Consider the following 144179-nt stretch of genomic DNA (forward strand, 5'->3'; position numbering starts at 1 on the left):
GAACCATGGAAATATTTATTAGAATAATACACATTAGGGAGTCTGTTTATTTATTTTTAATGACAATTAGTAAAACATGGCTCTAAGAAAAATGACCTTACTTTGTTTTAATAGAAAAATCAAAGTTATTGCTTAATGACAGAACAAACACTACTAATGAAGTGTAAAAGTCAGAAAAATTCAAAATATGAATTTTTACATGCTAGAAAGTATTACTGTTTGGTTCATAATGGTAGGAAACACTCTTTATACTTCCAAATGATTTGTCAGTCTTTCATTCATGCAGAGACAGGACTTAAAAACTTTTGCTTCAAATGATTGTCTCAGAGGGGAGAAAAGCAACTGAAAGCCTCTTCTTCAAATGATTGGCTTGAAGGAGAGGGAAACAACTGAGAATTCAATATATTCAACAGAAAAAGTTTAGAATATTTATTCTTTTCCCCAAATGTTCTCAATTGTATTAAATGGAGTAATATAGGAATGTTGACCCACAATTCTTTTCACTCTTACTTTTACATATTCTTTCTTTTAACTACAGCTCCCTACAAAGGTTTACTACAAAGAGGGTCTAGGTAGTAAAGAGAAGAGGTCATATTGTGAGAAGGTAAAATGTTTTATAGTCTTCAATCAGAAGAGAAGAGTTAGGAGCATCAGTTTGTTGTTATTTCTTTGCTGTTAAACTCTTTGTAAACCCATTTGGGGTTTTCTTGGCAAAGATTCTAGATTGGTTTGCTATTTCCTTCTCCGGTTCATTTTACATAAGAGGAAGCTGAGAAAACAGAAATAAGTGACTTATCCAGGTCTCATATCTACTAAGTGTCTGAGATTAGATTTGAATTCAAGAAGATGAGTTTTCCTGATTCTAGGCCCAGAACTCTATCCACTGTGTCCCCTAGCTGCCCTTAGGAGAAGGAAGGTTAATCCGCAACTTTTAACCAGAAAAGTTAGGATCAGAGGGAGGCTTGAATATAGGTTGCAATCTTTCCATTCAGAATTAAAACTGTGAATCCTTATAGAATGATTTGTACATTGCTATTGCATTTGACATATTGGGGTACTTGTCTAGCAGATCAGCAGGCAAATACCAAGTGAGATTCAAAAAAGCTGTTACTTCTGATATAGCTGTTTTACTTCCCAAATTGGCTTTTCTCTTCAAGGAATCTTGTCTTCAGTGAGCATTACTTGTGTTCCTATAATCTATATTTTCTTAATCTAGTCTGTGACTTTTGGACATGCTTTTTCAGTTCACTTTTTTTTTTTTATCAGAATGTGAGTCACCAGAAAGGTTAGAGTTAAGGTGGTGTTTTGAGCTCTAACAAGGTTCTCTATTATGGCTTAGATTAATGACTCTAGAAGACAACGGAAATTATCTGGTCAGCAAATGGCCTCCTCAGCTCTTCCAAAAGGGACAGTGGCAATTAACACTGCTCTGTTCTTCTTCCTTTTAGTTACTTACTTGCTTTATCCATTGGGCAGCTAGGTGATACAGTAAATAGAACACTGAACTTGGAGTCAGAAGACTCATTTTTCTGAATTCAAATGTGACCTTGGAAATTTACAAGCTATGTGACCTTGGACAAATTATATAATCCTGTTTGCTTCAGTTTCTTCATCTGTAAAATGAATATCGGAAATATATTTTGGTATCTTTGCCAAGAAAACTCCGAATGAGTTACAAAGATCTGAACATGACTGAAATTCACATTTTATCCTTTATTAGAAGATAAGCAATTGTTTTCTTCTCAGAAAACCCAATTTCATCACTCTCAAGAAAGGAAATTATATGAGCCTGTCACATTAGTCCCTCCCATTCAGGAAAATTCTCAAATTTGTTTTTTAGCTTTAAGAATATGGTGGCCCTTCATTATTTCCTTCTTCCTTTATGTGATATTCTATACTTCCCCATTTCCTAACACAGAACAGATTTTTTTTTCCTGTCATTTCAAATGCTTTTTCATTGTATTGTTCTCACCTATTTTGGGGTGATGGTGATGAGTGTGCATATGGGAAAGCAAATCCCTTTACCTTCTTTTTTAGGTGAAAGACCAATTGGAAAATTGAAAGCAGTAGCTTGGCTGGGGCAAAAAATATAAACATTGCAGGCTCAGTGCCCCTCACAGATAATGTTTCCCTGCTATCCATATTTATTGAGATTCCTCTCTTAATAATTCATATTGATTATAGGTATGTCAAATTTACTTTCTCAGAACCTTCTTAATAGCTTCATATTGCTTTTTCACTTCTTTACTCAACTTTTCTTTTCTTTCATTCAACAGCTTGATGACCACACCCTTTCCCTCTCTCACTCTCCTCTTTTTTTTTTTAAAGCTAAATTGTTTTATGTACTATTGTTTATTTAATATGCCATACCAACAGTTTTCTCTTTCCCCTTTAGTCCTTCTTGTTCTCTTCACCCTTTTTTACTCCTTTAACTTTTCTTCAAGTCCACCTAAATACCTCCAAATTTCTTCTCTCTTAAATAAATTCAATCTTTGTCCTTCACAAGTTCTAAGTCCTTAAAACCACTTTCAATTTTACATTCTCATTTGAGAGAAATTATTTTACCATTATATTAATAATTAATTATTAATTTGTCAGCTAGACTTCTTTCATTATTTCCTCATTTAAGGCCCAGCTCCTGCGAAAAGTCAGTTCCTGAAAGACATGATTAATTGATGAAATTGTTCTAGTCCTCAAGGAACATGCTCTTCAATCAGGACCCTACCCTGCTAGGAGGCCAAACTTCTGTTTAGAATATAAGCAGAATGTAGTCTAAACAAATCTTATCCCAGGTAAAAGAACTCTTTTTACCCTTCCATTAGAGTGATCTAGCTCATGAAAAAGAAAACCAACCAAAGTGATCTGGCTACAGGCTCATTCTCCTGGATGGAATGCTAGAGGCAGCTGGTCTCATAATCAAGCTACATTCTCAAAAGGAGGAGGAAGTGGAGATTTCTAGTCTACCTCCTCATTAAATATCCACCAATCAAGGTTGATTTACAACTGGTCTAATTAATATATTGATTATTAATTATTCAGAAACTGTCTCCTGGAGTTTTTCATTCATTACATCTTCTCTTCATCATTTCAAGGCCTTCTCTTCTAAATTCCCTTTCCCATGCAATGTTCTTCTTTGGAAGCTAGAATGTTCAGACTCATAGATTTAGAGATTAAAGGGAAATTGGAGATATACAGTCCAGCCCTCTTTTTAATAAATAAGCCCAGAAAGATTATGTATTTTTCAAAGGCTACATTGTGTCAGAGACAGAATTTGAATTTATATCCACTACCTCTAAATTCAATGCTCTTTCTTCTAAATTATGAACCTTCTCTTTTTCATATATTCTAATCTACTGATTTAATAATGTTACAAAAAAAGGAACTTGTGCTAATCCAACATGATTTCAATTCAATTAAATGATTTAATATCCATAATGAAGAATGGAAAAGAAATAAAATCTAATTCTTGTTCACAATCTAATAGGGATAAAATGTCATTCACACAAATAACTTTATTACAAAAGAGACCATACAGAATTCAAATAAAAGATTTAGACTCAGTGTAATAAGAAATTTCAAGAGGAAGAGCGCATTTTCATCAAGGTGTGGGATGATGTGAAAATTCATGATCAGACACAATTTCCTTTCATTTTTCTCACTAACCTCTTATTTTCTTTACCAAATGTTCTTTCTTTTCATCTCTGACTCCTGACATATTTGATTTCCTTCAATTCTCAGCAAAAACCTCACCTATAATAATCTTTTCCTGATTCCCCTTGATACTAATGCCTTCCCTCTATGATATCCTCTCTGCTGTGCTGTCTATAGCTTTTTTGCACATAGCTCTTTGCTTAATTTTCTTCCTCATTATATTGGGAGTTTTCTGAGTTTAGGAACTCCTTTTCTTTACCCTACTCCCCTTTGTATTTCTAGCAGTAACATGGTATCTGTTGTTGACTTAGTGTAGAAGGGAGGATTAAGGAAATCTTCACAGAGAAAGCACTGGAGGCTGGAATTTTAGCAATGGAGGGATTTCAGCAGGCAGACTGGGGTGAGGAGTGGGCACTTTGTTATGTCCTGAGTTGTCATACCCTGATTTGATATGCCCAGAATAAAATTATATAGAAAAACCTTGAAGCTCTGGCCACTTTACATTCCATTGTATCATAAAATCCAGGTGCATTATCTTGATCCTTGCTAGGATAATCCCTGCTCTATTTGACTATTGTCCCACACTTTGCTGTCTCCTGCCTCCTGCCCTTGATCTTCTTATATTGAACCTTATCCTGTCAGGATCAAATTATGATCCTTTCCTGGAATTATGACTTGTCTGCTCACCCAGGGTCCCCACCCTACTTATCTGCCTTTGTTTTCCCAATAAGATTGTTTATTCAGGTTATTCTGTTTGCAAACCCTAGTTATAAAAGTTCCCTGCTTCAGTTCCTAAGTACCAAATGTTTTATGGACATGACTCCCATCTAGCTGGCTAGCCTTAAAAAAAAAAAAAAAAAAAAAAAAAAAAAAAAAAACCCTCTCCACAGTAAAAGATTATATACCAATCTCTGGCATTACAACTTCTGTCATGGTGAAAGGGAGAAGGGATTGGAAAAAATGAAAGACAGTAAGTAATCCAATCTCTAAAATGAAGCTTATTAAGGGGAAGTATTGAGAGATAACATTGGAAAAATCACTTGGAACCAGATTGTCAAGAGCCTCTAATATTACGAAAAGGAGCTATTGCTTTTTTCCATCAACAATGAGAATGCTTCAATTATTTCTGGGCATTGGAATGGTATGATAAGATTTCTGGACTGGTTGTTAAAAAAAATGGTGCTATCATCATCAGAAATAGAGAGGTTAGACTTAGAGAGAAAGCATGTGTTTTATAAAGATAAAACTTTTAGTTTGAGATATGTTGAATATGAGAGATATTCAAGAACTTTTTCTTAACCAACCTATGCTGGCTTGCAGTGGGCATGACTATTCTTTTCATGTGATCAGAAAAAAAATCCCTTTGATAATCTGTTCTAGAATTTTTCTAAGAATTATTAAGTAATTCACTACATATAATTTGAAACATTCATGATCTTCCCTTTTATTTTCTTTTAAAATTAGTACATTTGTGATCTTTAGTTGTTTAATACATTTTCTACTCTTCAAAGATCATCTTTGGTTGCTTAATAGTCACCTATCCAAATCATTTCAATCTTTTTCATTCATTAGGATAAAGTGGCTTAAAGTTTTTGAAAATATTCATCTTACTATTTTATACTGTTTTTCTATTACCTATTAGCCATTTTTGTCATATGTATATTAATCTGAATGTGATTTTCCATGATAAAGAAAAACAGAAACAAAAGAGAAGTTAAAGTATTTTTTTTTGCCTTATCCCCAAAATGTTATTATTGTTTTAACAGCCTTGAGTAAGGGTTTTCTTTTCCTTGTTCATGCTATTACACTCATCAGAGTTTTGTTTTTTAAAGCTTTTTTGTAGCCCCTATATTTATTAAGGGCCTTAATTTGCCTTTTTGACACTATTTTCATAACACCATACTATCTTTATTATTTCTCCTTGGTTCCCTGCTTCCATGTCCACATTTTGTGCATGTCCTTTCTAAATCTGTGCTTATCAATAAACCTTCTCTGTAGTCACATCACTCTCTTTAGATTTTTTTCAATCACTTTTTGCTTTTTTGTCAGGATTTTGTCCATGGAAGCCTTTTATCTCCTTTGAGCAGGTATTTTTTGCAAATGTAAGACCATGAAATCCTATCTATCTTTTCCCCAAACACTTTGAAATCTGCTCTCCTAAAACCTAAGATATGCAACAGATAATTTCTGGCTATTGTTGCATTCTTTACTATGAATGGTAAGATGGCATTGCTATATCTTCCCAAGATTTCCAGCATTTCTATTTAGCAACTAGTTGCTAATTAATGATCTTAAATTTCAACCTGAATTGTTGTATAACAATATTAGATTTTTGAGCAGCTCTTTATAAAGAAATGAACTCAGGAAGATGCATAAAAAGTTGTATGCAAGAATAAAAGTATACAAAAGATATAAGTATTTTTAAAGTCAAAAAGATGTTACAATCTAGAATCATTTATTTTTCTAATTTCCTCTCTTTTCTGGAGGATAAAATTATTAGTGAGGCAAATTGGGAATTTTCCATCTGTTCTGCTTAGAGCAGAGAGTAGTCCAGCAGATGACTTGTCAAAGACTTGTTTTATATTTGTTAGAGATTGAACTGCAATTCCTTTCCCCTTACTTCCACTCACTTTTTGGCTGAATGTGACAAAATGCTCCATTGGAGCAATTAGAATAAACAGCCTAATCTCATCAGAGGTATACCATGGTTGATGTGATTTAGAACATAGCAACTAATGCTAATGACAAAAGAGGCTCCCTGTATGACTCATATGATTGAGCTCCATTGTAGATGGGACCCTCCAACTCCCAAATTTTGGAACAATCTTGCTACCAATGACTTCTAATACCCATGCATTTTTCTTTCATTCATTGTCATCATTGGTTAATTAATCTCTGCAGCAGGATATAAAAAATGTTATAGGATAAGCAGAGAAAGAACTTAAAAGGTTATACAATGTCATAGCCCTTCAGATCCCTAAAGAACTGAGTAACAAGGTGAGGAACAATAATAGCTAATCACTGCTAGTCTTCTAACAGAATTAGACAGAAAGAAATGGAAATGAAATTGCTATGATTAAAATGAGGTCAGTCATCTTCACATGATAGGCTTCTGTAGTATATAGCATATCACTTTTTTTCTTATCCTATTAATGAAATAATTTATTGAATTCCCTTGCTTTTCACTATTTAATGCATGAAAATAATAAGTACCTTTATTTGAATATTAAATGATGATAAAATTTGGATTTTGCTAAATAATAGTCTTGATTTCTTAGCTGAGGGATAATATTCTATATTCTAATTATCCCTCAGCATAAATAGCATATTGTGACCCAGAGCCCAACCTCACACAAAACAGAGTTTGGTAGGCTCTGAGATGGAGAGTTATGGGCATGAGGAGTTAGTCTGGTGCAGGGGAAAGAATATTGGTAGTGTCTTCAGAAAAAACTGAGTTCAATTCTCAGCACAATACCTGTGCACTATATGTATACTTTTGGGTAAATCACAGGATCTCACTTTTTTCATTTGTAAAGCAGAAGTATTGAACTAGATTTTCTGTTAGGTCTATACAGCCCAAAGCAAGCCTTTAGACAGAAATAAAAAAAAAAAAAAAAAAGGATACAAAAACAGGCTAAGGAGGAGGGGGATGAAGGAAAGTTTAATGAAACAAATATTTTGGTGGTGTCCCATCCATTAATTTTCATTGTTATATCAAACTATGTGACTTTATTTTATATTTATTTTCTTTTGTCAGAGAATATCCTTAAATGTTCCGTAGATATTCTAAGGACCTTCAAATTCTTATATCATCACTGCTAGAGTCATCTCGATGTCAGGAAAAAGTACAGGAAAGAAAGCAATTCTTGAATGCTATGTAAATTTCTGATGGCTGCATTTTGAGAGTGACATAATGAAGCCAGAAAAGGATAAGAAAAGAGACCAAAGGGATGAAGGAAATTGCTTAAGAATATGCTAAAACATCTGGATTCCTTTGTTTAGAAAAGATGAAGTCTGAAAGGAGATGTGACTAAAGTTCATAAAATCATGATAAGAAAGGACAAAACAAACATATACTGATTCAATCACTTTCATGCTTTCAGGTTGGACTATGAGTCTCTCAGTCTCTAAGCTTGAATTCCACATCATTAGCTGCCTTTTACATATTTCAAAAAAGATGCCCCATAGGCATCTCATTTTCCTTATGTCCAGAACAGAATCCATCAGCTTTCCTGAAATCCCCCAGCACTTCTCTTTCGAACTTACCTAATTTTTTGCAGTCTCTAATTCTTTCCTTTCCCTCACATCACATAAATAATCAGTTCCTATGACTTGTCAATTCTACCTCTACAATAGCGCTCACATCTATTTCTTCTTTACTCACATAACTATCACCTTTTCCTGCCTGGCTATTGCAGAGATATCCTAATTTGTGTCTATCTAGATTGCCTCTACCTCTATTTTCTCCCCTTTACAATTTATCCATCACATAGATGCCAAAAGGACATTCCTAAAGCACAAGTCTTACCATGCCATTCCACTGGTCAAGAAAACTCAAGAGAAGCATTCATTCCCTCTTATCTATAAGAAAAAACTGAAAATTTCATTTCACTTTTAAATCCCTTTACAATCCACCTCTAGCTTGTTTTCCTTGGTACTTGCATGTTACTGACCCTCATAAATCTATTTGCCAGATAAACTCCTCCACTTACTCCCTGTGCCCCATATTTCTTTCATCTTAAATTTCTATTACATTGCATAGGTTGTTCTCCCATATCTAGAATACATTTGCTCCACCTTGTAGAATCACATTTTCTTCACTATTCAAAATGCAATGTTTTATAGGATACTATTCTGAACTTTGCAGATATTAATATCCTATTTCCTGGAATTTGCTTTATCTCTATCATATATATTTTGAACATAGTTATCTATATTCATTTTGTTCTCCAGCCTCTCCACTAAGTGACAATACAATGTAAGCTCCTCAATGGCAGAGACTTTCATATTTTCCTTGGATCCCCAATTCTAACAGAATACCTGACACATGCTTTTAATAGATGAATAAAAATGTACTGAACTTGGAGTTAGAAGAGAGTAAAAAACTAGTTTTGCTATTTACTAGTTGTTTGATTGTCACTGGTTCTCTCTGAGTCTCAATTTCCTCATCTATAAAAATAAAGTGATTACTCAAGAATCAGAGTATCTAAAGAACTGATAAATAGAAGTATGTATAGAATAATTTTACATGCATAAATATTTGTTATATATATGCATATATACACACATATATTTGTGTCTAATGTTAGCCATCTTTAGAGTGGGGTGAGAGATTCAAGAAAAAAAATTTAAATGATAACTTTATTCTATATTTAAAAAGAATAGCTAACTATACATAATAGACTTGTATTTTCATGTGCATTCTTTTTTATTATGCTATCTTATAGTAATGCTTGTTTTATTCTATAAATTAAAAAAAAGAAAAAAGAATCATAATTCATAGATGTAAAGCTGAAGAGAACCATATAATTCTTTTAATACAAGCTTTTCATTTTGTAGATGAGGAAACTGGGGTGCAGGAAGGGGAAGTAGTTTTCCTGAGGTTAAAAACAATAAAGGTAATATTGGCAAAACTGAAGATCAAAATCAGCTCCTTTCACTTCAAAGTCTACACTCATTCCACTGTACAAATTCTATGATCCTTTGAATCCCCATGATCCTGGAACTAGAAAGCCCCCTTTGAAACTTTAAAAACATTTTCATATAAGATGACCATGCTTTGTTTAACATAAGACATCAATGGATAGTATTGCTAGAGATGATACATGGGATTAAAGAAAATGTCGATTGCTCTCTTCCAGAATGATGGTCCTTATGTTCCTATGGATCAGATGAATGATAGACACAGGCAGGCTCTTCAGAGAAAAGATAACATCATTAACTAAAGGGAAGCCCTCCTTGTATAGAATAGGAGGGATTGTCTGTCCTACATCAGTCTCTTAAATATAGACAGCATTTGCTACTAATTACATCACCTTCTTGTAATTTTCCTGAAAGATAGTCTTAGAATTGACCTGGGAACTAGTGATCTTGAATGTAGGGCACATGGGTAGTAGTAGTAATAGTAGTAGTTAATCGAATGACTGAACAATAACCCCCTCCTATATCACTGCCTTGTTGTGGCAAAGGGGCTTGGGTAGCTCAATGAAACTGTGAGCTATGCCTTGTAATATTACCAAAGATGAACAAGTTATAGATTCTGACAAAAGGTGACCACAGGAGAAAGACATGTCAAACCACTCTAGTATTTTTGCCAAAAAACAAAAACAAACAAACAATACCCCCCCTCCAAAAAAAAAAAAAGAAAACAGGAATAATAATAACAACAAAAATTAAAACCCATGGACAATAGTAGGGACTGATATACTATAATCCACAAGATCATGAAGAGTGAGACCTGACTAAACCATAAGAAGTAGTAGTTATAGTAGTAGTTGTAGTAGTAATGGTAGTAACAGTAGTAGTAGTAGTGGTAGCAGCAGTGGTAGTAGTAGCAGCAGCAGTAGCAACAGCAAATTAATATTTATACAACATTAAGGTTTGCAAAGTACTTTGCATATATTATGTCATTTTATCTTCATTACAACTCTGGGAAGTAGGTGCTGTTATTATCTTCATTTTAGATAAGATATGAAGAAACCGAAAGCAAGAGAATTTAAGTGATTTACCCAGGATCACGCAGATAGAAAGAATTAAAGGAGTATTTGATTTTAAGTATCATGACTTTAGAGCTAGAAGGGATATTAGTCATCCCCTCTACCCCTTTCCCTCCATTTTATAGATTAAAAAAAAAAAACTGAGGCACAGAAAGTTAAGTGGCAAATCTAATTATATGAAAGTTAAGATTAACACATCAAATCAAGTCAACAAGTAATTATCAAGTACCTCCTATAAGCAATGCACAGTGGGGGATTTTTTTAAAAAGTATAAGATTAAAGCCAGAACAGAGATAAATTCCCTGCTCTGACATTTCTTAGCAACTTTGATATAAAATTATCTGGCATTTAAATAGATCTTTAAAATTTTCAAAGTACTTTAACCACACTATCATGTTTGTGACTATTAGATAGATACTACTTTAAAATTTGGAGTTGAAAAAGACCTTGGAATTCTTTTAAACCAACTTGCTTATTCTACAGATGAAGAAACTGAAGATCAAAGAGATGAAATTAATTGTTGGTCACACAATCTAATTTCAGACTCCAGCAACCATGTCGTGCTCCTGTAAGCCCGAGTTCTTCACAGAGTTGTTATAAGAAAGGTACTTGGTAAACCATAAAGTATTATATATATTTGAAATATTACTATTTTCCTCTTAAGGAAATAAAAGCTAAACTAGTGAAAGGCTAAATAATGATAAAATAATTAAATCATTAAACAAAACAATATCACACCATTAAATAGTACTTATTTGCTAATCAAATAAATTATATAATTATCAATTTATATAGGATTTCTATAGGAGACATAATGGATAGAATGCCAAGGCTTAAGTCAGAAAAACTTGTCTTCCTGAATTTGTATCTGGCGTCAGATCCTTACTAGCTATATAATTCTATGTAAGTCACTTAACCCTATTTGCCTTAATTTTCTCATCTGTAAAATGAGCTGGAGAAGAAAATGTGATACAATTCCAATATCTTTGCCAAGAAAATCCCAAATGGGGTCACAAAGAGTTAGACATGACTGAAAATGATTGAACAACAAAACAGATTTTAGAAGAAGGAAAGAATGCTCCAGGTCAGGATAGTCAAAGGGAGAAAAAAGTATAATTTAAATGAAATATTGAGAAAGATGGATTCAACTTCTCCTTTTGTTCTCAATCCTTCTTATCCCCCTTTACAAACACCTTACTCTTCATTAAATTAGAAGGTAGTAGAGATCAGGGTAGTGTTTCTTATTTCACCTTTCTATCCCAAGGGTTCAGAATAATACCTGGAACATAGTGGGTTCTTAATAAATATGTATTGAAATGGGTGTATATGGCTCTTTTTTATGAGGGAAGAAACAAAGATGTCAGACAATGAGGAAACAGGCTTTCCATACTCTACTGTCACTATTTCACAACCTTGCTCTTTCTGAGATACCTGCACCTGTTTAACATCCATGAACTATCTTGAGTAGTTCCCAAGCATTGTGCTTGTTTACTTGGGTAGTGAATACTAGTAAAGATCTAGATGTGCATTTACTGTCATGATCCTACAAACTATAATAAAGGTTAGTTTGAAAAAGTAAGTCTGGAAAAAAAGATTATAGCTTGAGAGATTGATGTAACCATAGAGGCTGAGGAAATTGAAGTACAGAGGGATTTAAAAACTTGCCCATGGTCACATATGTAGTAAGTTTTTGAGGTTGGATTTAAATTAATGTCTTCCTTACCCAAAGTCTAGTGCTCTAACCATTACTCCATCTCCACACTCTGAGAAATGATTTTGAATGGAAAGTTCCATTTTCAATGAAGGATGTATGCATGTACATATACATGAAAACAACAACAACAACAACACTTATTCAAAAGGTTCCAAACACCAATTTGAATAAATAAGGGAAATTATCCTTGGCTTTAAAGAATTTACATTTGAAACGGGAAAGCAACACATATAGAAGAGTAGTATGTAGAGGAAGAGAAATGTCAGAGAGTCAGAGGACACCTAATGGACATGCTCTTTCCAAAGAAATTGAGATTGGAATAGGGGAGACAGGAGGTACCTATGGTGGCCCAAAGATGAAACACATGATAAAATAAAAATGGGTGTCTGGGAATTAATAGTTGTTGTGAACTAATTTAATGATGTGAACTACATTAATCAAACATGGTCCCAGGGCAGGAGAAGTTGTGTTTATGGATAATCTTGGAAACAGTCATTACTGCTCAGAGCTTTGATAAATCTTTGTGTAATTAGATAAGCCCCCTCCCCCTTCCAGATATCCCTACTACAAGGAAGGAAAACAAACAGAAGCAACATAGGAAAGACCACTTAAATAGCCAGATTTTCCAGAAAGGCTTATAAAGTAGTTTATAGCAGCAGATAGAGCTCCTGCTGTGGAGTCAGGAGGACCTGAGTTCAAATATAGCCTCAGAAACTTGACAATTTTAGCTGTGTGACCTTGTTATCTTGGGGAAGTCACTTAATCCCAACTGCTTATCCATCCCCAAAAGTAGTTCCTACTGGTTCTTTTAACTTCTCCTTCCAATAGAATCAATTCTATAGCCATATAATGAGAGAATCAGTTTAGTTTAATTAGTCTACATATCTGTGAATTCTCAGCTTTCTAAAGCCTACAGACAGATTCAGAGAAAGGGAGAAGATGATCTTCTCAATAGGCTTAGAGGCAGCAGTTGACATTTTCCTTATTTCCTTCCCTTTTTGATTGTGGGGTTCTATGATAAACAAGTTTGAAGGTGAAAAGTAAAGAAGAATGAGGACAGATGAGTATGGAATGGGGAAGAGAAAAATAAAAGAAGAATGAGATAAGAATAGAGAAAAGAAAAGATGGAGAAAGGAGGAAGAGGTTCTAGTTCATTTTGGAAAAGGTTGTCATGACTGACTTTTCTATAACAGTATTTAATTGCTCAGGGCTGGAAATGATTGACAGTTGTGGTCCCTAGGGAATGGAGGCTATAGCACACTGGTTTCTTTAGAATTAAGATTCATGGCAGATCTTGTTAGTACTTTTCACAATAGAGTTTTTTCCTTCTCCTCCTTTCCTCACCACATTCCCAGATATCTGGGTACTAGGAACAAGGATACTCTATGGGGAAAAAAGTAGAAAAGGATACTTTGCGTTCAATTACCACCACCACCCATACCTTTGAAAGAAGTTCTATTAATATTCCATTAAAAATAATTACCCAGTTCATCACAACTCTGTTATATATAGTTATTTTTCTCTAGAGGAATTATTCTGTTTCTGAGCCACAGATATTCACTGGGAATGGTCCTTAATTAAAGACTATTATTATAGGGGAAATTCTTCCTCTGAGAGAGATGGTTAAAAACAAAGAGGCAATATGAAGATGCATTGAGATATACTAAGCCAGGAAGTTGGGTTCTTTAACTGTTAGAGGCAACACTGCATCCTAGCAAAGACACTTCTGGTTAGAACTTTAGTTACGATATAGAGCAGAAAATAGCAAATCCATCACATTTTTTGCTGCTTTACCTTGGGACAATGTTACTATGATTAGGATAGCATCCTAGGACTTCTGACACACAGGTTGGGTTTATTTTCAGTAATAGAGAATTATCTTTGAGAAATGAGTGGTCAAGGAATTACAGCTTCCTGGTTACCGAGAGCACAAAAATCTAGACTCTGAAAAGCATGGGCCCTTCATGCCTTAAGGACCAGATCTTATTTCTATAGAAGTCTAGACAAAACCTTTCTCTGACAAGATACATTTCTATAGGGAGACAAGAAATGGATCTAACTTCAAAGGGACAAGGACCTCTCTATACAAAATGATTTATAACAGGGTTTTTTGGTTTTTGTTTTTGTTTTTGTTTTTGTTTTTGTTTTTTTTGGTGGGAAAGAATTGGAAACTGAACAGATGCCCATCAATGGGGGAATGGCTGAATATTGTCTTGTCTTGATTAGAGTAATTAAGTCTTTCACAGTTGATAGTTTTTCATATTGCTTTACTGTGTACAATGCTCTTCTGGTTCTGCTCAATTCACTCTGCATCAGATTGTATAAATCATCCTATATTTTTCTGAAACCATCCTGCTTATCATTTCTTATAGTATAATAAGATTCCATCAAAATCATTTGATGAAATGATTCACAGAGTGAAATGAGCAAAACTATAAGAGGACTGTACACAGTAAAGCAATGTGGAAGATTATCAACTATAAAAGAGTTATTCCTATTAAGACAATGATCTAAGACAATTCCAAAAAATATATATACTGAAAAATGCTATGGACCTTTAGAGAGATAATGTTTGAATTATGAGTTCAGGTGAAAGTTTATCTTTTAAACTATTTTTCTCAGTGTGTGTAGATTTTTGGGGAGTTTGATTCAGTTTTTTGTTTTGTTTTGTAATGTGGCTAATATAGAAATATGTTTTGCATAACTTCATATGTATAATAAATATATTGCTTCCCTTTTCAAGGGTAATAGAGGAGAGAAAGGGAGAGACTTTGGAACTCAAAATTTTAGATAATGAATATGTTAAAAAATTTGCATATAATTGGACATATTTAATGAAATAAAATATTGATTAAAGAAAGGAAAGGATCTACTAGAACTAAGGTAGTTTCCTTAATAACTTTCTTTTCCATCATTAAGTGTCCCCTAAATTTCTATCCTGAATTGTTTTTTCTTCTTTCATTTTTAACATTTTTTATTTACTTTTTTGAGTTATACATGCATATTAACTTTTTAAATACACATTTTTATGAATAATTTTGAGAGAAAAAATCAGAACAAAAGGGAAAAAAATCACAGGGGTCAAAAAAACAAAAAGTGAACATAGCATGTGTTGATTTACATTCAACATTCATAGTTCTCTTTGTGGATGCAGATGATGTTTCCTATCCAAAGTTGTACAAGATTAATCACTGAAAAGAACCAAATTTTTCATGGTTGATCATGGCAAAATCTTATTGTTACCATATACAATGTATTTCTGGTTCAGCTTGTTTTGCTCAGCATCAGTTCATGTTAGTCTTTCCAGGTTTTTCTAAAATCAGCTTGTTCATCGTTTTTTATAGGACAATAATGTCCTATTACCTTCATGTATTACAACTTCTTCAATCATTCCCCAATTATGGGTATCTACTCATTTCCCAAATCTTTGCTACCACAAAAAGAACTGCTACAAACATTTTTGCTACAAACATTATCCCTCCTTTATGATTTCCTTGGGATACAAATCCAGTAGTGGTATTGCTATCAAAGATTATGCAGAGTTTTATAGTTCTTTGGGCATAGTTCCAAATTTCTCTTTAGAATGACTGGATCAGTTCACAACTCCACCAACAATACATTAGGGTCCAAGTTTTCCCACATCCCTTCCAAGATTTATCATTATCTTTTCCTGTCATCTCAGCCAATCTGAGAGGTATGAGGTGGTACCTCAGAATTGTTTTAATTTGCATTTCTCTAATCAAGAGTTATTCATGACTATATTTTTAGATGACTATATGACTATAGATGGCTTTAATTTCATCATCTGAAAATTTTCTGTTCATGTCCTTTGACCACATATCAATTGGGGAATGACATGTATTCTTATAAATTTGACACAGTTCTTTATGCATTTTAGAAATGAGACCTTTATCAGATTTCCCCCAGATTTGTGTTTCTCTTTTAATCTTGTTTCTGTTGGCTTTGTTTGTGCAAAACCTTTTTAATTTAATGTAACCAAAGCTTTCCATTTTACTTTTCATAATATTCTCTAGTTTTTCTTTGGTCATAAATGCATCCCTTTTCTAAAGATCTGATAGGTAAATTATCTTTTGCTTTCCTAATTTGCTTATGGTATCATCTTTTATGGCCAAATCATGTACCCATTTTGAACTTGTTTTGGTATGGGTTGTGAAATGTAAATCTATGCTGAGTTTCTGATTTACTGTTTTCCAGTTTTCCCAGCAAATTTTGTGAAATAATGAGTTCTTATCCCCAGCAGCTAGAGTTTAGGGTTCATCAAATACTATATTACCATAGTCATTGATTACTGTATCACGTGTGTCTAACCTATTCCACTGGGCCACCATTCTATTTCTTAGCCAGTACCAAATGCTTTTGATGACTGTTGCTTTATAATATAGTTTTAGGTCTGGTAGTCCTAGGCCACCATTTTTTGTATTTTTCTTTCCATTAATTCCCTTGATATTCTTGACCTTTTGTTCTTCCAAATGAATTTTGTTATTATTTTTTCTAATTCCATAGAATATTTTTGGCAGTTTGATATGGCACTGAATAAGTAGACCAATTAATTGTCATTTTTATTATATTAGCTCAGCATACCCATGAGCAATTGATAATTTTCCAGTTGTTTAGATTAGACTTTATTTGTATGAAAAGCGTTTTGTAATTGTGCTCATATAGTTCCTGGATTTGTCTTGTCAGGTAGATTCCCACATATTTTATTTTCTCTACAGTTACTTTAAATGGAATTTCTCTTTCCATCTCTTGCTGATGGTCTTTGTCAGTAATATATAGGAAAGCTGATGATTTATGTGAGTTTATTATCCTACAACTTTGCTACAGCTGTTAATTTTTTTCAGTAGGTTTTTGAATGATTTTTTAGGATTTTCTAAGTATATCTTCATGTTATCTGCAAAGAGTGATAGTTTTATCTCATCATTGCCTATTCTAATTCCTTTCATTTCTATTTCTTTTCTTATTCCTAAAGCTAACATTTCTAGAACAATATTGAATGATAGTAGTGATAATGGGCATCCTTGTTTCACTCCTGTTTTTACTGAAAATGCAACTAGCTTCATTCCATTACATAATGCTTGCTATTGATTTTAGATAGATACTGGTTATTATTTTAAGGAAAACATCCTTTAACCCTATGCTTGCTAGTGGTTTTAATAGGAAAGGGTGTTGTATTTTGTCAAAAGCTTTTTCTGCATTTGTTGAGATTATCATGATTTCTGTTGGTTTTGTTATTTGACATGACCAATTATAACAATAGTTTTCCTGATAATTGAATCGTCCCTGCATTCCTGGTATAAATCCCAATTGATCAGAGTATATTAGCCTGCTGATAAGTTGCTGTAATATCTTTGATAATATTTTATTTAAAATTTTTGCATCAATATTCATTAGGGAGATGGGTCTGTAATTTTCTTTCCCTATTTTGGTTCTTCCTAGTTTAGGTATCAGTATCAAATTCATACCTGTTTTCCTAAATAGTTTATAAAGTATTGGAATTAATTGTTCTTTAAATGTTTGGTAGAATTAATTTGTAAATCCATCAGGCCCTAGAGATTTTTTTCTTAGGGAGTTTCTTTTTCCAGAATGGGACTATTAATGTTGTGATACTGAAGCCACCTGCCAATGGCTGCTGGAAATCTAACTCAGACCTGCAGAATGGATCTCTTCATGTGAGAGGATGATGATGATACAAGGAGACTGAGAGGCAGTTACTGTTCTCTGACCTCTCTATTGAGAGGCAGTTGCATTGTCTGACCTCTCTCTTCTTCCCTCTTGCCTCCAATTTATTTCATTCCCAATCCACACAGAACATCTGCGTAAGTAAAGGCTTTGCAACTCCTTCAAGTGTTATGATTCATAGCTGTGGAGGGTATCAGAGAATTGACCTACCCCCTTCATTTAGGCATGGTCCTTAACAATTCCCAATTTTTGTTTTATGGAAACATGATTATGTTTCCCCCACAGCATGGTCAGTAAGTTTATGCATTAGCTGTTTTCTAAATTCACATGCTACGGTATCTGAGTCCACATGTTAGGGAATGCAAACAGCACTATAGTGGTATTGAATCTTGTGAAATGTCATGGAGTCAAATTTTCAAATAGAGAAGAGGACTATAGTCAGAACAGGCATTTAAGTCTCTCATCAGTCTCCTGGTTTGGCCCTTTGATGTGTTGGCCCATTTAATTATCTGGACTAAAAAAGTCTTACCAGGTCTCTTCTCCCTTTCCTTACCCTAGGGTTACTGAAGGAAGTCTGGGAGGATCCTACTCACAAATAGCTTTCAAGTGCTGCTTCTTCTTTATTTCTTATGTTCCTTGTGTCCCATATTTGGACACCATATGTTCAGACTACCAGACTAGCTCTCTGGAGGATCTCTGGATGAGACTTGGTCTTAGGTGGAGGAGTGATGAAGGTAGGAGAGCCACCAGAAGGATCTCTGTTTCTGTCTCCATCTTCTGTGTCTCTTCTGTGTCTGTGTCCAAGTCTGAGTCCTAGTCGAATATGAGATCTAAATCTGAGATATGAGATCTCATCTCCAGTCCTCTCAGCCCTTAAATACTTCAGTATGATACCTCATTACATCACACTAAATATATGCCAGCCAGAGTGATTACATCATTACATCACACTAAGTATCTGTGAACTAGAAAACCATTATCTCACACTGAGTAAGCACCCTGCTGTAAAAATCCCTACTTCAAGTAGAACACAGGTGATCATGTCCTCCCTGCCTTCTCAGGGAAGGAGGTGAGAAACTCCATAGGGAAAATGGGGAGCCAAAGCAGATATTTTTAATAGGTTTTCTCTGGACTGAAGAGTCTTATACCTCACTCAGAGTTCCCCCACTATCTGTGGCCCTTGACATCTCCCACTTTCTTTCATTTTACTTGAAACAGGTATACATAAATCCATCAGCATGGGAGGTATACACAAGCACATGGTAATATAACACAGCCTAGTAGTAATATAACAAACACTATGAATCAACATATTTAAGTAATTTATTTTTTCTTCTGTTAATCTATTTTTGTATATATTAATCCATTTCAATGAGATTGTCAGACTTGTTGCCATACAGTTGGCAAAACAGCCCCTACTTATTGCTTCAATTTCTTTTTCATTGGTGGTAACTTTACTCTTTTCATTTTTGATGCTGATGATTTGGTTCTTTTTCTTTCCTTTTTTTTTTTTCTAATCAAATTAACTAAAGGTTTATTTTTTTTTTCATAAAACCAACCCTTTGTTTTATTAATTAGGCCAATAGTTTTCTTAATTTCAATTTTATTAATCTTTCCTTTGAGTTTCAAAATTTCTAAGTTGGTATTGAGAGTTTTTAATTTGTTCTTTTTTTTTTTTTAAAGCTTTTTTAGTTGTATGTTCAATTCATTCATCTCTTTCTCTATTTTATTCACATAACTATTCAGAGATATAGAATTCCCCCTAAGAACTGTTTTGGCTGCATACCATAGGTCTTGTTATGTTTTCCCATTATTATCATTCTCTTGAACAAAACTATGGATTGTTTCTGTGATTTGTTGTTTGACCCATTCATTCTTTAGAATTAGATTATTAAACTTCCAATTGGATTTTAGTATATTTTCCCCTGGACATTTAATGTTATTAATACTTCATTATTTATGGTACCCTTTATCAAAATATACTTTCCTTCCTTGCCTATTTTAATTAGATCTCTTTGTACTTTTGCTTTATTTCAAATCAGAATTGCTGCCGCTAGTTTTTTGTTTTTTGTTTTTTTTTGCTTCGGCTGAAGCATAATAAATTCTACTCCAGTCTTGTACTTTTACTCTTTATGTATACTCTCTGTTTCAAATGTGTTTCTTGTAAACAACACATTGTAGGATTCTGTTCTTTAATCCACTCTGCTATTCTCTTCCATTTTATCGGAGTGTTCATCCCATTCACATTCATAGTTATGATTATCAGTTCTGTATTTCCCTCCATCCTATTTTCTCCCCTTTATATACTTTTGTTCTGTCTTTCCACAATGTCCTTCCTTAGTAGTATTTTGTTTTTAACCCACCCCACCCTTTACCTGCCCTATTTTCTATCATCCGTACCCTCTCTCTTATCCTTTTCTCCTACTATTTCTATTATCACTTCTATCTAGTCTCTCCCCTTTCTCTCCTCTTTCTACTCCTACTCCCTTATAGGCTAAAATAATTTTTTTATACATAATTGAATGATTAAGTTATTCCCTCTTTAATCCAAAATGATGAGAACAAGTTTCAGATAATGCTCATACTCCTCCCAATTTTCCCACTAATGTAATAAGTTTTTAAAGCCACTTCATGTGATCTATTTTGTCCCATTATACCTACATTTTGTCTTCTCCGAATACAGTCCTTTTACCACTCCTTAATGTCTTTTTTTTCCCCATATCGTATCAGAGTTCATTCACCACTATACCCTCCATCCATGTGATGCTTCCCTCTGTCTGCACCAGTGACAGATACACTTCTCAAGAGTTACAAATATCATTTTTTCACCTAGAGATATAAACTGTCTAATCTTTAAATAATATGTATTTTCCCCTTTTTACCATTGTATTCTTCTCTTGAGTCATGTGTCTGAAGGTCAAATTTTCTGCTTAGTTCTGTTTTTTTTTTTTTTTTTTCAATAGAAATGATTGAAAGTCTCTTACTTCATTGAAGATCTATTTCTTCTCCCTGAAAGATTCTGCTCAGGCTAGCTGAATAATTAATTATTGGTTGGTTGTAAGAACAGATTCTTTGCTTTCTGGAATATGGTGTTCCAGATCCTCCAATCCTTTATTTTAGATGTTGTGAGATCCTGGGTAATTCTGACTATTGCTCCTTGATCCTTGAATTGCTTCTCTCTGGCAGCTTAAAGTACTTTTTCCTTGAGATTATAGTTCTGGAGTTTTGCAACAATGTTCCTTGGCGTTTTCCTTGGGGAACCTCTTTCCAGAGGTGATTGATGAATTTTTTTTCAATGACTAATTCCCCCTCTGTTTCTAGTATATCAGGGCAGTTTTCCTTAATGATATCTAGAAGAATGATATCCAGTTTCTTATTTCAGTTATGACCTTCAGGTATACTGATGATTCTTAAATTGTCTCCTGGATCAATTTTTCAGGTCAGATGTTTTTGCAATGAGATATTTTATATTTCCTTTAATTTTTTTCATTCTTTTAGTTTGTTTGAGTCTTGATTTCTCATTGTCATTAATTTCCATTTGCTCTGTTTTAGTTTTTAATGCATAATTTTCTTCATTTAGCCTTTGTATATTTTTCCATTTAATTAATTTTACTTTTCAAGGTGTTGTTTTCATGAATGCATTTTTTTTTTTTTTTTGCATTTGGTCAATTGTATTTTTTAAGGAATTGCTTTCCTTTTTTAAGCTGTTGACTTTTTCTTGCATACCTCTCATTTTTTCCCCCTTTTTTTCATTTACCTCTCTTATTTGCCTTTTAAAGTTTTTTTATGAGCATTTCCATGAAGTCTCTTTGGGCTTCAAACCAATTTATATCACTTTTGGGAATTTCCTTTGTGGACATTTTGTCCTTGTCTGAGTGTTCTGGTATTCCCTGTAACTACAGTAGCTTTCTATGGTCAAGGTTCTTTCTGTTTCTTGATCATTTTCTTTCTTTTTTTTTTTTTTCTTTTTGGTATTTCCTATTTTTTTAAAAAAACTTTTATAATTGAGTTCTGTTCCTGAGGTAAAGGGGACATATCGAAGGCTCCTGTGCCGTTTTGAGCTTTGACTTTGAGCACAGGGGTCCCTTTTGCAGAGGGTAGCTCTGCCTGTTCTTTGTAGGAAACAGTCATTTATAGGAATTTGCCTTCTGAGCTGGGACTGGAGGCTCTGATTTGTTCAACTACTAAGCCAGGACTAAAGGTCTCAGTTGCTGATCTGTGTTTAAGACCTTTTAATTGGCTTTCCCAGACTCTGTCTGATCTGAGATGTACACTCCTTTTTACCCCAGTGAGACTAATCTTTTTTGAGGTCTATCTTGAGCTGGAGGGTGGTTTCATTCTGTCAGACTCTGTTCAAAGGCTTGGTTTCATTGGTTTTTGAGGGAAATTGGGAGAGTTCAACCAACTTCCTGGCTTCATTCTGCCATCTTGGCTCCCTCTCCTTCCTTCATTTCTAACCTGATTATTCTCATATTTATTTTCCAGCTGTCTTTTTTTGCCCCTAGTCTTGCATATTAAGTTTTTAATTAAATATATTGAACTGGCTGTCCCACAATCAAATTAAACTCAATGTGTCCAAAACTGGAATCATCACTCCTGCCCCAACTTTCCCTCTTCCTAAGATCCTGTTTTGAAGGTACCACCATTCTTTTAGGCACCCAGGCTCACAATTTTTATGCGACTTTTGACTCCCCACACTCTCTCATCCCCTCTATTCAATTAGTTGCTAATAAATTATATTTTTGTCTCATCCCTCATATACACACCTTATTCTCTTTTAATACTACTATTATCCAAGTCCAAACCTCATCACTTCACATCTGGCATTTTGCAATCACCTGCTAGTTCGTCTTACTGCTATAAGCCATTCCATTCTATCCTTCACTCAGCAGTCAAACTGATTTTTCAAGTGAATATTTGACTATGTCAATCTCCTATTAAAAAATCTACATGGATGTCATATCATCTCCAAAATCAAATAGAAAATCTTATTATTTATTATCATTCATAATTTGGTCCCTTTCTACCTTTCCATTTTTCCACCTTATTTTCTTCCATGTACTCAGTGGTCCAGGAACACTAGTTTTCTCTTTCTTGCGTGTGACAATCCATCTCCCAACTCTGGTCATTTACTGGCTGTTCAAATTCCTTCTCTCTGCATCTTTTACTCCTGCTTTCCTGATTTTCTTCATGTCCCAAATAAAATTTCTCATCTGACAAGAAGCCTTTCCTTACTTTTTTTTTGATGCTAATGCCTCCTCTCTGTTGATAAGCTCCAATTAATCCTATCTATATTTTTCTTATACACATGATTATGCATCCTTAAAGACTCTTGTCTCCTCAAACAACTCCTCATTTACCACCTGACTGCACTCATTTTATACACTTTAATCTCTCTGGCAGTACTCAATTCATACTTCACCAGTCTCTTCATCACTAACTTTGGATCTATCTAATAGCATTCATTTCTTTTCTTCTTTGACTTCGCTACTGAAAACAGATACCTATTTTACCCTCCCCTCACCTCAATTTTTCAGCTTGCTTTTCCTATTAAATTGTAAGTTCTTTGATAGAAGAGACTATTCTTTTATTTGTATCTTCAGTATTTATTATGTTAGGTGATCAATGAAAGTTTGTTGACTATTGACTGCATATTGTCTTTCCCACTTTTGTTGTTCAATCATATCTGACTCTTCATGAGTGACTTACCTTTCTTCCTCCAGTGGATTAAAGTAAGCAAAAACGACTTGTCCAGAGTAAGTATGTAAGTATGTAAGTCCATATTTGCAATTAGGTCTTTCTGATTCCAGGTCTATGGTGTATCTGCTGAGCCATCTAGCTGCCTCTTGTCTCCCCTATTAGACTGCCATACATTCCTTGAAAGCAAAGACTGTTTTTTATTGTTTTTGCCTTTCTTCATACACCCAGAACAGTGCCTGGTATGTCATAGGTCATTAATTGTTGACTTGACTTTATGATTTTTTTTATTAAATATTGATTTCTCCATGAGACCTATTTTGTTCTAAATATAAGCCTTATCCACCACACTTGCCTAAAGAGTTATGCAGGAGAAGATGGCTAGAAACATGTCTTCAGGATATGAGAATATGGGACCTGAAGAAGGCCAGATAGAACACAGAACTTTCAGTCACCAAACTAGGGGCAAAAGAAGGGGAGAGGCACAGGAAACAGGGGGACAGGAAAAGATAGAAAGAAAGAGGGCGAAAGAGAGGAGAGAAGATGTAAAAAGACTGGCAGAAACACACATTCAGAGAGAGAGAGAGAATGTGAGAGAGAAAGAGAGAGAATGTGTGAGAGAAAGAGAGAGAGAGAATATGAGAGAGAAAGAGAGAGAGAGAGGAAGGAGAGAGGAAAGTGAGAGAGCAAGTGTGAAAGTGAGAATGAGAACAAGAGTGAGAAAGAGAGAAATGACACCAGAAGAACTTTCTGTTGGTCTTCATGGTTTTTAAAATTGGAAGCAGAACAAAAAGCAAGCAAGTGTTGATTACTACACTTGGAATAAAAGTACTTCAAATTAGTGCAGGATAAGTGGAATTTAATGGTCCTGAGGAAAAAGCAGGGAGTCTATTTCTTCAAAGAAAACAAACTCAAGAAGTATTTATTAGGAACTTACTATGCACTAAGATCTGGGTTTAATACTGCTAATAAAACAAAAGTGAATCACTTATTAATCTCTGGGAGCTTATAATGTTTTAGAAACAATATATTGAGCATGCATATACACATACATACATACACATATTTTTAAAATAATAGCTTTTTTTTCAAAGTACATGCAGTTATCAACCCTTGCAAAACCTTGTATTACAAATTTTTCTCTCTCCCTTCTACTCCCTTCCTCCCCTAGACAACATGTAATCCAATATAGGTTAAAAACACGTGCAGTTTCCACATTTATCATGCTTTACAAGAAAAAACCTAATCAAAAAGCAAAAGAGAGAGAGAGAGAGAGAGAGATCGATCATGTTGGGATCCACATTCAGGTCCCATAGTTCTCTTTCTGAATGCAGATGACTCTTCTCATCACAAGTTTATCGGGACTGGCCTGAATTACCTCATTATTAAAAAGAGCCAAGTCCATCACAGTTAATCATCACATAGTCTTGTTGCTCACACACATATTTGAATACAAAATATATACTGAAAGAGGAAGAACACTAATAACTAGGAGGCTCAGGCTAAGCTTTTTCCAATGACAAGGATCGGACTTGGAATTTGAAAGAAACTAGGGATTCTCAGATGTGGAAGTAAGGAGGAAGTGCATTTCTCCTACAGGAGAGCCTATACAAATGACCAGAAACTAAAAATGAAATACATTTATAGGAAATAGCAGACAGACTAGTTTGGATGAAATAAATGAATGAAAGGATATAATGTGAAATTTATTTGCAAAAGTGGTCTATCTGGAGTTAAATGGACTTTAAAAAATCAAACAGAAGAGTTCTTGTTTTCTCCTAGAGCAGATATCATTAAACGGTCAGTGTTTGGATGGGAAAAATAATATATCTTTATTTTCATTAACTTCTGACATTTACCATTTCCTTCAATTGTGAATTAAACAAAGTAAGCATTATTGTATTAAGGGATTTATAGGTTTCCTCATCATGCCAAAGCATCCCATTCTGCAAAAAGATAAGAACCTCTGTTCTTGATGCCAATGTAGCTTATTGAACAAGGAAGTAGTGGGATCATACCCATGTTTTAGAAATATCAGTTTGGAAGCTATGTAAAGGATTAGAGAAGGCAAAGGTTGATTCCAGTTAGATCAATTAGACATTGTTGTAATCTAGGGAAAGAATTTGTGAATGGAGAGTTAGAGAGAAGAGATTATTATAAAGTATTATTAATAACACTTGATAATTGTTTGACTGTGAAAGGTTAATAAAAATAAAGTATTCAATATGACTCCAAGATTGTTAATCTTGGTAAACATGAATGATAGTGATGCCCATGAGAGAAATAAGGAATTTAGGAAGAGGGAAAAGTGTGGAGAGAAAATATTGAGTTTTGCTTTGGACAAATTAAACTTGAGAAATTTAAGGAAGTTCCAATAGTGAATGTCAAATAGGCATTTGGTGAAATTGGTCTGTAGTTCTGGAGAAAATCTAATGTTGATTGGGTAATTCTTGGAGTATTTCATATAAATAAGAAATGAATGCATGGGAGTTGATGAGATAACATTATACTTCACTGAAACAAAGGAAGTGAAGAGATAGAATAAATGATTCCCTTCATAGATTAGCAATGGGCAATTAATCAGAGTAATACTCACAGAAGCTAACATTGCACATTGAATCTGTACTTTTGAGGTCACTTGAAAGAGTTCATAACAATACAATGGTGAGAATTAAGATAATCCAGTGCTATTATTGAGTTTTTTATGCATAGTTGATTTGAAATGCTATTCTAAATTAGAGATCCATTTAATATCTTAAACCTTGTTTTTTTTTTTTTTTCGTCATCATGGTGGGGTTGTTTTATATTATCTCTAAGTTACCATCCAACTTAGAAAGAAAAAGAACCCTTAGTGAAATTCTCCAATGAATTGCTATATCAAAAAAGCTTATGGAATAATTTTTCATATAGTTATCGGTTGGTAATAAAAAAAAGTTTAGAAATACAATAAAAACTAATGTTTTGTATTTCTCAAAGATGCAGTTGAACAAGCAAGGCACTAGAGATACAAAGATAAAATATAAAATAGTTCCTCCACTTAAGAAATTTACATTTTATTGGGGGAATCAACAGATAGCCACATAAGTAAATATGTTACCTACTCTGGCTGGCTCTTCCATTCAAAACTTAGAAAATGGCTAATGTCTCCTTCACTCACTTCACTTCTAAGGGTAACCCTGAAGTTTCTGGTACTTTCAAGCCCTCGTTCTGGCATGCTTTGCCAAATATTGATCAACCAACTGATATTAATCATCTTTTACAAAGGAATATTTAATTAAATGTCATATCAAGGGCAAAATCTTCTACAAATAGAGAAATAGACTTTCTTATCTGCACACACTCATTTCCTGGGGAGAATAGGTTCACAATTAAAGGACAAAGGTTCAGAAGTAGGTATAGGATTGAGTCAGTCTTCTTTTCCATAAATATAAAATATACTCAAAGATAATACCAAGTAATTTCTGAGAGAGAGAACTTAATGGATGGGAGAAGATTGAGAAAGTCTTCATGTAGGAGCTGGAACTGAACCTTCAAGGGAGATGTAGAGAGTAAGGAAGGGAGTTGGTAGGCAGGTCTGTAGTGGAATGAAAGATCTGAACTTTGAATAAAGAGAGATCTTTTTCTGTATTCAGTCTCTGGAACCTCTTAACTGTCTCACTAAGGGCAAGACACAATCCTTTTTTTTTTTTTTTTTTTTGGGCTCAGTTTTTGATTAGAACACTATACTTTTTTTCCAGGCTTAGTTTTTGGTTAGAACATACATCTTTGGATATTTCTGCACACTACTGAGAGAGCAAACTTTAATCAGATGATATGAGCATTAGAAAGAGGTACTCTAATTGTGAGATGACTTTCAGTGATATGTAGTCCCATTAAACTAAAGTAATGATTTTGAAATAGGTGAAAGAGCTCACTGTCACTGTCACTGTCACTGTCATCTAATGATGAAAATGAGAAAGTATTCTAACAAATATGGAACTCTTTGGCTAAATTGGAACAATTACTTCATTTACCATGGTCCAGTCCTAGGAAGCAAGGATAATTCATCCCACACTAGTGAATGTATCAGAACCCCTTATTTTACAAAAAAATAATTAAATTAATTAAATTCTTGGTTCCTAGGCCAAAATTTTAGAAAAGACCCTTGCATCTTTTGTTTCTAGAGTTAAATAAACAAATCTTTAGACATTTCCCATTTAATTTTAAAGGTTATATGACCTTGCTTTGATTAAAGATGATATTATATATATATATGCATGTTTAATCCATCTGTATGAAGCTTTTTTCTTTAATCCAAAATTAAGACTTTACAATTATTCTTATTGGAATTCATTTTATTAGATTCTACTGAGTTTTCTAGTTTGCAAAATTCTCTTTGAGCTCCAATCTTTATGGTCCATTGTATTCACTATATCTTGCAGTTTTGTTCCATTTACTAGGATAATGGTATATGATTTTTCTGGATACTTCCCTAATGCAAGATATTGTATTGGGCACTTTAAGAGATTAAAAAAAATGAATAAAAGATACTCTTTTATTCTGGAAAACTAATGTAATGAATTATAAGTGTTCTAGCATGCATTGAATTTCAAAATAGAGGAAAGATTTTCTGCTCTGATAAAAGGGACTTAGATTCTTTGCCTCTATTAGCAAAATCAGACAAATAGAAATATAGATAAAGGGAGAATGGTGTAGGAACAACACAGTTTTAATCTATGTTCATTTGGAAGAGAAAGATGGGGACCAGAACTATGATTTCTTTGTCTTCCTAGTGAGGAAACTCTCTCTACTAATATGGATCAAGGAGTACTCTACAGGTTAATGATTTTAGGTAGATTGCCTGGTTCTCCTGAGCAGTTATAAAGCTTGCCTACAGTTACATTTAGACCCACACAAAACTCAGTTGTCAGAGAGAGCTCACTGTCACCATCTAATGATGAAAATGAGAAAGGATCATAATCAATATGGAATTGTTTGGCTAATTGGGAACAATTTCTTCTTTTACTATGGTCTTATCCTAAGAAGCAAGTTAGTTAAAGCCCTTCATGAATATATCAGAACTCCTTATTTTACAAAATTAAAATTCTTGGTTTCTAGGTCAAAATTTTAGAAAAGACTCATGTATATTTTGCTTCTGGAATTAAATAAACAGTTCTTTAGTCATTTCCCACATAATATTAAGGATTATATGACTAGGCTTTAACTAAAAATGATATTATAGATAAATATTCAAGCCATCTGTATGAAGCTTCTTTCTGTAGTCTAAGATCTTACAATTATCACTATTGGAATTCATTCTCTTAGATTCTACTCAGTGTTCTTATTGCAAAGTTCCATTTTAATAATAATTGCTTTAAGATTTGAGAAGTGTTTCACAAATATTATTTTATCCTCACAACAACCATAGGAGATAAGTACTATTATTATCTCTATTTGACAGATAAAGAAACTGAGGCAGACAAAGATCAAAAGTATTTTGCCCAAAATCACATAGCTGTCTGAAATTGGATTTCAGCTCCTGCGTCCCTGATTCCAGATCCAGCAATTTAGCCATTGTTTCTTCTATCTGCCTCTAATAAGGGAATCAATTTCACCCATCTTGAAAAGAGACTTTTCTTTTCAAGGCTTTATTGGAGTCTTAGGTGCAAGAACAGATAGTTTGAAGAATTACCAACATCAAAATGGGTGACCTGATTTTAGTGTAATTCCTGTATCCATGGAGTGTATTGAGTACAATTTAAAAACCTTCAGATATGGATCAGTACACTACAGCCTCCTTGATAGATCAGATGAGCCCTATGTTGTAATAGGCTAGTGATCACCCACACAGTAACATTTCCCAGTGCTGATCAAGTTCATCAAAGCTTAGTGGGCTGTTAAATGAATCCTAACATCTAACTAAAACAAAGATTGATGTAAATTAGTATTTCATACTTCAGTTGTTATCTCTGATCATATCCTTGTAGAAAACATAAAAACACACTGAACAATTTTTAAAAAATGTGCAGCATCTAATCCAATAAGAATTTCTTAAGTGTTTGTATAAGGCATTGAGCCAGGTGCTATAAATATAAAGATAAGATGAAAAGCAGATCTTGACTTAACGGTTCTTACTTTTCCCTTGCAGAAATATTCTATGTAACAAAATGCATATATGATAATTCGATGAGGAAGAAAAAAATTAACAACTAAGGACTTCAGGAAAGACTCCCATAGGAAATAGCACATGAGAAAAACTTCTGAAGGAAACTGGAACTCCTAAGAAATGAAGATGAGAAGAGATCATAAATGAAAACATAGATCATAGATGAAAACAAAGAAAGAGGAAATGTAATACTAAGTTCAGAGAATTTCAAATAGGCCAACTTGCTTGGAATGTAGAATGTAGGAAGGATATCAGGACAAAAAAGCCTGAAAAGGTAGGTTAAATCCAGACTGTAAAAGGCTCTGAAGACAAGATGAAGAATTTGTATGTTATCCTAGAGACCTTAGGAAGCTATTGAATTTTCCTAAGCAAGGAAGTACCAAGGTTACATGTTTTAGAAAGGTGTTTTTTTTTTCTTTTTGTTATTGTTTTTGGGTTTTTTCTTTTTTGCATCTATATGACACATGAATTGGAAAGAAGAGCCAGGAATCCAAGTGTTCGGTTAAGAAGCTGTTGTTATAGTCTAAATGTGAGATAATTTTGGGAAGTTTGCTGATCAGAAGTTCTTGAGCAAGACTATTTTGGTTGTTATGTAAAAGTGAGGTGAGAAGCCAGGTGACCTATAAATAAGAGGTTATTACAGGGATAAGCAGGACAACTCCTAACCCAATGGCAAGAAGTAATGAGGACTTGAACTAGACTGATGGTTATGTGAGAAGATATCAGGTGAGAGAGAAATTGTGGAGGAGACTACAAAATACTCAAATTAATTCAATATTGGAAGATGGAAGAGAGAGAGAGGAAATAAAGGGATCTTGCAGTCACTGTCAGGAATAAAAGATGGCTTCACCCAAAACAGTTGTACTGGATTCTGAAAAAAAAAAAATTCTTTTAAATTGCTTTTGTTGCCATGTGACTGGGCAACAAAACAAGCTTTTGATCAAAATATTTCATCCAATATCTCTATATAGACAAATTCTTACTCTCCATTTGAAAGAATCCAGAGAAATCTTTAACAATTTACAATCTCTTTGTATTTAATCTGAAAACAAATATTATTTAAATAATTTATAAGCAGCTTCCTGTATCAATTAAAAAGAATTAAACCACAATTACACATAATAGTTTTTTTTTTTCCTTAAATGCTTATTTAAGATTAAGGAAATGTATTACTAGGCATATATTTTACTTGGAAATCTGTGCGATTCCATTCCTATGTTCATGATCCTAGTTTAGATCATCATCCATTATCCACTATGTAGACTTCTAGAAGAACCTCCTAACCAAACTCTTCATGTTCATTCTCGCCCTTCTTCTGTCCACCCTACAAATGAAAAGCCTTCTTTTTGCCACCATATTGTGATGTTGGATCAGTTTTTAGCCTCTAGAAGTCTAGTTTCCTCATCTATAAAATGGGGGGCCCTGGACTTTTCAGCTAGGTATCTATGATATAGAAGTCTGATCACTAATCATATGATACAAAACTTAAGTTTTTAAAGATTACAGACAGGATTTATAACCACGTATTTCCAGCTTCACATCTAGTACTTGCTTCTAGACTAGAATGGCTTTCCTCTTAAAGTCTATCTTGAATTCCATCTTAAGAAAGACTTCTTTCTTAAATATTCCTAGCAGAAGTACTTTCTTTCTTTCATGAATTCTTTCAGAATTCTCCTATGACCTTTATCATATTTTTCCTCTTTGCTTAAGCTCTGTCTTTTTAGTTTTTCTTTACATGCATTAATTAGCTAGATTATATTTCCATAGGAATATTTTTTTTGCATTTCCAGAGTGTCAAGAATTTAGTTGCTCAATAAATATAATTATTTCTTGAACTAAAATGGATTTTAAAGTAGCTCTAATGGTTTAGTCTAAAATAGTGAATGGTAAGTATCTCAAACCTTACAGTAATATTAATTTCACATATATTTATTTAAGGTAAAGCAATTTTTGGTATATTCCAAAGAGAATAAAAGTTTGTTTTTCCAAATTTAGATTTGAACCCATGAGAAAATAAAACCTATCTGTCAAGAGTTATAGATTTGTATGGATAGCATTTGTCAGTAGAGTAAAAATATATTAAAATGTCTAACAACCAGTTCTCAAAAATAATTAGAATGCCAGAAATCTTTTTTGGTAATGCAACATTTACATTATAAAATTTATGATCAATCAGTGGATAGAGAAGGACTTTGAGAAAGGTATTAGGATCTTGTTAGAACCCCTGAAATAGAGCTTGTATAGAGTTGATTGCCATGGCTCCTATGGACATATCTCAACTTATCCCATCAAGTAAAACAAACAAAATCCCCAGCATATATGCCTATGAAAATGGAATAGAAGGGTTCAAACTGATTCCAGTATTTTAATATAACTTCTAGGCTTTCATGGACCGTGTAATCTGTTTTCTTTTTCCCATTCTTTTTCACCCCAATATTTCCATTAAGCCTTTGATATATTAAAAGGGAAAGTAGTAGAATAAGAATTTATTAAGCATCTACTATGTGTCAAACACTATGTTAAGTTCTTTATCTTATCTTATTTGATCCTCACAACAACTCCATGTATTAAAACTGTGGCCAAAGGATTTCCATATGTTTTGCATTTTTCTTATACTTTTCCCCTTCTTCATTCACACAGTCATTACATTATTTTAGTGTGTCATTTATTTTGGTAGTTCAGACTATTGCAAAATTCATCATAATTCACTTCTTTGTTCAAGTTTCTATCAGTAGTCAAATTTCCACAAAATTGCCAATGAGAGTGTTTAAAAACACAAATGTTTGTCCATGTAACACTCGCCAACCTTAACCTTAATTAATAAATTCCAGTGGCTTCCTGGGATTAAATATTAGCACTGCTGTTTGGCATGCAAGGTACTTCATAACTTGATTTCATTCTATCTTTCCAGTCTTCTTCCATTTTCCTATTCTCTAAAGTCAAGGTGTTTGGGATTTTTTGCTGTTCCTTACATTTCTCCTTTCTTTAAATATTTTTACTAGCTATCTCCCAGATGCAGAATGTACTACTTCTTCCCTTCTGCCTCTTAAACTCCGAGGCTTTCTTCAAACTCAAGTCAAACAATACCTTCTGTAAGAGACATTTTTTGTTCCTCCCAAAAGCTGGAGCCTTCCTCCATAAGAATAGCTTATATGTATTATGTCATATATGCCTATGTGTAGCCTCCATTAAGTTCCTAGAGTTTCTATTTTTGCACTGTTAGCACTTATCTGAGTGTCTGATAAGCAAAAGGTACTTAATAAATGTTTTCAATCAATAAATCAATTGATTTTAGCGCAGGTCAGCAGTCATGAAGAGGAGCCCTACAGTGAAGGGGACCATCATTGAGTTGCAGGAGCATTCAGATTGTCTCTTCTCCCAATCTCCTAAGCAGAAGTGCCTCTGACAAGAAAACTGACTGAAAATTTCTTGTCAGTAACTTTCAAATCAACAGACTCTCTTAGGCTCCTATTGGAGCCACAATTGCTATAGACCTTTCCTAATTTCCAGAGAACTCTACAGTTTTGTATTTTTTAAACTTTACTGTTTCCTTGTTTCACAATAGTTACTTGTTTTTTGGTTACTTGGTCACCACAATAGCATGTGAAAAAATTTCAGTAAGAAAAAAATCACTGAATCTTTGGAATCAAAAAATCTGTATGCAAATCCAGACTCTGATACTAAATCCTGATATGAACTTGAACAAATCAGTTTACATCTTTCAGTGTCATTTTCCTTACCTGTTAAAATCAGGGGAGAGGGGAGGGAGGGAAGAGACTAAATAAGGTACTTAAAGGTTTCTTCCAGTTTTAAATCCTATATTTCTTTAGAATTCCATTTCCTCTCACCTGAGACTCTTCAAGTATATCCAGACAGGTAGATCACATTATCCAGCTAAAAGCTATATTTGCCCAGATTGCACAGCAGGAGAGGCCATATCTCAGTGAAAAAAAAAACAAAAACAAAAAACCTACCACCTTAGTAAACATTGTATAATTAAGTGTGAAAAATGGAAGTGACTAAAGCAGAACAGTAGCTCTGCAGAAACTTATTAGAATTGTCTTTTCATTTCTCTCTCAAGCAGTCTGATTAGATTTCCAAGGCAATCCATATAAAAAGGTGAATTCTATCAGAGCACAAAGCAACCACAAATGACCACAAATGTCACAAATCCCAAATAAGTAGCTAGTTTATGTATTAGTATATAGGCTGTGAACCCAATCAAAAATGTGAGTCAATTGCCCCTCGTTCAGTTTACACAAGAGATAATGGAATGAGAGTATTACCTTTCAATGAAATTCAATGGTCATTTAAATAAAATTAAGGATATATGGAGGAAAAATATAATATGAATACTATACTTAGAAGTAGCAAATTCATTCACAGTTTTCTATTACAAATCCCAGACCTTCTGTTGATAGATTATAGAAGCTCATATTTCCACTTTGTGATTGTGGTTTTAATGATCATCCTCAGGAGTCAACATTTATAGTGGGTTACCATGACAACTATAAAGTTTTCCCTGATCAGAACCCATGCTGAATAAAAAGAACATTCTAATCTATGGCTCAGCACTGAAAGCCAACTAAGGCAGAGGAGAAACCTTAACAAAGATTACTTTCACTAAAGTGACACTCCTGTGTTCTTCTCCAAATTACAAAACCTATGCCTTTCAGGATTCTTCCTACCCTTCCTCAGTTATGGGGTATGAAAACCAATTTTCTAAATTCATGTATCAGATTTTGTTATAGAGTTATCTTTTCAGTTATACAAAGGTATATGTTTAAATTTCCTGATCACATTCATCAGTCAATTTGATAACCCACCTCCTTTTTTTTTCTTATCAAAATCTAAAAAGTAGAAATGTAGATATACCTGGAATAAGCAGCCTGGACTCATATTCTGTGTATGTTAGCCTTTTAACTGTATGACTATGAAGCAATCTCATGTCAAAGAGCCTTGGTTTCCTCTTCTGTAAAATACAGATTAAATATTTGTACTACTCACTTCAAAGGGTAGCTAGGAGGAAATTAAAAAAAAAACTTAAAATGTTACATAAAATGTTTTACTATTATAATTACTATATTGTTTCTTGTTATTTGGAGGAGAGAGGTGCTTAAAGGAAACTAAGCCCCAGTTCTCAAGTAACTTAGAGTGTAGTCGTGGAAATAAGATAACTCTATGTTTAAAAAAAAAAGAACAATAAAGGCTATCAAATGAAAAATTATGGTGGTATATAATGCAGTGTTAAATGGTATGGTGCAGAATATAAACCCAAGAGTTTTAATGGGCACCACAGTGCATAGAACACTGGGCCTGGAGTCAGGAAAACTAATCTTCCTGAGTTCAAATCTGGCATCAGATACTCATTTGTCAAATGATCTGGAGAAGAAATGGCAAATCACTTCAGTATTCTTGCCAAGAAAACCCCAAAGAAGAGTCAAACACAACTGAAAAATAACTGAACAACAACAAAAAAAGAGTTCAAGAATAGTCATTGGATAGAGAATGTTTCCTCTTGCATTGGTACAGGAAATATTCTCCTCTGGAGGCACACCATACCATAAAGTATGGTCCAAGGCAAGAGTTCTTTACCAATTTTTTTTTTTTTTTGGTACATAAATTCCATTAAGAACTTGATGAAGCCTCTATGCTAGTTTTCAGAGTAATATTTTTAATCGAAGGAAATGATAGATTTCAATTAGGGAAAATAAAGGCATAATTTCCTCCCTCCAAGTTACAGACCCTTATGAAATATAACTGCTTTGCAAATTGGTAAATTATAATTATCTACTATCATTGTCATCATCATCTTTATTGTTATCCATAGATCCTTGTTTAAGAATCCTTGGTCTGAGGAGTCTAAGCTGCAGAAAATTGAGAGCAAAAGAAGAGAAAGAAAATCTGTGGCCAATGAATAGGCTATGATTGTAGAAAGAACATTGCATGAAGCCATAAGAAAACTAATAGAAACAAATCTTTGCCTTCACTTTCTCCTCCCTCTTTTCCTCCCTCCCTCCCCTCTTTCTCTATCTTTCTATGCTTACTGTCTATTTCTGTCTGTCTGTCTGTTTTTCTGTTTGTCTCTGTCTCTGTTCCTCTCTTTATCTATGTGTCTCTCTGTGTGTGTGTGTGTGTGTGTGTGTGTGAGAGAGAGAGAGAGAGAGAGAGAGAGAGAGAGAGATCTGGATGCTGCAAATTCATCTTTTCAAATGCTCTTCTTCAACTCTGATTCCATTTCTCTCAGCATGAATCCATTTTAAAAAGCATAGTCTTATATTTTATGAGTTTCTATTGTAAGCTTTATAGTTCTCTGGAAGGGTCTCCATAGGACCAAAGTCTGAGAGGCACTGATAGCAGCCACTGAATGGTCTGCTAGGTTTGTTCACTGTCACAGATACTGAAAGTCTACAGATGTGTTCATTTATAATACACAGACTTAAATTCTATGAAGTTATAACATAATGAGATGCTACATTGCTTCCTATTTCTGTTAGAAGGCTGCATTCTTCTGTTAAATAAATTTCTCTCTCTACTTGATATAATATTAATTAAATATCCTATTTACAAAACCTTGTATCCTTAGAAGTCTCAACAAGCGGAAGAGCAAATCAAAGCAAAAACAAAAACAAAAAAAAAACCCAACAACAACAATTCAATATTAGTTATTTGCAGAGTGCATTGAGGTTTAAGCAGACAAAAACTTTGGGATATAGTTCCCTTTTTCTATTTTGCTTAGCATATTTTAAATTTATTTGTATAAGTTGTTCTTCTTAGACAAACATGAGATGGTTAGAAAATCAATTGTCTTCAAGTTTGCTCACCTCCTGAATTCCATAACTGAAACTGCTTTTCCTCCTTGGACTTTTTAAAAAATTTTTTTCACATTCTCTTCTTTCTCCACATCCATCCCTGAAACTCATGTCATGTCCAAATGGAAGGATTGTTGTTATCTTGCTTTTGGAAAGAGATTTTGCCTTCTGAAAAAGAAAATATAATTGACTGCTACTTGCTTCTCTTTCAAAACTGTCCAAATACCGGCTCCTATTTTCAAGTACATTTTTAGCACTTGCCACATAAATGATACTGACCCCTGGAATAGTATGGCTTCTTGGGCATACACTGGTGAGAAAGAAAGTCACCTTAATGGAGTGAGTCTGTTTATGAATAGATGACAGCTCAAGAGGAAACTGTGTCCTTCACCTGCATTTTCACAAAATCATAGACCCACATAATACTAGCTGAAAAGGACCTTAGAAATAATCTTAAACAGGAGGAACCTGAGTATTAGAGAAGCAGAGACTTGTTTACATAGAGAGTTAATAGTGGAGCAGAGAGCAGAATCTCAGTTCTCCTGTCTCTTAGGCCATTTTTCTTTCTACCACATCTATCCTCTTTACCTCAAAGGAGTTAAGATTTTGGTGGCAGTTTGATCCACGGGAGAAAGGATACCAGATGTGAACTGAGGAGTAAAGGAGCTTAGGCTTGAATGATTGCTGATATTGAACATCTAAATGACCTTTAATGAGACACAACTTTTCTGGACTCATTTTTCTTTTAATCTACATAAAGCTTTTTATTTTTGAAACATATGAATGGATAATGTGATAACATTGACCCTTGCATAGTGTTGTGTTTTAGATTTTCTCCTTCTTCCCACCCTCTATCCTACATGGCAAGAATTCGATTTATGTTAAACATGTTAAAATATATGTTAAATCTGATATGTATAAACATATTTATAGAATTCTCTTGTTGTACAAGAAAAATCAGATAAAAAAAGAAGTAAATGAGTAAGAAAACAAAATGCAAGCAAACAACAAAAAAGACTGAGAATGTTGTGTTGTAATCCACATTCAGTTCCTACAGTCCTCTCTCTGGATGTAGATGGTTCTCTTCATCACAAGATCATTGGGAGTGGCAACATTCATCTCATTGTTGGAAAGTCATGTTCATCAGAATTGTCGCATAATATTGATGTTGTTATTTACAATGATTTCCTGGTTCTGCTCATTTCACTTAGCATCAGTTCATATAAGTCTCTCCAAGCCTTTCTAAAATCATCCTCCTGATCATTTCTTATAGAACAATAATATTCTATCACATTCATATACCCTAACTTATTCAGCCACTCTTCAACTGATGGGCATCCACTCAATTTCCAGTACCTTGCGACTATGAAAAGGGCTGCCACAAACATTTTTGCACATGTGGGTCCCTTTCCTTCCTTTAAGATCTTTTTGGGATATAGGTCCAATAGAAACATTGCTGGATCAAAGGGTATGTACAGTTTGATAACTTTTTGAACATAGTTCCAAATTGCTCTCCAGAATGACTGGATCTGTTCACAACTCTACCAACAACGTATTAGTGTCCCAGTTTTCCCATATCCCCTCCAACATTCTGGACTCCTTTTTCTTATCTGCCAAATAAGCAGGTTCAATTTATATCTCTAAGATTCCTTATAGCTCTAAACCTAAGAGCCTATAGCTGATAAAGTCCAGTGAATTTGATTAATCAAGATCTGCCATTTCATTAGCATTTATTCTTTTCACTACCCAACCCTGGAGTTTTCCATAAAGGTCCACAAAATTGTCTCTGGGACCTGACCGGTCCCTGAAGAAATTCCTAGTAGCCTCTAGCCACAATGATGTGGCTTCCTGGTCAACTAAGGGCAGGCAATGTATTAGTAAATGTTTGTGATCGATAATAGTCTTTCTGGGAAGGAAATGTATTCATGATATACATTTAAGTTTAATCTTCCTTACTAAATTTTCCCTGCCACTTTCTTACATCAAGACAGTCAACAAAACCAATGAATCAAGTTCTGGTTTGTAATTTTTTGCTGATTTCTGAGGTCTAAATGCTCACACTAAAAATTTAACAATCAATTCTCCCAGTCAAGGTGAGCTAACTACTACATACTACTGCTTAGGCATCAAAAATTGCACCTATATGGAGTCTAACTTATCTCAAGTTTAGAGGGGAAACCCTGGTGATTATTTTTCCTATCATAGTAACCCATGAAATATTTAAAGACATATGTTAACAGTGTTAAGTGTCAGAAAATGGGCAAATCCCTACCACCCCTCACTCCAAAAGTTCCAGTCTTCTTTAGAATATAGGCAGTCCCAAGATTACCTATTTTATTTCCCATGCCCAACAGGTCTATATTCAAATCACTCCTCCCCCAAAATTATCAATCTATCATCATGGACTCATATAATGTTATAGCAAGAAAGGTCATCATAGATCTTATTACCCAAACTGCTTATTTTATCAGTGAGGTAATAAGACTTGACAAGAGAATAACCTGTTGAAAAATCACATAGCTAGCTCATTAAGAGCAGAGATTTCTGACTTCTAACCATCCTGTCTTTTATCTTTGTTTAGAATAAAAATGTCTTTTTTATTTATAAAGTCTCATTTAGAACACATACACAAACACATACACACCTGGCTTTGTGAGTGACTGACTGTGTGTGTGTGTGTGTTTGTGTGTGTGGACTAAGCCAGCACTTCTTTTTGATAAGAAGTAGATGTATTTAGAATATTGTCCTTAACAAATGGTAATTTTGTTCCTTTCATGAAAAGGTTAAATGGGCTATTAATTGAGGTCACAAGAAAGGGATTAACACCACATCAAGTCTGGTTAACAATTTTTAATTGAATCTCCTGTGACTTGACACAAGCAGGAAGAATGGAAAATATTCTTCTTTTTATATGTAGGGATTGGTGCTATTGGCTTAAAGAACCAAGAGCTCTAATTACTTTTGTCTCTCTCTCTTTTGTCTCAGACTTTTGTAAATATTTAGCATTGGCTAATGGCAAAACATTATATTTCCAGATGTGAAAAGCACTAAATTATTAAACTGCATTTTAAAAAGAATAGATGGTACATATATACCTCTCTCTCAATTTCCTCTTATTAACAACTCTTGGGATTTGCAGTATTTTTAGAATTGAAAAATACTCAGTCTCATTTGAAAAATAAATATCCTTAGCATATTTTAGAGGAGAGAAGAAATTTTGTTCATAAATATTTATTTTCCAATCTCAGATTTCAGGTATGGTATTTAGTAGTGCAGTTTTATTGGCATCAAGAAAGCTGGAGCTTTAATTTTGAAATTCAGGAAAGTCCTAAAGTACCCACCCTGCTGTTTGCCTGTAGGAAGATATTGATCCTAAAATGATGAGTCATCTCCTGCCATGGAGAACTAGTTTTTAATGAGCTTGTTTGTGAGTGCCTGGTATAAATTCAGGATTTTTTTTTTTTTTGGTTGTTTTTTTGTCTTCAAGTTTCAGAAAACTTGTAATTAATAACTTGGGCAACTTGGGGAACTTAGAGAAGGCAAATAGATGCAGAGTTTTAAGCAGATAGAGACAGGGATAAAATCTTGACCTGTGATTTTACTTAAGGAAGGAGCTTCTGGTGAGGAAATCCCCTCCATTAATGGAGTTTGGCACTTTTTTTTGGTACTTATAGTCTTAGAGATTTCTTTGAGGCACTGAAAGATTAAGTGACAAGCACAGATCCAACAGATGGGATAAGATGGAAATCCATTTCTTAGCTCTGAGCCTAGTTCTTGATCTACTCCACGATACTGTCTTTATATTAAACAAATAACATTGTAAAAAGGATTATTCTTAAGTCCATTTTATTGGTGCAGCCCTGGTCCTCAAGGCACTTATATTCTTTTAGATGGATATCATATGTACCTATTTATGTAAAAAGAAGATAATTGAACTTAGGGAGGGCACTAATCACTTAGGGACATTGTTGTTTAGTCATTACAGTTGTGTCCAACTCTCCATGATCTCATTTGGGGTTTTCTGGACAAAAATGTTGAAATGATTTTTATCATTTCCTTCACTACTTCATCCTACAGATGAAAAACTGAAGTGAAGTAACTTGCCCAGAGTTATAACTAGTAAGTGAGGCCAGATTTGAACTTAGGGAAGATGATTTTTCTCAACTCCAGGGTAAGCATTCTATCCATTATGGTGCCAATCAGCAACATTAGAAAAGAAAAGGTATAGAATGCTAAAGCTAAGTTGAGCTTGGGGCAAGAACTAAAGACTCAAAGCTGGTATAGAGGAAGGAGAATATAGCAGGCATGGAAGATAGCCTGTCCAAATGTTTGGAGATGAAAGGTGACATTATGGTTAGGGCAGTAAGTAGAACAGTTTTCCTGGAATATAAAGGAAGTAAAGGGGAATAGGCTAGAACCAAATGATAAAAGACTTTAAATGCAAAGTTGAAAATTTTATAGTTTATCTTTGAAGTAATAAGGAGTCTGTAATGATTTTTTGAACTCTATATAAGTTCAAATCATCTTAGGAAGAAGTAAAAAAAAGTCTACCTTTTTGTTTGGAAATATTTTCTTTTTGATACCACAGATTGGGTTTATAAGTAGACAGACACTTTTTCTAGCTGTTAGTGATTACATGTAGATAAGGGGGTTATGCATGAATTTTTCTATTTTTTTAAAAAAATCCAGATCTATTTTACCAAGAACAAACAACAACAATAATAAAAACTTCCATAACAAGAATTTAGCATAAGCTCTTCAAGACCTAATGCTTTCCTCACTGCATTTTTTTAAATAAGTAGTACAATAGCTATTAATTCCATTGGTTAAAAAAGGAAGCAGATTAAGTGACTTGCTTCTGTCCATCTAGTTGGTATGAGATGAAGGAAAGAGTCATCTTTAGGTATTTGTAGACACCATATCCAGGTCCCTATTCACTGCCCCATATTATTTCTTGTTATTCATTACATATATAGGGATTGCTCTGGCATCTGAAATATAAAATTAATATAATTATCCAGAAACATAATTGGGATTTTCCAGAGGAGGATTTGGGGACTTTGGATGATCCAGACTGAAAGAATAAAATGTATTGAATAATTTCTTTTTTCTACTTTCCTTGGCTTCCCTAATCACAGACATGGAGAATAAAAGTGAAGGAAATAAAGAAACATCTTGACATTAAAAAAAAAATACCATATTTAAGAAACATTTTCTCCCAGTTTTCTAAATTGGGCAAATATTCAGAAATGTCTAAAAGCTCTATGTTGATGGAAATAACCTAAGGAGAGAGATCTCTGCATTGGCCAGGACCCTATTTTTTTTTTTTTAATCTTCTCTCCCTTCCTTTTTTCCTTCTTTATTTTCTTTTCCCCTTTTTCCTTCCCTCCTTCTTTCTTTCTGGGGAAGAGTAATAAAGGAAGATACTATGGGCCATGAGCTATATAGCTACCTATTGCTTCAAAATTACTTCTGAAGCAATTCAGAACTTGATCTTGAGCACATTTATTGCTATATTTTTCCTCTTAAATAAATAATAGTTTTCATGTTTTCCTGTGAAATGTTAATAGATAAAGATATCAAAAAAAGATTTTTTTGATAGGCTTTTTCATTCATTTGCTGTGTTTATCATATAAAAACACTGAATCAAATTGTGAAAGCACAAATGGACTTTATAGTTTGAATCTTATAACCCTGGGACTTTCTCTTTCTTTTTCATGAAAAGGAATAAGTAACTATATTATTTACTTAGTTAAACAACTAATTGATACTGGTAAACAGTAAAAAAAATAAATAAATAAATAAAACACCTAGGTGTTTAAACAAAATTACTGAATACTTTTACATATATGCATATGTATTTTTGTCCAATCACAGTCATCTCTAGGGCAGGGGGAAGGGAAGAAAAAAATAAATTTACCTGAAAAATTTATTGTATATTTAAAAGTAATAGCAAGTTGTACATAATAGATTTTCAGTTTCATGTATCTTTATAATGCTATTATGTTATAGAAATGCTTGTTTTATTTCAAACATTAAAAAAAATTAAAACACATTTAAACGACTTTGTCTGGGATTAACACAGCCTCCCTGTGTCCCAAAGATTTCAGTGAATCTTTTCTGGGAAAAGACAGGGAGCCAGACTGCCAAGTGGAGATCCCACATGAATGTCTTTTTATCTATTACCATTTCACAGGAAAGCATGAAAACTATTATTTATTTAAGAGGAAAAAATATAGCAATAAATGTGCTCAATATCTTTGTTCAACACCTGTATAACTTTCTAACCTAACAAATATTTCCTTATGAATGCATATCAGGCAATTTGGGTCCTATTCTATGGTAGTTATAGAATAATAACAAAAGTTATAAACACCTGTTCCTAGTACTTTGGTCTCATAGTCTCAAGGAGTAGGATGTTTTTGGAAGAGTTTGAAATTTTGATGACTTTTTAAAAAAGGCTCTAGTGAAAATTAGTTTTTGTTTTGACAGGCCAAATCCTTACAGCATCTGGAAGAAACTCCAGAGATTTAAACTCAGTACAGAAAGGCAAGATTTCATCAATTCTTTCATTGTCAATTAACCATGACATCCTTGAGGAAGTCACTTTCCCTGGCTATTTAAGAACTTCCCATCTGTTAAATAAGCAAGTACTCAAAGAAACAACAACAACAAAAATAACACACCTGGAAAAAACACAAAAATCTTCCCAGAGTTTTTCCAGCTTTCACTTATGGTGTTTGTACACTTTGTTTCTCCCATTCAAAAGGGAGTTCCTTGAGGGCAGGGACTATTTTTCCTGAAGCTTGGTGGTCATAAGGCTAAACTGTTAGCATCTTACATGGGAAGATAATATTTGTAACTCTTAAGAATTGTTTCAGTTTTCTCAAGTTCTTCTCTCTAGTTTTCTTCAATATTCATTTTTCTTTTTTCTCATATTAGCCAATGTAATAGGTGGGAGGAGGTAGCTCAAAGTTATCTTTATTCATTTTTCTCTAACCAAAAGTGATTTAGAACACTTCATATACGTATAGATAGCTCTGATTTCTTCAATATTCTTTGACTTTATCATTTGGGGAATGGCTTGTATTTCTTTAAATTTGACTCAGTTCTATATATTTGAGAAATGAGGCCTAACAGAGAACTGCTATAAAGATTGTTTCCCATCTTTCTTCTTTCCCGCTAATCTTGGTTACATTGGCTTTTGGCAAAAGATTTTTATAATCAAAATTATCTATTTTATATTTCATAATGCCTTCTCTATTTCTTCTTTGGTCATGAATTCTTCCTTCTTTTATAATCTGACAGATTATTTTTTTCACTTTTCATTTCCTTATGGTGTTATTCTTTATGCATGTACCCATTTTGACCTTAACTTGCTATATGGTATGAGATGTTGATCTAGATATAGTTAGTGCCCAGTTTTCCCAGCAGTTTTGTCAAATAGTGAGTTCTAATCCCAAATATGGGGGTCTTTTGGTTTATCATACACTAGAGTACAATGGTCATTGACTATTGGGGTTTGTATATTTAATCTATTCCATTGATTCACCACTTTATTTCTTAGCCAGGACCAGTCAATTTTGTTGATTATTGCTTTATAATATACTTTGAAATTTGGTATTTCTAGACTACTGTCCTTTGCATTAATACATATATATATATATATATATATATATATATTCCCTTATTATACTTGAACTTTTGTTTTTCCAGATGAATTTTGTTATTTTTTTCTATAATTGTTGGCACTAAATACTTTTTTAAATTTTTGGTAGAATTCACTTCTGGAGTTCATTCTGCTCTGCAGACTTTTTCTTAGGTAGTTCGTTAATAGTTGTTTCAATTTCTTTTTCTCAGATGGAGCTATTTAGGCTTTGATTTCCCTGATCTATTAACCTAGGTCATTTATACTTTCATTGATTTCATTCCTTGATTTTGATCAGATTTTCAGATCAATTAGCATATAATTGGGCAAAATATTCCCTACCGATTTCTTTAGTTGCTTTTTCATTGGTAGTGATTTCACCCTTTTCATTTTTGATATTGGATATTTGTTTTTCTTCTTTCCTTTTTTAAATCAAACTAACCAATGGCTTATCCCCCCCCCCCAAAAAAAAAGTTCCTGATTTTATTTATTGACTCAATAGTTTAAAAAAACAAATTTGTAATTTTATTAATTTCAGTTGTGAATTTTCAGTATTTCCAATTTGTTTTTCAATTAGCAATTCTTAATTTATTTTTCTCTCTAGTTTTGTTTTTTCTAGTTTTTTTTTTAGTTGCATGCCTAAAAAGGTACATTCTTTTCTATCCCCATTCAGTTTTCTCCAAAGATGTGTAATATCTAACTTTTCTAATATTTTCTTCAACTTTTTAGTTTTGTTTGTTTATATTGTGGTTCAATTTATCAAATTCTGAGGGGGAACAGTAAATGACCCCTGCTAATAAAGTTTTGTTCTCTATTTCTCCCTGAAACTCACATCTCTTTTTAGAATTTGCATGTTATGCTCCTTGGTGCATTTATGTTTAGTGTTGATATTCCTTCATTGTCCATGGTACTTTTAGCAAGATGTAGTTTCATTTCTTATTGCTTTCAATTAGGTCATTTTTTTTTTCTGAGATCATTACTGCTATTCCTGCTTTTTATACTTCAGCTGGCACATAATAGATTCTGCTCCAGTACTTATCTTTGCTCTCTGTGTATTTCTCTGCTTCAAGTGTTTTTTAATAAACATTATAGGATTCTGGTTTTTGATCTACTCTGCTACTGTTTCTTTTTTATGAGAGAGTTATGACTATTAACTGTGTATTTCAATCCTTCCTACTTTTCTTCCTGTTTGTCCTCTCTCTTTATTCACCCTTTTTCTCCTTGCAAGTGTTTTGCTTAATCTACCCTCCCCAGATTTGCTCTCTTCTATCATTCCTCCCCCTTATCTTAATCTTCCCTCTTTCTTCCCTTTCTATATTCAATTGATTGTGTATATTATTCCCTCTTTCAACCAATACTAATAAAATTAAAATTCAAGAAATGCCCATTACCCACTCTCTAATCTTTCCCTTCATTCTGATGGGTTTTTTGCATCTTTTCATGTGAAATAATTTATTCCATTCTATCTCTCTCTTCATTTTGTTCTGAGTATGCTAGTGTCTAGTATGTTCTGAATTTCTTGAGGTGTTTCTGTGTTTCCCTTGGTTTACATTGAAGCATATAGTAGTCTGGACACTGGTAGATTCCTTATTTGTCCAGGGTTATATTGAAATGTGTGGCAGACTCAATCCTAGTGACCTCCCATTAGCTATGCATCAGCAAGGTTGATATCTACATGTTTGCCAAGAGTTATGCTTGATGCATGTGGCTATCTTGCAATTGGTAGATGCCTGTTTTGGGGGGAGGTGCTATGCTGAAGCACTGGATGGATCTCAGAACTGGACTTTGCCCATTCCAAGGACTATGCTGAGTCATATTGGAGGAGGGGAATCCTTGGTGTTGGTGTTTGCCTGCTCCACCAAATTGGAGTTCAGGATATCCCACTGATTTGCTAAGATGTGGCAATTTATTCATCCAATCTTTTTGCTAGTTCTGCTATCTCAGGATTTTTTCAGGGGCATTATTTTATGATTTTTTGCAGGTAAATGTGGGAGAATTAAGGCAGTAGTGCTTATTCCACCATCTTGACTGTCAAAAGTGAACTATCTAAATTACAATAGATTTGAGAAATGCAAATTAAAACAACTCTGAGGTACTACCTCTCATTTATTATAATGGCTATTATGATAGAAAAGGAAAATAATAATTGTTGGAAGGGGTTTGGGAAAATTGAGATACTAATACTGGAGTTGTGAAGTAATACAACCATTCTGAGAACAATTTGGAACTATGTTCAAAAAGCAATCAAACTATGCATATTCTTTAATTTATCAATACCACATTGTATTAGTATCCCAAAGGTATTTTAAAAGGAGGATGGGGAGGACCTACTTATATAATATCATTTATGGAAGCTCTTTTTGTAGTGGCAAATAATTAGAAATTGAGGGGATGTTCATTGATTGGGGAATGGCTGAACAAATTATGGTATTTGAATGAAATGGAATACCATTGTGCTATTAGAAATGATGAATGGGCAGGTTTCAAGAAAACCTGGAAATACTTACATGAACTGATATGAAGTGAAGTGAGCAGAATCAGCAGAACAAAGATCACAGTAACAGCAACATTCAACTGTGAATGATTTTCGTGTTTTGGTCAAGACAATAATTGGAAACAATTCTAAAAGTCTTATGAGGAAAAATGCTATTCACATCTTGAGAAAGAACTGAATGCAGATAGAATAACACTATTTTTACTTTCTTTATCTTTTTTGTGATTTCTTCCTTTTAGTCTGTTTCTTCTTACACATGACTAATATGGACATATGCTTTGCATGATTGTACATAAATACAATTTATATCAAGTTGCTATTATCTTAAAGAGGGGAAAACTTAAGGAGGGATAAAAAAACTTCAGAATTCAAAAAATGTTAATGAATTTTAAAATTGTTCTTTATGTATAATTAAAATATAACAATATAAAAATTTAAAAATATAAAATACACTTAGGAATACTAAAATAAATTTATATCAATCTTTCATTAATGATTCAAAAATGATTATCTGAGTACCAATTATCATGAGACTTTTGAAGTATAGGAATAACTATTTCAAGAATGCTGTACAACAACCTATTTCCCTGAAATATATTCACTTGATTTTCTGTCATTGTTCCCTCATAGTAATTATGATGAAAGAAAAGATTTTTTAAAAGACAGATTCTTTGCTATTTCAAACTACGGCCAGGTCATTGACATTCTGGGACTGTAGTTAGCTAATTCCATTGCTACACCACCAGATCCTCCACAACAATTAATGCCTTGATCTTTTCTCTCAAGTCTTGGTATATATTTTTGTGATTATCAGTATTACATTCTGCATATATCCATCATATTATAATTTTAAAAATTATTAATGCTGTTTATATTCTCCCACAGGTGTTTTCTGGGAGGGAAAAAAAAAGAAAAAAGAACATTTTAAGTCAAACCAGAGATACACATATGTGTGTGTGTGTAATATATATATATATATATATATATATATATATATATATATAATATCCAACCCATCTGATTATAGTAATCCAAAGGACACTGATAAATAGATAGCAAAAGGGTGTGAGCAAAAAAAAATAGAAAGTTATGGAAGGTAGAAGCTAGGGATAATTTTTTTTTTAAAGTGAACCTTAGAAAGGAGAGGGATTTAAAAGGTAGTCAAGGGAAAGGATAAATGCCCCAAAGTAACTGGGGCAATAAAAAGAACCTGTCAAATAAACCTGTCAAAAGAACCAAGGCTTTTTAAGGCATACTGAAACTGAAAAAACTTGTTTGAAAGTTGGTAGTTTTGACTATTTCCACCTTTAGGTTCCAATATTCACCCTTGGGAAATAAAATTGCAAAGAAACTCAAACTAAAGTAGCTTCATTGACTCTTTATCTTAGCCACTGAGGCTGTAGTTACAAGATTTTTCAGAGTAGAGCAAACAAATACTTGCAGAACTGGAATAGTTTTTCCTATGAATACAGCCTAAGTTAGGGAGTTCTATGAAGCCTAGCTTGTTTCAGCTCTACTTGGCTTTCCAACTCAAAAAGGGCTCTGCACTCAGTAGCAGCTTTGAAAATGAGGCAATGAAGCCATGACAAGGTACCAGAAGTCATAATACTGTGTGTTGTATATGTACGCCCTAGATGCAGCTACAACTGTGGATGAAGCAGCACTTGGCTGATAAATAAATTCAAAGTTGTAAAAGAGAGTTTTTTTCATGTACTTTTCAGTCACTGAAATTTTTACCCCCATAGAATCTCCATGGAGATACTTGGAGAGGTACTAATGCATAAAAATGCAGAGGGAAATTAAAAATGCAAACAAATATACATTATATTTTTAATATACAAAATTTTATAAATTCAATAAAATACTTATAATTGCTGTGGAGAGAAATAGGAAGGTCACATATGCATTATGGACCGAGGAACAAAGAAATATACATGAGACAACAAAACATTTAAGCCATCCCTTGTCAAGTTTTAGCTAATAATGTGGCATAGTAGTAAGGGAAATATGTTCTAGACAAAAGAAATAGCATGAATAAAACACGGAGGTGTAAAAATATAGTATTTCAGAATCTTAGAGTTGTGAGGGGACCTCAGACTATTTTATTCCACCTTTACAACAAAAATCCCATCTATGCTATATCCAATAAATTGTCCTACAGCTTTTCCTTGTGTTTGTGTAGTGAATAGTTTCTTCCTCAATGGAGGAAGTCTTTAAGAAAGGTTTACCAGTTAGTTCATACTTCCCAATATAATGAAAATTGTAATTCTGTATGTGTGTGTATACAAAAATATTTATAGTAACTTTGTGTTGGCAAGATAAAGAAATTAAATTCATTTGCACAAATTTTGTTTCCATATTTTTAATTACTACAAATCATTAAACTATGATTATTAAAAAAATAAACAAGTGAGACATCTTTTTGTTATTATCTTTTTTTAAGGATATAACTTAGTAGTGGGATCTCTGGGCCAAATGTTATGAACAAATAGCATTTCTTATATAATTACAAATTATTATTCAGAAAGATTAAAGAAATTCATTGTAGAAAAATATCACATGTCTGTATCTAGACATGGAAAAGCGACCTTGTCTTCCCAAAGTCCTTCCATCACTCAAATTTTTTTTTTCCTTTCCAACTTTCATAGTTTTATGTGAATAAAGTAATACCTTAGAATTGTCCCTTGGATTATTTGGAATATTTTAGATGACAGTTGATGATTCATGTTTCAACTTTCAAAATAATTTATAGTGTCACTTTTGTCTACTTTTCTATAGGGGAATAGCTTATAATGTAATTTCAGATCAATTTATTATAGCTTTTGAATGTTCGATTTTTAACAGAAATGCTTAACATAAAAAATGTTTTTTTTCCTCCAAGGACTGAGTGTAGATCACATGGTATTTTCACCTTTTTGTTGTTTGTTTGCTTTTTGCTTTTTTTCATTTTTTTCCCTTTTGATCTGATTTTTGTGCAGCATGATAATTGTGGAACTATGTATAGAAGAATAGCAAATGTTTAACATATATTGGATTACTTGCTGTCTTAGAGAGGGAGTGGGGAGAAGGGAAGGAGGAAAAAATCTGGAACAAAGGTTTTGCGAGGATGAATGTTGAAAACTATGCATATGTTTTGAAAATAAAAAGCTAAGATAAAGAGAACTATATCTATTTGAACAATAAAGATTTTTTTGTCAAAATTTTTTCTTTCCATTTTGCACCTTTTATTTTTTCTAAGTGCATTTATTTTGACTATGCAAAAGGTTTAAAATGTTTTGAAATTGAAAATATCTATTTTGTCTTTGTTACACAACTATGTTTCATTATAATTCTTTCCTCAGTCTAGAGTTGTGTAAGATATAGCATTCTATTCTATTGTGTGGGTGTGGGTGTGTTTGTATGTGTGGTGATTTTTAATGTTTATGTATTTTGGTGTTTATTACAGTACATTGTATAAAATTATGATCTAAAGTCATTTTTCACAAAATGTTTTCTAGTATTCAGAAGTCTGCACCAAAGAATGTATCCCTTGGTAGTAGTGTTCTTGAATTTATGGGATATGGGGCTTCTACATGGTGCTCTTTTGGTTGATACCACTTTCCTTCTGTCATTTTTTTCTACAATTGGAAAATTTTAGTGATTATTGTTTAGTAATATTACTTGAGACTTGGTAATCTCCCTATAATCATACTCTTTCAACATTTTTCTTGATAGTTTTTACCTTTTTCCCCCTCCATAATAAATTTGCTATTATCTCAATTGATTTTATAAAGTTATTGTTATTGTTTTCATTCATTTTTATTCATGTCTGACCCTTCATGATTTTATTTGAGATTTTCTTGGCAAAAATACTGGAGTGGTTTGCCATTTCTTTCCCCAGTTCATTTTACAGATGAAGAAACTAAGGCAAAAATGGTTAAGTTACTTTTCCAAAGTCATACAACTAGTAATAGCTGAAGCCAGATTTGAACTCAGGAAGATGTGTCTTCCTGACTTCAGGGCTGGTAATCTATACATTGTGCCCCCTCAGTTGTCCTTAATTTGGTTAGTATAGTGCCAAATCTAGAAATTAATTTTTGTAGCAACTTCATTTTTCTATCATGGATATTTAATATCTTGCCAAATATTTAAATCTTTGTGTAAATATTTTATTTTTATATAAGTAAATAATACACATATGCTCTTTCTTTCTATCTCTCTCTGTCTCTGTCTCTCTTTCTCTTTACTGTGCCTTGATTTCATTGTTACCAGGAGATTTGGGTGAAGAAATTTTCTTTGCAAATTTGTGTCCCTACTTTTTCGAGAAAACCTAATTAGATTTCTAGTCACCAGCCTGCCCCCTCTTCAATCCATCTTCCTTAGAGTTATCAAAACAATTTTCCTGAAGTAAAAGTCTAACTTCATTCCTCTGCTCAAAACACTCCAGTGACTCACTATTGGCAGCTCATAATATGTTGGAAGTGATGAAAAAAGCAAGGACAACAACAGAGTATTCTCCAATCAGTAATTAGCCTTAAGTGCTTGAACCAACCTCAGTGCAATGATTCAAGAGTTTCAGCCCTCTACAAATTTCTAGTATCATCATAAATGATATTACTTTATATATTTCTCTAGCCAGTTTACTAATATTTATCCAATATTACTACACCAATAAAAACTAGTCATATTTGGGAATCAGAGTCCTATCTTTCTCATAAAAGTTTAGCATATTAAGGTATCTTTTTTTCTCTATTTTTGCAAATACTGTCTGCCATATGAAGAGTATCACCTTTAGCTTTAAAGTTTAGATTTATATTGCATATTTTGTACATTTGAGTATTTTATATTTCTGTAGATATTAATTACATTTAAGTATTTAGGGCTTTTGGACCATAATTAAGAACTTTTTGAATACTTTTTTACATTTATTTTCCATTTGCTGTAAATGTCTCTCAATTTTAATTTTAGTGAATAGACATGATCAACAGAATTTTTCAGTCAAGATGACTTGATTCTCTTTAGACATTTACTATGCCACCTCCCACATATTATTTAGCCCTATATACTTAGCTTCCTTACTTCTAAAGTGGACATGATGATTGTACCTTCCTCCCACAGTAATTACAGGGATCAAATGAGATAATATAAAATGTTTTTAAAACCAAAAAGTATTATAAAATTTCAAATATTGTTATTTTGATTCATTAAATTAGCTAACCATTAATAGGTTCCATTAGTCAGTTATTTTAGATTTATTATTTTACCTATCCATTGAATAATGTCATTTTCAATTTTGATTTTCTTTTCATTGATTTTAAAATTTTCTTCTTTTGTGCTTGTTTTTTGTGTTCAGTTGTTATTTTGTTAGACAACTAGGTGATGCTGTTTTTAGAGGGCTGGACCAGGAGCCAAGAAGACCTAAGTTCAAATCAGGTCACTTCATATGTATGCTTCAAGAAAGATTTCCCTTTAAAGACAGCATCAGTCAACATTCATTCAAAAGGTCTTTTAAATGTGTTCATCATGTGTTAAAACTAGAATCTGAGCATGCAGTGATGGATCTTTTTACATCCCTTTTACATTTGCATTCAGTTTATATTCTACTGCATATTAGATGGAATAGGGAGATGACACATATATGTATAAATCAGGCAGCAAGGAGGTAGCACAAAAATGGGGAATCTGGAAAAATCTTTTTAGAGATGGCGTCTGATTTGAGTTTTGAACATAACTTAGGTATTCAAGAATTATAGATGAAAAAAAAGCATTTCAGTTATGGGGAATAACCTACATAAAGGCAATGGAATATCCTTCAGAGAGAATAGTATGCTCTCCAATTTTTCTAAAATATAGAGTAAAACTTGGAAGCTGAGTGGATGATGGATTGAAGCAAAAAAAAAAAAATTGAAGAATGTGACATGACTGGCTGAACCATAAAGCATTCACAGGGGAATTGGAAATTTTTTGATAAACAGTTTGTAGTTAAATTCTTAAGGGCTTTAAATACCAAGTTGAAGAATTTAGACTTCTAACTCTGGCTAATATGGAATGTAAGGTATTGATATGAAGAATTATTATCACCATAATTCTAAGATGCATTTATCATATATCCTTAGAATACCGAGATAAAATAGATTCTTAGTGGTATAATGACAGTTTATTGAGAAAAGTCTTTTCATATTTCTCAGCTAGAGATATCTCAGCCTCAGTCTCAGCTCATCCAGAAGGATACCAATCTTGGGATGAGATGAACTATTATGTTTTTTTTTTTAATTGGAAAATATTTCCAGAATTATAGACATGTTCACTCCCTTTTACCTACTTCACCTAGCTTGACAACATGGCAAACCAAGGAAGTCAAGTAACTCAGGTTCAGTCTGAGAACAAAAGGTTTATGTCTATTTCTGGTATTTAGGGGGTGCTATTTTAACTTGTAATCTCTTCACCATGGGGAAAATTTTATTCTTTTTTTCCCATAAGAGTTTCTCTCTGTCAATGCCAGCATCAGTCAGAAACTTGGCCTGGAATGTGACTTATTTTCCTTGTGCTAATTAAGTTTTTCTTCTTACCCCAAATGCAGGTCCACTGATCTTTCAATATTTTTCTGAAATCTAGAAAATGATGTCATTACTTATGTTTGGTAGTATTTCTCATTTTTCTAGGCTCAAAGAATAACATCATGTCTATTTTGTTCTAAGATCAATCAATCAATAAGTATTTATTGCACACCTATTATGTTCTAAGCATTCTGGGTACTGAAGACACAAAGATACAACAAGAGTTCCTGACTTCAAAAGATTTTTGCTCTATCACCAATCCTCATATACCCTAAAGTTGTGAATAATTCTGTCTTGACACTGCTTTAAACTTACAAAATTATCTATTTCATATTTGTAGTACTTTGTCTCATATTAAGTTTTTCATGCTTGCTGCCTGAATAACACAATCTTGTTATATACTTCATGTTAGTCGTTATCACAATCATGCCTTAATTTATATACATATATATATATGCATGTTTATGTATGTATGTATTTGTAAATATATATGTTCCTTTCTTCAGTGCCTTAACACACAGAGAGACTTTCACAATTAGGAAGTAAAAATTAAATTAAATTGATTTCTAAATACTAAGAGCAAACATTTTTCTAATACCCCTTTTAAAAACCCTAGCATTTTTCAAGCAAGTTTATCTCATAAAATGAATAATTTTTGTATCTTTATATATATCAGTCAAATTTGATGTGGCATATGTTATTAAATTCCAATAATTGCATTAGAAAGGATTTCATATCTGAAGAATTGTTTTTCATTAACTCTTTTTATGTCCATCCCTGCATCTTTGTGATTTCATTGTACTAAAGCCCTGGTAGATGCTACTAAGGGCCTGAATAAGTTAATATACTTGTCCTTCTACTGTGAATATAAGTCATGCATCTCAGAACTTAAACATGCTGTGGTCTTAATACTGAATTGAGCAACAACCACAAAAGACAAGCCTTGACATCCAATGGGAGATGAATTTTAATGTAGTTATTTTTCATTTTAATGGAAAATGCCATAGTGATGGGGAAAAAAAATCACAAATGACTATAGATAGTTTTAATTAATCTTCCCATTTAATTTTGAAAATTTGAAGTGACTGAAAATGTACTGACTTAGTAATGTTCTACTAATGACCTTTATACTTTCCTGTTGAAAATGGTATCTTGTATCTCAGTGTCCTAAAAGAGCCTAGTAATTTGTCATTCACTTTCAGAGCTCAACTTGGATATTAGGGAAAATGGGAGAGTAATTGATTATAATTACATTAGACTCTGGGAGTCATTTGGGATGTTAGTCCAGTCTTCTGATTTCTCACTTGATCTCTAAGCAACTGACTCTTAAAGAGATGGTGTGACTTATTCAAGGTCATTCATTCATTTGAATTTAATGCAAAATACATTTGATATACTAAAAGCTGTATTATGGACTGGGGAAACAAATAGAATCTATGACATGGACAAGACTACAGTCCAGATTTCCTCATCATCATTTCAGGGCTTTATAAACATTACCACACAGAATGGGGACTTAGATTTCCTTGTTTGATTGGGGGTTAAAACCCCCAATCTGTATGTGTTATAGCATTGTGGAATTAGAACAGAAGTAACTTCTGAGTTGATCTAATCCAACTCATACCTGTTAAGTGGTGATCCAGGATTTGCTTTAAGATCTTCAATTTAGGAAAACCTACTACATCCTTCTTTGGATAATTCTGTTAAGGATTTCTCTCATAGAACTGTAATCTGCCTCTCATCAATTGCTATCCATTTCTTCTAATTCTGCCTTTTGAAGTCCAGGAATGACATTTTAAAAGTTCAAGAGACAATTTCTGGCCAATTAATCATTTTATTAACTTTGCTAGCATATTAACAATAAAATGTAATAGTGACACTCTCAAATGCCAAAAACAAATCATCGGTGATGAGTTCACAGTTTAAATGCCCTCGGAAAAGTGGGTGTTCCTGAGAGTTGCAATCAACTCTGATTGGTTAGCAAGTAATGAGAGAGAATGAATATTACAATGAGAGATGAACCTGTTCTAATGAGAGATATAACTTTGATTATGTCATTAACTTCTAATTACCCAGCCTTGGGCAATCTAATAAAAAAATTATTATTACCTAAACTTATGTACAGCAAAATGGGTTTCCCCACCTTAAATTAAATTTCCTGTAAGGTTGCAAGGGTCTCAACAAGATTGAGGAGAAAGTTAATTCAATCCCATTGTCAGCAATGTCCTTCAGAGACTGAACAGCCTACAGGGATCTGAAAATCCTGGTTGCAATTCAATAATTGATTATAAATATGAGGAAGAAACAATGATTTCTCTAAAGGGAAAACAAGTCAAATACCTCATTCATATGCCAATCTTGATTAGCTAATATCTTATTAAAGATATTATTAAATGATAATTCTTTAATAATGCTAACCTGAAAAGAAATATCATCCTTCCTATCTTCCAACTCTTCATGTCTCTATGTTAAAGAACCTCAGTAATTTCAACAGTTCTTTCAGCAAAATGTCAAGGATCTTCCTTCATCTTGGTCAGTGTGCTTTCTCTATTTTCCAGCTCATCAATGTCTTTTTTAAAATATGAAACAGAATATACTACTTTGGATACAGCCTGACCAGACTAGAGTACACTTGGTTATTACCTAATTCATACGGGACAATACAACTCTTTTATTAGACTCTAAGAAGATAATATACATCACCTTTTTACAAGTTGCCACAAACCTTGCCTCTTGCTCACACTTTCTCCCCCCCCCCAAGCCTGGAATTCTCTCTCTTCATTTCTGCTTCCTTGGCTTTTTTCAAATTCCAGTTAAAATTTCACCTTCTACAAGAAAGCTTTTGTGCTTCACCTCAATACTAATGTCTTACCTCTGTGATCATTTCCAAATTATCTTTTATATGTTTCATTAATACACATTGATACAGCATGCTATTTTTTCCATTTAAATTATGAATTCCTTGAAAGCAAGAACTGTCTTCCTCTTATATTCTATATTCCCAATGTTTAGCACAGTGCCTGGCAAATACTAAACACTTAATAAATGTTTACTAATTGAGTCACTGACTTGCACATCATATTGCTCTCAGATGGAGCTTGCAATCAACTACAAACCCCAGGTTTTTTTCAGAAAAGCTACTATTTAGCCAGTTGTGTCTCTTCCATTTTATCCTTATGAGGCTGATTTTAGTTCAGGTATAAGACTTTGGTATTCTCCATTGAATTTCTTTTTAATTGAATTCAACCCAACATTTTAGTTTATTGAGATATTTTACTACAGTAGACCAATTATTCAATGTATTGTTTATCCTTCTCAACTTTGTCAAATCTTCATATTTGTGAGTGCCATTTATGTTTTTATCCAAATTATTTATAAAAATATTAAGCAAAGTGTTAAGAAAAGATCCCAGGCACAATTCCGGAGAAATATACTTCTATGGTGACATTGACCTACTAATGCCTCTGTACCCAGATCAAAAAGAATCATGATAGATATGAATGAAAAATATTTTAGATATTTAGGACAGATAGCCTCAGAAAGAGATGGCTGATAACAATTATTTAGGTTTATCTTACATATTACAGTTTACATAGAAATTTCAAATATATAATCTTACTTGATTTTCTCAACATCTATTTATTTAAAAAAAAATTAATTATCCATGTCCCTTATACAGGCTTGAGTCATTGAATAAACACTCCCTACCAATGAATTTAATTTTCTATATATGGCCTTTGAGCCATGATTTATATTAATATAGGCAAAAAAGAAACAAAACTATTGTTTTTCTATCAATGATATGGAATTCTACATAGTAAATTCTAAAAAAGTAAAGTAAACATTAATTGAAATAATGGATAAAGTTAGTATAATTGTAACATATAAAACAAATCCATACTGATCATCAGAAATTCTATATATTACCATCAAAATAAAGCAGGAAGAGAATTTTATTTATAGAAGAAATAAAATATTTATGGAATAAATAAAATAAAATAAAAAATTTATAGGATAAAATTAAATAAATAAAATAAATAAATTAGAAAAATAAAATAAATTAAATTAAAAATAAAGCAGAAAGAGAATTTTATTTATAGAATAAATAAAATATTTACCTAAAACACACAGAGTAACTATATAAATACAACTATTCATTTCAGATATAATGATAAATGTAAATATGTGGAGAGATACTAATTACTTATGATCAGTCTATTCCAATATAATTAAAAAAATGCCAATTACCTAATATACTTTATTCATCAGGGGAAAAAATATCAAATTACCAGAGGTTTATTTTGGAGAGTTAGGAAAAATAATTCATGGGGAAAAACAAAAGATCATGATTATCAGTGGGAATATTGGGAAAGGAGGGAATGGAATAATGGTAGTTCTAATAGTATCAGTTTAAAACTATAATAAAAAATCAAGAATCATCAAAATTACGTGGTAAAGGATTTTAAAAATAGAAGTTTGATCAGTGGAACAAATTAGGCACACCTTATATAGAAGTAAATGGTCATACTGATATTGTTGTTAAACCTAAAGATCATAACTACTAGATTAATGACACATTATTTGACAAAGACTGCTAGCTAAAGACACAGAACAAGATTTCATACCACATATTCTGATAAGCTCCAAATTGATATGCTACATCCAAATTATGAGAACAATGAAGAGAAAACTTTTCACCACTATGGATGACCAGACATGGCATAGAGAGGAATGTAGAAGACAAAATGCACAAGTTTGATTACATGAAATCTTAAGATAAATTTTGCACAAACAAAATCAATGCAATTAAAATTAAAGGTGGAAGAGTTAACATGGAAAAAAAAACCTTTTAGTTGTGATGGAAAGTGCCATCTGCATCCAGGAAGAGAACTATGGAGACTAAATTTGAATTAAAGCATAGTATTTTCATCTTTTTTTGGTTGGTTTTTTTTTTTTTTCTTGTATTGCAGTATGATGAATACGGAAATATACTTAGAGAAATTACACATATTTAACTTATATGGGATTGCTTGCTGTCTTGGGGAGGGAGGAGGGAGAAAAAATTGGAACACAGGTGATTTTGCAAAGGTGAATGTTGAAAACTATTTTTGCATGTATTTAAAAAAAAACACTATTAAAAATCATTCCATCAAATTCTGATCATAAAATGCTCAAATTCAAACTATAGAAAGAAGAGATAAATTTATAAGAACAAAAGCTACTCTCAAGTAGATAAATGATTAAGGGTATGAATAAGGAGGTCTTAAAGGGAGAAATTCATATGAATAATAATAATAATAAAAATGCTCCTAATCACTAATAATTAGGCAAAAGCAAATTAAAATAATTTTGTGGTTCTACCTCATACCTATAATAAAAATAAACAATGGAACAGTGGGAAAATGATTAATTTGGATGGCCTATTGGAAAATGGAAGTCTGCAGTTAAAACTGAATATTATGGTCCAGTCATTCTAAACATCCTTCCCTCATCCCTCCCTCCCCCTCCTATGACTCTCTGTCTGTCTTTCTATTTTTCTCTTTCTTTCTTGCCGTCTTGTTCTCTCTGTGTATCTCTGTCTGTCTGTCCTTCTCTCTCTTAACAACAAAAAAAGATGGAGTTGACTGGCCAAAAAATTGCTGGGATTTTTAGTTCTTTTGTAGGGTTTAGAAGCGGGGTTTTTCACAGGCATTAATGGCAGAAGTGGTGAGACTATGAATTTGGGATATGTTTTAAAAATCTGCCTTTTAGAGAAGATTATAGTTGATAATGTGAAAAATCAAATAATAGATTTTTTTTTGGAAAAATGATGAATATGACATATTCAGAGAAACCTGGGATGACTTATAAACTCATAGAATGAAGAGAGAACCAGGAAAATGATTTGCTCAAGCACCAGAAAAGCAAGATAAAGGAAAAAACTTAGAAAAACTTCAGAATTCTTACAGCTCTAATGAAAACTAGGAGCAATTATAACTATGTACCTGACAATGAAATTTTTTTTTCCATTTCTTGACAGAGATAATAGATTATAAGAAAAACTTCAGAATTCTTATAGCTCTAATGAAAACTAGGAGCAATTATAACTATGTACCTGACAATGAAATTTTTTTTTCCATTTCTTGACAGAGATAATAGATTATAGTATAAAGTATGATATGTATTCTTATACATGTTGATAAACATTCCTTAACTTTACTTATATGTATTTGCATATATATAAATGCACATATACACACAATTATATATATGTACATATATAGGGCTTTAGTTTAGAAGGGGAAGGTTAGTGGGTAATCATATGTGTGTGTTTATGTGAATCATATCATTTTTTAAGTATACACATAAAAGCAAAATAGAGTATAGAAGGACCCCAAGATAGAGCAAATAAATACTATCAAATTTTATAAATTGTATATTTTAAATAGGACATGTAGGTGATACAGTGGATAAAATAAATTTATTTTATATCAAACTATTAATTACCTCAATCAGTTAGCTTATTTTTTAAACCATCATGTCATGAGTGAATAGAGATAATTTTGTCTCCTTTGTCAATATTTATTCCTTTAATTTCTGTCTACTGTTTTAAGGCCCATAACTAACAATTTTAGAAGTATGTCAAATAACAATGAAGGAGGGGATCTTTCTGCTTTGTTCTTATATTATTTAGGAAAGTTTCTAGTGTTCCTCCATTGTAAATAATTTCGATCTTTATTTTAGGTATAAAAATTATCATGCCAAAATACTCCTTCTATGTTTAATGTTTACACTTTGTGGCATTTTTAAAGCATATGTGAGAATTATGCTTTCAAAGATTTCTATTTCTTCATGTATTGATATAATCATATAGAAAGCTTTTCTTCTTAATGTGGTTACATTGTTTTCATAGAATGAAAAATTTCTGCATTCATAGTATGTCTAACTTGATTGTAATGCATTTTTTTTGATAAATTGCTCATAGATTTTTTTTTTAAAACTAGGATTTAATTCATTTTGTTTTAAAATTCATTATTGATATTGTTTTAAAGCTACTTTATTTTTCACTTGTTTTGCTATTAGGGACATTTTATCTCATAAGTTTGACAGAGTGTTCTTTTTGTAAATTTTTGAGAATAATCTGTGCAGCATAGGTATTAATCACTCTTAAACATATGATAGAATCCATCTGTGATCCATCTGGAGCAGAGGTTTCTTTTTCCCCTTTAGCAATTCTTTTATGCCTTATTCAATTTCACCTTCTTAGCTTAGAAACATTTATTTTGAAAATATTTTTACAGTCAAAGGTTCTGATAAAGGACTCATTTCCAAAATATATAGAGAATTAACTTGAATTTATAAGAAATCAAGACATTCTCCAATTGATAAATGGTCAAAGGATATGAACAGATAAAGAAATTGAAACTATTTCTAGCCATATGAAAAGATGCTCCAAATCATTATTAATCAGAGAAAAGCAAATTAAGACAACTCTGAGATACCACTACATACCTGTCAGACTGGCTAGAATGACAGGGAAAGATAATGCGGAATGTTGAAGGGGATGTGGGAAAACAGGGACACTAATACATTGTTGGTGGAATTGTGAATACATTCAACCATTCTGGAGAGCAATTTGGAACTATGCTCAAAAAGTTATCAAACTGTGCATACCCTTTGATCCAGCAGTGTTACGACTGGGTTTATATCCCAAAGACATCATAAAAAAGGGAAAGGCATCTGTATGTGCATGAATGTTTGTGGCAGCCCTCTTTGTAGTGGCCAGAAACTGGAAACTGAGTAGATGCCCATCAATTGGAGAATGGCTGAATAAATTGTGGTATATGAATATTATGGAATATTATTGTTCAGTAAGAAATGACCAACAGGATAATTTCAGAAAGGCCTGGAGAGACTTACATGAACTGATGTTGAATGAAATGAGCAGGGCCAGGAGATCATTATATACTTCAACAACAATACTATGTGATGATCAATTCTGATGGATGTGGCCATCTTCAGCAATGAGATGAACCAAATCAGTTCCAATGGAGCAGTAATGAACTGAACCAGCTATGCCCAGCAAAAGAACTCTTGGGAGATGACTAAGAACCATTACATTGAATTCCCAATCCCTATATTTTTGCCTGCCTATATTTTGGATTTCCTTCACAGGCTAATAGCACAATATTTCAGAGTCCGATTCTTTTTGTATGGCAAAATGACGGTTTGGTCATGTATACTTATTGTGTATCTAATTTATACTTTAACATATTTAACATCTATTGGTTAAATGGTTATCCTGCCATCTAGGGGAGGGGGTGGGGGGAAGAAGGGGAAAAAGTGGAACAGAGGTTTGGCAATTGTCAATGCTGTAAAATTACCCATGCATATAACTTGTAAATAAAAAGCTATTAAAAAAACCCCAAAAGAAACACTTATTTCTATTTCATATTCTGTTGTATTAGTATTTTATATTTTTGTAGATTCCATTTAAAAATATCTAGCACATAATTTTTCACAGTAGGTTCTTGTAATTCTTTTTATTTCCATTGTGATTTTGACTTCTAATTTTTATTTGTATAATTTGATCTCATCTATAATATACTAAACCTATCTATACTCATTCCTCAATTACAAATAAATTGCTCTCTGATTGTACCCTTCCCATTTCACTGATTCCACACCCTTCACTGCCATAATTTAAATTTCATTTTGTCTGCCCTGTCCAATCTCTTTTCCCCATTCCTTTCAAATTAATACCTAATTCCCAACATCCCCCTCCAAAACTACAAACTGTGCTCTCTGCAATGCCTGCTCCATGGTAATAAGCTTGTTTTTATCTTAAATATTTTCCCCCTATTCTTTCCATCTTATGGCTTTCACTAAGATCCAGTTTTCCAGTTCACACTTACACTCATTCTTCCTCTTCCCAACTTACTGGTCAAAGTAGAGTTGTTGGAATATTTTTTGCTTCCCATTGCCATTTCCAAGCATATCATTATGCTCCTTTAACCTCTCCTTTAAAGTTTACTCAAACCATATTTACCACCCAAATTCTGGTAGCTAGCTTATAAATTCTAGAAACTATTGTTTACTGACTTGCACCACAGTTCCCTTCTTTTCCTCAAGGATTTCAGTACCGTTCTTTCTTTCCCTTCTACCAAATGAATTTACATATATATGTACAATCTCAAACACCTGAACCTTAGAAGTTGAAATGAACTTTCTAATTTTACACACCTTACTCCTCCAACCAACCTCAGTCATTCACAAAGATGATTATACTCTTGATTGTGCCATCACCCATAAATACATCACTTCCAATTTCATGAACTCATTCCATCTTCTGCCTTGAAAAACTAAACTGTTTTTTAACTTCATCATGATTTCCAGTCTCTCAGCTCTTTTCTAGGCCATTGCCCCTATACTAATTCCTTTTTTCTCCCATTCCAATATTTATCTCTTTGTGAGCAAGTTCAACTCTTCTTTGTCCTCTTTTCTTGAGTTCCCTCTTCCTTGAATATATTGCCATTTTTTTTCTACTAATGCTTTGCCTTGAATCATCCCCATAATCCACTTTCCTATATACATCATGCTGAATGAAGCTGAAGAAAATCATGAAATTGTGCTGAGTGAGTTGATTACAAATGTTTATTAGTAACTTCAACTGAATACTCATTATGTTAGGGCAATTCTTTCATGCCTCCCTAATTAGCTCATTATTTTATCCACCATAGGATCATAACAGCTATTCCAAATTATTTTTTATCCCTCCTCAATTCTTCTATGATTCCCTTTTCTCCCATCAGCTCAATTGAGATCCTTGCTTCATATTTTACTGAAAAAACTGAAGCCATTCAACAAACATTCCTCTTTCTTCCTCATTTTGTATCATTCAGATGCCCTCTACCACAATCCCTTACTTCACCTCTGTCTCTCATATGAAGAGGTGTCTCTTCTCACCAAAGGAATACCCTCAACACACACAAGTGACTGTATTCTATCCTGACTTCTCCAGATTGCTCCTCCATCATTTATACTTATCTTCAATTGCTTTGTCTGTGGCATGCTTCCCTATTACCTACAAATATCTTTGTTTCACCTATCATCAAAAAATTCTTACTTAATCCATTCATTGGTATTAACTAGCATTGTATAGTTCTTCTTCTTATTATTTATAGTTAAATTCTTTGAGAAAGTTGTCTGCAATAGGTGCCCCCACTTCTTTTCATCATGTTTTCTACAATATGACTTCCAACCTCATATTTAACCAAAATTGCTCTTTATAAAATTACCAACAATATTTTAATTGCTAAATTAATGTCCTTTGAAATCATTTTAACTTATTTCAATCCAGCCAAAAGTTGTTCTCCCTAACTTTCTTATGAGAATTCTATCTGCAGTTCATAGAGGTCAGTCAATAGTTGGTTTGATAGCAATTCCATAAAGTCTAAACAGCAAGTTCCAACAATTATAGCTTTAAATTATTTCAATTATTTTTTATTATTAAAGCTTTTTATTTACAAAGCATGTACATGAGTAATTTTTCCAGCATTGATCCTAGCACAACATTTTGTTGCAAATTTTCCCCTCCTTCACCCCAACTCCCCTCACCTAGCTGGCAGATAATTTAATTCATGTTAAATATGTTGAAATACATGTTAGATCCAATATATGTATATATATATATATTTAAACAATTATGTTATTGTGCAAGAAAAATCAGATCAAGAAAAAAGAAAAAGAAAAACTGAGAAAGAAAACACAATGAAAGCAAACTTGAGAGTTACTATTTATACCAAAAGGGAATTACCTGGTTGTGAAAATAGAAATGATGGGTATCTTACAGAGCAAGCATTTTAGGATCCTGACAAAAGACTCAGATACAGAATAGTGACACTGGTTGAATGATTGAATAAATGAGTGAATGAATGAAATAACATTGCTACATACCAGATACATTCTAAGAATACAAATATAATAGCAAAACAGTCTCTCTTTGAGGAGCTTACATTATAATAGGAAGAAACAACATTTATATGAAAATGGCATCCAAGGAATTAATTGAGTGCCTGGGAGATCTTAGAGATGGTGAGCTGACACACAGGGCAGTCAATTGGTATGTCTGTCCTAAGAGGAATTGTAGTGTAATTGCAATATTTTTATTACTAAGCTCAGATAGAAAGCTAGAAGAGGAGGCCTACTTATACAGTAGCAGGTCAGATGGGTGAATGTGACATAAGCCAATAAACAAAGTGGAGAGCATAAGCAGCACATAACATATGCTGTGGTTTTATACAAAGAATTATTTTCCACGTATATTCCATTAATGATCACTATACATTTCTTCAACAAAGGGAGTATCATATATTAATTATAGCATCATAAAACTCAGGCACACATATTTAACAGCAAGGGATAAAGGGAAGGGTACTGACAACACACTTTTAAGTTTAATTTTCATTATGAACATTTTCTTCATTATAACATTTTCTAAAGTCTAGACAATCAAGAAAACAAAAATTAAGCCTTGATTTGTAGTGTTTCCTAATTCCTGAGATGTAATATTCTCTATCAAACCAATGTGAGATGGCTCATAGAAAGAAAGGACCTTAGAGATCATTCAATATCATTCGTTATATTAGAGATAAGGAACTTGAAGTCTACAGAGGTCAAATGACCTGTCCAGGATCACATAAATAATAAGTTAACATGAAATATAATGTCTCTTTGTAGGTGGTAAACTGTGATTCTAAACTTCTTAATTTCTACCAAGTATAATCTTGAGCAACTTATTCTCAAAACACTGATCATAATCAAAACAAGCAGTTATGTATAAAGAGAAGACACATAAATAAATACTTATTTCATGCTTTAGCTACTTTAGAAACTCTATGGTTCCAGTTTAGGTGGTACAGTGACTATCAAGTGAAATAATGTCTCACTTTCCATTTACTACAAATATTTGCTCCATCTCCTTTCAAAGGTAAGAAGTCAGTATACAATAGTTATAATTGTTTATGCCTAATAGATAAGTAGTACCAATTGACAGCATCTTTCTTGAATGTACCAAGTTGACCTGCCATACTTGATGACATATCTTTTGTTTTTTTCCATACCAGTTTCATAGTTCTCTCAATCTAAGTGTCATCATGGCATATGCTCATAGCCATGGATCAGTGGACATGGGGCAAGGAAAGGGGATAGGAATAAGCATTTATATAGTGCCTGCTATGTCCCAGGAACTAGTGCTTTTTTGAAAATAGAAAATGTTATATCTTTTGATTCAAATGCTTTCTTTCTACTTTGTGGTAGATGATTTGTCTCATATATTCCATCTACTTCAATTTGCTTGTGAAGAGTTAAGCTTTAGGTCCTAAGGGTTTATACCTTTTTCTTGTATCACTTCACTGTATGACTTCTCAGAGATCTTTATTTTCAATTGGTTTTGCTATCAAATATCCAAAGATCATTGGACCAGGAATATTGATCCTGTATTATAATTAATAATCATGTCTATGAAAGGCACCTTCTCTGGAGGATGTCCCAGACTTTTCCCTTTCTTATGTTGACAGCCTAGTTTCCTGTGTCTCACAGGTCACTTTTATCCATTTTATGGGAATCAGTAATAGATGGGTCTCTGAGAGAAGATATTTATATAAATATCCTCATTGTTCCCCACTGAGAATCAAAATATACATATTTAGGCAGCACTTCTGTCTTTCTCTGCTGGGGGAATCCAACTAAGCAGTTGTCCAAATGTAAGCTGCATTGAACTCCATACACATAGTATCAGAACTTACAGGCCACTCCAAATCCTTAAAACTTCCCCTTAAGGATAAGAAAACATGTTTCACCATCAGTGAAGCTTTGATAAACATGACAGATTTTTGGTACCCACTGTTTTCATACTACATCACTGATCCCAAGTACTATAGGTTGGCAGTAGTGTAACAAAAAGGGCTTTCTTGCTTCTGAAAAAAAACCCCAACATAGTACACATCAGGCAGTTGACCAAGTACCAGGAGGCCTGATCACAATTCTTCCTTAATAGCTTCCTAATGGTACCAAAAAGTCCAGACTAGATTGTTTATTTTTGCCCTTATGTTTTAGATTTTTAAAATCATATACTCAGTTGGATCACTGAGATGATTTGCAATGAAAGAGGAGAAAGAGGAAATGAACATTTGCTACTTGCCAGTTACTGTACTAATAATTCTAGTAATATAATCTCATTTAAGTCCTATTGCAATTCCCATTTAATGTTTCAGTCATTTTATCAGTTATATCTAACTTTGTAACCTCATTTAGAGCTTTCTTAGCAAAGATAATGAAGTGGTTTGCCTTTTCCTTCTCCAGCTCATTCGCAAATAAGAAAACTGAGGCCAATAAGGTTAGGTGACTTGTGCACAGCTAGTAAATGTCTAAGACTGGATTAGAATCAAGTCTTCCTGACTCTGGATTCAGCACACTATCTATTAAAGCACATAGTTGATTCATTTTAATAATAATAATAATAGCTAATTCTAGTATTTCATACAGTGTTCCAGGACCAGCACTTCACAATTATTACTTCCATTTAATTCTCATCACAATCTTGCAAGATCAGCTCTACTATTATTTCATTTTTATGGATGAAAAAACTAAGGCAAACAGAGATTTGCCCAGGATGACACAGCTAGGAATGTATAAAGGTAGATGTGAACTCCAGTCTTCCTAATTCCAGGTTTATCAATTGTAAAAAAATCTTAGAATGTTTTTCTGCTATTGTTACTTCTTATTGCATTCTGAAGTACTTTAGCAATGCTTTGAATAGGATAATTGATAATATTATAACTGTAGAGCTGGAATGAATCAGATCATTTATCCAACATATTCATTTCATAAATAGGTAAAGTAAGGCTAATGAAGGTTAAGTGACTTTTTATACAAAGTCACAAAACTAGCAAACTCTTTGATTCCAAAGTTAGTGTTCTTTTTATTGCATCATCCATAGTTGTTCCTCCTCAATAATGAAACTTCAACAATATTTACTGGGTCTACAAATACCAGGTAGATAGTCCCTACTTTCTCTCTGACTCCTATAATTTTTAAAGGCAATTACAGTACCACTATGACATAATGCAAACATAAGGAATCCTTTTTATTAAAGTGATCAAATTGTAGGTCTCAATGTCTATTGTAAAATGATTAGCATATAATTATCTTAGGGCCCTCTGTCCAACAGACCAGGATAATACATTTTAATTTCTCATTCTTTATATTGTATGGGATCCTATGAGTCAGACAGAAAGGATGAGGTCAAAGGTTTGAAGGAAATGTGATGATTAGTTCTTTGGGAGCTAGAAGAAGTTCCTAATGCCTTCTTTTCTTTCTAGGGTTGGTTTAGTGACCAAATTTAACTTATGACAAACTTCTAGCTGAATTCTATTGAAAGCACCTGACATAACTGAATGACTAAATAAAAGAGTTAATTAATGATTGAATGAATAACTATTGGGTTTTTACTGCATGCCAAGCATTATATTAATTATGATGGACACAATTACAAAAAGCAATACAGTCCCTATCCTTAAAGAGCTTACATTCTCATAGGTGAAGACAATACCTATTAAGAAGTGATAGCCAAAGGACAAATGTATTTATCTGTGAAGTCATAATTGTCTGACACATCCGACCAATAGCAGTGTTGATCTGGTTATTGACCACAGATCTAGAGGTAGAAAAGACGAAAGGAAAGAGAAGCTATTTGCAAGGTAGCATGACATGAAGATAACCGAAAAGAAGTACACTAGAATTTCTGTGGCTTCTCCAGAAGTGGAGAATTCCAGGATCCTCAGATTGGAATCTAGAGTGCCAGGTTGGCATCCAAGGTGGAGACAGACAGAATGACATGGAACATCTCTATGTCTTGTTCCTCTATAATTTGACTATATTTGCTGATTGTTTGCCAAAGCAGTTTGCTTTTCCTTATGAGGATCTACAAAAACATCTCAAATGCAGGGGGGGGGCATTCCCTCCCCAATGCAGGCAGGAGGAAGTCTAGAGAAGAATTCATGTCTTCTTAGTGCAGAGCCAAACATGGAGATTGGCACACAGGAAATACTCAATAAATATTTATTGAATAGATCTGGATTTCAGAGGACAGCATGTTTGAAAGTCAGAATCAGCCTGAATTTTGTTCAGGGTAATATAAAACAGGAAGAGAATAATCAATACATCTTTAAATCAGGTTTGTCATCTAAGTGTCTAGTCCAATACCTTTATAAATAAGTGACTTCAGTTTCTAGTTGCCTGTAGTCAAAGTCCCATGATCATCACTGTACTATTGTATTTTTAAGGAACAAATCTAATGGTCAAGCATGGAGATTTCAGGCCTTACTTTAAGAAAAGAGGAAACTTATTTAGTAGGCAAATGTTTTCTAGTTTCTTAGAGACCTAGTAAATAACTATTCACTCTGTAAACATTGTGTTATCTATTCTAATTTCTTTCACCAGATTTATTTAATCCCCAACTGAAGTCAAGACACAACAAAAAATAAATGAAAGGTTGATAGAACTGAATTTCTCCCAGGGTAATTTATCTAATGAAAATGCTGCTCAAGTTTTACCATTAATCTGAGGGGCAGGAAGACTATGGCCAATGGATTTTTTCTCATTTGAAAGAAGAAAGTAGGGAAATGTTCTGAAAAAGGACTATAAATTGAATTTGGTAAAGATGATGATGAAAGTTATATTGACTGTCTATGTAATGAGATGTCCAAAACATCCAACAGACCATGTTCTCTGGTGAAGAAAGAAAAATAAACAGTAATTATTCCCCCAGACAAATGAAATGTCTAATAGCTATCAGTGACTTTCAAACACACACACAAACACACACACACACACACACACACACACACACACACACATCTATCACAGTAAAAAACAAAAACAAAAACAAAAATTCCATAACTGAGAATAGGAATGACTTTAACTGGTGTTAAAATCTAAGTGAGATTCTCATCCAAATTATTTCTAGGCCTTATTCTAAATGAAATATGAGAAAGTTTGTATTTTCCTCAGGATATATTATCTTCAAGTTCTTCAGGATTTGGAAATAGAGAAGGACGTCAAAATTAAATCTCTAAGAAACATTCTTCACAGAATAACCAAATTGGGGCCAAAAGATTTTTTAATGGATTGAGTATAATGTTATGTTGAGGAAATGATTATTCGGATAGAATTTGCTTTGTAGTTATAACCTTTCATTGATTGGTAGTAATTGAAAAATAAATTTGTGACTTTAAAAAAAATAATAAAAGCAAATTTCATTCTACAGTGTATAGTTTGTATCATATACATATTTGTTCAGTGATTATAAAACAGAATAGAAAACCACTGAAAGTGACATCTTTAAGAAGTATTTAAACTTCAGCCCAATACTATTATGGTAAGAAAAGTTATTTAAAAGTCATGAAGCTCTTGCATTGTGATTTTATTTTTAGAAACAGTATTGATGATAATTTTGCTGTGAAGATTTTTAGATTTCATAAAAATTTCAAAAACAATTATGCAAAAATTGCAGTTTTTAAAGGTGAGGAGTATAACATTAAAATATTAGTCATGACTTTGATTTGTCTTCTCTTTAATTTAATAATTTTTTTGTCAGAAGAATCTCTTTCTTTACAATGAAAGTTGTTCATTTTAAGTTACTTCCTAGGAGAGACATTATATGCAGTTTGCCAAGGCAGTCAAAAAAAAAAATATATATATATATATATATATATATATATACATATATGGATGAATTCAAGTCTTGTGATATGGCAGTTTGCAGGGAAAGTGCTCACTTACATTAAACTGGAGTGAAGCAAATAATATTAATATGATACATAATTACCAAATCTATTATAACTGTACCATCACACATCTTAGTAAAAATATATTGGAGATTAGTTAATAAGGTTTGTAAATCATTTCGGACACCATCCAGACAACATTCAAAGTTATAACATTGCAAAAGGAAATTTTTTCAAACATTAAATCATCATAGTATCTTACATAACTATTCACTTTTGTACTTTTACATTAGAATCGAAAATTTGAAAGTCATCTTCTGATATGCAGGTATGCTATGCTGAGACTGTGGCACTCTCTGCAGCTTTCCCCAGATGTGCAATTTAAGGGACCAGCAACATCTATATAAGGCTGAGTGCAGTTTATATAGGACTCACCAATTCCAGGGTCTTTGAAAGCAGAAGCAGAGTTTTTAGAACTCTATATTCAGATCCTTTCAACAGATAAGGCCAAAGATTAAGTGAGAGGGAAGGGTTCAACTACATCAATTTGTTAAATATCCTTGGTTTTCCCTGTTAACTGAATTCACAACTATCTATAGTAATAGGATGAAAAGATTAAATAATAAATTGATTATAGACAATGTTGCAAATAGATTTATTTGCTCTTTCTTTTTGAGAAGGCATCGTAAAGTTTCTACCCTGCTGGAACTTACTAAACAATAGAACAGATCAAATTACATAGAAAAGCAAAATTTAAACCATTCCAATCATAGAATTTTATTTCCAAACTGATTTAATTCCCAAATAAATTAGTTGACAGATTTACTAAGTATAATGATTTATATCAGGAAAATATATTAGATATATTGGAAAGGTATATTAGATTTTCTACAATTGTAGCATCATGTAAATACCTGCTCTGTAAAAGATTTTCTATAGCAGAATAGAAATTATCTTGAGACATCCCAATGTATTAATCTTGGGATAGAAAAGAAAAAAAATCATTAAAATTATTTTTTAAAAAGTTCTCACAATGAACCATAAAGCTGCCACAAACTTCCTCTCAAATTTCAGCATTAAGTATGCAGTAGGTAAAAATGAAATGACTGAAGAACCAAAGGTATGACCTTCTAAGCATACTGCTTTATCAAGCAATACTATGGCAATTGCTCAACAAATCAGGATCAATCACTGCTTTCTTTAACTTTGGCACTGGGCACTGAGTACAGGGTGAGATAGATTTTTATATATTAAAAACAATTAATTAAATAATTAATTATAAGGAAACAACTAGGGCACAAAACTAGCTAAGCTAATTTCTAACTGGAGGAAAAATTATGAGCTTTTCAGTTTGGACCTGGTTCAATTCCCTAAAATCAGAAAAAGAGTATCTGTAAATATCCAAACCATCTATAAATAATCAAAGGAACATGGAAATCATAAGTGCTGATCCATATGGAGTCAGTTTTCGGATAAAATACATACATTTCTTGAGATGTATGATTGTCACAAAATTCCTTGCATCAATCTTTGGTTCTGACTGGGTTTCTGGTCCACATACTTACGTCCTTAGTTCAGGGTCTGTAAGCAACAAGTCTAGTTTCCCAGTTATGCAAAACTAGGTTCAAACAATGCAATAATTTGGGTTTTTTTTCCCTCAAAACTGCTGCAATTCAATAACGTTTTCTCACAAGATAGACATAAGACCAGATCCATAATTGAATAGGAAGGGAATTGAGTTAGCTCCAGAATTGAGTCACAAGATGGAAATAGTGTAATTCACTCAATTCCCACTACTACTTGCTGCTCTAATCCCCTCAAGATCCATCAGGTATAATACAGATAGTGAGAAATGTCTATCTTAGTCATTAGCCTACAGCACCAATGGCACCATTGGCTGTCTGTACTTGTCATTTCTACTATCAAGATTTTCTGGTAGAAATTAACTTGCTTACCTTCCCAATATGGACAGCTAGAGTTCTAAAATGGGACCTTGTTGTTCCAAGATATACCAATATGACAATGTTGCCTAGAAACCTGTAGTTAATCTCCTTGACACTAGATAGAATACAGAAACTCACATAAGAGCAAAGAGGGATTGGAAACCACATTTTAATGAGAGAGCAGCAGTCACTGGGAATGTCCCAGAGACTAAGAATACTGTCAATGACACCTACACACAGTGCAATCTGCTTGAGAGTGATGTAACTGCTCAAAAGAAACCTGAGAAACCAATAATTATGACCAAATATTGAAGGAACTTCATGTTGGTAATAATAAGAGGTCTGTTTTATGAGAGTAAAGACCTCTGTTTTGTTCCCTCCGATTGATTTCATCCACAATGGATCCTCTATAGCATTCACCAGGTATGGCCAAGAAAGCCTAGTAGCTGAGTTGGTAACCACTACAACAAAGGAATAAGTAGTTATTTCTGATCGTTTTTCTTCACCTTTATGTTTACTTTCCTTCATCTTTTAAAGTATTTACTGATAACATTTCATCTCTTTTAAAAATTGTTGACATTATCTGTGGCTTCAAATCTGTGTAGTTCCAACATCATGGAAAAATGTTCCTTCTTCCAGCACTTTCCCTGCCCCTAACACCTGTCTCCTTTTGTATGTTGTCTCCTCCTTTAGAATATATGATTTTGTTGAGGGCAGAGCTTATCTTTTTTTAAATTAATTATATCCTTAGTGTTTATCATAATATTTGGCATATAGCAGGTGCTTAATATATGTTTATTAGATTGATTTCCTTGATGTAGGTGAGTATGAATACAAATTCTGTGCCCTAAGCTCTACATCAGTCTGCCTCTCCTCAGTCTTTTTTTTTTTCCCAGAGATTTTGAATGCTGTCCAAAATTTAAATATTAGCTATACAGAAAATTAAAGTCCTAAGTAGCTCATGTAAATGATCTCTATATTACATTATCTATTTTGTTTCCTTTTTTGCCCAGAAACTTCAGTATTACAGTTATTCTTTGATAACTGCACTGTGATCTATAAGTATACTCTGTAATCATACCACTCCATGAAATACTTACTTTAAAATTTTTTAATTCATTGAGTTTGCAACATTTTCCAAGACCTCTGGGGATCCTGACAGAATGACACTAGGTATGTGTGTGGGATTAGTTTCACAAATCACTTAAGCCTAATTCAGTAGATTATAGCTAATTTCTCAGTAGTTCATGGAAATTATCCTTTTAGTCACTTATTGAAAATGCAGAAATCATTTGACAGTAACCTCTGTCTCCTTCTCTGTCTCTGTGTCTCTGTCTCTTAGTTTCTCTCTTTCATTAGCAAATTGATGGAGTCTATGAAGTTCAAGATGTTTATTACAAACTCAGTAACTTGTTAAAAATTTAAATCTCTTACATATATATTTGGAGGGACCCTTTCAGTAGAAGACAAAAAGTCAACAGTGAAACTTTAAGAAACATTACAACATTCTAAATGTGATTCTTCTTGGAGTAATGGAGGACATTGATATTACTGGGGGAAAAAGGTATCTTCATCAGAGAGGTTTCAAATTGATGTCAGAATTCCTGATGAAGGTCAAAAAGAAAATGGAAAACTTACCCCAAATTCCCAGTATTAAAGTTCATATAATTTAAATATAGAATTAGCTTAACAAGGTCATTTCTCTTCATAGTAATTTCTGCATATAACTTACAAATATTATCCCATAGGCTTTTTAATTTTTTTAACTTAATTTTTGTGCAACAGACATTTAGAGGCCCATTCTTGATACAAATTGGAGCAGAAGCTTTAAACTGCTCTGTTTTTATGTCCTGGAAGTTTATCCCTCTGTAGGCAACCTGATGGCCTTCCACTTCCAGGGGCTCACCATTTTTATGTCAGTCAATGAAGATACCTGATGGGCTGTAGACCTATTATAGCTCAGATCTCTCTAACTCAAACAGTGCACCAGTTTTGGATTCCCTAGCAATAGGGACTATAGTTATGTGCTGCCACTCTCAACCAAAGAAGCTATTTCAATAATATTAAATACTTTGGAATGTGAAATACATTTTTTTTTTTTTGCCACGCTTGGCTATTAATAAGCTTTGTTTGAGCTCAGTGGTGACCAAAAGATATCAATATTTATTGATCTGAATTCCAGAGTGACAAATGAAGTCTGTCTGTATGCAATTAAAATAGAAATTAGCTCCTTATGAAATCATGATCCTTTACTGTTTTAGCCAATGATATTATCTCAGACAAATTCATAGATAAACCAACTCCAAGCTCTTTGCTTCCAAAGCAGCAACACATCACAATAAGTAATAGTTCAGAAAGGTATAGTTTTAGACTGTTCCTATCTTCTTCTAGTTAACCAGTCTACAAGCTTTCTACTCTTTGACTAATATCTAGTGTTCTACACATCATTATTCTGAGATTTTTGTTGTCCTTGCTGTTGCTTGGTTTTTGTAGGGTATTTTGTTGTTGTTGTTGTTGTTGTTGTGTTGTTTTGTTTTAGACAATCAGGGTAAAGTGACTTTCTTAGGATGACACAACTAGTAAGTTGTGTGGACACACACTGTCTGAGGACAAATTTGAACTTAGGTTCTCTCGACTCCAGGATCAGTGCTTATTCCTTTATACCATCTAATTGCCCTCACCATTAGTTTTCTAATAAATGAGGTAATGTTTTAAAAAGGAGGGGGGAAGCATTTAGTGCAACCTTGGAACATTATGGGTATTTCAATGATTATTCCTTTCCTAAGATATTTGGGGTCCTTATGAAGGAGTAACAACTATGGTCTGAAGTCTTGCTGAATCCTTTCAAAAGGACTATCCTTTTTTACCTTTGGTGCCAACCTTTCATGAAACTTGCATCTGTGGCTCTAAGAATCTATAGAAGAAAGAGTAATTATACCCTTGTAAAGACCATCTGGAAAGATGAGCTAAACCAGTTTGAGGGTAACCAATGTACTTCAAAGCCATTGGTGAATTAGGAGGATGGCTACCCTGTGCATGTGAAGACTTCCCAAATGGAATGGGCAGATAAGAATAATTTATTCCAGTGGATATGCAGATAGCTGAAGTACTTAGAGAGCTTAGTCAGCCATCAAAGACACTAAGGTAATCCACTACATCCCAAGTCATTAGAAGTCATTTTGACTTTTGACTTGCCACTGAACTGTGATGACTCTGGAAGAGAGAGTGTGGGTAATCACTGCACAATTCTGCTTTATTTAAATTCAATTCACATAAAAGGCAAGACATCACCTATCTATTATTTTACTCTAAATTTTGATACCATAGGTCTTTTTCAAAAATGAAAGACAAATAGAAAAGTTCCTTTCCTTTGTAGGTTTCTGCAATTATTTTTGAGAGTCTTTCATATGTCAGAAGAATTAGAGCTCTAGAATCAGAGAAAAGTAGAGGCTAGCAAATATGGAGTTTCCCTGATGGATCAGGAGATTCCAATTGGAAACTACTATGAATCTTCATTCTTTTATAGAAATTACCACTGGCACCATTTAATCATAGGATGCAAAGAAAGGATATTGTGGATATCTATGATAACGTGACTACTGATTGAACTTATAGACCAACCTGGGTAATTAAGTTGTTATTAAAAAGAAAAATGAAAGTTTAGGGCCTTTATATTGAATGCTAGAATATTTCTCCATTTATATGAGAATAGAAATGAAAATGGAGATTAGTGCTTACTGTGGAATAAAGAAGACCTGGGTTTAAATTCTATGATCCTTAGCACATATAATACCATGAAAAAGTCACTCCAGAGACTTTAGGCTACTTCCTATGATTGCTACTAATCTATCTACTAATCCATAAACCAACAAATATTTATTTAAAATTTTACTGTATATCACATGAGAATCAGTAGTATATAGTACTACTAACATAGTAGTAGTTTTTAAAAAAATGTTTTAATTAAAAAAAAGAATTAAAAAACACAGAAAAAGAATACAAAACAATAAAACAAAAGAGAACATTTCCATATGTCCAGCAGAATTCAAAATATATAACAACAAATTACCAGGTGAAGAAAGTGTGTGTGTGTGTGTGTGTGTGTGTGTGTGTATTAGTGGGAAGAAATTGTATTCATGAGTGCATCCATCTTTTCTTCCTTGTAAATTGTTCTTTTGTTGTCTGCTGCACACCTTTTGTACTTATTCTTTTTTCCTCCTTTCATCCCTTACCCCGACCCAAAGCAGGCTATAGTTAAGAAAGGATATATTTATGTATACATATGTAGATATAGGCATACACATATATTCCCTCCCTCCCACACACACATATCTTTCCTATTTTCCATCCCTGCTGACTCTTTGCTTTAATTCTGCTCCTTAACTTGCCCTGCTATTACTTAACTTCCATCCACCCATGGAGATCCCTCTCTTGTTTCTTCCCTCACCTTTTACTTCCCCATCTGCCCATCTTTCCCCACTTATTTGTTTATAGATTTTGGAGGGTGCTATAAGCTTCATGGTATATATATATATATATATATATATATATATAGTTGCCTATTTAACCCATCCCTATGTGCTTAGGTTTTCAGAACTATGAGTCCTCGTTCCCCTTCTAATGCCTCTGTATCTATTCTTCCTTTGCACCTCATTTTAAAAACATGATTATTATTTTTACCTTATCTCTGCCCCAATTTTTCTTTTGAGCTGCTATATTGTAGATATCAATCTTAAATATAAGGTATATATTACACATTTAAACATGTGTAAAAAAAATAAAGAATTTGTCCATGTTGAGTTCCTTGAAAATGATCTTTGATGTTAGCTCTTATATGTCTATTAATTTTGAATTTGGTTGATAGAAAGGTCTGAAAATCTATAAGTTCACTGAATGTCCATTTTTCACATTAAGAATTACAGATAATTTTGTTATATATGATATTTTTGGCCACAAGCTTAGTTCTTTGATTGTCAGTAGATATGATTCCAAGACCTGTGGGTTTTTTTTTTTTTTTTGTGACTGTTGTTAATCCTGTACAATTCTAATTGTAGCTCTAAGATATTTGATTTTTTTTCTTATTTCTTGCAAAATTTTCTCTTTGATCTGAGGGTTTCAAAATTTGCTAATAATATTCCTATGTGTTTTTCATAAAGGATCTCATTGAGGTAGTGATTGGCATATTTTTTTCTCTCTTTCTATTTTCTCTTCATGTTCTATCTCTCCAGGAAAATTTCCTTGGATTATTTTCTTGAATTATTGTGTCAAGGTTCTTTTTTTGGTCACAACTTTCAGACTGTCCAATTATTCTTATATTTTCTTTTCTTGATCTGTTCTTCTGATCTGTTGTTTTTCTTATAAGAGGTTTCATATTCTGTTCTATTTCTTCATTCTTTATAATCTGTTTTATATCTTAGTCTCTCATAGCTTCACTTGCTTCCCTTTGCCCAATTCTAATTTTCAAAGAGTTATTTTTATCTTTTAGACTCCGCATCTCCTTTTCTAGTTGATAATTTTTTTCTTTCTTAATTTTATTGGGTGTTTTTGGTGGTTTATATATATATATATTAGTTTTTCCTCAATAACTCTCATTTGATTTTTAAATTCTTTTTGTTTTTAGTTCTTCTATAAATTCTCTCTGGGCAGGGAGATTACTCTTTGGGATAGAACAAGCTCTTTTTATTTCAGTATCCTCCTCTGAAGATGAACCACAGTCCCTGTTTGTGTAAGTTTCTGTGGTGGGGTTCTTTGTTCTTTGCCAGTTCATTGTTTTTTAAATAAGAGGTATTAGTATAAGCACCTCTAAATATGGGGTGATAAAATGGGCCTCAAACTTCACTTCAGATCTCCCCTCTGACCTGGAACACCAAACCAAGAGCTCTACCCTCTAGCAAGTGCCCAAATCCAGCAGCATCCCTGCCAAGCTACCTTGTACTGACTGGATGCTGATTCCTTCTCACTCAGGATGGTAGCTCTGCTGGGCCTGGCATTCCTAATCAGCCAAGGTTCCTTCAGGCTTTCAGGACTCAGACCCCCAAATCCGCACATAGTTGGGGAAGTGAAAGTTTCTGTGGTTCCTACTGAGGCTCCTGTCCAACCCAACTAGCCCTGGAGCTACCCACTTGATGTTTCTGTGGAGCTAGTGCAGAGATGTTTGAACTTCACATGAGTGAAGGGTTGGAGTCTAACACTCTGTATAGTAAAGAAGATACCAAACTTCAATGGCAGAGATATGGATTTGAATGTGCACAGATAGTTGATTCAAGAGTGATTCCTGTATAAATAATGAATTATTTCCTGAATATTAAATATAATTAATTTCATTTTTTTCTGATGCTACTCTGTACTCACCATATTTAATGCCTCCTAAACACTTGTATTTGGAAGAAAGTATTCCTAATATATGGGAACAAGGATTATATACAATCCATAAAACTTTGGCATAAAACTTTTGCATCTTTCCTTTGACACTCCTAAAGCACTTTTCCAACACATTTTTCTTTATAATCCCCTGTGCCTAGCTCTGCATTGAAGTAATTGAATGTCAAAATCTAAATTGATTTAATTTTGAGAATTTTATCATTTCTTTATTTAAATCATTATCTTCTCCATGTGAGTGCCTATGATGCAAGTATTTTCATGGTTGTCTTTTAGCAAACATTTATTGTGAGCATCTTGAGATAATCTAGTATCCCATGAAGTGATTTTTTAAAAATTCCCTTTGGAGGTGCAACAAAATCAATTTCACCTATGTCTTCATTTGCCTCTCTGAAAAGTATCTTGTAAGCTATTCTTCCATTTATTTGCAACTTCCTTCTGCCTTCTAGTAAATTTTTTTGTGAGAAAAAGAATTAATACAATTCAATGCCTCAAGTGACATGCCCACTCATCAGTCACTAAACAAGGATCTCCATGGAGAATACCAACAGCTAATTTAATATTTAAGATGCTATTAAAAAAAAGTGTGGGGTTCTGTGCTCCTTGAAAAAACAGAAGCAAATTCATGGGGTTGAGGCCATTTTGTATTTTTCTTTCTTTCTTTTTCCATAAGTTGTCATAGTCAGAAAATTCATGATCAAGTAGTCAACATTTTGGAACTGAATGTCTCTGTCCATAGCCAGTTGGTCCTTGGGAAGCAGACTGAAAGTTTTCAGGACCCTACTTTTAGATTTCCCAACATGACAAAACCTGCTAGAGTTTTTGAATCACTGTTCTAACCTCACATAGTAGGGCAATTTCCCCACTTTATAAGGTAACCAGGATACGATTTTCTGAAAGACTTACTTATAGAATGCAAAATCATCAAATCTAGAAGTCTGTCACGGTTGACTATGCTTTCTTATTTTTTTCTTGCAAATGTTTATTTTTAACCTCTCAGAATAGGATTTATCATGATAATCAACTAATATTTAATTTAAGCATATCAGAACATTCATGGAACTATGCTAGAGAACATTCAAAGGGAATCCCAAAAGAATTTTCTTAATTATACTAGTTTTTGCTCAATTTATCACTTCTAGATTAGTTGAGGAAAGTCTAATGTGAAGCTAGAATTATATTACTACAGTAATATTACTGTAGTATATTATAGTATTATATTACTGTATTATAGTATTACAATATTACAGTAATATATTACTACAGTACATATAATTCAACTCTCTCATTTTACAATGGAGAAAATTGAGGACTGAGTAAGATAAAGAGCTTCTTGATTGTCACAAAGTTCATAAGTAGTATAGAATTGGAATTTTAAAAAATATCTTCTGATGCCCAATCCAGTATTCTTTTTAATATATAACATCACCTTTCTGGAACCTCTGATTTTGGACAGGCATTTTTTGTTATCTTGAATTAAGTTTCATTTCTTCATTAAATATGCTAAATTTTGGAAAAGATTAGTAATGAACAATATACACACATTTACAAAAACATACATACATTTGGTACACACTTAATATATTTTTCCTCCAGTTTCCCACATTTGAGATGTTGAATTCTCATAACCATGTAACAAATGAGAACAGTATATCCAAGATTTGTACATGTAGACCTCAATTTCTCACATTTTGAAACACTTTGTTTCATAATATTTTAATTATAATTAAAATGCTTTCCACCAGACTAGATCAAAAGTATGAATGTGCCTCATGCTTCAAAGACAAATATAATCTTTGGCTGGTCTAAGTTTTTCTATCTAGTTTTTACTTTTCAGAAGCATAGAAACTTAGTTCTTTGAGTGTAACTCGCATCTAAGAGATATTTGGTCTGGCTATGCCCCTACAAGGAAGAAGAAGGAGGAAGAATTTTTCAAGTATGCTTACTTACAAATTATATAGGTGTGATTATATCCTCCATAATAGTCATCCTCCATGAAGTTTTCTCTAAGTTAGAAAAAATTAGTTATGACTGGATTACATTTGAAAATTAGTTCAAAGTCTTTCAGATCAATCAGCAAATATTTAACAATTGCCTACCATTTACATGGCACTGTATTAGATATTGTGCTGGGGATACAACCACAAAAAATGAAATGGTCTCTACTGGCAATAAGCTTACTTTTTTAAATATAACTTTTTATTTACAAGATATATGCATGGGTAATTTTTCAGCATTGACTCTTGCAAAACCTTCTGTTCCAACTTTTCCCCTCCTTTCCCCCACCCCCTCCCCTAGATGGCAGGTAAACCAATACATGTTAAATATGTTAAAGTATATGTTAAATATGTTATATGTATACATATCCATAGTTATTTTGCTGCACAAGAAAAATCAGATAGTAAGCTTACTTTCTAATGATTTTTAACTCACAGCCTTGTTGTGGAGATCAAAAAACTAATTTATTTTTGTGATGCTTCTAGGTGGTGTAGTAGGATGTTAGATTTAGAGTAATGAAGAGCTGAGTTTCATTTTTTTTTTCAATTCAGTAGGATTAAGAAGACAGGTTACTAGGTTGCTTTTGTAGATATATACAATACACAGAATACATATGTATAAATATATAAATATGTGTGTATATTCTGTGAATGCGTATTTATATATATGTATGTATATGTGTATGTGTGTATAATATGTCATTTGATTCCAGTGTGGTATTTCACAAAACAACTTTTTTTAAATACAGTAAATATAGTAGTTTAAAAATGCTACTAGGTTCAAGGAAGTTTGGGGGATAGGGAAGACACTAAAAATTTCCTAACAATAATCCTTTTGGTTCAAATCCAAAGATTCACAAAATAAAAATAAATCTTAGTTAATTTCACTGGGATTTTATCTATGGATGGAGGTGACCTTTCCCATTGTCCAGGATCTTAAAGAAATCATCACTGAATACAGACATGTTGAAGTGTGCTATAAAATCATTATGGAGTCAAATAGCAATAATATTTATTATCTGTATATTTTCCATGAGGGCTAGAAGCACCAGAATGTTGAATATTCACTATAGTTAGACTTCATCAGCCTTCAAATATTTATATGCAACTCAGTTTAGAGCAACTTCCATTAGTAAGGACTATGGAACAGACTGGCATAGATTCATAGAATAGCTATAATAGCTATAAGGAAATCCATTGTGTTAGCCAGAGACTGAACATGTTGACAAGCAGCTCTGGGACCTTTTAAATATTTTGAGACTCTTAGAAGGTCTTTGATGGAGTAGAAGTTAATCACATTAGATTTTCCCTTTGCATTCTCTTCTGGACTTTTGGGAATGATTTAGAAAGTTAATTAATGCCTTAACCCCCTGAATCTATCCCTGCATAGCTTCAAATCTTAGACTACAAAGAGCGCCCTGTAGGCTCTGGTGCTAGCCTGAGACACAGGCTTTAACTTTGTTGAGTGCCAAATAACCTCCTAAATTTCCCAGAATGCATTTTACTACTTGTACACTGGGAGATAACTCCAGAAGAACCAAATTTCCACATTTTTATTATGTTGTGTGACAGCTTATATCTCTGGTATGTCAGAATATCATTATTATTTAAATAGTGCTTTAAAATTAGTACACTACTTTTATATTATTATCTCTTTGGATTCTCTTAACAAACCAGAAAGTGTTGTTATTGGCCCCATTTTACAGATAAAAAAACAGAAACACAAAAAATTAAATGATTTGCTCAGGTTCACATAGCTAGTAAGTATCTAAGGAAGAACTTGAAGTCATAGTTTCCTCACGTCAAGTCTAGCACTCTATTTGCCCACCTTTCAGTTATAACTTATTCTTCTTCCTATTAAAAAGCTTCACATAACATTGAATTTGTTTTGCCAGTTTTTCTCATTAATTCCTTTTGCTAATAGGTAATGCAGAACACACTTTACAAGAAACATTCACTATGGTATGCTGATTAGAAGGTGGAAGTTGCTTCTTCTTGTATGTACTATCAATGAGACCAAATGCTTTGAAGTATGAGAAGTCATTTTCTTTCTTCAAAGTCAACCCCAAAGGCAGGAGAGTGGGCACAGACCAGAAGTGGGTCATGCATCATAAAACTACACAGTAGACTTTTAAGGAGGTAGAAATTAGTAGAGGTGTATTTTTCTTCCTACTCACATAAAATTTTAAAAAATAAAACATTTATTAGTGAAAGGCATAGTGTAAGTAAGTATATACATGCAGGCATTTATATGCATATGTGTACATAATACATATAATCTGATTACACAATGCTATCTGACAAAAAAATGATGTGAAATAAACTTGTCAAAATGCTGAGTGCTGAAGATACAGAGATAAGAAACAAAATATTTGCTGGCTTCAAGTAGCTAACATTCTAAAACAAGGATACAACTTTAACATTGATAAATGCACTCAAAACTATGCAAAAATAATTTTAAGAGACAGAGAAAATTAACAATGAAAAAATAATGAAAAGCATCATGAAACAGCTAGGTTTTGGAGGAGGCACATATGTAATTCTGAGAGGTGGAATAAGGAAAGAGTATATCCCTCTTTACCACGGGAGATCATCTATCCAAAAACAATGAATTAGAAATTAGACAGTCATGTACTAGGAAAAGCTATCAGGCCAATTTAAATAAATCATAAAATGGGTTAAGGGGAGTTTTCTGAAATAAGGTGAGAAAAAAAGGAAGGGGATTTTACTGAATAGATCTATTAGTTCCATGCTGAGGATTTTATATTTTAACCTAATGAAAACAAGGAGCATGGAAGATTTTTAAGAAGGGAAATGACATATTCACATCTGCATTTTAGAAATAATGATTTAGCAGCTGCATGGAGGATGGACTGGAAGGGGAGAGAGCAATGCAGAATAATTAAGATGTTACAATTATCCAGGCAAGAAATGATAAGTTCCTGAAGGGGAAACTGAATAAAAAGAAGGGAATGCAAGAAAGATTATAGAGCTAAAATTGGCAAGAATTGGGAATTTTGGGGACATAGAGGAGGAGAAAAAGGAAGTTAAATATGGTTTTAAAGCTATGACCCTTCATGTATGGAATGCTGGTGATTCCCCTAAGAGAAATAGAAGAATATAGAAAAGAGACAGGCTTACAATGACTTCCTATTCCTGTAGCTCCAATGCATTATGCAAAGTATTATCCCCAATTATCTGATATGTATTCAGTTTAATCACATTTGAGAGGTGTGTGTGTGTGTGTGTGTGTGTGTGTATGTGGTCTATTAAAATAAATACATGTTTTTGTTGTTGTTGTTGTTGTTGTTGTTGTTGGAGGTGATATAAGGACCAAAGAGGGAACATGATTGACTAGAACACAGGTATATCATAGAGGAAAGAGCTCATGCCTAGAAGCCAGAAGACCTGGATTCCAGTCTTGATTTTATTTTACTTATTGTATGACCTTGTGCAAATGGCCTCATCTTCTTGGCTTCAGTTTCCTTGTTTTACAATTAGTTTGTTGATCTCCAAAGTTTTTTTTTTCCTAACTCTAAAATGATGTGATTGATTCCAGTGATTTTAAAAATATATATCTGAAGTATACTTTCTGTAGAAAGAAATTGTGTAGGGAAAGAATTTTTCTTCTAAGACTTTCTATGATAAACCTCAAAGATTTCTATTGGAATCAGTGGACAGAAAAGCTTCTCTCTTCCTTCATGTATATTTACTCACAGAATCGTGGAACCTCTTCTCTGGTGATCTCATGAACCATGGGCAGAAACTCTCCTACAACTTATAGTGAAAAATACTGTCCACTTCCAGAAAAAGAATGGATGGAGTCTGAATGCAGATACTTTTTAGACTTTATTTTTCTAGAGATTTTTCCTCTTTTTTTGTGGAATGATTAATATGGAAATATGTTTTGCATGATGGCACATGTATAAATGCTACCAAATTGTTTGCCTTTCCAAGGAGAGAAAAGAAAAAGGAGAGAGGAAGACAATTCAGAATTCAATTTTTAAAAAAATGTTAAAAATTTTTTTCACATCTAATTGAGATAAAATTAAATTAAGAAAAGTTATGATTGAATATTAGTTCCAAGCTATTCATGACTAGTGGAAACTGCTAACTCTGGGACCCAATCAATTCTCCTTTATACCTGTTGTTTTAGTTACAACATAACACAACCATTTGTCCAATTGTAGTTTGAATGGATGAGGCCAGGTGTGAAAAAAATAATGCAGTTGACAATTGTTCTGTCCTAGCTACAGGCTTAAACTTAGGGTTTGAGGATTGATTTTCTCTCTACTCTAGGGAAGGAAAAAATTGGTATCAGAAAGTTAATAATTAGGATGAGTTGGATAGAATGTTTTCATTCTCCCCTCCCCTCTGGTTTTATTGCAATTCTGACAAATGTCCAAGATTAATTATTAACTCCCAATTGGGGCTTAGTATAATGTTGCACTGATTCTTATAGAAGACTTACCACAGTAAGAATTCTGAATGTTGCAGAGGAAAAATCACATGTACTTCCTTGTACACAAATATCTAACATTTTAATGACATATTTTTGCCTGCCACCTATCAATAAGTAGGGATAATTTTCCCCAAGCAAATGGAAGAATTTCCATACTAGTCTGGGATATGTCAGCCATCATGGGTTCAGTATTTGTTGAGGCACTCAGACCCATTCCAGACTCTCCCAAGTAGAGAAAAACTTCACTCTATTGGATGAGAAGTTAGACCAAACTAGCTTTTAGAATATGTGCCACTAGACTGTTAAGGAAAGAATGGTAATGGCAGGAAAAGAATCAAAAGTAAGTTCATGAGATGTTCACTTTAGGACTAAAAGTAAAACCCCCTCCCTTTTAGACTTCCTTGTATTTCTAAAGTAATGATTCAATGTGGTTCATTACCATGTTTCCACTAATGACTTTTCTGGCCCTTGGTACCAGGCCTTGCACAAAAAAGATGATGAGATGCTCAGTCTAGTGCCTTGAGGAAGGAAGCCTTTAATTATGAATTTGTTGAATATTATCTGTTCAGCATTCATAGCATATATTATTAGCACAACTGAGTTCAAGGCCCCAGGCTGAACATGTTGTGTCCTAAACACTTTTACTTCCAAGGAGGGAAAGATTCATTTTCCAAATTCTTTCTCCCAGACTTATGTAGAGTAGGATGGGGGCTTGCTGAGGTATATAAATTAAGGAATGTAAAACAATAGGATGACACTTTTGTGTAAAATCCTGTTCTTTGCTTTGGCAGACGGAAGCAGCTGGGAATTAATTAGACCATTTTTCCATCCTAAGGCATGCCTCATTTGGCCCCCAGCAAATGAGGTAAATAAATGTGTATGAAACATACATATTGAAGAAAATGCAGTTTCAGTTTTGCTCTCCAAACCATTGTCTTCAGTTTTGAGAATAACTTTCATAGTGGAGGACTGGCTAGCCCTATCTTCCCAGTTCAGTAGGAGCAAAGGGCTTAGAGCCATAAATGCTCTTAAGGAAGATATAGTCAAATCTCTCAGTCTTAAATTTTTTTCCCAAGACATTTCTTCAAATATTTGATGCCTTTTTTAAAAATCTCATTGCAACTTCCCAATGATTCTTCTTCCAATTAAAATCATATCCAAACACCCTTATAATAAGAAAAAAATAAAACCAACATATTGTCCATGCCTGAAAATGTGTGTCCAATTTAGAAGATAGTCTGGTACAGAGGAAAGAGTAGTTAGTGGACTTTGAGTTGTAGAACATAGCAAGCATTATATGTAATGTGGAAAAGGAAAAGCATTCCCCTTAAGAGGAAGGGTGAAACAAGGATGCCCATTATCACCATTATTATTCAATATTATACTAGAATGTTAGCTTTAGCAATAAGAGAAGAAATTAAAGAAATTAGAGTAGGAAATGAGGAAATAAAATTAAAACTCTTTGCAGAAGATATGATGTTACACTTAGTGAATCCTAGAAAATCAATTAAAAACTAGTTGAAACAATTAACAACTTTAGCAAAGTTGTAGGATATAAAATAAGCCCACATAAATCATTGGCATTTCTATATATTATCAACAAAGCCCAGCAGTAAGAGATAGTAAGATAATTTCCATTTAAAATAACTGTAGGCAATACACAATATTTGGGATCTACCTGCCGAGACAAACCCAGGAATGATATGAACATAATTACAAAATACTTTAAAGTCAGATCTAAACAATTGGGAAAATATCATTTGCTTATGGGTAGGCCAAGCTAATATAATAAAAATGGTAATTTAATCTAAATTAATGTACTTATTCAGTGCCATGCCAACCAAACAGCCAAAAATTATTTTATAAAACTAGATATAACAATTCAAGGTCAAGAACTATCAAGAGAATTCTGGGGGAGAAATTCAAAAGGAGTTCGGGCAACACCAGAGCTAAAACTATTATAAAGTTCAGTCATAAAAAATTATTGGTGCTAGCTAAGAAATAGAACAGTGGATCAATGAAATAGGTAAATACACAAGACACAATAGTCAATGACTATAGTAATCCACTACTTGATAAACCTAAAAGCTTCAGCTTTTGGAAGAAGAACCCACTACTGGAAAAAAAAAATTGCTGGGAAAACTGTAAAATAATATGAAAGAAACTAGGTATAGACCAACATCTCATATCCAATATCAAGATGAAATCAAAATAAGGTGATACTATAAGCAAATTAGGAGAGCAAAGAATAGTTTACCTGTCAGATTTTTGGAGAAGGGAGGAATTTATGATCAAACAAGAAATAGAGAACATTATTAAATGCAAAATGAATTATTTAAGTTATATTAAATTAAGAAAAGTTTTGCCTGAATAAAACTAATGCAGCCAAGATTCAAAGAGAAGCAGAAAGCTGAGAAACAATTTTTACCACCAGTGTTTCTGATAAAGGCCTCATTTCTAAAATATGCAGAGAACTAACTCAAATTTATTAGAATGTAAGTCATTCCTCAGTTGATAAAGGGTCAAAGGATGTGAACAATTTTTAGATGAAGAAATTAAAGTCGTTTCTAGTTATATAAGAATGTTCTAAATCACGATTGATGAGAAAGATATAAATTAAAACAATTCTGAGGTATCACTCCACACCTATCAGATTGGCTAAGATGACAGGAAAAGGAGGGGATAATGGAAAAGTGAAACTCTAATGCATTGTTGGTGGAGCTGTGAATTGAAGAGAACATAAAAGAGGAAAAAGTAGCCAGTGGGCAAAAATGTTTGTTCCAGCTTTTTGTAGTGGCAAGGAAATGAAAATGGAATGGATACCCATTAATTGCAGAATGGCTGAATAAGTTATGGTATGCAATGCAATGAAATATTGTCCTATAAGAAATGATGAACAGATTGATTTCAGAAAAGGTGGAAAAACATGAATTGATGCTGAGTGAAATGAACAAAAGTCTATCAACTGTGATAGACTTTGCTCTTCTTAGCAATGTGGTGATTCAAGATTATTCCAATTGACTTGGGATGGAAAATGCCACCTACATTCAGAGAGAGAAGTATAGAGACTGAATAAAGATTGAAGCATGCACTATTTTTTATTTGTTTTCTCTTTCTCACGGTTTTTTCCTTTTGTTTTGATTTTTCTTTTGCAACATATTTAATATGGAAATATGGTTGGCGTGTGTAACCTATACCAGTCTGCTGGCTGTCTTAAGGAGGGAGGAGGTAAGAGAGGAAGAGAGAAAAAAATCAGAACTCAACATCTTACAAAAATGAATGTTGAAAATTATTTTTATGTATAATTGAAAGAATAAAATATTCTTTAAAAGTATAGAATTTACACTAAATAAAAAACAATAATAAAAATGTAGATTCAAATCTTGACTTGGCTGCTTATTACTTGTGACACTGGACAAGTCATTTTACCTCATTAGGTCTCTAACTATTCATTTTTAAAATGAGAAAGTTGGTGCTAATAAGCTCCAAGGTTCCTTTTCAGCTCTAAATCTATGATTCTTTGATTCTGCACCTGTGGTATCCCACTATTGAAATGGAAGATATATTAACATCAATCCTCTGAAGTCACTATTGGACAATAAATTGATCAAGGTTCTTAAGACTTTCAACAACTAAATGGCACAGTGGATAGAGCACTAGATCTGGATACAAGAAGAGTTGAGTCCAAATATGGCCTAATATATCCACTATGTATTTCTGGGCAGTTCATTTAACATGTATATATCAGTTTCCTTAAAATTTGGATTAAAAATAGCACTTATCTTTAGAGTTGTTGTGAGGATAAAATGAGATAACATTTCTGAAATGCTTTGAAACATTAAGTGCTATGCAAAAGTAATTATTTTTTCAAGATTTTTATATTGAGATGATTCTGTGAATTGTTCTGTTACTGCTTACTCCCTCTGTATCAGTTGAAACGAATCTCCCTATATTTCTTTGAACTCTTTACTATTTATTTGTATGTCTCCCTCTCCAAAAATAAAAAAATAGTGCAGTTGTAAGCTACTAAAATGTCACTAAGATTATTAGGATGACACCCTGTATTATATTCCTTTACCAAAATTTATTGAAATGTTTCCCAATTGAGGGGACACCTTTCTTTCTGCTTTCCAGTTTTTGCTAATACAAATTGTGCATATGCCTACAAATGTATTTAAACATACACATATGTATGTATATGTGTATTGTGGGATCTTTAACTCTATCTTTTATCTCCTCATAGCAGATCAAATATTGGCATGGCTGGGACATAGGGTACATAAAACTTAGTTACCTTTGTTTTGAAAAAAATTCCAAATTGTTTTCCAGAAGTTAGACCAATTTATATCTCCAGCAAAAATATATTAATGAGGTCTGTCTTCTCACATCCCTTGAAACATTGCCTGTTTCTGTCTTTTATCATCTTTACTAATCTGATCTCTGTCATTTTAAAGATGAAGAAAATTAATCCCAAAGAAACTTGCCAAGGTCACATAGGTAGCAGAGTTATGATTCAAATCCATGTCCTATGATGTCAGATCCATAGAACATCATGCCAATCATAAGATTTTCTGGATCTCAATTGATTAATACCCTACTTTCCTACTCTTCTTTTCTGTCTCTATCTCTAGCTTTTTCCTTCTGTTTCTCTATCTCTTTCTCTATTCTGATCATCCTCTTTGTCTTTCTGTCTATCTTTTTCTGTCTCTGTCTCTGCCTCTCTATCTGTCTCTGTCTCTGTTTCTTTTGCTCCCTCTCAAACACACACAAGAATATTCATTTCTGCAAACATTAGACATGTATATAAGGAAAAATTCAGGCACAGATGTTATGTCTAGTTATTCAGCATTATGAATGCCATGTTATAGAAAAAAAGAATTCCTTATAGTATATTTTTTTTTTCTGGATAGGTACATATATTTCTCTTAATTTATATCAGAACTGTAAGTTTTAGTACTAGAAAATAGTCAACATGCTCAGCTCAAGATTTATGCATTGTAAAGGCATAAAATTTAGCTTGTGGACTCATGTCAAAAAATGAAAAACAATGAGATATTGTGGACTAGGGGGTTCAGTGAGGTAGGAAGAACAGAACAGAGCAAGAAAAGTGATGAGGCCAGTTTGAATCAGCTCATTAGAGCCTGTTAAATTTCCAATGTGAGAATTTATACCTCAGTCAAAAAATGCAACTTTATAATAAATGTATAATTCAGGGCTAGATTTATTGTTTCTTGGATTATATAGACCTTTAGACAAGAAAATGATAGAGAAAATATTAATAATGTCAATTAAAATTATATGGGTCATGCATATATTTCCCACTTCCACCTCAAAAGAGCTGATAAATGTTAAACATTTATCAAAATATCACTAGTAAGGAAGCACTCTGAGTCTAAGTTTAGGTAGGATCTAAAATCTAGGGGATCAGAGAACACAGTGAAAGGCTAAACTAATTGTACAATATTTCAGAGTCTGATTCGTTTTGTACAGCAAAATAATGGTTTGGTCATGTATACTTATTGTGTATCTAATTTATATTTTAATATATTTAACATCTACTGGTCATCCTGCCATCTGGGGGAGGGGGTGGGGGGTAAGAGGTGAAAAATTGGAACAAGAGGTTTGGCAATTGTTAATGCTGTAATTACCCATACATATAACCTGTAAAAAAAAGGCTATTAAATTAAAAAAAAAAAAAAAAGAAAGAAAGTAAGGCTAAAAAGCAGAGTTGGTAAAGGCTATCTGTTTATGCCCTATTTTAGATCCTCTACTGGTTATGGGTAGTCTTTGATCAGCAGGTATTATTTTTGGGGAATTCTTCCTAGAGGCTAGGCTTAAAAGAAAAGAGGCTTAACTTTGCAATTCAGAAATGTGGAGATAGCACATTATAAGCATGTGAAGTACTTTCTCAGATAGACAAAGGTAGGAGGAGTGTTAAATTAGAGGGAATGTCTAATAGTCCAGTTTGTCCATACTGCAATGTGTGAAGTCTGATAGTAAAACTTCAGTGAGATCATGGGGGTTCTTAACTTCCAAACCAAGGAGTTATCCTTAGTTAAGGCTCTTAAATAAAGAATTAATATAATTAGATCTCTGTTAGGGAGATTCATTTGACTGTTATATGGAAGATAAATTGAAGAATCATAAGGTCATTGATTTAGAGCTAGAAGAGTGAAGATATTATCTATTTGAATTTTTAAATTTTATTTGTAAACTGAGGCCCAGAAAGGTTATATGATGTGTCACAAATAATATAGGGATGTACAAAGTGGCAGAGCTATGTTTGAATTCATGTCTTTGATTCCTAGTTCAGTACTGTACCACGCTACCTCCCTGTTATGAGAGGAGTAAAGTAGTTCTTGCCTTATTATTGATGGACAAGTGGAACAATGCTATTTTATTTCACTCACTACAGGACTCTCAATGAGTCTGTGAAGAATCTGAAAATAGAATTAGATTGCATCTCTCCCAGACAGCTCTTCAAGTGAGGAGACTGGAAGAAAAGTAAGGACAGCAATTGTCTCCATTAAGAACCAAAATAGCCTTTTCAAGGAATGAGAACAGATTAGGAAATAAAATAGGAAGCAAAAAATTGCTGAATACTTCATATTTTGTCCAAAACTAGTCATTATGTGCACTTAATATTTATCATAAATTTGCTTCAGATGTTCAAGCTTCACAGACTTTGGTTGGCTTTATATTCAGCAATAGATCTTACTGATACCACAATTAGGCCACTCATAGCTTCAGAGCAGGTAAATATGGCTAATTACACTAGTAAGTAACTGACTGAGAACAGTGTTCCAGATAGCATATGACAGATTTATTATCTTTCCTTTCCTTGTCAAACTCCTTAGAAATACTTTCATTCTGTCCATATCCTCATGTTCTATTCACTGTTCATACTCTTGCAATCTCTTTTCTAACTTCTTTACTCAACTGAAATTGTTTTCCCCAACATTATCAATGATCTTTTGAAAAAATTGGCTTTTATTAATATCTTTGGTTCTTTCCTCCCCCATTGAAGAGAGCTGTCCCTTACAGCAAAGAATAGAGAGAAGAGGAGAAAAAAAGAATCAAAATCAGTCAATGTGTTGAAAAAGTCTGATATTATATGCAAACGTCAAAATGACTAGACATTCCTATACAAAGGAGTGGAGCAGGAGCAGAACAGCAAGGTTAGAGATGGAAATGAATTATCTTCTTATATGGTTTCTTTTTAAACATATAATACTTGGGGGATGGAACTAAGATGGTGGATATTAGATACATTTCTGAGTTCCTCTGAGCTTCTCTCAGATAAATATCAGATTAAGCTTTTGAACTGGTTTTGGAGCAACAGAAGCCACAAATATTTGGAGTATAATAAATGTCCAGAAAAAGATACTTTGGAAGAACTTCAGAAAAAGTCTGTTTCAATTGGGCAGGGACGATTGCTGAGTCCAGCAAGTGGGTCTGCTGCTGAGCTCAGATTGCAGTGCAAGGAGCCTTTGACAAGGAATTAGAGCAGAAAGCCAGAGTGTTTTGCGGTCTGGGCACCAAGGAATCTACTGGGATGCTTTTAGGCTATTCTGTCCTGGTTACAAGCCAATGGTCCAGCAGATTTGTTGTGAGACACCCAAAACAAATACAAAAGGCAAATTGTGAGCCACTGAGTGCTGAACCTGACCACACCTACCCAGCACTGAAATCAGTCAACACCACAGGCCCCAGGGCAAACTAAAGCAGCTGTTACCCATCATTGTCTTAAAAGCAGACCTCAACCCTTAAAAAAACAAGCAAAAAAGGAAAAAAAAAAAACTGTGATGATAGACAGCTTTTATGGGGAAAGAGAAGAACAGACCTCATATCCTTAGGATCCTAAAGGCAAATCAACTTCAGATAAAGTCCCAAAAGTCCCAAAAGATGATATGAGTTGGTCCCAATTTCACAGGCTCTCTTAGAAGAATTCAAAAAGGTTCTTAAAAGAGAGTTGGAAGAAAAATAGAAGGAAATAAGATCTTTGCAAGAGGGTATGGAAAAAGAAAAACAGAAATTTTCTGAAGAAAACTCCTTAAAAAATAGATTTGATGAAATGGGAAAAGCATATAACTCTATACAAAATAGATTTGATGAATTGGAAAAAGCAAGTAACTCATTACAAAATAGATGTGATGAAATGGAAAAAGTATATAACTCCTTAAAAATAATATGAAAAAGAAACCAATTCATTGAGACACAGAATTTGTAAATGGAAAAAAAAAATGAACAAAATACCCCATTTAAAAATTGAATTGGCCAAATGAAAAAAGAAATAAAAAACTAACTGAAGAAAATAATTCAGCAAAAATTAAAATTGAAGAAATGGAAATGAATGATTTGACGAGACTTCAATAATCAATCAAACAAAATCCAAAAAATGAAAAAAAAATAGAAGAAAATGTAAAATACTGCATTGGAAAAACAACTGAACTGGAATATAGATTTATGAGAGACAATCTAAGAATTATTGGACTTTCTGAAAACCATGATTAAAAAAAAAAGAGCCTAGACATCATCTTTCAGGAAATCATCAAGAAAATTGCCCACATGTCTTAGAACCAGAAGTCAAACTAGCCATTAAATAAATTCACCAATCACCTCCTGAAAAACTCCCTAAAATTAAAACTCCAAGCAACATTGTAGCTGAATTTCAAAATATTAAATCAAGGAGAAAATATTGCACACAGCTAGAAGGAAAAAAAAAAAATATTGAGGAGCTACAATAAGGATTACCCAGGATCTAGCAGCTTCCACATTAAAAGATCAAAGGGCATGGAATCTGATATTCTGAAAGGCAAAGGAAGTTGGATTGTAACCAAGAATCAACTATTCAGCAAAAGTGAGCATTATCTTTCAGGGAAAAGATGTATCCAATGGAACACATGATTTCTTCAATTTCTGTTTAAAAGATCAGAGCTGAATAGAAAATTTGATCCTCAAATACAGAACTCAAGAGGAGCATAAAAAGATAAATAAGAAAAAAAAGAACTTTCTTTTAGAAGTTATAAAACTTATACCCCTATTTGGGAGGATGATATGTTTAATTCTTGAGATCTGTATCTCTGTTATGGTATACTTAGAGGATGCACAAAAATTTGATTTTATTGTGGTGATTTACAAAAGAAACTAGAAGAGAAAAGATAATTCTACTGGAAGAAGAAAATGGAATTAAAATGAGACAAATTGCATCTTATGAGGAGGCAAAAAGCCCTTTTGCAAGTAGGGTAAAGAGAGGAGAGGTATAAGCATTATGTGAATCTTACTCTCATAGCTCAAAGTGAGAATATCAGAAGCATTTGGCCTCCCAGAGAAGCTTATCTTGCCCTATAGGTAAGTAGGAGGAGAAGAGGGAAAGGAAAGGAGGAAGCTAATAGAAGAGAGAACAGAAGTGGAAGGGAAAAGGTGTAAGAAAGGGGGAAAGACTGCAAAAGAGGAAGGCTATTTGAGGGAGGGAGTGATCACTGACAAAATATTTGGGAGGAGGTAAATGAGGAAAGGGAAGAGAAAAATATAATTGGGAGTAAACAAGATGGCAGAAAATACAGAGTCAATAATTTTATCTGTGAATGTGAAGGGGATGGACTCTCCCACAAAATGGGAGCAGATAGTACACGATATTAAAAGCAAGATTTCTACAATTTGTTGTTTACAAGAAATTCATTTAAAGAAGAGTAATACATTGAGAGTAAAGGTAAAAAGCTGGAGGAGAATCTATTATGATTCAGCAAAGGTGAAAAAAAAATAGGGATAGCAATCCTGATCTCAGATCCAGCAAAAAAAAAAAAAAAAGATCTAATTAAAAGAGAAAAGAAAGGGAACTACATCTAACTATATGTTGGGGGATCTCAACTTTGCTCTCTCAGAACTAGATAAATTAAGCCACAAAATAAATAAGAAAGAATTTAAGAAGGTAAACAGAATCCTAGAAAAATTAGGGATGATACATCTTTGGAGAAAACTGAATGGGGACAGAAAGGAATATATTTTTTTCTTGGCAGTATATGAAACTTATACAAAAATTGACCATTGTATTAGGACATAAAAATCTCAAAATCAAATATAGAAAGGCAGAAATAGTAAATGCATCTTTTTATAATATAATGCCATTTTTATAATATAATTATAATATAATATAATGATACAATAAAAATTACAGGCAATAAAAGGCCAGGGGAAAATAGACCAAAAATTAATTGGAAACGAAATAATTTAATCCTAAAAAATGAGTGGGTGAAACAACAAATTATAGACACTATCAATAATTTCATCCAAGAGAATGGCAATAATGAGACAACACTCTAAAATTTGTGGGATGCAGCCAAAGTGATTATTATGGGAAATTTTATATGTCTAGATTCTTTCTCTCATAAATACAGAGAAGATAAATGAATTGGGCCTGCAACTAAAAAAGCTAGAAAAAGACCAAATTAACCCCCGTCTCCAGTTAAACCAAATTTGACACTCTGAAAAAAGGGGAAATTAATAAAATTGAAAGTAAGAAAACTTGAATTAATAAACAAAACTAAAAGTTGGTTTTATAAAAAAAACAATAAAATAGATAAACCTTTAGTTAATTTAATTGGAAAAAGGGAGAAGAAAATCAAATTGTTAGTTTTAAAAATTAAAAGGGAAAACTTTCTACCATTGAAGAGGAAATTAGAGCAATAATTAGGAGTTATTTTGCCCAACTATATGTCAATAAATTTGATAATCTAAGTGAAATGGAGGAATACCTACAAAAATATTGATTTCCCAGATTAACAGAAGAGGAAATAAATTACTTAACTAGTCCAATTTTAGAAAAAAGAAGTTATTAAGAACAAGTTATTAATCAACTCTTCTAGAAAAAATTTCCAGGTCCAGATGGATTTGCATGTGAATTCTACTGAACATTTAAAAAACTATTAATTCCAATACTACTCAAACTATTTGAAAAAATAGGAAAAGAAGGAATTCTGCCAAATTTCTTTTATAACATAAATAATGGTGCTGATACCTAAGTTAGGTATAGTAAAAACAGAAAAAAAAATTATAGACCAATTTCCCTAATGAATATTGATGCAAAAATCTTAAACAAAGTATTAGCAAACAGATTACAGAAAGTCATTCCCAGGTTAATACACCATGACCAAGTAGAAATTATACCACGAATGCAGGGCTGGTTTGATATTAGGAAAACTATTAGTGTAATTGATTATATTAATAACCAAATCAACAAAAATCATGATTATCTCAATAGATGCAGAAAAAGCATTTGATAAAATCCAACAACCATTCCTATAAAAAAAAGCACTAGAGAAAATAGGAATAAATGGAGTTCTCCCTAAATAATCAGTAGCATCTATTTAAAATCATCAGCAAGCATAATATGTAATAAGGACAAACTAGAACCATTCATAATAATATCAGGCTTGAAACAAAGTTGCCCACTATCACCATTACTATTCAATATTGTTAATCTCCACACAAATAAAGTCAGATCTAATCAACTGGAAAAATATAAAGTGCTCATTGGTAGGCCGAGTGAATATAATAAAAATAACAATACTACCTAAATTAATATACTTGTTCAGTGTCATACCAATCAAACTCCCAAGAAATTATTTTGCAGATATAGAAAAAGTATTAAAAAAGTTAATCTGGAAGAACAAAAGGTCAAGAATTTCAAGGGAATTAATGAAAAAAAAAATCAAATGAAGGTTACCTAGCTGTGCCAGACCTAAAACTATATTATAAAGCAGCAGTCATCAAAACCATTTTGTACTGGCTAAGAAATAGAGCTGTCAATCAGTGAAATAGTTTAGGTTCAGGACAAAATTGTCAATGATTATCGTAATCTAATGTTTGACAGACCCAAAGACTCCAGCTTTTGGGATAAGAATTCACTATCTGACAAAAGTTGCTTGGAAAATTTGAAACTAGTATGGCAGAAATTAGGCATTGACCCACACCTAACATTGAATACCAAGATAAGATTGAAATGGGTTCATGATTTAGACATAAAGAGTGATATTATAAGCAAATTAGAAGAACAAAAGATACTTTACCTCTCAGATCTGTGGAGAAGGAAAGAATTTGTGGCCAATGAACTGAAGTTCATTATTGAACACAAAATAGACAAGAAAGTTAAAAGTTTTTGCACAAACAAAATTAATGCAGACAAGATTAGAAGGGAAGCAATAAAGTGGAAAAAAATTTTTTTGCATTCAAGGGTTCTGATAAAGACCTCATTTCTAAAATAATATAGAGAATTGACTCAAATTTATAAGAATTCAAGCTATTCTCCAATTAATAAATGGTCAAAGGATGTGGACAGACAATTTTCAGATGAAGAAATTAAAACTATGTCTACTCATACGAAAAAGCACTATTGATCAGAGAATTGCAAATTAAGACAACTCTGCGATCCCACTATATGCTTCTCAGATTGGCCAAGATGGCAGGAAAAGATAATGACGAATGTTTGAGGGCATGTGGGAAAACTAAGACACTAAAACATTGTTGGTAGAGTTCTGAAGTGATCCAATCATTCTGGAGAACAATTTGGACTATCAAACTGTATACCCTTTGATATAGCAGTGTCTCTTCTGGATCCCAAAGAGCTCTTAAAGGAGGGAAAGGGACCCACATGCAAAAATGTTTGTGGCAACTCTTTTTATAGTGGCAAGAAACTGGAAGCTGAGTGGATGTGATCATTTGAAGAATGGCTGAATAAGTTAGGGTATACATTTATGGAATATTACTGTTCTATAAGAAATGATCAGCAGGATGATTTCACAGAGGCCTGGAGTGTCTTGCATGAATTGATTCTAAATGAAATGAGCAGAACCAGGATGATTATATATGGCAACAAAATTATACAATGTTCAATTCTGATGGATGTGGCTCTTTTCAACAATGAAATGATTCAGGTTGGTTCCAATGATCTTGTAATGAAGAGAACTGTCTATGCCCAGAGAGAGGACTGTGGGAACTGAGTGTAGATCATGCCGTTGGCATTTTCACTCTATTTTGTTCTTGCTTACATTTTGTTTTCTTTCTCATTTTTTCCCTTTTTGATCTGATTTTTTTGGGGGGCAGCAAAATACTTGTATAACTATGTGTATATATATTGGATTTAATATATATTTTAACATATTTAACATATATTACATTATTTGCCATCTAGGGGAGGTTTGGGAAGGAGGAGGGGAAAATTTGGAACACAAGGTTTTGCTAGGGTCAGTGTTAAAATTTGTCCATGCATATGTTCTGAAAATAAAAAAACTTTAATAATATATATATATATATATATATATATATATATATACACATAGCATATATATGTATGCTACATATATATGTATATAATCCTTTTTTCCAGTTATATATATATATATATATATATATATATATATATAAACAAGTTTTAACAATTTTTTTTTTCTGAGGTAATTGGGGTTAAGTGACTTGCCCAGGGTCACACAGCTAGGAAGTGTTAAGTGTCTGAGATCAGATTTGAATTCAGATCCTCTTGCCTTCAGGGTTGGTGCTCTATCCACTGTGCCACCTAGATGCCCCTTAACATTCTTTTTTAAAATAAAATTTTGAGTTACAAATTTTCTCTCTCCTTCCCTCCAATTTCCTCTCCTCAAGACAGTAAGCAATTTGATATAGGTTATTTATGTGCAATTATATAAAGCATATTCCCATATTAGTCATCTTGTGAAAGAGGAAACCAACTAAAAGAAAACACACACACACAGTAAAGAAAATGAAATTAGTATGTTTTCATCTTCATTGAGACTCCAAAATTCTTTCTCTGGATATGGATAGCATTTCTATCATGAATATTTTGGAATTGTCTTGGATCATTGAGTTGCTGAAAGGAGAAAAGTAAATCAAAATTGATCATTGTACAATCTTGCTTTTACTATATACAATGTTTTGATTTTGCTCATTTCACTTTACATCAATTCATGTGAGTTTTTCCAGAAATTTCTGAAATCTCCTTGTTCATCATTTCTTATGGCATAATAGTATTCCATCACAAATTGTTCAGCCATTCCCCACTGATGGACATTTTTTCAATTCCCAATTCTTTGATACTTCAAAAAGCACTTCTATAAAAAACCTTGTGTGTATTGTATTACTTTTTTTATGATCTCTTTGAGATAAGGCCTAATATTGCTATTGCAAGATCAAAGGCTACATACAGGTTGCCTTTTGGGCATAGTTTGAAATTGGTCTCCAAAATGTTTGGATCAGTTCACAATTCTACTAATGTATTAGTGTCCCAAATTTCTCATATCCTCTCCAACATTTATCATTTTCTGTAGAGGACCACAGGTATTGGGGAACTCTAAGAAAAGCATACTTGAAGCAAAGATACTTACAGCAGGGTGTTTACTCAGTATGATTGATGAGATAATGGTTCTCTAGCTCACATATACTTAGTACTTAGTGTGATGTAATGTTTCTACAATTGGCACATGCTCAGTGTGCTATAGGGATGTAATTGTGCTAAGGTATTTAAGGGCTGAGAGGTCTTGAAATAAACAGACTCTAGTGTGTGTGAGTTCAAGCTCAGACTCCAGATTCCAGACCAGACTCCAGACTCCATCTTTGACCCGCCTCGTGGTGGATCTTCTGCCTTCATCACTTCTCCATCTAAAGACCAAGGCCCATCCAGAGATCCTCCAGAAAGCTAGCCTGGACATTATAATTTTCCTTTTTTGTTAAATTATCCTATCTGATGGGTATGAGGTGGTATATTTTCTTAATGTGAATATCTCTAATATTTGGGGCATCTTTTTCATATGATTATAGAAAGCTTTTTCTTCATCTAAAAATTGTTTGTTCATATACTTTTGACTATTTCTCAATTGGGGAATGACTTGAAAGTTTTTTTTTTAAATTTGACTCAATTCTTTTTATATTGGAAAGATGAGGCCTTTATTTGAGATACATTAAAAATATTTTCTTATTTTGTTCTTTCTTTCTCATCTTGGTTACATTAGTTTTGTTTGTGAAAAGCCTTTTTAAAATTTAATATAATCAAAAATTTCCATTTTATATCACATAATGCTCTCTATCTCATCTTTGGTCATAAATTCTTCCTTTCTTCATTCATCAGTTTGGCAGATAAGCTATTCTTTAATCTTATTTGCTTATGGAATTTATCTAAATAATGTACCTCTTTTGACCCTGGATTAGTATATAGTGTAAGATACTGGTATATAATTCATTTCTGCCATTTGTCCAGTGTTTTGGCAATTTTGGGAGGTCAAATAGTGAGTTCTTGTCCCACAATCTAGGAATCTTAGTTTATCAAACAGCAGGTTACTATAATTATTATTATTGTTTCTTATGCACTTAACCTATTCTACTGATCTACCACTTTACTTCTTAGCTAGTACCAGACACTTTTGATCATTGTCCTTTTATTACATGGTTTTAGATTTGGTATAGCTAAGTCTTGGTATTTTTTTTTTCTTAATTTCCTTGATAATCTTGACATTTCTTTCTTCTGAATGAATTTTGTTATAACTTTTCCAACTTAACAAAATAATTTTTTGTTGTTTAATTGGTATGGCCTGGAATAAGTGAATTATTTTAGGTAGAAATTCAGTTTTTATCATGTTGGCTTAGCCTACCTATGAGCAATTGATATTTTCCCAATTGTTTTATCTGGCTTTATTTGTATGAAAATGGCTTTTATGTAGTTCCTAGACAGGTGGACTCACACATATTTAATTTTGTCTACAATTATTTTAAGTGAAAATTCCCTATCTCATGGTACTGCATTTTGTTGGTTATATTTAGAAATGCTGATGATTTTTGTGGGTTCATTTTAGGTCCTGAAAGACTGCTAAAGTTGTTAATTATTTTGTTGTTGTTGTTGTTGTTTGTTTGTTTGTTTTTGTGAGGTAGTTTGGGGTTAAATGACTTGCCCAGAGTCACACAGCTAAGTGCCTGAGGTCAGAATTAAACTCAGGTGCTCCCCCAGGGGGTGAAGTGGACCCCCTCTACTCCACGGTCAGTGTTCTATCCACTTATCCTCTAGCTGCCCCATTCTTGTTTTTGTTTGTTTGTGTGTGTGTGTGTGTGTGTGTGTGTGTGTGTGTGTGAACTGTTCATTATTTCAAGTAGGTTTTTAGTTAATTCTCTAAGTATATCATCATATCATCTATAAATTGTGATAACTTTGTTTCCCCATTGCTTATTCTGATTCATTCAATATGTTGTTCTTATATTACTATAGCTAGTGGAGGTAATGGGCATTTTTGTTTCATCCCTGATCTAGATAGGAAATCTTCTAGTTTATCCACATTATAGATGATTGCTGATAGTTTTAAATAAATACAATCTATAATTTTAAAGAAGGCTCCATTTGTTCCCACATTTTCCAGTGTTTTTAATAAGAATAGTGCCATATTTTTTCAAAAGCTTTTTTGCATCTTTGATGTAATCATAGGATTTCTATTGGTTTTATTATTGATGTGGACAATTATGCTAATAATTTTTCTTCTATTAATTCTATTAATTTAGCCCTGAATTCGTAGTATAGATTACCCTGGTCATACTGCATAAACCTTGTGATTTATTGGTATAATTTCCTTACTATTATTTTATTTACTATACATTGATCTATATCTATATCTCCCTATCTACTATAATATAATATAATACTGAAATCAATTGTTCTTTAAATGTTTGGTAGGATGTACTTGTGAACCTATTTGGCCCAATGAATTGTTTCTTAGGTAGTTTTGAAAGAATTCATCCCATTCACATTAACAGTTATCATTATTTGCTCAGTGTCATACCAATCAAACTGCCAAAACATTATTTTATAGAACTGGAAAAATGAATAATAAAATTCATCTGGAAAAAGAAAAGGTCAAGAGTATCAAGGCAATTAACAAAAAAAAAAAAAATACACAAAGGATGATGGCTTAGCTGTACCAAATCTAAAACTATATTATAAAATAGCAGTAATAAAAAATATTTGATACTGGTTAAGAAACAGAGTGATGGATCAGTGGAATAGAGATTATATACACATGACATAATGATCAAGGCCTATAGGAATCTAGTATTTGATAAATCTCCAAATTTCATCGTCTGGAATAAGAACTCACTATTTGATGCAAATTGCTGGAAAAACTGGCAAATAATGTCAGAAACTCAGCATAGACTGCATCTCACACACCATACCAAAATAAGGTCAAAAGGATACATCATTTGGGATGATACCATAATACATTAGTAGAACAAGGGATAATTTACCCATCAAATCTTTGAAGAAGAGAAGAATTTATGACTAATGAAGAGCTAGAGAACATTATCAAAGGTGAAATGGATGACTTTAAATTAATTAATGATTAAATTAAAAAAGTTTTTCACAAACAAAACCAACAGGGACAAGATTAAAAGGGAAAACAAAGCTGAGAAAAAACTTTTACAGTCAGTATTTCTGATGAAGGTCTCATTTCTAACATATATAAAACCTGTATGTGCCAAAATGTTTGTGGCAGCCTTGTTTGTAGTTGCTAGAAACTGGAAAATGAATGGATGCCCATCAATTGGAGAATGGTTGGGTAAATCGTGGTATATGAATGTTATGGAATATTATTCTTCTGTAAGAAATGATCAGCAGGATGAATACAGAGAAACTTGGAGAGACTTATATGAACTGATGCTAAGTGAAATAAGCAGAACCAGGAGATCATTATATACTTCAACAATGATACTGTATGAAGATGTATTCTGATGGAAGTGGATTTCTTTGACAAAGAGACCTAATTCAGTTTCAATGGATCAATGATGGACAGAAGCAGCTACACCCAAAGAAAGAACCTTGGGAAATGAATGTAGACTGTTTGCATTTCTGTTTTTCTTCCTGGATTATTTCTACCTTCTGAATCCAATTCTCCAATCAATCCAAGAGAACTGTTTGGTTCTGCACACATATATTGTATCTAGGATATACTGAGACATATTTAACATATATAGGATCGCTTGCCATCTAGGGGAAGAGTGGAGGGAGAAAGGGGGAAAATTGGAACAGAAGTGAGTGCAAGGGACAATGTTGTAAAAAATTACCCTGGGATGGGTTCTGTTAATAAAAAGTTTTTATAATAATAAAAAAAAAACAATTCAAATAAAATTTATATCTCACGTATGCAAAAATGTTGCTCTTTTTGTGGTAGCAAAGAATTAGAAAAGGAGTATTCTCCATCAATTGGGGAATGGCTGAACAAATTGTGGTACATGAAGGAAATGGAATACTATTGTTCTATAAAAAAAATGATGAACAAGCTGATTATAGAAGAGTCTGAAAAAATTTACATTAACTGATGCTGAATGAAACAAACAGAACCAAGAATACACCATACACAATAACAGCAAGAATGTGTAATAATCAACTATGAAAGGCTTGGTTGTTCTCAGTAGTTCAGTGATCCAAAGCAATACAAATAAACTTTGGACAGAAAATGCCATTTGCATCCAGCAAAAAGAACTAAGGAGACTGAATATAAATCAACATATGTTATGTTCACTTCTTTTTTCTGGTTTTTTTTTTTTTTATCTCTCCCATGGTTTTTCCCTTTTGCTCTGATTTTTTCTCTCCCACCAAAATTCATAAAGCAATGTTTATTAAATTTTTCTTTAAAAAAGACATTTGGGAGATGAGGGAAGGATATAGGGTCCTCTAAAAATTGTGGGTGAAGTGGGGGATTAAAAGAATAGGGTGAAATAAGGTAACAGGAATGGGTAAAAAGAAAGACTGAGGAAGAAAATAATGAATAAAAATAAGATGGAGGTAATTTCTTTTTCTTTTCTGTTCTTTCTTTCTTTTTTTCCCCCTGAGGCAATTGGGGTTGAGTGACTTGTCCAGGGTCACACAGCTTGGAAGTGTTAAGCGTCTGAGGCTAGATTTGAACTCAGGTCCTCCTAACTTCAGGACTGGTGCTCTATCCACTGTGCCACCTAGCTGCCCCTGATGGAGCTAATTTCAAAAAAAAAAACAAAAACAGTTATCATTACTATGTATTTTCCTTTATTCCATTTTCCCTTGTTTGTACTTTTTTCTCTATCTCGTCACTCTGTTTTTCTTCACCACTGGGGGAAGGAGCTTTTAAAGGGATATTCCATGTAGAGTAGGCCATAAGGGTAATAAAGATATTCCAGAGTGAGGAGGCCCTAAGGGCTCAGGGAAATTTTAGGATAAGAAATCAAGAAAGGCATGATACATTCAATCATACCTACAAGTTATCATTTAAAAATGGTGAACTTGAGAAAGTTGTCTACAATCAGTGCTTCCACTTTACCTCTCGCTTTCAGTTTCTCTTCCTACCCCACCCCCAACTACTCTGCTATCTTCTGTTTGACTTAACTGTTCAAAAGAAATTGTTCTCTCCAATTGTTGTTTAATCATTTCAGTCATGTCTGACTCTTTGTGACTCCATTTAGAATTCTTTTGGCAAAGACACTGGAGAGATTGGGCATTTCCCCCTCATTCTTATTTTGTAGGTGAGGAACAAAGGCAGAGTTAAGTGATTTGCCAAGGGTCATGCAATTAGTAAGTGGCTGAAGTAGGATTTGAACTCATGTCTTGCTACATCCCCCACAACACATAGATTCCTATTCTCTCTAAACTTCCCAGCCATTTCTTAATTTCCAGATCTAAGTGACTTTTCTCATTCTTGAACATTTTCAACTTCTCTGCAGCCATCAATGCTATTGATCAACTTCTACTCATGGATACTCTCCTTTTTATGGCTTTTCCCTTAAATTCTCCTCCACTTCTACTTTCTCTATTATTGTAGGGGATAATATTATCTTCCTGGTTCCTCAGACTCACAAACTAGGAATGATCTTGGACTTTTCATTATTTCCTACACTGCCCTACCCTCTTATTCAATCTGTTGCCAAGGCCTATCCATTTCATTTTTGTAATATCTCTTGAATATGGTCCTTTCTCTGTGATATTGTCATCACTATAGTCCAGACCTTCATCATGTCAGACCTGGACCATTGCAATAACCTACTGATAGGTCTGCTAGCCTCAAGTCTCTCTCCATTCCAATCCACTCTCCATTCAACCACCAAAGAGATCTTCCAAAAGTGAAAATTTGCTATTTCACTGTCTACTAAATAGAGTCCACTGACTGTCTATCACCTCCAAGATTAAATAGAAAATGTTGTGTTTGACACTCAATGTCCTCTGCAAGTCCCCTTATAGCTTCCCATTTTCTTGTACCTTATTTTTTTGCCACATACTCTCTGATACAATGATATTGGCCTATTTTAGAAAGAAAATATTCCATTTTTCTAAGCTTTAACCTTTTTCTCTGGCTAGAGAATGCTTTCCCTCCTCAATTCCACCTACAGACTTTCCTGGCTTCCTGTCTTTTACAGTAAGCTTTTCCTACCATCCTTTCAAGTTTTTCAGTGTAATTCTTTACTACTCATTTGAATTCACTCATATCCAATCCATCGACAAGGAAGCCTTGTTTTTTCTACTTTCATAATTTCCCATGTCCCCTTCTTTTCATTCACTATTAATATGCTCATGAAAGTCCCTCATGCTTGGATTATTGGACTAGTCTTCTGTTTGGTCTCTCTTATCAAGCCCTTCCCTCTTCATTATAGCTCATTCACCACTTAGCTACCAAAGTGATCTTCCAAAAGCATGAGTCTGACCTTGCTATTCTACCTCCATTTCCATCCAAAAGCTTAAATATTATTTATAAGATTAAACACAAAATGCTATTTTAGTATTCAAAAATCTTTTTCAACTTAGCTGTTCTTACCCCTTTTATCTTTCTTTTCCATACTCCAAGATATAAAAATGCTGACATTTTTGCTATTCCCCCAAACAACACTCCATATCTAGACTCAAAGTCTTTTTGTTGGCAGTTGCTCATACTGATAATAGTTTCCCTCCTCATCTTCACCTTCTGACTTTCCTGGCATCCCTCACGCCTAAGTTAAAGTTTCAGTACCTGAAAAAAGTCTTTCCTGGGTCACATTAATATTATTATCTTCTTTTTTTGAGATTCTTACCCATTTGTACAGTTTTCTCTGTGGGTCTCTCTCTGTCTGTCTCTCTTTCATATATATATACATATATACATACACATACACATAAATATTTATTGTACATAGTTGCTTCCCTCCCTGGACTTTGAACTTGTTAAATTTTTACTTCTTTATATCCCTACCACTTAGCACAGTGACCTCAGTATAGAAAGCACTTGATAAATTTTCATTGATGGTGATAATAATTATGATCATGATATTAATTGATGAGGATTTTATCTTATTGATGTTCTGTCATTTTTGTAATGTGAATTTAAACATTATACTTTATTTTGATGCATAATTCTTTTTCTGAATTGAACAATGAAAAAGTTCTGAAGAAAGTGACTAATTTTCCATTTTTTCAAATGCTTTTTTAAATAGATATTCAAAAAATGGCAAAATGGCACCTACTGTTCTCTCTATCTTTTAGTCAATGATTTGATGAAAACAATATCGGAATAAGTTTCTTGTTTCTTGCTAATATACTCATCAAGGATGCCTTCAATATATTTTAGTGCATATTAAATGAAATGCATGTGAAAAGAAATAGTAATGCCAAAGCTTGAGTTATTTACATACATACATATCTTTGGTACTACTATGATAAAATATGATATCTTCCTATCTTTAATGTACTTTGAAATTCCATACCTTATAACTTCAGAATTGTATCACTTCCAGCCTGGACCTACTCTATGCTTATCTGGGCCCCATCTCTGTTTTATTCCATGACATTTGTTCTTCTCAAGAATTCCAATGATGAAATATGCGCTCCTGAGAGAAAGGTGATAGAACAATTATTAAAGAATAAGACTTTTAAAACAGTTTATCAATGAAGGAATATGTTATGCTTAATGGTGTATATTTTAAAAAAATAATTTATTTAATATTTCCCACAGGTACATTCAAAACATTTTTTAAAATTTTGCTTTTAAAATTTTTATTGTAGATTCTCCCCCTTATCTCCACCCACAATTAAGAAACCACTTATAAAGTTGTGCAAAATGTTTCTATAGAAGTAAAGTTGTAAAAGAAAGCATAGATCTCCTACCCTAATAAAAATAAGAACCCTCAAGAAAAAATAAGTGAAAAAAAAAAAGAAAAATAAAGAGAGAGAATGCTTCAATCTGTATTCAGACAGTTAGTTCTGTCTCTGGATATGGATAGGATTTTTCATCATAAGCCCTTCAAAACAGTCATGGATGATTGGACTACTGAGAATAGCAAAGTCATTCACAGCTGGTCATCCCAAAACATTGCTATTACTTTGTTTACAGTACATTTCACTTTGGTTAAGTTCATGGAGGACTTTACAGAATTTTTTTTCCCTGACAGCATCCTGCTCATCATTTCAACAGTGCATATTTATTATAAAAACTGTTTTTTTCTTTTCTTTTTAAACATTTTCCATTGTTCCACATATGGGCGGAGGACAAAGACAGAGGAAGAAAAGAGAATTATATTCATTGAAAACAAGCTTAAAAAATTTGAACTAAAAAAGCAAAGACTATGTTTGTTTGAGAGAGCAAATATATTAGCAACATTGTCTTTGATGATGTAAAAAACTTATTAGAAAACAATTAATTATTAATTTTGTTCAATAATGATTATAAATGCAAAAATCCTAAATAAAATATTTCTAGCTAAAACATTATAAACATATATTGTAAAGATTATACATTATGATCAAGTAAAATTTATGCCAAGAATGCATGAATATTTCCTATTAAGAAAACTATTAACCTAATCAATTATATCAATAGTAAATGTGTAAAAAAAACCCATATGATTATATGAATAGATGCAAAAAAAAAGCTTCTGATAAAGTTCCAACATTCATTTTTATTTTTAAAAAAATCACTTGAAAGTATTAGTAATAGTACATTTTTTCTTAAATTAATCAGAACCATTTATCTAAAACTACCAGTAAGCCTTATTTATAAAGGGGATAAATTAGAAGAACCCTATGACCAGAATTAGAAAACTATGATTAGAAGCCTAGACATTAAGATAAGGTATGAAACATGAATTCCCATTGTCAGCAATATTTTTTAATATTGTATTGGAAATCCTAGAAATAGCAATAAGAGAAGAAAAAGAAATAAAAGGGATCAGGACAGGGAATGAAGTGATAATATTATCTTTTTTTTTTTGCAGACAATAACATAATATACTTGCAAAACCTTAAAGACTCAACTAAAAGTTAGTTGAAACAATTAATCATTTTAGCAAGAGCTTTCCCTTTAGAAAATCCACATAAATCATCAGCACACCCATATGTCACAAACAAAACTGCAAGAAAAGATGTCAAAAAATGCTGTGTTTAAAATAATTCTAGATAGTATCAAAAACTTGGGAATATACCTGCTGAGTCAAACCCAGAAACTATATAAACAAATTATTAAAAAAAATTTTTAATAAATATAAATTCAGATTCCAATAATTGGAGAGATATTAATTGTTTGTAGATAGGCAGGTAGGACCAACATAATAAAAAAATGACAATTTTGCCCAAATTAATTTTATATATTCAATTTTATTCCAATTAAGTTACCAAATTTTAATTTTACTGAATTAAAAAAATGATAACAAAATTCATTTAAAAGAGAAAAAATCAAGAATATCAAAGGAAATAATGAGAAAAGATGTAAAGGAAAGAGACTTAGAAATACCAGATATTAAACTCTATCATAAGTCAGGACTTTTCAAAACTATGTGTCACTGGATAAAAAATAGAAAGGAAAGTCAATGGAATAGTGTAATATTCAATTTATAACAACAAATAAACATAGCAACTTTGTATTTGACAAGTATAATGATTAAACATTATGGAATAAGAATTCCTTATTTGGTAAGAATTATTGGGAAATTTGAAAAGCAGTATGGCAGGTATAGACCAATATTTTACATTATTTACCAAGATAAAGTCAAAATGGATACATCACCAAGATAAAAAGAAAGATTTTATAAGAAAACTAGATGAACGTGTAACATATTACTTATCAGAATTATAAGTAGGTGAACAATTTATGAGTAAAGAAGAGACAGAGAACAAAGTTAGCTGTGAATTGGATAATTCCAATTAATAAAAGTTGTAGCATACCATTGTGATGGAATACTATTGTGTTATAAGAAACATGATAAATAAATTGGAAGAGCATAGGATAGTTTACCTCTCAGACCTGTGGAAGAAGAAGGAATTTATGACCAAAGAAGAACTAGAGATCACTATTGACTACAAAATAGAAAATTTTGATTATATCAAATTGAAAAGTTTTTGTACAAACAAAACTAATGCAGGCAAGATTAGAAGGGAAACAATAAACTGAGAAAACATTTTTACAGTCAAAGGTTCTGATAAAGGACTCATTTCCAAAATATATAGAGAATTGACTCGAATTTATAAGAAATCAAGACATTCTCCAATTGATAAATGGTCAAAGGATATGAACAGACACTTTTCAGATGATGAAATTGTAACTATTACCACTCATATGAAAGAGCGTTCAAAATCACTACTGATCAGAGAAATGCAAATTAAGACAACTCTGAGATACCACTACACACCTGTCAGATTGGCCAGAATGACAGGGAAAGATAATGCGGAATGTTGGGGGGGATGTGGGAAAACAGGGACACTGATACATTGTTGGTGGAATTGTGAATACATCTAGCCATTCTGGAGAGCAATTTGGAACTATGTTCAAAAAGTTATCAAACTGTGCATACCCTTTGTTCCAGCAGTGTTTCTACTGGGCTTATACCCCAAAGAGATACTAAAGAAGGGAAAAGGACCTGTATGTGCCAAAATGTTTGTGGCAGCCCTGTTTGTAGTGGCTAGAAGCTGGAAAATGAATGGATGCCCATCAATTGGAGAATGGTTGAGTAAATTGTGGTATATGAATGTCATGGAATATTATTGTTCTGTAAGAAATGACTAGCAGGATGAATACAGAGAAGATGGGCAAGACTTACATGAACTGATGCTGAGTGAAATGAGCAGAACCAGGAGATCATTATATACCTCAACAATGATACTGTATGAGGATGTATTCTGATGGAAATGGATTTCTTCAACAAAGAGAAGATCTAGCTCAGTTTCAATTGATCAAGGATGGACAGAAGCAGCTCCACCCAAAGAAAGAACACTAGGAAATGAATGTAAACCGCTTGCATTTTTGTTCTTCTTCCCAGGTTATTTATACCTTCTAAATCCAATTCTCCCTGAACAACAAGAGAACTATTCGGTTCTGCATACATATATTGTATCTAAGATCTACTGTAACCTATTTAACATGTATAGGACTGCTTGCCATCTGGGGGAGGGGGTGGAGGGAGGGAAGGGAAAAATCGGAACAGAAGTGAGAGCAAAGGATAATGTTGTAAAAAATTACCCTGGCATGGGTTCTGTCAATAAAAAGTTATTAAAAAAAATAAAAATAGATACAATTTAAAAAAATAAGAAATAATGAGCTCAATAATTTTAGAAAAACTTGGAAAAACTTGTGTAAAATGATGAAGAGAGATGAACAGAAAATATATACAATTTTGTAATATGGTTTTAAAGATGACTTTGAGAGAATGAAGATTTTTTTTCTTTCTTTCTTCTTTTTTAAACTATTCTAGATAACCATATAAAGGCATATAAAGGAACACACAAAGAAAGATATTAAGTGCATCTGGAAAAAAGAACTGATAAATGGAAATATAGGTAAAACAATTTTACACATATATACATACTTGTAGCCATCTCTAAAATGGAGAAGAGGGAAGAGAGAAGGACAAAAAGAAATTTACATGATAATTTTGTTGTATATGTAAAAGAATAGCACTTTGTACATAGCTGATTTGGAGTTTCATATGCAATCATCTTTTTGTACTGTGTTATTGGAATGCTTTTTTTCATAAATTGAAAATAAAAAAAACTAGAAATATCTCAATACATCTCTATTTTTTAGCTATTTGTTATGCTTTTACCATTCTTATTTAAACTTTACTTAGTTGAGTCTGTTACACTTTCTTTAGACTATTTTTAGTTCTATTGTTTCATCCTGTTTGTAGTTTGCTACCATTTAACCTATTCCACCATCTTTCTCCATAAAATTTTACAAATGAGTTTATATTCTGAACTCACATTGACCTGGGTTTCCAATTTTGCTTAGCAAATAGATTGAACTGTTTCTGACTTATTCTGCTTTTTAGGCTCCTTAGTTATTTTCATTATGATAACTGACATATCACATAAATTTCTGTTCAAAATTACTATAATTGGTGCCAGTGGCCTTTTAAAAAAATGATTTCCCATTTTTCGGATAGTAATTAGTTTAAATATGTAAGGTGAGAGTTTTTTGAATTTGTTATCTTTTCTCATTTTAATTTTCTAATTTAGATTTTTAGCAAATTTCTGCTCTGTTATACAGAGATAAATGTTTTATTTATTAAAACCATGGAAATACGATTTTAAATTAATATAGTTTTAAAGGGCATGGATTTCAAGGGTCAAATTATCAAGTATATAGTAATTGATTTAGTAATTTTTAGTACTGGAAGGTACTAGGTCAGAGAAGCTAACCTATAGCTGTCAAGTACCTTCCATATGGAAAATTGAGATTTATAGGACAGATTCTACTGGAGAATAGGAGAATTTGTTATATTAATAGTTGCTGTTGGGTACCCCTACTAAAATTGAATTCTAATGCCTTAAGAGCAATTTAAAAGCGCTCTGCATTTTAATGAAGTGGCCCATTTGCCAATCTACAACCTCTAAGCCTTAGGTCAATATCAAATTCCTAGAAGCTTCTTCACTCACTATCTCTCTAATTTGTAAAAGCCTTTTAGCACCCTCTAAGATCTGGTTCCTGTATCACCATCTTCAGACAATCTTACTTAATTCCCTAATTAATGAATGTTTCTTTCGTCCTCAAATTATCTTTTACTCATTTATCTTTAAAGCAACTTTATTATTCTCAGGAAAACATAAGTTCCCCAGGGGGAAAAAAAGAATGTTTTTTGCTTTTTTTTTTTTTTTTTTTTTTTGTCTTTAGGTCTCCTATATCTTACAGTATTCTATACATGTATACTATAAGCACTTAATGAATGCTTTTTTAAACTGAACTGAAAGCAATCTGAACTCCCATCTGCTCTCTCCTAACCATTAAGTAACTTCATATAAACTCATCTTTAATTTAAAAAAAAAATTAAATTTAAATGAGAAGGAACAAAAAAACGTTCACTGAATATCCTGAGCTCCTGAAAGATTATAAAGGGCAATAGTAGAATTTCTTTCCCAGGAGACATTTAGGAACATTTCTGATCCTGACATTTCTGGAAAGATCAGAGTATAGACCAGATTCTTCCATCAGTATTCTTTGCTCCAGCCTCTCCTGCCTACAAGATTACCATTTAACTTTTGAGCACTTCCTAGCTATAGGCATTTGTAATAATTCATCAATATTCAAACTTTTCCTTTGTCCAATTTGAAAAATACTTTTCTCTGCATGGTTCAGAAGCACAAGGCTGCTTTTCAATAGTAGGTCCAACAAGTAGGTCTCTTTTTAATGATTCTTAATCATCTTTCATTAATTACAAATGCTCTAGGAGCCCATACTTTATAAGCAATATATTTTTAACTTCATCTTTAAGCTAAAATGATTCTAGAATACATCTCCCAGGAAATCCTAATTGACTCAGACAGTCCTAGTAGCCTGCTTACATTTTGGCAAATAAGTTGCTTCCCAGTCATCCCTTCCACTTCATTCTTCCCTTCTATTCCCAGCCCCACCTCAACCACACACATGGCAAATTGGAAGTAATCAGGAAAGACGTTTTTAGCATTAAGAAGGAACTTGAAAAGTTTTTTAAGGCAAGTGAAGAATATAATGATTTGCTAGCTGAAAGGACTTAGGGCAAAATCAGCTAGCTTCAATAGCTCACTTCATCCTTTCAGTCTTACTCATCAGTTGATTTGTGGGGCAACCAAGGGCATTTTATTGGTTGACATAATAGCTTTCTTACAGCTCTTCCCAGTATACATGCAGTTTTGCTCAGTGCACTCCCTGGTATAATTTGAAAAAGGAACTAAGAACTGAATAAATTTTACAAGGTAACTTAGGGAAGTTGGGGTGAGAAGATTCTTTTTTTTTTCAATGCCCATTAAGCTCCTATTTGATATGAAAATCAAGTTAGGAACAAAATTGAAAAAGGTTGAGTAAAACTGGTGATACTACTGACCTTTACCTCCTTATGCCCAGAAACTAAAATTGCTACACTACTCTAATGCTACATTAAAGGTAGTTAATGAGTTCTTCAACACTGTGATATTAGACAAAACAATGTATAAATTAAATGTATAAATATGATCATAGTTGGTCTAATGTTCAAGATAGTTGATGTTATTGTGGTTCAAACATTCACTTGAATCATAGGACCCATTCAATTTGTTCAGTGATGTTACAATGAAATCTCAAGTTGTTGTGGCAACTTGATTTCTAATGTATAGACACAGAAGAATGTAATCTCCTTGAAAGCAGAGACTGTATTTGTATTTGATACCCAGGTCTAGCCTTCTATGCATTTTATAGTTTCTTGTTTCTTGGACTGAATCAGATTGCCAAATACATTATATAGGAATGTGCCTGCAATTGCTTTATCAGCACGTATAAACCAAAGCACATGGCTTTCCTTGTACTTGATGTTTGCAATGAACTAGAATGGTATTATGAAGGGTAAAAGGGATGCTGAATCTGAGGCAATATGGTAGATTGCTGCTAACAAAAACAAGACATTAGTATTAGATAGATCAGGAAAAAATTTGGCAGCAGACAGCAGAAATGAAAAAAATTCAAAGGCAAGGTAAGAACAGAGTACCTTAAGGATGGTGACTTCTTTTGGGGAGTCAGGTAAGAGAGAATTTAAGGATAATCCATAAATTATCCTAGCTTATAAAAAGACCAAAGAAACAAAAGGAAGCATAACACTAATATTGACCTTCCTTTCTTTTCATAAAAAAAAAAAATTAAATTTTTGCCTTTATTCCACAGTCATTTATAGAAGTTGGAGCAATTTCATCACCAGATTGACTCCATCTTTATAAAACATAAGCAGTAAGAATAAATAATTAAGTCAAAACACCTGTTACCATGACTAATAATAATAGCAAAAGTACAGCAATTACTATGTGTCAGGCAATGTACTAAGCTTTTTGCAATCATTGTCTCATTTGATACATTTATACACATAAGGAAACTGAGGCAAATAGAAGTAAAGTAAGTTTTTCAGGGTCACACAGCTAGTAAGTTTCTGAGGCCAGATTTAGACTCAGTTCCCAAACCTAAGCTTGGAACTCCATCCACGGCACCATCTAGCTACTTCTTAAAACATGGACACTACATTTTCCCTACTAGTATAATGCTGGAGAAACTGAGGCAAGATAGAGATTAGAGAGTTTTTTAATATTTTATTTGAAAGGGAGAGATTTACTGGGATCAAATGGATCCATGGTTTGGTCCCAGGGCTGAATGAGACTATTGTCTCCAAGAATCCAGCATCCAGCCAGTATCCTGCAGCCAATGGGAGTTTGCAATGACATATTTATACACTGTAGCTAAACAAAGGCAGGGGGGTGGAGTCCAAAATCTGGTGAGTGGGAATCTCCAGATAGGAACCATCAATCGGGCTCTGACAGGTTGTGTGTGTGGGGGGGTGTAGGACCATAAATTCTAACAAGCTGGGAATTAAGAAAGTGTCTGACTAGAGACAGAAAGTCTAGAGTCCCCCTTTCTGAGTTTACACATTGACAATTTATAACCTTAGAACAAACAGCCCTGAGTTATATCAGTTTTCATGAACCAGAGAGGGGGGGGTTGCAACTAAGAGGATTGAGGCAGAATAATTAAGGAAACTGAGGCAGAACAATTAGGGAAACTGAAGCAGAGCAGTTTAGGGAAACTGAGGCAGAACAATTTAGGGAAAGTGAGGCAGAACCAATTTAGGGGAACTGAGTCAGGACAATAAAAAGAAAACTGTGGCACAACACTAGTAGCATCCTCCAAAATTGTGTCTGAAAGTTACTAAGAAGAAAGTTCATGCTTAAACTCATAGAAGTGAATAAGATTATCTAGAGAGAGCATAGCAAAACAAATAAACAAACAAAAAAGTGGTACATTGCATTTAGGGATGTGTAATATCTGTGATAACTGAGGAAAAGATTAAGAAGGAACAATCAGAGTATAAAGAGAAAATGAATGTCATGAAAATTCTAGGGAGAAGAGAATATTCAAAAGGAGAAGGTAACCAAAAGTGTCAAATATTTCAGAGAGGTAAAAAACAATAAGGACTGGAGTTGTGGATATTAGATTGTCAAAAATGTAGAGAGCAGTTTAGGTTCAGTTTCAACTTTTAAAGTCTAATGACCAAGGCTGAGAAGAAAGGGAGTCATTAATTGTAATAATTTCCCTCCTTAAGGGCTTAGAAGAGAAAAGGAGAGGTAGATGATAGCTTCCAGAAACAATAGTGTCTAATAAGTGTATTTTTAGGATGAGAGTAAATTTGGATCTGTTTGTGAGCAATATGTAAAAAGTCAATAGGGAGATTTGCTACTTACCATTTCATTTCATAAGTGATATATAAGGGAAGGGGGAGAGAGAATAAACATTTATATTATACCTACTATATGCCAGGTACTTGGCTAAGCACTTTACAAATATTTCATTTGATCCTCACAACAAGCCTGTCAGGTAGGTGCTATTTTGTTATCATCCCCATTTTATTGTTGAAGAAACAGGCAAACAGGTTAAATTACTTGCCCAAGCAAGATCAGTCATCTAGTAATTTTTTTGTTAATGATAGGGTATTGTGAGTTCTAGTTTTAGGGCATGCACTTCCAAAAAATGTGGGATAGCCATTTTCTAGGGGTATATGTTTTCCAAGAGTGAATTGGAGAGCCAAATGATACATTTATAGGTATGAGTTATGTGTTGGGTGGGTTAGAGTAGAAAGACATAAGATAAGGGGGAAAAAATTAGGAGCCTGTTGAAGTAGGTCAGGTAATAGGTAATAATAATCCAAATTATGGACTGTGGTTGTGTAAAAGAAGTGAAGGCTGATACAAGAGATGTTATGAAACTGGAATTGACAGGACTTGGTTATGATTGAATATGAAGGCTGACAGAGAGTAAAATGATAAGGAGTACTCTGAGGTTACAAGCTATGCATGAATGGAAGTGCAATAGTGCCCTTAACAGAAATAAAGATGTTTGGAAGACTGGAGGGATGAGTTTTGGGGAGAAAAGATAATGCAGTCTGTTTTGGACATGTTGAGTGAGAAATGGCTTATAGGACACAGAGTTTAAAATATCCAATAGGTAATAAAATAAGAATTGCATTTAAGAAATATGGTAATAGACAGGAGAATATTCAGAGGAACGTGACCAGAATTGTAAATGATATTGAGCTTATGCTATATAACTGATAAAGAAACTTCAGATGTTAAGTCTAAGAAAAAAAAAGACTTAGGAGTAAAATAATAGTTTTCTTTAAGTACCACCACTACCAGCAGGTATTATCACCATATAAAGGATTAGGTTTCTTCAACTAGGAATTATAATAAGTAGAAGTGGAAAAGAGGAATATTTAGCTTTAGATTAAGAATATATTTCCTCAAAATTAGTACTATCCAAATGGAATTGTTTGCTATAAGAAATAGTGAATTGGGCTACTGATTCCTCTATGCTTCAGTTATTGAAATCTAGATTCACAATTACATATCTGGTGGTGATTGTTTTGCAGCATTGTAAGATAGGATTGGGGGGAGAAGTAAGAGAGAGTCACAGAGACAGAAACAGATTTGGGAAGGGAGAGAGAGGGGGAGAAAAAAAGGCAGAGAAAAAGAGAGAGAAGAAAGGCAGAAATAGAGCAAGAGAGGGGGGGGGGGCAAAGAATTTAAACAAAGTTCATTTGTGAGGCTGAAAAAAGGAGGAAGAGAAGTGAAATGAATGAATAGGAAATAGGCTTGCATATGAATGTTTTTCTTTTATCCTGCTCATATAATGCTCTGTTATATAACACTCCCAGGGAACCAACATCCAAAACCCTATGCTTACTTCTAGATATTTGTGAAGTAGCAACAATGACTATATATGATTGAATTTTTATTCAGGGTTTTAGTGATTTTTATGAATAGTAGAAACATAACATGATTTGAGTAGTTTGTTGACATCATCAAAACTGAATCAAAATATATAAATCTGCCTAGAAAAATCCTTAGCAATAAAATTTTATTTTGATGGATGAAAAAATACCTTGAAAGGATCCTTTGCTTGAGATTTATAGCATAACCCATTATTATCATTTTCAATGCAGGGCTACAGTTGTGATACAGCTTACTGAATAGTAAGAAAAAAAGGAAAACAAATTTTGCATTTCAACCATGTACACACACACACACACACACACACACACACACATACACATATATATATTTGTGCTGTCTTTCATCTGAAGATGTCAAGTGCTGATAAAGTAGGGTTTAGGAGAATTTTATAATCTTGGGGTTTCAAAAATAATTAATTAAATGTGTATAGAAGAATTGCACATGTTTAACATATATTGGATTACTTGCTGTCTAGGGGAGGGTGTGGGAGGAAAGGAAGGAGAAATATTTGGAACATAAGGTTTTGGAAGGATGAATGTTGAAAACTATCTTTGTGTGTATTTTGAAAATAAAAAGCTATTATTTAAAAAAGAAACATCTTCTGCAAAGGAATAACACCTACATAAAATAAAATAAATGAAAAAATCCATTAGAGTCTTTTTAGCAGCTTTAGAGGAAAAGGTAATATCAGAGTTTTGGAGAAAATTTCTCTCTTGTCAGTTTATTTTGCTTGCTTTTGCTTTTTATTTTGTTTTGTTTCAGAAGCATCACTTGTACTTTCAAATCAATGGCTTTCTTTATTGGTTGGTTAATTATCATCAAACCCATTATTAACAAGAAAAAAAAATATAGATCATGTTTTCCTGACTCACATTACTCAATTTTCAATGTGAAATACAGAATTCTAAGAATTTGCATTTACCATTCAATAATAGGCTTTGATTGTCCAAATCACTCTCTAGGTAACATGCTGTGATAATGTTGCATAGTAAAAGCAGCCTTATTGTTTAGTAAGCCAAGATTCAGAGATATCCTACTCCATGTCATTTTCTATAAGATAACACATTTCTTAGATTATGTTACCCAATGTTAAATGACTTTAAATTAAAGACTCTTTTACATCTTAAGATGTGATAATTGATATTTTCTAGTATCTGTGCTGTATCAAAAGATAGTTTTTGCTTATTAGCTGAATCTTTTAAAGCTTGAACCAGTCTATATTAATATTATATCACAAAGCTAGAAAAGTCTTTAAAATATATTTTTACAAATCATGGCTTACTGTGAGTTGGTTTTTAAGAAATTCTTCAATTTGACCTGCCTCTTGCCTTTCATATAGCGAAAAAAAACAAAACAAAAAACAAAAACAACAACAACAACAAAAAACTATTATTACTTTCTTTACTGCATAGTCAGGAGCAGAAAAAAATAATTAAAAGTAAAGAGCCCATTGAATAAATAAGTATTTCCCAAATAAGGAAAATAAGTCAAAATCCAGTCCCTCCCTGTCCTTCAATAGTGAATAAAACAAAACATTACTCAAGAGCTCCAGAAATGACAATGGATCAACACAAATCTCCTAGTAGAGAAAGCACTTTTTGATATGTATGCATATATGTCTATTTAGATAGAAATACATATGTATATGAATACATATAAATATGCTTCCCAGATTATTATCCATAGCTATATAATATCTACTTTCCTATCTTTCTATCTCTATGATTTATCTATAACCATGATTACCTTGGTTCCTGCAGTCTGAAAGTCAGGTAATTTCCATTTCATCCTTGATTCTCTGTATCCTTAAAGATTTTGATGGTGTCCCAAATCTCTGACATTGACTTCATGAAGTTGTTATTTAGTCATTTGTAGTTATGTTTGATAGTTATGTTTGACTCTTCATGATTTGGGATTCATGGTTTTTTTGAGAGAGATATTGGATTGGTTTGCCATTTCCTTTTCCAGTTCATTTTACAAATGAGGTGGTGAATAGGGTTGTTACTTACCAAGGGTAACACAGTTAGTGAACATCTGAGGACAGATTTGACCTTGGGGAGATGAGTCTTCCTTATGTCAGATCCAGTGTTATATCCACTGCACCACTTAGCTACCCAACTGAAGATGTTCTCCAATTGCATGTAATTACTTAAGGCAGATTAATTTTTGAAATTAATATTTATTTAAAGTTCATAGCAGGAAACAAACAAAAAATAAACATCTCCCTAATACCTGAGGGCATAATTGCCAACTGCATCATATCTTTCTCTGGATAGAGGAGAGAGATTAGGATCACAGATTAGTTTAGTTCTTATATTGCACATTCCTTCCAAGATCCAAGTCATGAACCCATTTTTGGATCCAATCCCAGAAATCCTGTCTTCTCAGTACTTCCCTGATGGACTGGTTGCATATCCTGGCTAGAATCCTAGCTAGAATCCTGGCTCCAAAGTCACCAGGATTTGAGTTCCTAGGTTCAAGGGAGATTCTACTACCTGTGCCTAGAATTGAAACAGACAAATCAAATATGACAAACCAAAATAAAATCCAACTTCAAACATGTTTCTTGAAGCTACAGGGCTTCATTGGGAGAGGTAAGACAAAAGAAGTCATTATTCCCCTCACTACTAGCTCAGTTCATAGCACCCCATTATGGTTAAATAAAACTCTCCCACTTCCTGGATGTCAAAGGGAATAAGAGAGTATCTCAATCTGTTACCCTGTTCTGTTATCCTGTTATTCCTATCCACATGGTGAAAGAATTCATAAAGTCTCCTCCCAAAAGAAAGATATTCCATTTTAGGTGATTTGGGCATGCTCAAAGCAAGGCAAAAGCAATACCTGGCTACATAGCTTTATCTATCTCCTTTATCATATATCTATCATACATAATATATATAGCATAGATATAATGTGAAGCTATATCATTTACCTGACATATGTAAAAGATATTTGTGTATTGTAAGTCTGTGTACTTGTATATATACATATAGTTATAGTTCTATATATAGTTATATACTTTATATATATAAAGTTATAGTTATATGTAACTATATAAAATATATAGTTATTCATATATATTTATATAGTTACATATATGCACATGTACATATATATGAGTCTATGTGTACATATATGGTAATAGATGAAAGATAGATGAAGATAAATAGAATTACACACTAATTCTCTTATGCCCTATTAAAATACTAGGATTTAGAATTGCCTAATATGTTTTTTTTTAAAATGCAGAAAAGTCTTCTATTAAAAAAATAAAATTACATTTTTCTTAGACATTTTTTCCTTTAGAATTTAGGTACTACATCATGTTTCAGACTTACAAAGCCTTTCTAATGAAGTCAGAGAGAAATAAAAAGACTGAAATTAGTTTAATAGTCTGACCTCAAACTACTTGCTGAACTAATCCTAAACCTCTTTCACCTGTATTATTAGGCTGCTAAAATTTCCCAACTTTACTATAGCACTCCATTCCCTCACTTCAAAATTTGTCATTTTATTTTAAAAGTGGAAAATAACTTCAGATTGGCTATTTTGGAATGAGGAGAAACAGGAAGGGCTCCTGTGATTAATTAAAATGAAAGATGCAAAGGACTTTCTGTTTAGGCTGGTCCATTTTCTCTATGATAGGTTTGAAAGACATTGATTGCTATTGATCAGATTTTACATTCAAAGTACTGAATGTATCATGTTCTATATTGAGTTTGAGTTGTAGCTTTATTCAACTTGGGATAGAGAAAAAGACTACAGGCTAAGTGAATTCGGGCAAAAGAGTAAGCTCCAAGGCATTAAGTTAAAAGACTCAAATTAGAAGACACTACAAGCTTCTCCTTTTAATGACTGAAAAGACTTTTGCTTTCTGGCACCTTAAGATTGTTCTTTTGTTAAGATTATTCCTGGAAGAGATATGGTATGTTAATTAGAATGGGAGATGGGGGAGATTGTAGACATTGTATACTTGATGTCTGCAAATCACATTTAAAAAGTGGAATGATCTACATCCAGAGATAGAGTTACCCTTTATAGTAGGTCTTTAAACAGAGGGCTATATAGAAATGTGTTGAAAGTGTTGTAAAGAATTTCTTGTTCACATATGTGTTTTAATAGGTGATGTTTTAGAGACCTCTCAACTCTAAGACTCTCTGATTTAAAAAAAAATACGCTAAATTAATAAATATACTTAAATAAGAATTTATTTACAAGTATAATTATATTTTAAACCTCTTAAGTTATATGAAAATAAAAAGTTAATTGGAAAAGTGTGTTATTAAGGTATTGGAGCATAAGTTTACCCACTCTCCTAAAACACACAAATAAGCAAATAACCCCAACAAACTAAACTTCTAGATATAAATAAAAGATGACGGATAAGTAGACTACATAGTCATTAAACTAGTTAAATATGGAAGATATATATATATATATAGGCAAAAATGATTTTCGCTGAAATTGGGGAAGGAATGAAAACATGTACGAGTGTCTCTTGCGTATGGCTACACTGAACAAATATAGTAAAAACATTAATATTTCTCAAATTAATTTATACATTATACTTATCAAGTAACACTACTCTATATTAAATACTTAGAAAAAGTCATAATACAATTAATACAGAAAAACTACACAGGAAAGAATATCAAAAGAAGCTATACAAAAAGAGATCTATTGAAAGAGAACTTACAGAGGCAGCTATGTGGTGCAGTGGATAGAGCACCAACTCTGAAGTCAGGAATTCAAATTTTGTCTCAGACATTTAACACTTCCTAGCTGTGTGACCTTGGGCAAGTCACTTAACCCCAATTGCCTCAGTGGGGGAAAAAAAAGAAAGAGAACTTATACTTGCAGATTTCAATGAAAAGCTGTTACTAAAAACATTATAAAATAAGAAAAAATAGAAAAGTATATTAATGAAACAGAATAGAAAACCTAGAAATAAAACTTAATGTATTTAGAAGATTAAAGTTTTATGAATCTAAGACAAAAGAAAGCAGTACAGAAAATTAGAGAATGGAATCATTATTCAATAAAAAGAACTGGAGGGGGAAATGAATAGTTTTATGGCAATGAAGCAGGTTGTGGTCCCTTTAAGAAATTGTATTTTCTATTGATTTGTGATTCCTTTCAGACTGATCTGTGATTCCTTTCAGATTCTCAGCCCCTCCTGGCTGAAGCATATCAGTCCAGGAAGCCAGGGCCTTTGATTCACAAATCCTGATCAAAAGCATTCCTTTGAATTCCAATAGGAGATCCAGGCTTGGCCCAGCGCCCATCAGATCTGAGCCAACTTGGGCTCTCCCAGCCCCTACTGGTTATGATCATCTGCTAGGCTTTCCCAACCCCCACCAAGACAACCAATATAATGAGCTTCCATCAACTAAGGTCTTTGCAGATGGACCTCTGTGGCTTGCTTACTCAGCTACCAGGACTTTCTGTCCACTGAGAACTGCATTCTCAGTGCAAAACTCCATTTTCCATAGATCTGCCTCCTCTCCTTATCCTCATTTATTTCCCTATGCCTCTCTGTCAGGATTTCTAACCTTATTTCCAATCCCCATAATAAACCTCTTTTATCAATATAGGTTTTCTTTTTAAGAATTCTTTAAAATTCTTCTGTAAATTCTTTTAAAGAGAACCTCTGCACCGCCAGAAGAAAGTCCCCAAAACTCCCTATCCCTGTGCCGATTCCCAAGGGGATGCAGGGGAGCCAAACCTCTCCATTTGGTTCCCTGAACCCCAAACCTGCCACTAGACCTTATCATTTAACTCCCTGAGCACCAGAAACCCTAATTTCATTTTGGTTCCCTAAATCTAAACCTCATCAGCAACGTAATGAGTCTGGAGGCACACCTCCTACTATGTATTATAATAAATTATAATTGGATCAGTGATATAAATAGTTCAAATATCATCCCCTAGAGGGTCTATAGAGGGTCCTGTGTTCACTCCATTTATTACATATGTGAAGATCCTGCTTCAATAAAATGAAAGTATTTGCCCAAGGTCACACAGATTCTATGTAGTTAAATTGTTATTTGAATCCAAGTCCTTGGACTCTAAGCATGGTGTCCTTCATAATACAAATTCCAATCTCATGTAGACTACTTGGAAGAAAAATAATTTCTTTAAACTTGTTTTTTCATTGAACTAAATACAAAATAAGAAAAAAAAGCAGAACAGAAAAGGAAAAAACAAAACAAAACATTGTCATGTGCCCAGCAGAACATCAGGGAGGATTCAATATATATATATATATATATGTATGTGTATATATATATGTATGTGTATATATATATATATGTATGTGTATATATATATATATGTATGTATGTATGTATATATATATATATATTCACAACCACCCACAAATATGCATATATTGACATACTCAATATATCTACATATATACCCATATATACTCTAGACACACGTACACATTTATCCATATGTAAACATGCATTTAAAATAATATTAATGTGGCTGACATAATGTAGATTGCTCTTGTCATTAAATCTTTAAGTTTGACTTTAAGATCAATTATTACTAGCCCTACTTTTTTTCTAATAAATTCTACTCCTGATTCTTGTTATAGTATTTATATATATCTTACTTCCTATCCCTGCTAACTCTTGTACTTTAATTCTGCTCCTTAATTTGCCTTGCTATTACTTAACCTCTTCCCACCTTATAGCTCCCTCCCTTAATTTCTCCCCCAACTCTTTTTTTCCCTCTTTATCCTATTACTACACACCTCATCTCATGCTTGTTGATCTAAACACTCTTCTGTACCTTAACCAATGCCACCATTTCCCCCCTTTATCCCTTAGTAATCTATACATCTTATCCCACTACATAATTCTATATTCCCTCTACATTATCCCTTATCTCTTGCTCATTAATATATATACCTTGTCCTACTGCCATACATCTGCACATCCTTCTATACCCTATCTTATCCTATTTCCTGTTCCTTGTTTCTTTATTGATTTTTGGAGAACACTTTACCCTTCACAGTAGTGTTCCCTATTTAATCCATTCCAAAAGTGAGTAGGTTTTCAGAACTATCAGTCTTCCTCTCCTTGCTAATACCTCTATGTCAGTTCTTCCCCTGTATCTCCTTTATATAACATAATTACTATTTCTATGTTTTCCTAGACAGTTTTGCTTTTAAAATCAGATAATACTAAACTCTACCTGAATCTTTCTTTTGAGAAATTACTGATGTCAATCTTAAACATATGGCATACATTTCCATGAAAAAAATGTAAATGATTTGTCAATATAGAGTTCCTTGAAATTAATATTTGATATTGGCTCTTATGTGTGAAATTTTCTATTTGGTTGAGGTTTGTTTGAGATGAAGTCCTAAAAATCTGCAAGTTAGTTGAATGTCCTTTTGTTTTTTTCATTCAATATTATGGATAATTTTGCTGGATATGATATTTTTGGCTGCAGGCCCACTTATTTTGATTGCTGGCACATATTCTAGGATCTGTGGTTTTTTATTGTGGCTTCTGATAAATCCTGTACACTGCTAAATGTAGTCCAGCATATTTGAACTGTTGCATTTTTTCTTACTTCTTGCAAAATTTTCTCTGATCAGGGGGTTTCTAAATCTGGCAATAATGTTCCTATGGGTTTTACACAAAGGATCTCCTTGAAATGGTGATCAGTGGATTTTTTCTATTTCTACTTTCCCCTCATATTCTATCATTCCAGGAAAATGTTCTTTGATTATTTTTTGCATTATTGCATCAAGGTTCTTTTTTTGATCATAGCTTTCAGGTAGCCCAATTATTCTTATATTTTCTCTTCTTGATCTGTTCTCTATATTTGTTATTTTTCTTGTAATATGTTTCACATTCTGCTCTATTATTTCATTCTTTATATTTTCTTTTGTTATTTCTTGATCTCATATAGCTTCATCAGCTTCCCCTTGTCTAATTCTAATTTTCAAAGAATTATTTTCCTCTTTAAGACTGTATCTACAGGGCAGTTAGTTTAGGTGGCACAGTAGATAGAGAACCTGCCCTGAAGTCAGGAGGACCTGAGTCCAAATCTGCTCTCAGACACTTAACAGTTCCTAACTTTGTCACCCTGAGCAAATCACTTAACCCCAATTGCCTCAAAAAAAAAAAAAAAAAAAAAAAAAGACTATCTCTGTATCTCCTCTTTTAGTTGGTTAACTTTTTTTTTCATGATCTAATTTTTCTTGAATGGTTCTTATTTTATTTTTAGTTTTTAGTTTTTCCTTAATCTCTCTCACTTGATTTTTAAAGTTTTTTTTTTTTTTTTTTTTGTTCTATAAATTCTTTCTGTGCAGTTATTTAACATTACTCTTTGGGATAAAAGACTTTTTTTTTTTTTTTTTACTTCAGTGTCCTCCTCTGAAGATGAATCCCAGTCAGCAAGAACAAGCAATCTTCCCATTGTAAGTTCCATGATTGGGTTTTTTCTTCTTTGCTAGTTCATTTTTTAAAAAATGAGAACTATAAGTATAAATATTTCTAATTCTGCATTTGGGGGGATGGTGCCTCTACCTTTACTTCAGCTCTCCCCTCTGACTTAGAACCTAAACAAAAAGACCTACCTTCCTGCAAGTGCCCTGCAGCCAGCAGAATGTCTGCCTTATGGCTTCGGCATTCACTAGATGTCTTCTTACCCAGAGCAGCATCTCTGCAACATAGCTAGGTCTGATGTTTCCAATCATCACAGGTTTCCTTGATCTTTCCAGACTTAGATCCCTGACTCTCCACACTTGTCCAAGAGGTGAAACTTCTGTGATACAGGATGAAGGTCTTTCCAAACCCAGCTAGCCCCAGGGCTCCCACTGGCTGTTTTTGTGGAGCTACTCTGAAGGAAAAATGCACTTTATACTGGTTAAACCTCCTCCTAGGGTCTTTCTTCAGATCTTCTTATGTTGTTCTAGGAGGACTGCCCCAAATCTTCTTTGTTCTTTACCAGTCTATGTCTGCCATGAGACAAAAATTTGTTTTATTTATTAGGGAAATCTCAAAAATTTTATCTTGGAAGAATAATATTAAACTTCCCATTTATCTGCAGCCAGAAAGTCTGGATAAAAGTGAGGAGAAATGGTTTAATTTCATGTTGGATGTTGTTTAAGTCAAATCTAAAGAGTTAAATTTTTGTCTACAAAAGTCAGATTTAATTTCAGAATGAGTTGCAGAACTCTCACATAGTGGGCAGGAACTCTGAAAGGATGTACTTGAATCCAGGACAGCGGGGTGCTTGTAGTTAAATACTACTCAGTGTGAGATGGTAGTTCTCTAAACATACTTGATGTAATATAATGATGGGGTCAATCTAGTTGGCATATACTTAGAGTAATGTGGTGATGTGATGTTCTACAGTTGTACATGTCCAATGTAGTGTAGTGATGTAGTCATGCTGGGGTATTTAAGGGAATCCCAGAGACAGAGGGTTCTCTCAGCCATAGCTCTTAGCAGCAGCTCTCAGCCACAGAAGACTACAGGTTGCAGTATCCAGACTCCAGACTCCATCTTGGACCAGCCACATGGCTGATTCTCCTGATTCCTTCACTACTCCACCTAAAGACCAAGGACTTGGGCTGGTCCCCAGGTCCTCCAGAGAGTTAGCCCAGACTTTGTACTCTTAGCTAACCTTTTTTGAGAGTTTCCATGCCAGATTTCCCAAACCAAAACATTTTAAAATGCTTACTTAGTTTACTTTGAAAAAAATTTTGTTTAGTACTTCATCATGCTTTAAATAAGAGAGAAGTGAGTAATACCATGGAGCTGCTGAGTGATATATCATAGCACTAAAAACTGAAGGCTGGAACTCTAGAATTTAGAGGCCATTTATTCCAAATACCTCATTTTACAGAGAAGGAAGGTAGAACTCAAAGGGATAAAATTATTTGCATAGGGGATTGTGGGAAAAAGGAGCAGATCATGGAAGATCCCAGATACACCATTAACACTCTTTAAGTTTAGTTTTGCAATAATGAATTGAGCCAGCTACACCCAGCGAAAGAACTCTGGGAGATGACTACGAACCACTACATAGAATTCCCAGTCCCTCTATTTTTGTCCACCTGCATTTTTTATTTCCCTCACAGGCTAATTGTACACCATTTCAAAGTCTGATACTTTTTGTACAGCAAAATAACTGTTTGGACAGGTATACTTATATTGTATTTAATTTATACTTTAACATATTTAACATGTATTGGTCAACCTGCCTTCTGGGGAAGGGGGCGGGGGGAAGGAGAAGAAAAATTGGAACAAAAGGTTTGGCAACTGTCAATGCTGTAAAATTACTCATGCATATAACTTGTAAATAAAAAGCTATAATAGAAAAAAACCATAAGTTTATTAGTTTTGCACAATTTGCCTCCTGCCAGGCAACCCTGGCATTCTCACAGGGACATTGGGAATCCTGAAGAGATCCCAGAATAAGCAAATTGGGGAAGTCAGAATGAAGAGCAGAAGATAAGATTCAGGCAGTACCTAGAGCATTCTGGTAGTTCCAGTATTTCCTACCTAAACTGGACAGCACCCAAGCCAACCTTGCCTAAGTAATCTCTAAAGTTTATGTCCATAAGAAAATGGCTTTAGCTTATTTTAGGTAAATCCTGACTTATAATTGAAGACCAATTGATCTCACCCCTGATTACTTGAGTTCAGCTCAACAGAGAACAAACTTGATTATTTTGGGTGTTTCAAGTCAGAATTCCTAGTCTGAGACAAGCCCAAGCCCAACAGCACCACTACTTGATGATCCCTCTATCATCCTCTTTCTCTTCTTACCCCATTTTGGTATCTCTTTTTAAAAATTTCTTCATCTCCACCCTGCTTTCCTTGTCTCTTAGCTTCCTTTCTACTTCTTTTGAGTTTCTCTATTTCTTTTCCTTTCATAGTACTATTAAATTGTACTGTCATTTTGTGACATTCAAGATTGCTTATGTCTTCTCTTGACATATTATCTCCAAAATCATGTATCAGTTTTATACATATTCCAATATCATTTGCAAGAGAAGCTTCAGTAAATCCATTTTAGTTGTATAGGAAATGTAATAGAAATGTATATAGGTATCTGTATTTTTAAAATAAAATAATTAGTTGCATGCCAGCCAAAGCTATATTAAACACAAGTCATTTGTCATTGTGTTTGCAGAGAAACTGGAACAAGCAAAAGCTTTATGAAGATATAGTTAACTCTAGATTATTCATGCTGCTACAGAATAATAATGGAGCCATAGTCCATAATTCATTATCAGTGCCCTTCCCTCACACCTGTCTGTTTTCTCCTTTTCCTGTATTATCAGTAAACAAACAATGAGTCTGCTAGAAGGGTAAACAAGTTCTTCTTGACTGCCAGACTGTAAAATGAAGAAAATAGACACATTTCAAAATGATAACTCTACGGGTACAGGTAATATATCCCTGGAATCAGAGACTCATAGAATTGAGCTAAAAAAAAAAGGCTTTAGAGATCGTGAACTCTCTCTTGCATCCCTTTTCTCCATTTTAGGATAATCCTTGATTCTGACAATCCATGTGAAGAAAAGAATTAATTGAATCTTATTTCAATAGCACCATTGAACTAGTTTCTGTATTTGTTTTGTCAAGGAAACCTGCCTTCATATTCTACAACCAAAAGATGAAATATAGATTGAAAAAATATATTGTCTCCTAAAAGATACTCCAATATGAAACCCTCCCAGGAATTTTATAATCAAATTCCTGAGCTCTCAGAGCAACAAGAAAATATTGCAAGCAATTAGGAAAAAAAAAAAAAAAAAACAATTCAAATATCATGGAGCCCCAATCCACATAATATAAGATCTAGTAGCTTCTATATTAAAGGATCAGAAGACTTGGAATATTATATTCCAGAAGGTACAGGGGCTAGGATTACAACCAAGAATAGCCTACCCAGCAAAACTAAGTTGATTTTTCAGGAGAAAAAAAAAATAAACATTCAATGAAATAAAGGACTTTCAAACATTTTTGATGAAAAGACCAGAGATGAATAGAAAATTTGACTTTCAAATACAAAATTCAAATATAAAAAGGTAAAAAGAAGAAAGAAATCATAAAATATTTAATAAGGTCAAACTGTTTACATTCCTACATGGGAAGATGATTAAGAATTTCCCCATAATTAGAACAGTTAGCATATATAGACAAAGGGCACAGGTGTGAATTGAATGTGAAGGGATGGGATCCAAAAAAATAAATAAACAAAATTAAGTGTCAAGAGAAAGATGTACTGGGATAATGGAAAAGACAGAGGTAGAGTAGGATGAATTATCTCATATAAAAGAGAGAAGAAAAAACTTTTACTATAGAGGGGAAGCAGGGAAAGTGAGGGGGAGTGAGTGATCCTTACCCTCATCAGACCTGGCTCAAAGAGGAAATAACATATATACTTGGGTGCTGAAATTTATCTTACCTTATAGGAAAGTAGAAATAGAAGGGGATAAAAGAAGTGGGGAAGGGTTAAGAAGAGAATAAAGGTATGATAGACTGAAGAAGGGGTTAGTCAGAAGCAAAACTCTCTTGATAAAGGGCAGGAAGAAAGGAGAGAGAATGGAATAGCTTGAATGGGTAGGATGAAGGGAAATACAATTAGCAAAAGAAGTTGTGAAAAAAAATTGCAAGTTTCTTTGATAAAAGCCTCATTTTTCAAACATGTGTAGAACTGTAGCAAATTTCTAAGACTTGCATGTCATAGTATCACCTCCTGATGTCATGGTCCTCTTCCAGGACGAAGGACAAAAAACAAGATCTAAAGATATGAACAGTTTTCAGATGAAGTAATCACAGTTAGTTATAGCCATAAGGTGGGTTGGGGGAAAAAAGTTCTAACTATTGATTTGAGAAATGCAAATTAAAACAATTCTGATGTACAAATTAAAATCTATTAGATTGGCTAATATGACATAAAAGCAAAATGAAAAATGGTGAAGTGGATGTAGGAAAGATGATATACTAATGCACTACTGGTAGAATTGTGAACTGACTCAAACATTCTGTAAAACAATTTGATACTATGCCCAAAAGGTTCTGGACTTTGCAATACCACTATAAGGATTATATTCCAAAAAAGAGAGAAAAACAAAAAGGAGAGAGACCTATCTGTACAAAAATATTGATAACAACTCTTTTCTTGGGAAAAGAAATTGAAAATTGAAGGGATACCCATCACTTAGGGCAGGCTCAAGAAATTGTGGTACATGATTATGATTGAATACTATTGTGCTTTTAGAAACATGCTGTGGTTATTGGATCTGGAAAGATTTCCTTTAGATGATGCAAAGTGAAATATACTGCACAAAGTAACAGCAATATTATATGATGGTGGAGAAAATGTTACTCAGGAAGATTAAACTTAAAAAAATGAATTCTCTATTTTAGTGAGCCACTTATTAAATATTTACCAATGCACTCCTGTCAAAGGGATTTTTGATCTAGTAAGGTATTTGAGACAGATATAGGAATAAACAAAATACAAGTTAGAAAATGACTGAATGCATAGTAAAGGCTGAAGTGTATGCTTAGTATATTTACAGATGATGCTACATTAGGTTATTATAACTTTGGAAGGTAGGAATGTACATTCAAATTACCTTGAGACTTCAGGAAAAAAAATGATCTTACACACTATAATGAAATTCAACAGACAAGTGTAAAGTACTCAGAGAAAACAAACATAGAGGAAATAAAAGTAAAAATGTAGCAAAAATTATGTGATGTGAATTTGACTCAGCAATGTGAAAAAGCACTTTCAAATAAAAGGTAATGTTATAGAGCTGAATATTAAATCAGGAAGAAAGATATCTGGGTTTTAATCTACATGCGTATGTGCATGCATGTGTGTGTATGTGTGTGCGTGCGTGTACGTGTGTGTGTGTGTATATAACTTAAAATTGTACTAAAACTTTAAAAATAGCTTATGTAATTATTATCACTATTGCTGATGGGAAAATTGAGGCTCAAAGAAATGAAACGACTTGTCTAGGGCACACAAGTAGTAATATATTTCCTCTGATTCCCTGTCTTTTTCAATGTATCATACTGGCAGTAGTTCTGACTCTACCATCATCTAGATATAAATTAATTATCCTGAGCAAGTCAATTATCCAATTAACTTCCTAATGCTCATTTTTGTTATCCCTACTATCTTTAAACCCATGTCTCTAATTTTAATTCTAAAGCATAAATGTCAACCTCTGTTATGTTAGTTTTTTATTTATTTTTGTTATGTTAGTTGATGAAAATGAATGTAAAGTACTAAATAAGTAGTTTATAGTTCTTAAGATATTCTCTTTTTTTGCAAGATATATTTGTCAAATGCTGATGAATTTAGATAATAAGACTCTAGGTTTTGTGATTCTTCATATTACTTTGCTGGAGGGACTAAGATGAAATCTTTTTTTCTTAAAAATTTACAAATCCCCAAAAGACCTCTTCTTTTCATATATCTTATGTCTTCATTATGTATATGGAATTTGACTTTGCCTTACTAATTCCATTGGTTCCCAATGAAGGAAGGAGAAAGGGATGAAGGGAGAGAAGGAAAGAGGGATAAAGGAGGGAGGGTTACAGAATCCAAAGCATCTTAGTCTAAGGCAGCAAGACTAAGATCCAAAACCAAGTGGGAAGGAAGGTTGCTATACACTATTGCTTGTGACCTAGAAAAGGTGCATCTACTGTGATCTGCAGCAATCTCAATATTCTGAATAAGAAATGAACAAAAATATGAGAATTTCCTTTTCTTAGAGGAAACACTTATGAACCAGCAACAAGTTGGCAGTGGCACTAACTGAATCATTTCTTTCTTTTTTTTTTTTTTTTTATTTAATAGCCTTTTATTTACAGGATATATGCATGGGTAACTTTACAGCATTAACAATTGCCAAACCTCTTGTTCCAATTTTTTACCTCTTACCCCCCCACCCCCTCCCCTAGATGGCAGGATGATCAGTAGATGTTAAATATATTAAAATATAAATTAGATACACAATAAGTATACATGACCAAAACGTTATTTTGCTGAACGAAAAGAATCAGACTCTGAAATATTGTACAATTAGCTTGTGAAGGAAATCAAAAATGCAGGTGGGCATAAATATAGGGATTGGGAATTCAATGTAATAGTTTTTAGTCATCTCCCAGAGTTCTTTTTCTGGGCATAGCTGGTTCAGTTCATTACTGCTCCATTGGAAATGATTTGGTTGATCTCATTGCTGAGGATGGCCTGGTCCATCAGAACTGGTCATCATATAGTATTGTTGTTGAAGTATATAATGATCTCCTGGTCCTGCTCATTTCACTCAGCATCAGTTCGTGTAAGTCTCTCCAGGCCTTTCTGAAATTATCCTGTTGGTCATTTCTTACAGAACAGTAATATTCCATAATTTTCATATACCACAATTTATTCAGCTATTCTCCAACTGATGGACATCCATTCAGTTTCCAGTTTTTAGCCACTACAAAAAGGGCTGCCACAAACATTCGTGCACATATAGGTCCCTTTCCCTTCTTTATAATCTCTTTGGGATATAATCCCAGTAGTAACACTGCTGGATCAAAGGGTATGCACAGTTTGATAACTTTTTGAGCATAGTTCCAAACTACTCTCCAAAATGGTTGGATTCGTTCACAACTCCACCAACAATGCATCAATGTCCCAGTTTTCCCGCATCCCCTCCAACAATCATCATTAATTTTTCCTGTCATCTTAGCCAATCGGACAGGTGTGTAGTGGTATCTTAGAGTTGTCTTAATTTGCATTTCTCTGTGAATCATTTCTTAATAAAGAATTTGTGTTCATATCCTTCCATAATCTTCAGATGGTAATGGGGGGGCACAAGGTCTCAGAGCAATAATAAAAAGGACACTAAGCACCTATATAATAATTAGGAAATTTACCAAATGGTTAGTTCTAAAAGCTAGTGTTTATCATGCATACTAAGGAAAATGGAGATGTTAGAGAACAACTTACTATTTCTTCTGTTTCAGCTTGGGTCAAAAAGATGTTTAAATAAGGTTATAGAGTTCAAAAAAATAAAAGAAATGACCTTGAAGTAATGGGATGGTAGAGGTTAATACTAGAAATATAGATTTATGGGTTATCTATATACAACTGAATTGTACATTATGTGATTATATTATAGGAATATATTGTGTATATACATATACACACATGCATACATGTATATATCTCCTGGAGAAAAGTGTGACTGAATCATATTATTATAGTCCAATAGCTGAAAAAAAGACTTCAAAGACCATATAGCTCAACCTTCTTATTTTACAAATAAAGAAACTGAGATACATGTTCAAATGACTTGCCAAAGTTCATGCAACTAATTAGTTTAAGAGATGGAATTAGCTTCTAGGTCCTTATGTAGGGCTCCTTCCACTATACCACACAGTTTAATAAAAGAAGTCAGAACATACTTATTAACAAAATCATTACCATTAAATTTTACTTAGAATTCTAGAGAAAAATGTAAAAAAATTTGAAATTAAGGATCACTGAGTATTGAACCTTGTGTATCCAGTATTTACCAAATGCCTTTCATGCAGTAGGTATTTAATAACTACTGAATGAGTTTGAATCAGTTTTTGTGTAGTTGACTTTTTTTTATTATAGCTTTTTATTTACAAGATATAGGCATGGGTAATTTTTCAGCACTGACCCTTGCAAAACCTTCTGTTCCAACTTTTCCCCTCCTTCCCCCCAACCCCTCCCCTAGATGGCAGGTAAACTAATACATGTTAAATATGTTAAGGTATATATGTTAAACACAATATATGTATACATATCCAGTGTAGTTGATTCTTAATACTTTTGTGTTATCATTAATAAAATTTAATTGATCAACCACAGATAAAAATATTATTTGAGTCAAGTAGAAATTCATTTCAAAGTAATTATAAATATAAATGATAAATATAGATGCATTTATATAGATGCATCTTTCTTTACATACAGATTATAAATATATACAAATAGCATACACATATATAGTTATCTTCTCTGTCTATTGCATGTGTGTTCATTCTCAGAAAGACAAGACTGACCCAGATGTATAGAGAAATGAAATGGACAATGATGAAATGAATGTCAAGTTAAAGTATTTTTATCACAACAGGAATGGGTCAGGAACATCCTTAGCAAAACATCTCTTTCCCATCCTCTCTTGTCTCATTTCCATTAGCCTTAACAGGAAGAGCAAAAGAAGTAAATTAAGAAATACCTGAAAAATAAATTTCACCTAGCCTATAAATTAGGCTTAAGGTATCCATAATCATTCATTTTCCTCCTCTCAAAAAGAATGAAGCTTAATGTTATGCATATTTTGTTTGCAACTGTGGCCAAGGGTGCTGTGAAATATTTACTGATTTACAAATTTGATGCCAGGGTTTCATATGTCAGTGATGCAATGTGATTAGAGAGAAAAAAAAAGACTTGGTTTAATCAAGATTAACAGAAAGGCTGGCTAATTATACTTTTAAAACCATGTGGAAAGAAGAATGAGAACAAAGAGGAGAAGTAGGAGATTTCATACTAGGAAGCATATTGACAACAACAACATTTAATCATCTATCTAAAAAGTCCTTAGACCTAAATTTGAATCAGGACACATAAGGTAAAAAGAAATATTGAGATGCCAAATTGTTATCTCCTAATACATGGGGCTGCAGGCAGGAGTTCCAGTAAGCTCATACCCTCTCCCTTGTAGACACATTGTAGGTCTGCACATGTTGAAAAATCAGTAATCTGTTTCATTTTACTGGTCAATCACTGTGCACATTAGCTTAAAACAAATATAATGTTACAAATAAAATGACAAAAAAAAATTTGCCTGCTCCATGCATAGAATAAATGGGTTGTACAGAGAGGAATAGCAACTCTGATAGAGGGCGTACAGAACCTTTTTTAGGTATCCTCAGTATCTTTTGTGTACACCTGTCACCCAATTTTCACTTAATACTTCAAGAGGCTATAGCATGTTCAGTGAACACACCACAGTCAACCATCTCCACAGAAATGCTTTAAACCCATTGGTATTTAAGGGTATGCCTACCATATTTGTAATGTTCGGGCTAGCTTGCTGGAGGTTCTTAGGGAGGGCCTTGGTCTCAGCAGTATAGACACCATGAGAATGGTCAAGAATACAGTCCAAAGTCTTTATTGTCTCTTATACAGTCTGTGTCTCTCATAGTCTGACCTTGTCTCCTCCAGCAGTCTGCCAGTCTCAACCAGTCTCCCTCTGAGTCTGACTTTGTCCCCAGTTTAAATACCCCTATTAAAATTACATCATTACGGTATACTGAGTATAAGCCAATCTAGAGTGATTATATCATTATATCAAACTAAAGTTATTTTATTATTATATCATACTAGATACATGTGAACTAGAGAACCATTATATTATCAGTTCCACTGAGTTAACACCTTGTTTCAAGTATACTTTTCCATAGTTCTGGTCTACTACATTTCTCTATAATATTCAAGAGAAGACTTGCACAGATGGATGGGGCTCTTGAGACCAAAATAATGTCACCATGTTGAGTCAAGGTGCAGTATGTCCAACTATGCCTGATCAAATCAATACAAACTCAGAAGACTTTATTCCAAGTCAGGCACAAATAGTCCCTATGAACATTTGGAGTGTGGATGCTCCAAATTTGTACATCTCAAGTTTCTTTTGAGGACTGAAATTCTGCTTTGCTCATAGCACACAGCAACTTTTTTGATGTGGTATATGCTGGTTCCTCCCATGCCATGAAATTGATTCTAAAGTTCTTCAGAGAAATCTTAAAAGAGTGTCCTTCTATTGTTTCTTCTGATCTTCACTTAAACATTTGGCTAGTATGAGTATCTATAAAATAGTCTTTTAGATAAATGTAAGTTTGGCATTCATTTACATGGCCAAATTGGGGTTGCTCTCAGAGGCAGAGTTTAAATGTAGTTCATCTGGAGAAAGGTCAGAGTCTAGGACCATATTTTGTCAGGTGCATTTCAGAATCTTCCTTAAAACAATTCAAAGGAGGATGCCTCAGAAGTTTCTCTTACTAACAGATTTGCAAATGAAGATAGGCCACAAAACAAAAGGCTAGCTGATTTAATCCATATTCCTATCTTTATTATGCATAGCTACTAAAAACCGCAAAAGTTAAGCTCTCTCTATTAATCCTACCCTTTAGAAGAATGTAAAGTCCCAGCCAATACTAACTGGCAAGACATTTCAGACTCAGGTAATCATCTCAAATGCCTGTCATGTATTTAATCAAAATATTATGCCCTGGGCAGGCAAGCTAGCCAACTGTAGTGCCATTGTACTCTGGGGAAGAGACAGAAAGACACAAGGTCCCACATGCAGAAAAGAAGACACTCAAACAATAGCCAAAGGCATTGTCAAACTATTCAGCATCAGAAACATATGCTTTTTTTTTAATCAGTGGAAATGACATTAAAGAAGATGTATTATCATCTGTTTCTATCTGGAAGCAAAAACTTTACATATTTATTGTCTCTCCACATTAGATTCTGAGCTTTGTGAGTGCCGTTACTGTTTTATTTTTCTATTTGTATATCTAGACCTTGGCAAAGAGCTTTCTATTTGGTAAGTGCTTCATTATTTTTTTTCATTCATGAGGATTTATCAAAGAAAGCATAGATGTATGCAAAATAACATATTGTTCATACAGCAATAGCATGCATATAAGGAAGTTGTGCAGTGTATGACACACACAAGTTTCATGCAGTAATAAAGGGGGAAGAGAATAACAATTGATATAGCACCTGCTACGTGCCAGGCACTGTGCTAAGTGTTTTACAAATATCTCATTTGATCCTGGTAACAACTCAATGAGATAGGTCCTATCACATGCTACATAAGTAACTATACTATATAAAAGAGCTGTTGCAATGCCAAATATGTGTTACATACAATAACATGATACATACACATGAGACAGGGAAAGTGAAGTTCAAAATAGACTGTTTGGAGCCTAAGGACTTGCTCTAAATTACTATTGACTAGAGAAATATAAATTAAGATAATTCTAAAGAACCACCTCATACCTGCTGGATTAGCTAATAGGACAGAAAAGCAAAATGACATGGAGAGGAGTTGCAAAAATTGGAACACTCAAGTATTACTGGTGGAGTTGTGAGTTGATCCAACCATTCTAATTTGGAACTATGGCCAAAAAGGCTCTGAAACTGTGCATATTTTTTGATCCAACAACACCACTAAAGAGGTCATTAAAAGGGAAAAAGACCCCTATCTACAAAAATGTTTAATAGCAGTTCTTTTTGTGGTAAATAGGAATTATAAATTGAGAGGATAGCCATCAATGGAAGAATGGTTGAACAAGTTGTTATATATGACTGCAATGGCATAATATTCTGCCATTAAAAAATGACAAGCAGACAGAGTTCAGAAAAACCTTTAAAGACTTACATGAACTCATGCAAAGTAAAATAGCAGAATCAGGAGAACACTGTATACAATAACAGGAACATTGTATGATGATCTCTTATGAATAAATTTCTAGCAATTCAGTGATCTCAGACAATTCCAAAGTACTCATGATGGAAAATGCTATTTCCATCAAAGAAAGAACAGATGGAATCTGAATGCAAATTGAAGCATATTATTTTCACTTTCTTTATCTTTCATGGCTTTTTCCCCTTTTTGGTTTGTTTCTGCTTTGATTAACATGACTAATATGGAAATGTTTTACATGATTGTGCACATATAATCTTTTTATTTTTTATTTATTTTTATTTAATAGCCTTTTATTTACAGGTTATATGCATGGATAACTTTACAGCGTTAACAATTGCCAAACCTCTTGTTCCAATTTTTCACCTCTTACCCCCATCCCCTCCCCTAGATGGCAGGATGACCAGTAGATGTTAAATACATTAAAATATAAATTAGATACACAATAAGTATACATGACCAAAACATTATTTTGCTGTATAAAAAGAATCAGACTCTGAAATATTGTACAATTAGCTTGTGAAGGAAATCAAAAATGCAGGTGGGCATAAATATAGTGATTGGGAATTCAATGTAATGGTTTTTAGTTATCTCCCAAAGTTCTTTCTCTGGGCATAGTTGGTTCAGTTCATTACTGCTCCATTGGAAATGATTTAGTTGATCTCGTTGCTGAGGATGGCCAGGTCCATCAGAACTGGTCATCATATAGTATTGTTGTTGAAGTATATAATGATCTCTTGGTCCTGCTCATTTCACTCAGCATCAGTTCGTGTAAGTCTCTCCAGGCCTTTCTGAAATTATCCTGTTGGTCATTTCTTACAGAACAATAATATTCCATAATATTCATATACCACAATTTATTCAGCCATTCTCCAACTGATGGACATCCATTCAGTTTCCAGTTTCTAGCCACTACAAAAAGGGCTGCCACAAACATTCGTGCACATACAGGTCCCTTTCCCTTCTTTATAATCTCTTTGGGATATAATCCCAGTAGTAACACTGCTGGATCAAAGGGTATGCACAGTTTGATAACTTTTTGAGCATAGTTCCAAACTACTCTCCAAAATGGTTGGATTCGTTCACAACTCCACCAACAATGCATCAATGTCCCAGTTTTCCCGCATCCCCTCCAACAATCATCATTATTTTTTCCTGTCATCTTAGCCAATCTGACAGGTGTGTAGTGGTATCTTAGAGTTGTCTTAATTTGCATTTCTCTGGTTAATAATGACTTGGAGCATCTTTTCATATGACTAGAAATAGTTTCGATTTCTTCATCTGAGAATTGTCTGTTCATATCCTTTGACCATTTTTCAATTGGAGAATGGCTTGATTTTTTATAAATTAGAGTTAATTCTCTATATATTTTGGAAATGAGGCCTTTATCAGAACCTTTGACTGTAAAAATATTTTCCCAGTTTATTGCTTCCTTTCTAATCTTGTCTTGCATTAGTTTTGTTTGTACAAAAACTTTTCAGTTTGGTATAACTGAAATTTTCTATTTTGTGATCAGTAATGATCTCTAGTTATGCTTTGGTCATAAAGTCCTTCCCCTTCCACAGGCCCGAGAGGTAAACTATCCTATGTTCCTCTAATTTATTAATAATTTCATTCTTTATGCCTAGGTCATGAACCCATTTTGACCTTATCTTGGTGTACGGCGTTAAGTATGGATCAATGCCTAGTTTCTGCCATATTAGTTTCCAATTTTCCCAGCAATTTTTATCAAACAGTAAGTTCTTATCCCAAAAGCTGGGATCTTTGGGTTTGTCAAAGACTAGGTTGCTATATTTGTTGACTGTTTTATCCCTTGAACCTAATCTATTCCACTGATCAACTAATCTATTCCTTAGCCAATACCAAATAGTTTTGGTAACTGCTGCTCTATAATATAATTTTAGATCTGGTACAGCTAAGCCACCATCATTTGATTTTTTTTTCATTAATTCCCTTGAAATTCTTGACCTTTTGTTTTTCCATATGAATTTTGTTGTTATTTTTTCTAGGTCATTAAAATAGCTTTTGGGAGTCTGATTGGTATAGTGCTAAATAAATAGATTAGTTTAGGTAATATTTTCATCTTTATTGTATTTGCTCGCCCTATCCAAGAGCATTTAATATTTTTCCAATTGGTTAGATCAGACTTAATTTGTGTGAAAAGTGGTCTGTAATTTTGCTCATAAAGTTTCTGATTTTCCCTTGGCAGATATATTCCTAAATATTTTATATTATCAGTAGTTACTTTAAATGGAATTTCTCTTTGTAACTCTGACTGTTGGTTTTTGTTAGTGATTTATCAGAATGCTGATGACTTATTTGGGTTTATTTTATAACCAGCAACTTTGCTAAAGTTGTGGATTATTTCTAATAACTTTTTAGTAAAATCTATGGGGTTCTCTAAATATACCATCATGTCATCGGCAAAGAGTGATAATTTGGCTTCCTCATTGCCTATTCTTATTCCTTTAATCTCTTTCTCAGCTCTTATTGCTATAGCTAGCGTTTCTAATACAATATTAAATAGTAACGGTGATAGTGGGCAACCTTGTTTCACTCCAGATCTTATTGGGAATGGTTGCAGTTTGTCTCCATTACATATGATGCTTACTGATGGTTTTAAATAGATGCTGCTGATTATTTTAAGGAAAAGTCCATTTATTCCTATACTCTCAAGTGTTTTTAATAGGAATGGATGTTGGATTTTATCAAATGCTTTTTCTGCATCTATTGAGATGATCATATGGTTTTTGTTAATTTGGTTATTAACATGGCCAATTATATTGATAGTTTTCCTAATATTGAACCAGCCCTGCATTCCTGGTATAAATCCTACTTGATCATAGTGTATTATCTTGGAGATGATTTTCTGTAGTCTTTTTGCTAATATCTTATTTAAGATTTTAGCATCAATAATTCATTAGGGAGATTGGTCTATAATTTTCTTTCTCTGTTTTCAGTCCTACCTGGTTTTAGGTATCAGTTACCATGTCTGTGTCATAGAAGGAATTTGGTAGGACTCCTTCATTCCCTATTTTATCAAATAATTTTTATAGCATTGGGGCCAATTGTTCTTTAAATGTTTGGTAAAATTCACATGTAAATCCATCTGGTCCTGGGGATTTTTTCTTAGGGAGTTGTTTAATTGCCTGTTCTATTTCTTTTTCTGAAATGGGACTATTCAAGCAATTTACTTCCTCCTCTGTTAGTCTGGGAAGTCTATATTTTTGGAGGTAGTCATCCATTTCACTTAGGTTATCAAATTTATTGGCATAAAGTTGAGCAAAATAACTCCTTATTATTTCTCTAATTTCCTCTTCATTGGTGGAAAGTTCTCCCTTTTCATTTTTAAGACTACTAATTTCATTTTCCTCCCTCCTTTTTCTAATCAGATTTACCAAAGGCTTATCTATTTTATTGGCTTTTTCATAGAACCAACTCTTAGTTTTATTAATTAGTTCAATAGTTTTTTTACTTTCAATATTTTTAATTTCTCCTTTTAATTTTAGAATTTCCAATTTAGTATTTGATTTGGGGTTTTTAATTTGGTCTTTTTTTAGTTTTTTTAGTTGCAAGCCCAATTCATTAATCTTTTCTTTCTCTGTTTTATTCAAGTAAGCCTCTAAGGATATAAAATTCCCTCTTATTACCGCTTTGGCTGCATCCCACAAATTTTGGTATGATGTCTCATCATTGTCATTATCTTGAGTGAAATTATTAATTGTATCTATAATTTGCTGCTTCACCCAATCATTCTTTAAGATGAGATTGTTTAGTTTCCAATTACTTTTTGGTCTATTTCCCCCTAACTTTTTGTTGAATGTAGTTTTTATTGCATCATGATCTGAAAAGAAAGCATTTACTATTTCTGCTTTCTTGCATTTAATTTTGAGGTCTTTATGTCCTAATATATGGTCAATTTTTGAATAGGTTCCATGAACTGCTGAGAAGAAAGTATATTCCCTTCTATCTCCATTCAATTTTCTCCAAAGATCCAACATACCTAATTTTTCTAATATTCTATTTACTTCTTTAATTTCTTTCTTATTTGTTTTGTGGTTTGATTTGTCTAATTCTGAGAGTGCAAGGTTGAGATCTCCTACTATTACAGTTTTGTTGTCTATTTCTTCTTGCAACTCTCTTAACTTCTCCTTTAGGAAGTTGAGTGCCATACCACTTGGTGCATATATGTTTAATATTGATATTGCTTCGTTGTTTATGCTACCCTTTAGCAGGATGTAGTTTCCTTCCTTATCTCTTTTAATTAGATCAATTTTTACTTTTGCTTGATCTGAGATAAGGATGGCTACCCCTGCTTTTTTGACTTCACCTGAAGCATAATAGATTTTGCTCCAGCCTTTTACCTTTACTCTATATGTATCCCCCTGCTTTAAATGTGTTTCTTGTAAACAACATATTGTAGGGTTCTGACTTTTGATCCAGTCTGCTATCTGCCTCCTCTTTATGGGGGAGTTCATCCCATTCACATTTACGGTTAGAATTACTAAATCTGTATTTCCTGCCATCCTAATAACCCCAGATTGTGCTTTACTTATTCTTGCCTCCCCCAACCCTCTTTCCCCCTTTTAAACTTATGTACCCCTCTTGTATCACGATACTTATCCTCTTTATAATCCCTCCCTCCCCCCCTTTGAGTCTTTCCCCCTTCCTTCCCTTATTACTCTTTTTCTTTTCCCTTTTCCTCTCCCCCGTTTTTAATGAGGCGAGAGAGAATTTTCTCTAAAACAAATGTCAATTATTTTTTCTTTGAGCCAACTCTGATGAGAGTAAGATTCACACAATGTTCCTCCCCCTCTCTAAATTCCCTCAGATATGATAAGTTTCCTTAGCCTCTTTGTGGGATGTGGTTTCCCTCTTTTTATCCCTCCTTCCCACCTTATTCTGCCATCATCCCTTTTCCATATCTACTTCCCTTTTTTATGTTATATCAGTACAATCAAATTATACATGTATTCTTTTTGTATATCCACAACAGAAATACAATTCTCAAGAGTTATTTTTACCTTTTCTGCATCTCTTGAGTTCTATTCTTGGAGATCAAATTTTTTGTTTAGTTCTGGTTTTTTCTTCAGAAACAAATGGAATTCATTTGTTTCATTAAATGTCCATCTTCTTCTCTGGAAGAAAATGCTCAGCTTAGCTGGGTAGCTTATTCTTGGCTGTATCCCAAGTTCTTGTGCCTTTCTGGATATCATATTCCAGGCCCTTCGTTCCTTTAATGTGGAGGCAGCCAGATCTTGTGTGATCCTTATTGTGGCACCTCGGTATTTAAATGTTTTTGTTTTGGCTGCTTGTAAAATTTTTTCCTTAATCTGATAGTTCTGAAATTTTGCCACAATATTCCTTGGGGTTTTTATTTTAGGGTTTCTTTCAGAAGGTGTTCGATGAATTCTTTCAATGCCTATTTTACCTTCTGATTCTATTACATCTGGGCAGTTCTCTTTGATGATTTCTTGTAAAATAGTATCTAGGCTCTTTTTTTCATCATAGTTTTCAGAAAGTCCAATAATCCTCAGATTATCTCTCCTAGATCTATTTTCCAAGTCTGTCGTTTTTGCAAGTAGATAATTCATGGTTTTTTCCAGTTTGTCATTTTTTTGTTTTTGCTTGACTGATTCTTGCTGTCTCAATGAATTATTAGTTTCTATTTGTTCAGTTCTAATTTTTAAAGAATTATTTTCTTCATTAGCTTTTTTTTTACTTCATTCTGTATATGTCCAATTGAGTTTTTAAGTGTATTGTTTTGGTCTGTGGAATTTTTTTCCATTTCACTAATTTTTTTTTTTAGTGAATTATTTTCTTTTTCCAAGTCACAGATCCTACTTTCTTGCGTGTTCTTTGTCTTTTCCAATTCACGGATCCTACTTTCTTGCGAGTTCTTTGTCTTTTCCAATTCACAAATCCTACTTTCTAGTGAATTCTTTATTTTTTCCAATTCACAATTCTTACTTTCCTGAGATTTTTTTACTTTTTCCAATTCGTATTTCAGGAAGTTGTTGCTCTCTTGTAAGGCTTCTCTTTCCTTTCCCCATTTATCTTCTAACTCTCTTTTGAGACTTTTAATGGTCTCTTCTATGAGAGCATCATGTAAAGGAGACAGTCTGATGCATTTTTGCTGTTTGCTGTCTCTTCAGGTTTGCTGACTTGCTCTTTTTCTGCATAGAAGCTGTGGATCGTTCTTTTCATATTTTTATTCATGTTTTAAAGCCTTTAGGGTATGTCTCCTAGGCAAGGGGGTTACCAGCTTCCTTTGCAGAGCAGGGAGACATGTAAACTGATTTCCGGCTCCGAGGTATGGGAGTGCTGTGAGTGAGAGTTTTCCCTTCCCCCAACAGGAAGTGGATTCAGCACTGGCCGAGCTATTGAAGTGCCCAGTAGGGCTGTGTGGGTTAGTGATTGCCCTAGGCTAGAGACTAAGGGGTGAAAGTGTCACTGCCCCAGGCCGGAGCCTCTTGTGGGACTGTGAGTATTAGCAGCTGACCCCAGACTGCCGATTCCACCGAATTCTCCCCCAGCGTCTCTGATGCAAATCGGCCCTGGGAAAGCTCTATGGCCCTAAGCTGAGCCCCCCACTGCGGAGATTGGAGGCTAACCCGGGCTGTGTCCTCCTGCTGTGCAGGATCGCAACTGCCCCAAGGAAAAGCCACATACTGCGGGTTGGGGCTGCTCGCTTGTGCTGAGATCTGTGCTTTCACTTTCGGTTTGAGACTCTCCTCAGAACCTAATTTCT

General features: G+C 33.3%; 1 long non-coding RNA gene across 1 annotated transcript; it reads right to left on the reverse strand.

The window, feature by feature from the left end:
* Positions 1-31272: 31272 nt before the first annotated feature.
* Positions 31273-106603, reverse strand: LOC116423239. Its single transcript, XR_004233761.1, has 3 exons — positions 106404-106603; positions 36448-36603; positions 31273-34595 (listed from the first exon to the last, which is right to left on the reverse strand). It is a non-coding gene; the product is annotated as an uncharacterized LOC116423239 (long non-coding RNA).
* Positions 106604-144179: the final 37576 nt, after the last annotated feature.

This window comes from Sarcophilus harrisii, chromosome 1, assembly GCF_902635505.1.
Source record: "Sarcophilus harrisii chromosome 1, mSarHar1.11, whole genome shotgun sequence".
In the NCBI taxonomy this organism is placed as follows: Eukaryota; Metazoa; Chordata; class Mammalia; order Dasyuromorphia; family Dasyuridae; genus Sarcophilus; species Sarcophilus harrisii.